This window comes from Arachis ipaensis, chromosome B3 (genome assembly GCF_059453495.1).
Source record: "Arachis ipaensis isolate K30076 ecotype BB chromosome B3, ASM5945349v1, whole genome shotgun sequence".
Taxonomy (NCBI): domain Eukaryota; kingdom Viridiplantae; phylum Streptophyta; class Magnoliopsida; order Fabales; family Fabaceae; genus Arachis; species Arachis ipaensis.
The window spans coordinates 84,246,164-84,390,342 of record NC_142438.1 but is presented as its reverse complement, the minus strand read 5'-3'; the positions used below and the strand labels follow the sequence as shown (position 1 = coordinate 84,390,342).

Sequence of the window (144,179 nt, the reverse complement as noted above, 5' to 3'; positions counted from 1 at the left end):
TAACGTTCTCGAAGGATTGGCAAGCTTACGTTAAGAGCCACGTTAACTAAGTTAACGTGGACTCTAACGTAGGGGAAGGGAGGACTCTCAACGTTATTGGAAAAGGTGAGTCCCAATAACGTGTGCGAAGGACCAAGAGGCAACGTTAGTGGTCACGCTGGTGCCACTAACGTTGAAGTTAACGTAGATCATCCTTGGTTAGGAACGTTAGTGAAAAAGGTGATTGTCACTAACGTTCTCGAGTCCACACTCTCACTTAACGTTAACGCCACTAACGTCCTGAGCTAAACACCCTGCCTACTTCACACTTTCTCTCTGCAAGTAAAGCTAAGCCCGCTGAAGAGGGTAACTACTTCAAACTCAAGATCCAAAGGCCCATATCCAAGACTTGAAGAACCAACTAGAAGATTAAAAGAGCAGTATATATAGGGGTAGTTTTGAATTAGAAAAAAAGCTTTTGAGGGGGTGGGAAATTTGAGAACTACTCTCTGTATAATTTTACTTTCTCTGCACTTCTAGTCGACTTTTCATAATGTATTTTCCATCTCTGTTTTCCACTTCCAGAGCTATGAACAACTAAACCCCTTTCATATAGTTAGGGAGCTCTATTATAATTTGATGGATCAATATTAGTTTTCATTACTCTTCTTTTATCTTTTCTCTTGATTTTACTAGAAAGCTTTCAATCTTCATCCAATTGGGTAGTTATCTTGGAAAAGAAGCTATTCATACTTGGATCTCTTCTGAACCTTGGAAGAGGAATGATGAGATCATGCTAGAAATACTTTCTCATGTTGGACCAAATTGGGGTTGGAAGGATATGGTGACTATAATTCTACCAACACTTGATTTGGGAATGCATGTGGTATAATCAGTGACCATACTTCATCTCTTCTCATGAGCAATTGACCAAGGAATTGGCTATTGATCTAGATTTGAGAGATTGAATTACAAGGAATTGTAATTCGATCACTGAAGATTGCCAAGGAGATCAATGAACGCATTGATTGAGGAAGAGATGAAAATGAACTTGATCCGGAGAATGCAACATCTCCTAAACCCAATGAATTCCCCATTCTGATATTACCCATTGTCTTTAATTTCTGCAATTTACTTTTATGAGTATTTTCCCCATTCCCATTTACAATTCTGCAATTTACTTTCCGCCATTATTTTCAGCTCTTTACTTCCAGCATTTACGTTTTTTGCTATTTACTTTCCCGCCATTTAATTTCCTGCAACTCTCAAACCAAATTCTGCTTAGCTCAACTAGAACATTCTTCCAATTAAAGTTGCTTGACCAATCAATCCCTGTGGGATTCGAGCTCACTCTATTGTGAGTTTTTACTGGACGACAATTCGGTTAACTTGCCGAAGGAAAATTGTTGAGAGACAAGTTTCCGTGCATCAAGTTTATGGCGCCGTTGCCGGGGATTGATTTTGTATCAACAATGATTAAATTGTAGGATAACTAGATTGAGCACTTTTCTTTTGTTTGATTTAAATTTCTGTTTGAGTAATTTACTTTCAGTTTTAGTTATTTTCTTCCCTTTACCCCCTACTCCTCTTTCTTCGTTATTTATAATTCAGTTTACTAACCCACTAACTATTCGATATATTGCATCACTCACACTAACAGCATTTCTAACAAGAATACTTTCTGCAACTATCTCCTTGCTTGTGCCTTGTTGGTTGTATGATAGGGAGAAGAAGCGGGGCTTCAACTTCTTTTGATTCTGAACTTGAGAGGACCTTCCTTAGATTAAGGAGGGAAGCAAGAGGAAAGAGACTAGTTGGTGCTGAAGAAGAGGAGGAGTACTTTGAACCATATATGGATGAGAATATGGAGAACCATCATGAAGAAGAGGCTCACAACCATGGCCAAGAAGGTCCAGCACATCAGGCTGGACAAGAGAGAAGGGTTCTGGGTTCGTACATCAATCCAAACCCAGGAAATTGCGGAAGTAGCATCCAAAGGCCAACCATACATGCCAACAACTTTGAACTAAAGCCACAGCTCATCACCCTTGTTCAGAACAATTGTTCATTCGGAGGAGGCGTCCAAAAAGACCCCAATCAACATCTAACCACCTTCCTAAGGATATGTGATACTGTGAAGTCTAATGGTGTTCATCCGGACACCTATAGACTACTCTTATTTCCCTTCTCACTCAAGGACAAGGCTTCTAAATGGCTAGAGTCCTTTCCAAAGGAGAGTTTAGCAACCTGGGAAGAGGTGGTGAACAAGTTCTTGGCAAGATTCTATCCTCCTCAACGGATCAATAGGCTGAGATCTGAGGTGCAAACCTTCAGGCAGCAAGATGGTGAGACTCTATATGAAGCATGGGAGAGGTTTAAGGACTTGACAAGAAGGTGTCCACCAGATATGTTCAATGAATGGGTGCAGCTACACATATTCTATGAAGGCCTTTCTTATGAATCAAAGAAGGCAGTAGACCATTCATCCGGGGGATCTCTGAACAAGAAGAAGACCATTGAAGAAGCCATAGATGTCATTGAGACTGTAGCTAAGAATGACTACTTCTATGCTTTCGAAAGAGGCAACACTAGAGGAGTGATGGAGCTAAACAATGTAGATGCACTGCTGGCCCAAAACAAGCTCATTACCAAGCAATTAGCTGACCTAACCAAGAAGATGGAGAGAAACCAAGTAGCAGCAATCACCACCACATCAGCAACCCAAGAAGGAGTGAGTGCAGAGGCAGAGGATGAGCAAGAACAAGCCAACTACATTGGAAACTTACCCAGGCAGACCCATGATCCATATTCCAAGACCTACAATCCTGGTTGGAGGAATCACCCAAACTTTGGATGGGGAAATCAACAAGATCAAAGCCAAGATTAGAGACGTCACAACCCCAACAACCATGCATCTCACCAACATTCCACACAGAGATCATATCAACACCACCCTAACAACACCTCTCCACATCAATACCAAAACCAAAACAACCCTTCTCATCACTCCAATCCTAACCCACTAACATCTGATGACAGACTCTCCAGAATTGAAACTCTACTTGAGGGCATATGCAAAGAGATTCAAGACAGTAAGGCATTCCGAGAAGAAGTGCGGTCCAATATGAAGAATCAAGATGCTGCCATCAAGAAACTCGAGACACAAATTGGCTACCTATTCAAGCAAATTCCCAGCCACAACCCTCGCAGTGATACTAACTCAAACCAAAGGGAGGAGTGTCAAGCTATCACCCTCAGAAGTGGAAAGGAATTGAAGGAGACTTCCAAGCAACCACAAGAGAAAGATTCAGTTGGAAAGAAGGAGGAACAAAATGAAGTTCAAGTCCCCACCTCCAACTCACATCAAAAGGAAGGAGAGGTGAAGCCATATGTTCCCAAAGTCCCATATCCTCAACAACTAAAGAAGAAGGGGGATGACAGCCAGTTCTCCAAATTTTTAGAAATCTTCAAGAAATTACAGATTAACATACCCTTTGCTGAAGCAATAGAGCAAATGCCGCTCTATGCCAAGTTCTTGAAGGAACTGATGACTAAGAGGAGAAGTTGGAAGAGCAACGAAACTGAGATACTAACTGAAGAATGTAGTGCTATCATTCAGCATAAACTACCCTAGAAATTGAAAGATCCTGGGAGCTTCCAGATCCCTTGTATTATAGGGGATATCACAGTGGAGAAAGCTCTATGTGACCTAGGAGCCAGCATAAATCTGATGTCAGTAGCTATGATGAGAAAAATGAAGATCGAGGAGGCTAAGCCAACAAAAATGGCCCTGCAACTAGCAGACCGATCGTTCAAATTCTCTCATGGTGTAGTAGAAGATTTGCTGGTGAGAGTGGGAGATTTCATCTTCCCAGTAGACTTTGTGGTGTTGGACATGCAAGAGGAAGCCAAGGCCTCCATCATCCTGGGAAGACCGTTCTTAGCTACTGCTGGAGCTGTCATTGATGTCCAAAAAGGTGACCTCACCCTAAGATTACACGATGAAAAGATGACATTCAATGTGTTCAAAGCCATGAGTTACCCACCAGAACAATTGGGAGAATGTATGAGGTTAGACTTACTGGAAGATGCAGAGCAGGAAAGCTTTGAAGAAGAAGAACCTGAAAGGGTGACAGAGGAGGAATCAACGTCTAGTGAAGAGGCTGCAATAGCAGAAATTCATATGCAAGGTGCACCAAAAGAAGACAATGAAAAGTTAGAAGCACCAAAACTAGAACTCAAGGCATTGCCACCCACTCTCAAATATGCATACTTAGGCGAGAATGAAAGCTACCTAGTGATCATAAACTCATCCCTCAGCCAAGATCAAGAGAATGAACTGCTCCAAGTGTTGCGAAATCATAAAGATGCCATTGGATGGACCCTCGCTGACCTGAAAGGGATCAGTTTGGCCATATGCATATAAAATACTGTTGGAAGATGATGCCAAACCATCCATTCAATCCCAAAGGAGGCTGAACCCAATCATGAAGGAAGTGGTACAGAAGGAAGTTATGAAGTTGTGGCAGGAAGGGGTAATCTACCCGATCTCAGATAGCCCCTGGGTCAGCCCCGTGCATGTTGTTCCGAAAAAGGGAGGAATCACTGTAGTTCCCAATGAGAGGAACGAACTAATCCCCACCACGACCGTCACAGGATGGCGGATGTGCATAGACTACAGAAAACTAAATGAAGCTACACGAAAAGACCATTTCCCCCTTCCATTCATGGATCAGATGTTGGAAAGACTCGCAGGACACTCATACTATTGTTTTCTTGACGGTTATTCAGGATATAACCAAATAGTGGTTGATCCCAGAGACCAAGAGAAAATCTCATTTACTTGCCCATATGGAGTGTTTGCTTACAGGCGCATGCCATTTGGGCTATGTAATGTGCCTGCAACTTTCCAACGCTGCATGCTATCTATCTTCTCGGATATGATAGAGAAATTCATTGAAGTGTTTATGGATGATTTTTTGGTATTCGGAGATTCCTTTCCTAGTTGCTTAAATCACCTAGCCTTGGTATTGAAAAGGTGCCAAGAGACCAATCTGGTCCTGAACTGGGAGAAATGTCACTTTATGGTAACTGAAGGAATAGTCCTTGGCCATAAGGTTTCTAACCAAGGCACTGAGGTTGACAGAGCTAAGGTGGAACTTATTGAAAAATTTCCCCCACCCAGTGATGTCAAGGCAATTAAGAGTTTTTTAGGGCATGCTGGCTTTTACAGGAGGTTTATTAAAGATTTTTCAAAGATAGCCAAGCCCTTAAGCAATCTCCTTGTATCTGATACACCGTTTGTCTTCGATGAAAAATGCATGCTAGCATTCAAAAACTTAAAACAGAGGCTGTCCTCTGCCCCTATCATTTCCCTACCTGATTGGAACCTACCTTTTGAATTGATGTGTGATGCATCTGATTTTACAGTTGGGGCCGTGTTAGGGCAGAGGAAAGATAACTTAGTCCATGTGATCTACTATGCTAGCAAAGTCCTCAATGACACTCAAAGAAATTATACCACTACCGAAAAGGAGTTGCTAGCAATAGTTTTTGCATTTAACAAGTTTAGATCATACCTCATTGGTGCTAAAGTGATTGTTTTCACAGATCACACAGCCCTTAAATATTTGTTTGCCAAGCAAGAATCAAAACCAAGAATAATAAGATGGATCTTATTATTGCAGGAATTCAACATTGAAATTAGAGACAAGAAAGGAGTGGAGAACAAGGTAGCAGATCACCTATCCAGAATCCCTCATGATAAAGGTGGAACACATGATACAAGTGTAAATGAGCTCTTTCCTGATGAGCAGTTGATGACAGTTCATAAAGCACCATGGTTTGCAGACATTGCCAACTTCAAGGCAACTGGGGCTTTACCTCCAGAGATCAACAAACATAAAAAAAGAAAGCTCATAAATGATGCAAAATATTTTGTCTGGGATGAGCCATATCTCTTCAAGAAGTGTTCAGATGGAATCCCGAGAAGATGTGTTTGAGAAGAAGAAGGACGAGAGGTCCTGTGGAATTGCCACGGCTCATGCTATGGAAGCCATTTTGGAGGGGACATAACTGCAGCCAAGGTGTTACAAAGCGGATTCTTTTAGCCCACCCTTTTCAAGGATGCCAAAGAACTAGTAAAGAACTGCAATGAATGCCAAAGAGCTGGAAACTTGCCCAGAAGAAATGAGATGCCACAGAATTTCATCTTAGAACTGGAACTGTTTGATGTGTGGGGAATCGATTGCATGGGACCATTCCCAACCTCATATTCAAACAAGTACATTTTGGTGGCAGTGGACTACGTTTCCAAGTGGGTGGAGGCTATCGCAACCCCAACAAATGATAACAAGGTGGTCATGAACTTCCTCAGGAAGAATATCTTTAGCCGGTTTGGAGTCCCACGAGCACTCATCAGTGATGGAGGGAGCCACTTTTGTAACAGACCACTAGAAGCTCTTCTCCTACGATACGGGGTGAAACACAAGGTTGTAACGCCTTACCATCCCCAAACAAGTGGGCAAACTGAGATATCTAATAGAGAGCTAAAAAGGATTTTGGAAAAGACTGTGGGAACATCAAGAAAGGATTAGTCGAAGAAGCTGGATGATGCTCTTTGGGCATACAGAACAGCATTCAAAACACCACTCAGGATGTCCCCATATCAGCTGGTATATGGGAAAGCTTGTCACCTACCACTGGAGCTGGAACACAAAGCTCTCTGGGCTCTCAAGATACTAAATTTTGATAGCATTGCTGCTGGTGCAAAGAGGATTCTCCAGCTGCAAGAGATGGAGGAATTTAGATCTGAAGCCTATGAAAATGCCAAGATTTATAAAGCAAAGGCGAAAAGAAGGCATGACCTCCATCTAGCACCCAGGAATTTCGCAAAAGGGCAGCAAGTACTCCTCTACAACTCAAAATTGAGACTGTTCCCAGGAAAACTCAAATCAAGGTGGTCAGGACCCTTTCTTGTCACAAAAGTCTCCCCATATGGACACAGGAAATCATGGATGAAAGTTCTGAGAGGACTTTCACTGTGAATGGACAAAGGCTCAAACACTATATGGGCAACATGGGGGAAAACCCCAAAGTGAAGTATCATCTCAAGTAATGGAGGGATCGTCGAGCTAGCGACGCTAAAACAGCGCTTTATTGGGAGGCAACCCAACCTAAGGTAGTTTCTTTTTCATCGTCATTTGAATAAAGACCACAAGTTGTTTCCCCTGTATTACAAGGAGCTAAGTTTAGTGTTTCACACCAAAACGATCCAAGAGTGAAAGTCTGATTCTAAGTTTGGTGTTCCACCGAAGATATTAGTTAGAATCACACTACACTCCAATGGCAAAATGCTAGCGCTAACTAATCAGGGGAACCACTTAGCAGTAGTTTAGTCTTTAGTTAATAGTTGCTTAGTTAATAACAACGATGAGGCTCTCTGCAAGTATGCAATCTGTTGTACTAGGCAAGGAACTAAGTTTGGTGTTCACACACCAAATTAAGTTCAGAAATTCACAAGCATACATGCAAGCTAACTATTTCTCAAGTGCTTTGGGAACAAGCAACTTCCAATAACTTTGCAGGAGCCTTCTAAGGAAATGGTGCACCATCATCCAAGGAAATGAATGAGCAAAAACTATGGATGATGACAACAGGGGGACAGCTAGAAACCATCACCCGAAGGTCGTATTGTTACTTAATTCCATATACTTGAAATGCTAAAAAAACATTGGAAGTACCAAGGTGCCCTTGATTAATAGTTACTCATTAGTTTAAACCATTAGAATTGAATGTTTATTTTTATTGCTTTTGTCATATGTGTGTTGTCCACGATACTCACTGCAGAGTAAGTTCCTAAATTTTGTGGTGTGGTAATAGATTAGCTAAGTTGGTTCACCAATAAGGTGGGATGGCAACTATCTCTCCTGAATCATATGCTTGAAACACACCCCATGAGACTAGCTGAATAACAAGATCCCAATAAGAAAAAGAGAAAGAAAAATGAAAGTTAAAGAATAAAAGAAAAAGAGTAAGAAATAAGGCTAGGCACCAAGGGTTTGAATCTTGAGGGATATGTCTGTGGTGCTCTTGTGTAAGGGATTTACTTGGATGAATAAGCTCTTAGGGGTGCCTTATCACTTGGTAACTTGGGTTAACTAACCCGGGATTATCAGCTGAAAGTCCACTATCAAGAGTAACCCTTGCTACAGAACACTTAGTAACCCAAAGAGGTGCTGGACACCAAGGTCTCAAGAAAAGAAAATAACAAACCATGTGCCTGTTGTGTGTATGTATGGGGGAAAGAGACTTGAGGAAGTAAGTCCGTAGGGGTGTCTTAACACCTAGCACCTTGAACCAACTGGTTCGGGAGTGCTGGCTGAAAGCTTATCTTAAAGAGTCGCCCCCTCACAGAGCACCAAGTCTAAAGAACACAAATAAGCCCTGAAATGACAAAAAGGATCAATGAATAAAAGTTTCATAAGGTGCAGTCAAGTGAGTATTCAGGGACATGATAAAGGTCTGAAAGCTAGTAAAGGAATGAACCAAAGTTGCTATGCATGAAACCACCATAAAACCAAGGACATAACTTCCACAATAATGACTCATTTCTCTGGGCATTTCATTCATCATTCTCTTGTTCCAGTACTTGCTTAGGGACAAGCAAGCTTTAAGTTTGGTGTTGTGATGCCGGGGCATTTTGGCCAGTTTCACTGACCTTTTCTTTACTGTTTTAGGATAGTTTCATGCATTTTCTTAGGAAATAAGCAAGTTTTGGGTAGAATTTCACTTACATCTTGATTCAAGCAAACATGGTGCACTTTACATGATTTCATGAGAATTATGCATGAATTATATAACAAATTAGATGATGCATGTCTCATGATGTGGATTAGAACTTTGATGCACTTTATTGCTTGATTTCAGGACAAAGGAAGCAAGAAAGAACCACGTTAGCAGCCACGTTAGTCTAACTAACGTGACCACTAACGTGGAATGGGAGCTAGCTTGCAACGTTAATGAGAAAAGTAATCGCTAATAACGTCCTCGCAGCCATCATAGCCTAAGTTAAGAGTCACGTTAACTAAGTTAATGTGAACTCTAACGTGGAAGAAAGAAAGTGGAGCCAACGTTAGTGACACTCACCTTTGTCACTAACGTTGGACCAAGCTCATATTGGACACGTTAGCTTCCACGTTAACATAGTTAACGTGGACTCTAACGTTGGGAAGCAAAAGAATGGCCAACGTTAGTGACAGTCAGCATTCTCACTAACGTTGGACCAAGCTACTTTGAGCTACGTTAAGTCCCACGTTAACTTAGTTAACGTGGAAGCTAACGTAGAGAAAGCAAACAATCGCCAACGTTAGTGACACTCACCTTTGTCACTAACGTTGGAAGGAGCCACAATGAACCAATATGAGCCACGTTAACTCCCACGTTAACTTAGTTAACGTGGAAGCTAACGTGGAGGGAAGGATGATGAGCCAACGTTAGTGACACTCACCTTTGTCACTAACGTTGGAGATGGCTATCATCACCACGTTAGAAGCCACGTTAACTCAGTTAACGTGGATTCTAACGTGGGGAGTAGGGGCATCTTAGAAAGTTAGTGACAAAGGCAAGTGTCACTAACGTTCTCGAAGGATTGGCAAGCTTACGTTAAGAGCCACGTTAACTAAGTTAACGTGGACTCTAACGTAGGGGAAGGGAGGACTCTCAACGTTATTGGAAAAGGTGAGTCCCAATAACGTGTGCGAAGGACCAAGAGGCAACGTTAGTGGTCACGCTGGTGCCACTAACGTTGAAGTTAACGTAGATCATCCTTGGTTAGGAACGTTAGTGAAAAAGGTGATTGTCACTAACGTTCTCGAGTCCACACTCTCACTTAACGTTAACGCCACTAACGTCCTGAGCTAAACACCCTGCCTACTTCACACTTTCTCTCTGCAAGTAAAGCTAAGCCCGCTGAAGAGGGTAACTACTTCAAACTCAAGATCCAAAGGCCCATATCCAAGACTTGAAGAACCAACTAGAAGATTAAAAGAGCAGTATATATAGGGGTAGTTTTGAATTAGAAAAAAAGCTTTTGAGGGGGTGGGAAATTTGAGAACTACTCTCTGTATAATTTTACTTTCTCTGCACTTCTAGTCGACTTTTCATAATGTATTTTCCATCTCTGTTTTCCACTTCCAGAGCTATGAACAACTAAACCCCTTTCATATAGTTAGGGAGCTCTATTATAATTTGATGGATCAATATTAGTTTTCATTACTCTTCTTTTATCTTTTCTCTTGATTTTACTAGAAAGCTTTCAATCTTCATCCAATTGGGTAGTTATCTTGGAAAAGAAGCTATTCATACTTGGATCTCTTCTGAACCTTGGAAGAGGAATGATGAGATCATGCTAGAAATGCTTTCTCATGTTGGACCAAATTGGGGTTGGAAGGATATGGTGACTATAATTCTACCAACACTTGATTTGGGAATGCATGTGGTATAATCAGTGACCATACTTCATCTCTTCTCATGAGCAATTGACCAAGGAATTGGCTATTGATCTAGATTTGAGAGATTGAATTACAAGGAATTGTAATTCGGTCACTTAAGATTGCCAAGGAGATCAATGAACGCATTGATTGAGGAAGAGATGAAAATGAACTTGATCCGGAGAATGCAACATCTCCTAAACCCAATGAATTCCCCATTCTGATCTTACCCATTCTCTTTAATTTCTGTAATTTACTTTTATGAGTATCTTTCCCATTCCCATTTACAATTCTGCAATTTACTTTCCGCCATTATTTTTAGCTCTTTACTTCCAGCATTTACATTTTCTGCTATTTACATTCCCGCCATTTAATTTCCTGCAACTCTCAAACCAAATTCTACTTAGCTCAACTAGAACATTCTTCCAATTAAAGTTGCTTGACCAATCAATGGGATTCGACCTCACTCTATTGTGAGTTTTTACTTGACGACAATTCGGTATACTTGCCGAAGGAAAATTGTTGAGAGACAAGTTTTCGTGCATCAATTTGTGAATTCTAGACCACACAAAAGTCCAATCATCAGGCCATGTTGCCTATTTTCTTTGTGAAGGAGTGTAGCGCTCCTTCCTTGTTCTTCATGAAGCTCCCTGGTTCGAACCCTTGCCAAACCATTTTGGCTAATTTCTTTTGCAAGTAGCGCTTCTCTTTTCCACTCTTTAGCTTTTCACTTTGTTTTTCTTTGGGAAGGAGCCCGAAAAGGTTTACTGAGTTAACCGAGCGCTTTGCTTGTTGCCTTGCTTCCTTGGCTTTGAGTAGTGCTCGGTTAAGTGAGAGAGCGCAGCTTCCTTGCCTTTTGCTTTCTTGGATTTGAGTAGTGCTTGCATAGAGAGCGCTGAGCTCTTTGAGAGAGCGCTATGGCTTTTCTCCTTTGATGTGCCACGCTTTTCTTTCCTTTGGCTACGCTTCGTAGGCCATACTTTCTTGTTTCTTTCTTTTCTTCTCCTACAAGTAATTAAAACAACCAATCAAAGTATCACCAAATTCACAAGGTTTATAAATCATTCAAAAACCAATTAATTTTAGCTTAAACCTCATGATTTCGTGTCAAATAAAGGATGGTTGATTGATTCAACAAAACCATGCAAATCCACTCCAAACCACTTACTTATAATGCAAGAAAGTGCATAAAACCTAATGAAACAAGTGAAAAATGCTTGAAAAGCTAACATAAGATGACTTGTCATCACAACACCAAACTTAAACCTTGCTTGTCCCCAATCAAGCACTAAACATAAGAGAAAATGAAATGAAACAGAGAAGTTAGCTCATTTATTACTTGCTGCTATATAGGAAATGTTTCCCCAAAGGTTTACTAAGGTTGCTGCTACAATGCTTTGCTTTTGCTTGATCCCTTTCTAGCTTTTCCTTTCTTATTTTGCTTAGAGAGCTTATTACTTATTGAAGGCTTGGTGGCAAATGTTGCAGCAGCCTTTGGCTTAACTTTGCTCAATATTTCTTCACCACAGACGCATGGCTCACATTTTCTTCCTAGGAGCATTGATGCCCAACATCTCTTTGGATCACTAAATATTTTGTAGCTAGGTTGCTCTTGATAGTGAACTTTTGGTTGGAAATCCCAAATCAGTTGATCTAAGTGGCCAAGTTTCAAAATACTCCTCAGAACCTACTTGTCCAAGCATATCCTAGTACCAAAAATACCACAGGCATATGTCATAGGGTCCAAGCTATTGGTGTCTAGCCTTATTGTTTGTTTCTTTGCCAATTCTTGGCTTTTCTCTTCCTTTTTCTTTTTGTTTTGATTCATTATCAAGGGACATTCATTTATAGCAGACTTTATAGCAGCAAGCTAGTTCACACTTTAAAGAACATCTTATTATACAGCATTTATTATTGAGCTAACAATTGAATCAAACAAGTACCACCATTGACTTTCATTCTAATTTCTACAACATTGGACATTTGCCTTTTCTAAATCAAACATTTTTCTTTTATTTATTGCAGAAAGGAACAAAACAAAATTCAAGCTAATGATGGATGACAAACATAATGCAATTCACTTGTAAGAAAACTACCTAGAATATAAAATTGCAAAACATAAAGCATTTGGAGGCATCTCATATCTCAGATATGCATCTTCCTTATTAAATTTTGAAAAGAAAACATGAAAGAAACTCCACCAGCTTCTAATTGTCATGTCCCTTGTTCTTGCTTGATTCTCCCTTTTTCTTCCTTTTCTTGGTTTAATCCTGAGCCTCTTCAACAGGGAACCTTCTCTTCCAGATAGGGTCTATTTGACCCGAAAGTCCAACTTCCTCTAATCCTTGCTCCATGCACGCTATATTCTTCTCGGCTCTGGCTTTCTGACGGTCTGCTAGCTCTGGGCATTGCACAAATGGCTTGATTTGTGGTTCTAATGCTGGCATGCTGTGGACCAAGTAATTCAACTTTGTTTGTGGTGTCTATATCATACTCTATTCTATCATGATGCCTACTCTCTCCAATGGTATGATATATGTTCTTCCACTGATATAAATTGTGAGTGTACTCCCCATACTTGACTTGATTCAGGAACAATCTGTCATATGACTCTCGAAAATCTGCTGATTGTTCCCTTTGGCCCTCAAGAATCTTTGTTTGGAATTCTTGTTGTTGAGCCATCATTTGTTGCTGCCAGCTCTCTTGTCGCTCCTCCATTTGGCGCTGCCAGTTCTCTCTTCCCTCTCTATTCTTCATGTACTGCTCCTGTTGTTGCAAATATAGCTCATGCTGCCTTAAATACTGCTCTTGTACTCTCATGTTTTGTTGAGATATTTCCTCAAGAGCTCTTTGCAATTGGCTAATGTCTATAGCACCAGGAGCTTGCTCTTCCTCCACTTGTGGTCTTCTTCTCCTTTGGGGTCTTTCTTCTTGATCATCATCTTCAGTAATGCCTTCCATGCTTCTCTTTGTGATTCCGTTTCCTCTTTTTACTTTATCTGTGTCCTCGTCTTCAAAGAGTACCCCAGCCCTGTTGCATAGCCTTAGAATGGTGCTTGGATGACCAAGCCTACTCGATTTATTTGTGCTTTCGGCCATCTCCTGAATACTGTTGGCTATGAGTTGTGAAAGTTTGATTTCTCCTCCATGTAGGATGCAGTATGTCAAGAGTGCTCGCTTGACTATGACCGCTGAGGTGTTTCTAGTAGGGAGTATAGATCTCCTTACTTTCTCATACCACCCCTTGGCCTCAGGAGTGAGATCTATTCTTTTCAAGTGGCTTGGGACTCTCTTTGAATCTCTTTCCAAACATATCCCCTGTAATATCTCATCAGGGTCGTTCTCTCCCTGTAGTCTATCCTCAAAGCTAAGCTCTCCATAGGTTATGGTTCTCAACTGTATGGCCCTTGTAATTGATGATGGACTAAAATCCACCTCAACACCTCTGACATAACTTTTATAAGGGGTGTTGTCCTTGCTCTCTTTCACAGCATTGGCGTAAAATTCCTTATTATAACTGCACTAATGTCAGTGAGAGGATAGCATAGAAGCTCCCACCTCCTTTCCTTAGTAATTTGTCTCATGATTGGATACTCCCCCTACCTCAGTTTGAAGCCCATCTCAGGAATACCATGCTTTGATTTCATGAGCCTATGATATCTTGCTTCATGAAACTAAGATTTAAATTTCTTTGTATTATAGGTTGGGGGTTCGGCCACCATTAGTGCTTTTCCTTTTCTTCTACTAGAACTTGATGAGGCCATGAGTTTAGAAAGAGGGAAGAAATAAGGGTGAACTTCGGTTGGGGTGAGGTTCGGTTTTGTTGTGAAAAGAAGGGAAAATGATGTGCTGTTTAGGGAAGAGGGGTACTGAACATGTTTTCGGATAAGTGAAAGGTTAAACAAAGGCTTATAGATGTGAGAAAAGCTTGTATGAATGTGTAGTTCATGAAGTGTCTCAAACTATTTATAGACAAGGCATTAAGGTTTTGAACAAAAACACACTTGAAGGGAGCAATTCGGTTAAGAACATGAAGGGTGAGGATTGAGCTAAACATTATGGGAAACTCATGAGATGAACGGTTTGCATGCATAGTTGAAGGTTGACAAGGATTCTTTCCCCATTGGATGCATGAGGTTCGGTCTCCAAGGGTGCATACATGCAGATTTTGTTTTCCAAGGGGCACGCTTCTCTAAGCACATGTGATCACCCTCCCTTGGCTTGTCATAACCATGCCTTTCCTCCTCTTTTGTCCTCTTCTCAATCTTCTTTTTCCTATTCAATTAAATCAACAAAATAGTGAGCCTTAGGATTCAAAAGTGGCACAGTGGTGTGGTGATAGGCATTTAAACAATTTAACATGTTCCTTATTCATAAATAAACAATTGTGCTCCTTAAATAGTAAACCAAGATTTTGTGAACACCAAACTTGTCCCTTGCTAAGAGATCAATGTAAAATGCAAGTAATCCATCACAATTGGTACCTTCATTATAAGAAACATTTTATTTTATACCATAAATTCCTAAAATAAAACAATGTATGATCCTTCTATTCATACATTTGATTTTATGAACAAAATTGATTTATCTGCAATTTAATGTGTATGCAGATGCCAAACTTAATATTTGGCCATATTCTCCATCAAAATGAAATAGCATTGATAAACCACTATTTTATGATTTATAATGTGTTTAATTGTGTGGTTTTATCATGATCTTTATCCACTTATTCATATGATTAGCATGCATTTATATTTCCTTCCTAAAATTATTACATGATTGAAAACATGCTTCCTAGAGACTTTTAATTACGAATTTTAATTCTCCTTTATTCCATTCGATGCCGTGATCTGTGTGTTAAGTGTTTCAGGCTTTATAGGGCATGAATGAATTGGAGATTAGAAAGGAAGCTGCAAAAATGGAAGGAACACAAGAAATTGAGGAGATGACCAGTGAGAAGTGACGCGGCCGCATGGCTCACGCGACTGCGCGAAAGAGAGGAAATCACAGTGACGCGGCCGCATGGCTCACGCGACCGTGCGGATTGGAATAGCACAAGTGACGCGGAGGCGTGGACGACGCGCTCGCGTGGCAGGGCAAAACACCGAATGACGCGGCCGCATGAATGACGCGATCGCGTGACGTGCGTGATCTGCATAATCTGCAGAATTCGATGGGGGTGATTTTGGGCCCTGTTTTGACCGAGTTTTCGGCCCAGAAAAGTAGACTAGACCCAGAGGACATGCAAAAACCAACAACAACATTCATTCTACACAATTTTAGTTTTTAGATCTAGTTTTTAGTTCTACACATTCATAGTTCTTAGGATTTTTATTTCTATTGCTTTTTGGGATATTGAGAAGAGTTATTACCTCACCAAGACTTCATCATTCTAGTTCGTTTTCTTTACTTGGCTCTACTCTTCCATGTCCTTTAATTTACTCAATTTTACTATTGGATTATTTTAGAATTTATTAATACAAGAATTACTTTTATTTTTAATTGATTTCTTTGATTTCTATTTATCATGTCTTTCTTTAATTCCCTTTCCTATGTTATGAATTCTACATTCACAATGAGCGAGTAGTTCCCTAACTTGATGGGGAGTTGATTGAAAGGAACCCTTGAATTGGAATGCTTAAAAAGAAGAATTGTAATTGGGTTTATTGTTGGATTGCCCTCTAGTCACTGACACCAATCCCTTTTAATTGAGTGGGTTGGAACTTGTGAATAGAAGTAGCATTCCAACTTGTTTGACTTTCCCTTACCTAGTAAAGGATAACTAAACAGAACAACCTTCAATTATCAATTAATCTTGAGAGTACTCCAACAAGAATAGGGCTTCCAGCTAATCTACTCCCAGTCAAGGCTTTTATTTAAATTACATAAATTCTCTAATTTAATTTCCTGTTATTCAATTCAAACCATTTTGAAAACATTTGATTAATAAAATAGCACACCTTTCTGCAACTCGTTGGGAGACGACCTGGGATTCATACTCCCAGTATTTTAATTTTAATTTTTGTGACACCCTTCTAAATTGATAAGCGGTTTCTGGTTGGTTAAGAACTATACTTGCAACGCATATCTTATAACAATTCTTGACTCGTCAATTTCCACCACGTCAATTTTTGGCGCCGTTGCCGGGAAGTTGTAATAGAGTGCTAAGTTATTGATTGGAATTTATTTATTTGTATTTTATTTTATCTTGCTACTATGGGCTACTTGTTTCTTTCGTTAGATGATGCGTTCACTTCCTGATCCATGCTTGCCAGTATTCGATCCTGACATTGAAAGAACTATTTCACGAATAAGGCAAGCTCGGCGTCGGTTAGTCCTCTCTGAGGGCGGATCTGAAACATCATTTGAGGAAGAAACCAGCCCCCGTTCTACTGATTCGGTTGATTTATGTGTAGGTGACATGGCAGCACCTAGGAGACTTACTATCCAAGAGGCTGGAGCCCCTGATTTTACAATGCAACTGTTTCAAGCGCAACACCCAGCGGTGGCTACAGACTTTGAAATAAAGACTGCACTGCTCAATTTGATGCCCAAGTTTCATGGCTTACCTACTCAAGAGCCTATCAAGCACCTGAGAGATTTTAAAGCAGCCTGTTCTACTGTCAGGCGTGATGGTGCAGATGAAACTTCAATTTTGTTGAAAGCTTTCCCATTTTTTCTTGAGGGAAAGGCAAGAGAGTGGTACAACACTCAACCCGCAGCAAATGTATCCAACTGGGATACACTTAGAAGAGAATTTTTGGAAAAGTTCTTTCCAGTGAAAGTTACTGATAAACTGAGGAAAGACATTTCCATGATTGTTCAGGACAAATCTGAGACTCTCTATGAATACTGAGAGCGCTTCAATAATCTTCTGGAAGCATGCCCCCACCATATGATTGACAAGATAGTGTTACTCGGTTACGTCACACAGGGCATGACGCCCCAAGATAAGACCACATTGGAAAGTGCTAGCAATGGGTCTATGAAAAAGTACAAGACCACTAATGAGGCATGGCAATTGATCAGCGACTTAGCTGAATCTACTCGAAATCACAGGCAGAAACAAGGCTATTCAAAAACCGTTGTAGAAGTATCCTCTAGCAGAGAGACTGCTGCTCTAACTCAGAGTATCTGTAAAATGACCAACTTGCTGAAGCAGATGCAATTGAATCAACAACAAGTTCAGTAAGCTCAACCTTTTCCACCACATCAATGCCAACAGTTAGTCCCACAGAGAGTTTGTGGAGTCTGTGCTGATTATAGCCATTATACTGATGAATGTCCGCAGCTCCAGCAGGAAGACAACACCGTGGCAGCCACTCATAACTTCTATGACCGCCCCAACCAAGGGTACAATCAGGGTGGCAATTACAGCCATGGATGGCAGGACAATTCTAACCAGAATTGGAGGGACAACAACAACAGAGGAGGCAGAGACAATCAGGGAAATTAGAGGTGGAATAATAACAACAACAGGCAGCAGAACCAGAACCAGCCTTATAGAGCACCTCACTTGAGGCAATCCTAAGGACCACAGAATACCCAACAGCAGACCTCTCAAATTACTTATCCTTCTTCATCTTCTAATGACGACTTACTACAATCTATTGATCGGAGACAATAGACCATGGAAAATAACCTTTATGCTACACTAAATGGTCTGAACTCTACTTTGCAAGCTCTTGTCTCACAGATTGGATCAATGAATAACTTTAATAACCAGCCTTTGAGCTCCAGTGGAATCCCCTCTCAACCATTACCCAATCCAAAGGGTGGCATTAATGCCATCACCCTAAGGTCCAGAACCACACTGCAGGAGAGGAATCAGGAGGAGCCAAGCCCACCAGAACATGCCTCAGCTGAAGAGGTAGTGGAAATAGAAGATGTTGAAGAGGAAGAGGACATACAGGACATGGCTGAAAAAGAAGAAGTTCAACCACAGAAGGAAGCACCAAAGGACGCAGACACTGCAGAAGACACCACTCCCATTCTATTTCCACAACTTGCAAGGAAGCCCAGGAAGCAGCTGGAACCTGATCCCAAAATGGTAGACATATTCAAAAAGGTTGAGGTAACTGTTCCTCTTTTTGATGTTATTCAACAGGTACTTAAATATGCAAAGTTTCTAAAAGATTTATGTATACATAAAGACAAAATTAATGAATTAGAAACTATTCGTTTAGGAAGTTCCATATCTGCTTTAATGGGAGGTTTACCTGAAAAGTGTAGTGACCCTGGTCCATGTATGGTTAATTGTACTATTGGTGGTGTAGTATTTTCTGACTGCATGTGTGATTTAGGAGCATGTGTGAGTATAATACCTTTGTCTATATATGATATTTTGAGGCTCCCTTCCTTAAAAAGGTCGGCAGCTCGTTTTGTGTTAGTAGATAAAAGCATTATTACAGTGGCTGGAGTTGCTGAAGATGTATTAGTGGGCATTAAGGGGCTCACATTTTCCATTGATTTTTATATCCTGGAGATGCCCCAAAATGACTCAGAGAAGCCATCATCAATCCTACTCGGAAGACCATTCCTGAAGACCTCGAAGTTCAAATTAGATGCTTTTTCAGGAACATACACTTTTGAAATAGATGGCCGAGTAGTAATCTTCAATCTGAATGGAGTTATGAAGCATCCTCCGGAGGATCATTCTATTCTCCAGTGTGACATCATAGATGAAACCGTGGCTGAAGTTCACCAGGAGGAATTTGAAGAGAAGTACATAGGACAAGGTCCAAGTGTGGGGACATTTTCGGAGGACAATGACAGTGCTTTACCATTGTTACCAGCTCCAGACAACCCAGAGCCTGACCATGATCAGAAGTTAGAATTAAAACCCCTTCCTCCACACCTCAAATATGCTTACCTTGAAGACGAGCAAAAGTTTCCAGTTATCATTGCAAGGGAACTCACTTCTCAACAGGAAGAGCAGTTACTTAGTGTGCTGAGGAGGCACAAGAAGGCAATTGGTTGGAGTTTGGCAGACATAGTAGGCATCAACCCTCAAGTTTGTGAGCATAGGATATTTTTAGAAGAGGGAGCAAGACCTGTCCATCAACCCCAGAGAAGACTGAACCCCACTATCTTAGAGGTTGTCAAGAAGGAGGTGACCAGACTACTGGAGGCAGATATCATCTACCCCATTTCAGACAGTGAATGGGTAAGCCCAGTACAAGTGGTGCCCAAGAAGTCTGGAGTCACTACAGTGAAGAATGAGCATGGAGATCTCATGGCAGCCAGAGTTCAGAACGCCTGGAGGGTCTACATTGACTATAGACGCCTCAACCAGGCCACTCGTAAGGATCACTATCCTCTTCCATTCATTGATCAAGTGCTGGATCGCCTGTCAGGTAAATCACATTATTGTTTTTTAGATAATTACACGGGTTATTTCCAGATTCATATAGGTCCTGAGGATCAGAAAAAGACCACTTTCACATGTCTTTTTGGGACTTATGCTTACAAGAGAATGCCCTTTGGCTTGTGCAATGCACTAGCTACCTTCCAAAGGTGCATGATGAGTCTTTTCTCTGATCTTATTGAGGACTGTATGGAAGTTTTTATGGATGATTTTAGTGTATATGGCGATTCCTTTAGCCTTTGCTTAGATGGATTATCTAGAGTATTAGATAGATGTGTCAGTACAAACCTTGTATTAAATTTTGGAAAATGTCACTTTATGGTAAAACAAGGTATTGTACTAGGACATGTTGTGTCTAATACAGGCATTTCTATAGATCCAGCAAAGGTGGATGTTATTTATAGTTTACCTTACCCATCCTCTATGAGGGAAGTCTGTTCGTTCCTTGGCCATGCAGGTTTTTACAGGAGATTCATTAAGGACTTCAGTAAGGTAGCACTTCCCTTATCTAGACTACTGCAAAAGGATATTGAGTTCGAGTTCAGTGAGGATTGCAAACAAGCGTTTGATAAGCTGAAGACCGCCCTGACTCAAGCTCCAATTGTCAGAGGACCAGACTGGAGCCAGCCATTTGAAATAATGTGCGACGCCTCCAACCATGCAGTAGGAGCAGCACTGGCTCAGCGTGAAGGTAAGGACCCCTTTGTTATTACTTATGCGTCTAAAACTTTAGATGCCGCTCAGTCCAATTACACTACTACTGAGAAAGAGCTTCTTTTTATTGTTTTTGCTCTGGATAAATTCTGAGCCTATTTACTTGGTACGAAGGTAGTAGTGTACTCAGACCACGCAGCTCTAAAGTATCTATTAGCTAAAAAGGAGTCCAAACCAAGGCTTATATGTTGGATACTGCTATTACAAGAATTTGATTTGGAAATTAAGGATATGAGTGGTAACCAGAATTTAGTGGCAGACCACTTGAGTCACCTTGGGCACATTATAGATGACCCCACTCCTATAGCTGATAATTTCCCATTTGATAACCTGCAAGCAGTATCTGAGGTAGTCCCTTGGTATGCACCTGTAGCTAATTATCTAGTTAGCCGCACAATTCCTCCAAACTTTTCGAAGCATCAAAGATACAAGCTAAAAAGCGAGTCTAAATATTATATATGGGATGACCAATATTTATGGAGATGTGGCGCTGACCAGGTAATTAGACGATGTGTTCCTCAATCAGAATTCCAGTCCATCTTAGAGGCCTGTCACTCATCTGAGAGTGGAGGACATTTTGGCCGGCAAAGAACAGCTAGAAAAATCTTAGACGGTGGATTCTAGTGGCCTACTCTTTTTAGGGACGCTGATGAATTTTGTAGGTCTTGTTTCCCATGCCAAAAATTTGGTAATATATCCAAGAAGGATGAGATGCCTCAACAAATTTTGCTTTTATGTGAAATTTTTGATGTTTGGGGCATTGACTTCATGGGTCTATTTCCAAATTCTAATGGTTATTTTTATATATTGTTAGCTGTGGATTACATTTCCAAATGGGTGGAAGCAATTCCTACCTGCACTGATGATGCTAACACTGTTGTTTCCTTTGTGAGAAATCACATTATTTGTCGCTTTGGATCACCACGAGCGATCGTGAGCGATCAAGGCACCCATTTTTGTAACAGGAGACTAATAGGATTAATGAAGAAGCATGGGATAATTCAAAAGGTTGCAACAGCCTACCATCCTCAGACTAATGGGCAAGCCGAGGTGTCAAACAGAGAGATGAAGCGTATCTTACAGAAGATAGTCAAACCTCATAGAAGAGACTGGAGGATCAGGCTACAAGATGCACTCTGGGTATACAGAACAGCATACAAAACACCTATTGGGATGAGTCTTTTCCGCTTAGTTTATGGAAAAGCTTATCATCTCCCTGTTGAAATAGAGCACAAAGCCTTTTGGGCAATAAAAGAGTGCAACATGGGAATTGAGAAAGCTGGAGCTGAAAGGAAGTTGCAACTGCAAGAATCGGAAAGCCTTCGCCTAGAAGCTTATGAGAACTCAAGACTATACAAGGAGAAGATGAAGGATATACATGATCAGCACATCAAGAGAAAAGAGTTCCAACCTGGGGATTTAGTCCTCCTTTACAAATCTCGACTGAGGCTCATGCCAGGTAAGTTGAGATCAAGATGGGAAGGTCCATACAGAGTAGAGAAGGCCGAACCGTACGGAGTTTTTCACCTAAGTCATCCTTCAAGCTCTGAACTTATCAAAGTTAATGGACAACGTTTAAAGCTGTACCATGGAGAGAGGATGAAGAAAAACAAGGAGCTCGAGATCTTCCTCTTGGAAGATCCCTACAGAGCCGAAGACTGAGCAAGTGGAGCGTCCAACTTACGGACGTTAAAGCAAAGTGCTAGGTGGGAGACAACCCACCATGGTATGATCGTTCTTTTCTTTATTCTTAGTTTTCCTATTCAATAACTCTTCTCTTTATTAGTACATTTCGTGCATCTGCATTTACATACTTTTATTTAAAAAAAAAAATTCACGCGACGTGACCGCATCATTGACGCGTCCGCGCCACAAGTGATTGGAGGGAATAATAAAACGAATAGAGAGTCATGCGAGAGCGTGGCTAGAGGCGTGCCCGTGGCACAAATTGCCCCACGCAACCGCGTCACTGACGCGTCCGCGTCGGGTGGGAACATTGGCCTCCCATGCGACCGCGTCACTCACGCGGCCGCGTGCCCTGGAATTTGACGTGAAAAGGGTGCACGACAGAAAGTTGTGCTAGAGTGGTGCTGGATTGGTGCTGAGCGCACAATTCTTCCCACGCGGACGCATGGCTCACGCGTCCGCGTCATATCCTTCTAATGGCCACTCACGCGATCGCATGCCCCACGCGATCGCGTCACCCAACATTTGGCGCAATAAGAGTTTGAACAGAGAGTTGTGCAAGTGCGAGGTTGCCTTCGCGCCAGTAGCATAAAACGGGTCACGCGACTGTGTCAATTAGTATAAGTGAAAGTCGCACGACCGCGTGTCCCACGGGACCGCGTCGCTTGCGCCGCACAGCTTCCCTTATTTGCCAATTATCTTATCTTTCTTTTCCCTAAATCCTATTTTCTTTTTTCCTCCTTATTTCTTCCTTCTTCCTTCTTCCTTCTTTTTCACTTTCTACTCTCTCTCTCTCACTCTCACCTCCAATAACGAGGTTTTCTTTTTTTCTTCCTGACGTCGGCTTTTCTACCAGTAAAGAAATTCATAGAAACGGTTGCGTTGTAGATATAGTTTCTAAACCGGCAAAAATCCCTTCGTACAAACGTGTTGGGTGTCACAAGTAACAAACCCCTTTAAAAATTGTTAACCGAGTATTCGAACCTCGGGTCGTCTTCTCAAGGAACTGCGAGGAAGTATGTTCTTATTATTGGTTATAAGGGTTGTAATCGGGGTTTAGAAGGTGAGAAGCAAGCAATTTAAATGACGAGTGAATTAAATGGCAATTAAAGATAAATAATAACTGTAAAGCAACTTTTAGCAAGGTAGAGAAATTAGAGGTCCAACATAGTTATCTCTCTCAACAATAATAAAAGTTGAATCTAAACTCCACTTGGTCAACCTTTACCAGAGCAAGGGAAAGTCAAGGGACTAATTAAGTTGACCTTTGAATCCTAATTATTTCCTAAGAGAAGGTTGGGATTATTTAAGTTCAGCTCAATTAGCAAGATAACGATTATCAATTATGTTGGGTTTAATAACTGTTGAGTTACTAAAGTCTTAACCAGAACAAAAAGGAAAGAAAAAGTAAAATTGCTGGAAGAATAATAAAAATATCCTTAAATGGAAAGCAATGATAACTTAAGTCAAAGAGAACAATCATGAACTGAAAATACCTCAAATATCATTAATTCGATTAGAAATCTGTAACATGGAATAATTCTTAGATCAAATAATAATAATCAATTCAAATGTTGGAATAAATAAAGAGAAGTAAAAACTAAAAGAACATTAAACCTGGATCCAGAGTTACTCTTAAAACAAGAAGAAATCCTAAATCCTAAAAGCGAGAGGGGGGAGATCTCCCTCTCAACTAAATCTAATTCATTGAAAGGTGAAAATATGCGAGCCCCCTCTGAATGGATGCATTCCCTCACTTCATAACCTCTGGTCTATGCCTTCTGGACTTGGATTTGGGCCAAAAAGGGCCTCAGAACTCGTTATGAGCGTTTTCTGCAATTTCTGGTGTGTGGCCTCTGTCACGCGTCCACGTGGGTCAGGCGGTCGCGTCAATTGGAGCTTTTCCTTGCCACGCGGTCACGTCAGTCATGCGACCGCGTCATGTGCGTTCTGCTTAAGGCGCGCGGTCGCGTCAGTCATGCGGCCGCGTCGCTGCTGATACGTGCTTGGCACGCGATCACGTCATCCATGCGATCGCGTGGATACCAATTCCTTTAAAGCTCCGTTTTGCTTTCTCCTTCCATTTTAGTATGTTTCCTTTTTCATCCTTTAAGCCATTCTGCCTTAGAAAATCTGAAACTATTCAACACACTAATCACGACATCGAATGAAAATAAAGGTAATTAAAATAATTAATTTTTAAAGCTTAGAAAACATGTTTTTCATTATATGACATAATAAGGAAGGAAAAGTAAAACCATGCAATTAATGTGAATAAGTAGGTGAAGAGTTGAATAAATCACTTTAATTAAGCACAAAAGAACTCATGAAATATGGGTTTATCAACCTCCCCACACTTAAACACTAGCATGTCCTCTTGCTAAATCCAAGGTAAATAATTAAGGTTAAAGTGATGGAATGTTATGAAATGCAACCTATGCTAAATGCATCTACCTAATGAGTCATGCAATTCTAATTCATCCACTCATATATAAATCTTACATGTAGCTAAGTTAATTCACATTCTCAAGGAGTTGTGTGTATATATATAGCCAACCCTTAAATAATAAAGTACTTTAGCAATTGAGATGGGAAAGGAAACATTGTACCAATTTGCAAAACAGTTAGTAAATTTTGAGCACAGATATATGTTGATGAGTTATTGAACCCTCACTGGATTTTGTGTTTACTCTCTAGTCACTCAGTGTTTATTGGGTTTATTCACTCTATTTTTCTTTTTATTCTTAATTTCTACAGCTTTGTTTTTCATCTAACCAATCAACAATTATAGAATATAGTCATACCAAAAAGTCATGAGGTCTTAATTAAGGTTGTAATGGGGCCAAGGTAAAGGTAAGGATTTATGTATATGGTTAAGTGAGCTAATAAGTGAATCCTTAATTAGACTAAGATCTCACCTAACATACATATTTAACAAGATAAAACTTCTTCACCTATTTTCCCATAATTTCCCACTTATTGTTACATGCTCATGTTTTACTTTTTATTTTTATTTCATGTGCATTGTTTTCATTGGGGAATTTCTTTTTTCTTTTTTTTTGTATCCCCTTTTATTTGGATGCTGAAAATTAAAATTTTTTTTAATGCACATGATAATTGAATCATTTAGATTTTCTCATGAGCATGCTTCCCAAATTTTATTTTATTCCCTTTTACTTTTCTACCTTTTTGTTTCTATTACCCATGTTCCCAAAAGGCTTCCCACATTTTACTCTATTTATAATTTGTCTATCTTAAGCTAACCAAGGATTCACTTGGGATTTTATTTTGTTTTTCTGCTTAAGGCTAGTAATTTGGCTAAATAGAATAAAGGGGTTTTAAAAGGCTCAAGGGGGCTAACAAGGGTGATGTAAAAGGTAGGCTAATTTGGGGTAAGTGAGCAAAAATCAAATGATGGCCTCAATCATTCTCTTGGTATGTATCTTATTCTATATTCTATAATTGGACATATAAATTAAAGCAAAGCAAAGAACATCATAATAAAAAGAAATGGGACACACAGAAATAAAATTATGGTTTGAATGTAACCATACAATTTAAGTTCAAGACTCACAGGCTGTGTGTTCTCTAACTCAAGCATCATATATCATTCATATATTGTATGCAGGTTTAGTTAAAAATTCCCATTATTCTCTTGAAAAAATTATTTAGGGTAGCTTTTAAAGTTTTAATGTTCCTCCTTGATGAAATGTTGTCAACTAACATGTAATGCTATATATATAAGGTGTGGGTTATTTTGATTCTGTTAAAGTTCCTAGTTTACTTCCTTTTTATATTTTTCTATTTAAACTATACTATCTTATGCTAAAAAGGGTAAACTATACTAATTAATCCACTAATAAATCAGAATTGCAAACTAAACTAAATAACTAAAATGAACTAAATAACTAAGATATGAACTAAAGATGCAAAATGCAGAAAATAGTTTAAAATACACAAGTAGCAATGTATAAGTACTCAGAAAATAACAATAAAAGAAAAATACAGAAAAATGTCCAAAATAAAAGAAAAAGTATGTAGTGGTTCACCAAAATAAACACCAGAGATGGCGACCTCCCCACACTTAAAATGAAACATCGTCCTTGATGCTCAATCAAGCCTGGTGTGAAGGAGTGTCATCGCTGGTAAGGATGGCAGCTGGGGTCTCTATGGTGGTGGTGGGCTGGGGGTCTGGCTGCTGTGGAGGTGGGACGGACTGGAGCGGGATCTCTGGATCTGCAGCCTCTATCTGGGGCATAACCTCCTGATGCGGGGCAGCCTGCTCTGTGGCTGCCTGCTGATGTGTCTCTGCCTGGGAATGAGGCTCCTCCTCGTGCTCATCCTCTAATGGCTCTGAAGGGGTGTCGGGCTCTGAGGGGATGTCGGCGCCCTGTCTGATCATTAGCTTCAGATGGGAATAGCGTCGCCTGCTGCGGCGCTCTAATCTCTCATACCGGTGCCTGTTACAGCGCTCCATCTGATCAAGCTGGCAGAATAGATGGTGCACGAGGCGATAGACTGGCTCAGAGGCGGGTGAAGGTGTAGTGGTGGCAGCAGGGGCAGCTGGGGCAGCTGTGGATGAAGAGGGTCCAACAGACGGAGGGGCGGTCTCATCAGTAGCAGTGACAGGTGGTGGTCTGTAGCCCAAAGCAAGGAAGTTCCTGCTGTGCGGGATGATCTTCCTCCAGTCCGCTGCGGGTGGTCTCTCATCGGCATCCTCCCAAGGCACATCAGCTTGACGGCCTAGCCGTGTAACCAGGTAAGGAAAGGGGATGGTGCCTCGGACGTGGGCCCTGGCCATATAATGCTGGATAAAACGAGGCAGATAAATATCCTTACCCTCCAGCACACACCAAAGGAGGGTGATCATGGTAGCCGGGATCTCCGTCTCGTGAGTACTCGGCATCACAAAGTTACTCAAGATCTGATGTCAAAGCCGAGCCTCATCACTTAAGTACACTCTCTTGATCCCTCTAGGCATAGTGGTGTTCTGACCCATCTCCCAAGGAACAGCAGGGTCGAGAGCTATCCTTTCCTTCACAGCATTCCAGTCAAACTGCATCTGGCCCATGTCCTCCTTAGCATGTGCAAAACCATCTGGCTGATCGGACTTGGCGGGGAGCTGGAGAATGCTCTCTATGGCCTCCTAAGTGACCAGAATTAGCTTTCCTCTCAGGTTCACTGCATCTAGGGTAGTAAGGTAGTAGTTGCAATAGAATTCCCGGACCCAAGATGCATTGACCTCTGTCAGTGGTCTCTCCAGAAAGTACCAGCCCCTTTGCTTGATTTGCTCAGTAGTGTATTGCTAGAGGGCCTCTGGAATCTTCAAGGTACGTTCCAGGTATAGATTTCTGGAGTTTGCAAAAGCCGAGTACTTCAGTTCACAGTACTGGTTTGCAAATTTTATAGGATCATTTGCAGGAAGCAGTTGGTTAGCTTTCTCCTGCTGTGTGAAATTCTTTTCCCGCCATGATGTATCGTGCATTAGAGAAATGATGGACTGGGAGGAATCTCCTCTCTTGCGCTTGCCTTTACCTTTCTTCTGTGAAGCAGACATCCTGGTAAGCGAAAGGGGTGGAACAGGGAGGAAGGTGGCTGCGGCGGCGTCCGGCGCGGTGGTGGTGAACGGCGACGCGGTGGTGGCGGCGGAGGGGGCAGTGGCGGCGAGGATTTGGGTTGGTGATAGAGGAAGGGAGGGGGTTAGGGCGGCGGTGTACAGGGTGGCGACGGCGTTGGGGTGGTGGTGTGGCGGCTGGCCGGCGATGGCTGGGAAGAAGAAGAAGAGAGAAGGAGAAGAGGGTTGGGGGTGAAAGGGGAGGGCTGCGCGACTGATATGGTTCACGGGCTGGGGGGGTTATATTTTCGAATCCACGCGGCCGCGTGGGGCACGTGGTCGCGTGGTTGGGACGAGAATGGGAGTGACGCGATCGCGTGGAGTGCGCGATCGCATGAGAGGGGGGAAGAAGGTTGACGCGATCGCATGGGTCGCGCGATCGCGTCGCTGGAATTCGTGCTAAACGCACGACTCCAGCGCCGTTTCAGCGCAATTCTCTGTCTCCTTTTGGGGTGATGTGCAATCCATGCGACGCGATCGCGTCGCTCACGCGGTCGCGTGGGATTGATATTGTACATGTGACGCGATCGCATGGGGCATGCGATTGCGTGGGCCAATTTGTGCGAAACGCACAAGGGCCGCACGGTTCCATCCCAATTTTCTGTTCGTTGGATCCTTACGCCGATATATATATCACGCGGCCGCATGGGTAACGTGGTTGCATGGGTGGTGTCTTTCGCGATATGACGCGATCGCATGGAGCATGCGGTCGCGTCGTGCAACCACTTTTGTTTTTTTTTTTTTGTGTGCATGAAAAGTGCAGGATGCAATGACTATCATGGATGCTTATGCATGATTCCAGGTTTAATAAATAAAAATGAAAAAGGAAAAGTGAAAGCAATTATCAAGAAATAAATTGAAAAAGAAGCGACCATACCATGGTGGGTTGTCTCCCACCTAGCACTTTTTGTTAAAGTCCTTAAGTTGGACATTGGATGAGTATCCTGTTATGGTGGCTTGCGTTTAAATTCGTCCAAAAATCTCCACCAGTGCTTGGAATGCCAATAGCCTCCGGGGTCCTAAACTAGGCATGTAAAGCTTCTGCGCAGCTTTAAACAGATATTCAGCCTCCCGGGATGACGAATGTTAGAACATAATCCATGATCCCAAGCTGTGTTTTTGGATCCGCCTCCGTTTTGATTTGTAAGTTTCCATTCGGCCGGGTTAAAAAGTATAATCTCACTGTGGCGACCAAACGTTCTCTGTGATCCATGCAATTGAGCACGATACCAATCCGTGTACTTCGAGGTGAAGCGTGGAACCTTATTGAACCTGGTGCACCAGCTCTGAATACGAGCCATTTCCCTCTTACTCTTAAAGCCGCAGAGAGCTCTAAGCTGACCATCTGTTTCAAGCAAACCATATTCAAGTGAATAAGTAAAATTATAAGTTAAGGATCGTACCCACTTGAAGCTTGTATTGGATGGTAATGGCCTTGGGATAGGTGTTTTTGGTGGTTCTGTAAGTTCCGTTTCCTTGTGTTCTTCTGTGAATTCTTCCACTACCTTGCAAAGATCTTCAATTGTATCTGTATCATGGTCAAAGTCTTCCATGTCTTCCTCATCACTCGAGTCATAGATTGGAGGTTGAGAGAAATCTACCTCCACATCATCTTCATATTCACTTGGGGAAGATTCTTCGATCTCAGAGAATTCACTTGCGGACGCAAGCTCATCACTAGGAGAACTAGACTTGTGACTATCATCATCAAGGAAATTTGCTTCTTGGATTATTCCGTCTGACTCTTCATAAACGACTCGCCTTGGAGATTGTACGGTATCCTCCTTAGCATCAACTGTGGCATCTCGGACGGAGTTTTCCTCAATTCTGGATTCCCAAGGAAGTTCAGCATCGCCTAGATCTTCAACCAATTCAACCAACTCTTCTTCTTGAACAATGACAGCTTCTTCCACTTGTTCTAGTATGAATTCATTCTCTGTCTTGCCCGCTGGAGTCTCTAGTATTTCTTTCATGCTACGCTCTTCATCAGGCTGTCCACATGGAGTTGTGGTTGATCCTTGTATATTTAAGCGCCTAGTAGCCCATTGAATTAGTGCTTGCTCCAGCTGTTGAACGGTTGTTTGAAATTTAATCATTGTTTCTTTTAGGCGATCCTTTGCTTTGCGGTTTTCCAGACTTGGACATGATACAAAGGAAAGTGGTGACGGTCGGGAACGATTGGATTGGTATTGGGTAGGGAAGGATCATATGATGGCGAATGGTGAAGAGAAGCTTGTGAGTGTGGTGGTTCGAGGTTATGTTGAAAGGATGGTTCATATGCACGGGGTGGGGCTTGTTGGTAGTTACAAGGTTGTCCACCATGTCTTTCAGTTGGGTATGCACGGTAGAATGGTCTCTGCCCAGGATATCTCGAAGGGTGTTGCTGCCAAAAGGGTTGATTAGATCCTCTTGGTTCCATCCATCCTTGATTGGTCTGACCTTGATGCACATTCCTACTGTTACTTCTATTTCCTTTAACAATATTAGAACCAAACTCAAAGCGAGAGGGGTGAGAGTTCATAGTAGCAAATAAAGATAAAAAGGGAAAACAACAATAATTAAACAAGCAAAAGAAAAATATTTACAATAACCAATAATAAGGCACACGTTAGCAGTTCCCCGGCAACGGCGCCATTTTGACGTCGGCTTTTCTACCAGTAAAGAAATTCATAGAAACGGTTACGTTGTAGATATAGTTTCTAAACCGGCAAAAATCCCTTCGTACAAACGTGTTGGGTGTCACAAGTAACAAACCCCTTTAAAAATTGTTAACCGAGTATTCGAACCTCGGGTCGTCTTCTCAAGGAACTGCGAGGAAGTATGTTCTTATTATTGGTTATAAGGGTTGTAATCGGGGTTTAGAAGGTGAGAAGCAAGCAATTTAAATGACGAGTGAATTAAATGGCAATTAAAGATAAATAATAACTGTAAAGAAACTTTTAGCAAGGTAGAGAAATTAGAGGTCCAACATAGTTATCTCTCTCAACAATAATGAAAGTTGAATCTAAACTCCACTTGGTCAACCTTTACCAGAGCAAGGGAAAGTCAAGGGACTAATTAAGTTGACCTTTGAATCCTAATTATTTCCTAAGAGAAGGTTGGGAATATTTAAGTTCAGCTCAATTAGCAAGATAACGATTATCAATTATGTTGGGTTTAATAACTATTGAGTTACTAAAGTCTTAACCAGAACAAAAAGGAAAGAAAAAGTAAAATTGCTGGAATAAAAATAAAAATATCCTTAGATGGAAAGCAATGATAACTTAAGTCAAAGAGAACAATCATGAACTGAAAATACCTCAAATATCATTAATTCGATTAGAAATCTGTAACATCGATTAATTCTTAGATCAAATAATAATAATCAATTCAAATGTTGGAATAAATAAAGAGAAGTAAAAACTAAAAGAACATTAAACCTGGATCCAGAGTTACTCTTAAAACAAGAAGTATTCCTAAATCCTAAAAGCGAGAGGGAGGAGATCTCCCTCTCAACTAAATCTAATTCATTGAAAGGTGAAAATATGCGAGCCCCCTCTGAATGGATGCATTCCCTCACTTCATAACCTCTGGTCTATGCCTTCTGGACTTGGATTTGGGCCAAAAAGGGCCTCAGAACTCGTTATGAGCGTTTTCTGCAATTTCTGGTACGCGTCCACATGGGTCACGCGGTCGCGTCAATTGGAGCTTTTCCTTGCCACGCGGTCGCGTCAGTCATGCGACCGCGTCATGTGCGTTCTACTTAAGGCGCGCGGTCGCGTCAGTCATGCGGCCGCGTCGCTGCTGATTCATGCTTGGCACGCGATCGCGTCATCCATGCGATCGCGTGGATACCAGTTCCTTTAAAGCTCCGTTTTGCTTTCTCCTTCCATTTTAGTTTGTTTCCTTTTTCATCCTTTAAGCCATTCTGCCTTAGAAAATCTGAAACTACTCAACACACTAATCACGGCATCGAATGGAAATAAAGGTAATTAAAATAATTAATTTTTAAAGATTAGAAAACATGTTTTTCATTATATGACATAATAAGGAAGGAAAAGTAAAACCATGCAATTAAAGTGAATAAGTAGGTGAAGAGTTGAATAAATCACTTTAATTAAGCACAAAAGAACTCATGAAATATGGGTTTATCACTTCCCCCCTACTTTTCTATTATTCTCCTTATTTTTATATGTTATCTTCTTTTCTTTTCTTTTTACTTTCATTATCCATATTTTCTTTTTCTTTCTTTTTCCTTTTTACTTGGTGTTGGAAATTTATTTGAGTCATTATTTCTCATTATATGCTTGTGGATTGTTGTAAAATTGTTTGGCAATTATATATTACTTTTTTTTAAAGGGTTGCTTGCATGTTCACTTTAATACTTTCTATACCTTATTTACCATGCATGCTATGTGTTTGTGAAAAAGCCCATATGGCATCATGCATTTTTCTACATTATTCTATTCTACTATTCAATGCTTGCTTTTCACAAATTCCCTTACTAATGTATTAATTGAATTTAATTGTCAATACAAACGTGATGGCTAGTTTGTTACGAGTGATAACACATTCAACTAATTAAATGCTTGATCTATACTACTCATGCCTTTGCCTGCATGCCAATAAACCCCTTGCATTTAATGATCCTTCAATGCACTTGCTATATTTCCATTGATGAACTTTTCACATGTAGTCATGACCATGTGTTAACAACATCCTCTTTACCGTGCATTGTTTATCACTTATACAACCCTCTTTCCTTGCTCTATCTCTTTGAATTTACGTTACTTTCTTTTTTCCCTTTTCAGGATGGCCACCAAGAAAGGAAAAGAGAAATCTACTCCCAAACCACCAGCAAGAAGAAGAACAAAGAGAGCATTAGTGGCAGAGCCCTCTTTAACTGCGGTTAAACCCTCAACAAAAAGAACTAAGAGGATAATAAAGGTTGATGATAAAGAAAGGGCCTTCCCAGCAAAGGACACTGCGCGATTTCCCAATCGCTACTGTGAGCAGATGTTCCCCATCCTGGCAGAAAGGAGTTACAACAACGAATACCTTCTTCTCCTCCCAAACCATATTGCTACCTTTGTGATGCACATAAACTTGTTATGCTACGATTTAGGAAATTGCACGATCGGCAAAATTCCTTCCGGCAAGTGCACCGGTTATCGTCAAGTAAAAACTCACAATAGAGTGAGGTCGAATCCCACAAGGATTGGTTGAGTGAGCAATTCGGATTAGAAGTTTGTTCTAGTTGAGCGGAATCAAGATTTAGATGAGAATTGCGGAATGTAAAATTGGCGGGAAACGTAAATGACAAGAAATTTAAATGGCGGAATCTTAAATTGCATGAATTAAAGAGCAGAAGCTAGATTGCTGAAATTAAAAGGGAATGGGGGTGATTGCATGAATGTAATTGCAGAATGTAAAGAGAAAGTGGAAATCAGAAATGGGGAATTCATTGGGTTATAGGAGATATTGAGATCTCCGAATCAAAACATGTTTATCTCTTCCTCAAGCAATGCGTTCATTGAATTTTGCTTGGCAATCTTATATGATTGGATCCCAATCCCTTGGCTCACCAATTCTCTCTAAAAACGAACAAATTCCCAATCCCTTGGTTTAAATGTTCATAAGAAGAGATGATGCTCGATCACTGATTATACCACACAGTTTCATGAACCACAATTTGGTAGGATTACATGTCACAATATCCATCCAAACCCCAATCCAATTCACTGTGAGAAAGCTTCTCTAGCATGAATCCTCCATTCCTTTCCCAAGGTTCCGAAGGATTCCAATTATGGGTAGTTTCTTTCCCAAGACAACTACCCAATGGAATTAGATCGAGAAGCTTTCTAACAAAATTCAAGAGAAAAGATTGAAGAAGAAGATAAACTATTATTGATTCATTGAATTACAATAGAGCTCCCTAACCTAATGAAAGGGGGTTTAGTGAGTCATAGCTCTGAATTCAATTACAAAGATATGAAAACTAGCTCAAAATGAAAGTAAAAGTCCTTCCTAACTTAAATTCTATCCTATTTATACACTTTCTATATTGAGCTTCTGTTATGTTTCTTGGGCTTTGAGGCCTCTCCCTGCTTTCCTTTTGCCTTGGGTTTATGATCCATAATCTTGATGAGGCTGTTGATCCAAAATCTGTAACATTCATTGAGCCAACTTAGTGATAATCAAATAATGACACATGACTCAATAAATTGAAATTTCAGACTCATCAATCCTTCAGGCCCAATCCCATAAACCATGATATTCAATTGGGTTTCATACCAGAGTAAGTTTAAGTTAATATTTGTGCTCAAATACTAACTTAAACCGCAATATTGTTGGCCCAGAAACCTTTTCCAAGAGTGGCGTTTAAGTTGTAGTTTAAGCTTAAACTGCAGCTTAAACGCCAGACACTTCCAGTGAAGCCTTTTGTAGAAGCATGTTAAGCTTCAGTTTAAGGTTAAACTGAAGCTTAAACGTGGAAATGGAAGAAGGCAGCCCTGGAGAGTCATGTAGTCGAACACGTTTAAGCTTCAGTTTAAGGTTAAACTGAAGCTTAAACGTGGAGATAGGAAGGGCAGCCCTGGAGGTCGAACACGTTTAAGCTCCAGTTTAAGGTTAAACTGGAGCTTAAACGTGGAAGAGGAGAAAGCCATCCTGGAGGTCGAACACGTTTAAGCTCCAGTTTAAGGTTAAACTGGAGCTTAAACGTGGAAGAGGAGAAAGGTAGCCCTGGAGGTGTCGAACACGTTTAAGCTCCAGTTTAAGGTTAAACTGGAGCTTAAACGTGGAAGCTTAGAAAGGTAGCCCTGGAGGTGTCGAACACGTTTAAGCTCCAGTTTAAGGTTAAACTGGAGCTTAAACGTGGAAATGGAGAAAGCAACCCTGGAGGAGAAACTTGGTCGAACACGTTTAAGCTCCAGTTTAAGGTTAAACTGGAGCTTAAACGTGGAAATGGCTCCCTGGTGCTTTTCCCCTTTCTGGCGTTTAACCTCCAGTTTAAGGTTAAACTGGAGGTTAAACGTGGAACTGCCCCCCTTGGTGCTCTTCTCACTTCTGGCGTTTAACCTCCAGTTTAAGGTCAAACTGGAGGTTAAACGTGGAAATGCTTCTTTGGTGAGACTTCCATTCTGGCGTTTAACCTCCAGTTTAAGGTTAAACTGGAGGTTAAACTTCAGTTTCAGCATTTCTTAGCCTTCATGATTCTGGCGTTTAAGCTCCAGTTTAGGCTTAAACTGGAACTTAAACTCCACATGTGATATTCAAGCTTCCTTTATTGATTTTGTTGCTTCCTTGCCTAGCCTCTTCTTCCCTGAAATCATCCAAACAATTGCATCAAAGTCTTGCAAAATTTCATGAGAAATCTTCCATTCATAGCATTCAAGTAATATAACTAAAACTCATGGAATTTGCATCAAAATCATATTGTTTGGATGGTTCATTGCTTTGTTATTCTTTTAACCATTCTTGGTTACTTTAAGCTTAAGAAAATGCATAAAACCACTAAAACTAACAGAAAAATACTAGTGAAACTAGCCTAAGATGCCTTGGCATCACTTTGTTGAGCCGCAAATTGCACAAAGACAATGGGGTTTCCTACAGAGACAGCCGAGGCAGGTCAATCTTTCTTGGGTAGTCGAGTTCTACTCCAACTTCCACCTGCCAACCTTGCAGTCTGTCTTTGTCCGTCAGAAGCAAGTCCCATTACAGAAGAGGCCATTCAAAAAGCTCTAGGTCTTCCCCCTATTCCAGAAGGATTGGACGCCTTTCAAGAAGTCGCACTCAAGCGCCAGATTTACCAATTTGACTGGGACGCCGTTCTCAGAGTTATCGCACTACCTGGCAGCCGTTGGATCTACGGATACCATCGTACCCGCCCTAAGGGAATATCGGCTTCAGCACTTACCTTGGAGGCTCACGTATGGGCACAGATCATGTCCCATTACATCTTTCCGAGCACTCACGAGTCCTCCTTCACTGCGGACATGGCCGTTCTACTATGGTGCATCCTTACAGACCAACCTCTGAACCTACCAAGACACATCCGGAATTCCATGAGACACGTGCAAATTGCGGGCAACTTACCTTTTCCCGCCTTGGTCTTAGATCTTGTCTCAGCAGCCGGAATTTCCTACAGAGCTGGGGACACCAAAGCCATGCTCCCACGGGATGATCAGTATGTCCCTAACGGGAAATACATCAGATCTCCACCAGCCACCACAAGCCATCCTACTGAACCGGTTGAAGATATTCCTTCTTCAACACCACAAGCACCTACAACAGACCAAATGCTCCATCAGATACTCGAAAGGTTGGATCGGCAGGAACACAAAGCTAAGATGAGAGAGCGCTGTAACAAGCGCCGATTCACATAACTCAAGGAGCTGATTATGGGAAAATTCAAGGACTCAGACACCTTGGACTCCACTTTCTTTACCAGCACAGGAAGCCATGATGGTCCCGACTGTAGAGATACTGCTACCAGCCCACCTTTGTTCCTGATAGATAGCACCGAGGACCGTGCAAAGCCTTAAGTGCGGGGAGGTTGGGACAAAAGATTACTAGCCTTTAGCGGAAAAAACAATTGTATATCCCAAATTAAATTTTTGGTTAGCTTAAGATAGAATTGTGTGTGCTAATTAAGTATGGGAAATTGTGGGAACAAAAGATAATAAGGGAATGTGTCATGTTAATATAATGGGAATTTGGATACCTACTCATGTGAAACTATAAGAATTAAAAAAATCTATGTGCATTGATAAGCTATGTTTATTTTTATGTTTATGAAAAAAAAACCAAAAATATTCAATAAATAAATAAGGGGACAAAATTACCCCAATGCTAAGTTAAGAATTCAAAGATCAATGCATGTATGATAAAATTAAAATAAAAAGTTGATACACGAGTATGGAATGTGAAACGGAAATTCTGGGTAGCTAGGCATGAATTCTATAGTTATAAAGAATATATATAGGTTATGTTAAAGCTTGGGTTAATTAAAGATTCAGTTTATAAGCTTACTTAGCCACATATGTATCCTTACCATTACCTTGGCCCCATTACAACCTTGAAAAGACCTCATGATGTTTGCATTGGTATATTAAATGTTGTTGATTGGTTAGGAGAAGAACAAAAAATAGAGAGCATGATTAGAGAAGGATAGAGTGATTGCCCTATACACTAGAGATATTAGAGCGTACGTACATCATCAATGTGGGTTCAATGCTTAAAATTCTGTGTTCCCTGCTTTCATGAGCTACCTTCTTGCATTTTTATCTGTTGTTACTGTATAAGAATTGAATTAGTGGAATTTGATTTGTAATTGTTTTGAAGAGCTTATTTACTATTGATTAAGTGGACAAGAATCATATAGTTGCATTCACATATATAGGTTGCATTGCATTGCATGAGTTTTACATGTTCCTACTCATTTATTTTATCTCCTTCAACTAAGCATGAGGACATGCTAATGTTTAAGTGTGGGGAGGTTGATAAACCACTATTTTATGGTTTATAATGTGTTTAATTGTGTGGTTTTATTATGATCCTTACCCACTTATTCATATGATTAGCATGCAATTTATATTTCCTTCCTAAAATTATTAAATGATTGAAAACTTGCTTCCTAGAGACTTTTAATTACATATTTTAATTCTCCTTTATTCCATTCGATACCGTGATCTGTGTGTTAAGTGTTTCAGGCTTTATAGGGCATGAATGAATTGGAGATTGGAAAGGAAGCTTGCAAAAATGAAGGAACACAAAAAATTGAGGAGATGACCAGCGAGAAGTGACGCGGCCGCATAGCTCACGCGACCGCGCGAAAGAGAGGAAATCGCAGTGACGCGGCCGCATGGCTCATGCGACCGTGCGGATTGGAATAGCACAAGTGACGCGGAGGCGTGGACGACGCGCTCGCGTGGCAGGGTAAAACGCCGAATGATGCGGCCGCATGAATGACGCGATCGCGTGATGTGCGCGATCTGCATAATCTGCAGAATTCGAAGGGGGTGATTTTGGGCCCTGTTTTGACCGAGTTTTCGGCCCAGAAAAGCAGACTAGACCCAGAGGACATGAAAAAACCAACAACAATATTCATTCTACACAATTTTAGTTTTTAGATCTAGTTTTACTCCTCCTCTAGGTTTTCTCTCTACACATTCATAGTTCTTAGGAATTTTTATTTCTATTGCTTTTTGGGATATTGAGAAGAGTTATTACCTCACCAAGACTTCGTCATTCTAGTTCGTTTTCTTTACTTGGCTCTACTCTTCCATGTCTTTTAATTTACTCAATTTTACTATTAGATTATTTTAGAATTTATTAATACAAGAGTTAAAGCCACAGCTCATCACCCTTGTTCAGAACAATTGTTCATTCGGAGGAGGCGTCCAAGAAGACCCCAATCAACATCTAACCACCTTCCTAAGTATATGTGATACTGTGAAGTCTAATGGTGTTCATCCGGACACCTATAGACTACTCCTATTTCCCTTCTCACTCAAGGACAATGCATCTAAATGGCTAGAGTCCTTTCCAAAGGAGAGTTTAGCAACCTGGGAAGAGGTGGTGAACAAGTTCTTGGCAAGATTCTATCCTCCTCAACGGATCAATAGGCTGAGATCTGAGGTGCAAACCTTCAGGCAGCAAGATGGTGAGACTCTATATGAAGCATGGGAGAGGTTTAAGGACTTGACAAGAAGGTGTCCACTAGATATGTTCAATGAATGGGTGAAGCTACACATATTCTATGAAGGCCTTTCTTATAAATCAAAGAAGGCAGTAGACCATTCATCCGGGGGATCTCTGAACAAGAAGAAGACCATTGAATAAGCCATAGATGTCATTGAGACTGTAGCTGAGAATGACTACTTCTATGCTTCCGAAAGAGGCAACACTAGAGGAGTGATGGAGCTAAACAATGTAGATGCACTGCTGGCCCAAAACAAGCTCATTACCAAGCAATTAGCTGACCTAACCAAGAAGATGGAGAGAAACCAAGTAGCAGCAATCACCACCTCATCAGCAACCCAAGAAGGAGTGAGTGCAGAGGCAGAGGATGAGCAAGAACAAGCCAACTACATTGAAAACTCACCCAGGCAGACCCATGATCCATATTCCAAGACCTACAATCCTGGTTGGAGGAATCACCTAAACTTTGGGTGGGGAAATCAACAAGATCAAAGCCAAGATCAGAGACGTCACAACCCCAACAACCATGAAGCTCACCAAAATGCCACACAGAGATCATATCAACACCACCCTAACAACACCTCTCAACATCAATACCAAAACCAAAACAACCCTTCTCATCACTCCAATCCCAACCCACCAACATCTGATGACAGACTCTCCAGAATTGAGACTCTACTTGAGGGCATATGCAAAGAGATTCAAGACAGTAAGGCATTCCGAGAAGAAGTGCGGTCTAATATGTAGAATCAAGATGCTGCCATCAAGAAACTCGAGACACAAATTGGCTACCTATTCAAGCAAATTCCCAGCCACAACCCTCGCAGCGATACTGACTCAAACCAAAGGGAGGAGTGTCAGGATATCACCCTCAGAAGTGGAAAGGAATTGAAGGAGACTCCCAAGAAACCACAAGAGAAAGATTCAGTTGGAAAGAAGGAGGAACAAAATGAAGTTCAAGTCCCCACCTCTAACTCACATCAAAAGGAAGGAGAGCTGAAGCCATATGTTCCCAAAGTCCCATATCCTCAACAACTGAAGAAGAAGGGGGATGACAGCCAGTTCTCTAGATTTTTAGAAATCTTCAAGAAATTACAGATTAACATACCCTTTGCTGAAGCAATAGAGCAAATGCCGCTCTATGCCAAGTTCTTGAAGGAACTGATGACTAAGAAGAGAAGTTGGAAGAGCAACGAAACTGTGATACTAACCGAAGAATGTAGTGCTATCATTCAGCATAAACTACCCCAGAAATTGAAAGATCCAGGGAGCTTCCAGATCCCTTGTATTATAGGGGAGATCACAGTGGAGAAAGCTCTATGTGACCTAGGAGCCAGCATAAATCTGATGTCAGTAGCTATGATGAGAAAAATGAAGATCGAGGAGGCTAAGCCAACAAAAATGGCCCTACAACTGGCAGACCGATCGTTCAAATTCCCTCATGGTGTAGTAGAAGATTTGCTGGTGAAAGAGGGGAATTTCATCTTCCCAGCAGACTTTGTGGTGTTGGACATGCAGGAGGAAGCCAAGGCCTCCATCATCCTTGGAAGACCGTTCTTAGCTACTGCTGGAGCTGTCATTGATGTCCAAAAAGGTGACCTCACCCTGAGATTACACGATGAAAAGATGACATTCAATGTGTTCAAAGCCATGAGTTACCCACCAGAATAATTGGGAGAATGTATGAGGTTAGACTCACTGGAAGATGCAGAGCAGGAAAGCTTTGAAGAAGAAGAACCTGAAAGGGTGACAGAGGAGGAATCAACGTCTAGTGAAGAGGCTGCAATAGCAGAAATTCATATGCAAGGTGCACCAAAGGAAGAGAATGAAAAGTTAAAAGCACCAAAACTAGAACTCAAGGCACTGCCACCCACTCTCAAATATGCATACTTAGGCGAGAATAAAAGCTACCCAGTGATCATAAACTCATCCCTCAGCCAAGATCAAGAGAATGAACTGCTCCAAGTGTTGCGAAAGCATAAAGATGCCATTGGATGGACCCTCGCTGACCTGAAAGGGATCAGTTCGGCCATAATCATATAAAATACTGTTGGAAGATGATTCCAAACCATCCATTCAATCCCAAAGGAGGCTGAACCCAATCATGAAGGAAGTGGTACAGAAGGAAGTTATGAAGTTGTGGCAGAGAGGGGTAATCTACCCGATCTCAGACAGCCCCTGGGTCAGCCCAGTGCATGTTGTTCCGAAAAGAGAGGAATCACTGTAGTTTCCAATGAGAGGAACGAACTAATCCCCACCAGGACCGTCACAGGATGGCGGATGTGCATAGACTACAGAAAAGTAAATGAAGCTACACGAAAAGACCATTTCCCCCTTCCATTCATAGATCAGATGTTGGAAAGACTCGCAGGATACTCATACTATTATTTTCTCGACGGTTATTCAGGATATAACCAAATAGTGGTTGATCCCAGAGACCAAGAGAAAACCTCATTTACTTGCCCATATGGAGTGTTTGCTTACAGGCGCATGCCAATTGGGCTATGTAATGCGCCTGCAACTTTCCAACGCTGCATGCTATCTATCTTCTCGGATATGATAGAGAAATTCATTGAAGTGTTTATGGATGATTTTTTGGTATTCGGAGATTCCTTTCCTAGTTGCTTAAATCACCTAGCCTTGGTATTGAAAAGGTGCCAAAAGACCAATCTGGTCCTGAACTGGGAGAAATGTCACTTTATGGTAACTGAAGGAATAGTCCTTGGCCATAAGGTTTCTAACCAAGGCATTGAGGTTGACAGAGCTAAGGTGGAACTTATTGAAAAACTTCCCCCACCCAGTGATGTCAAGGCAATTAAGAGTTTTTTAGGGCATGCTGGCTTTTACAGGAGGTTTATTAAAGATTTTTCAAAGATAGCCAAGCCCTTAAGCAATCTCCTTGTATCTGATACACCGTTTGTCTTCGATGAAAAATGCATGCTAGCATTCGAAAACTTGAAACAGAGGCTGTCCTCTGCCCCTATCATTTTCCCACCTGATTGGAACCTACCTTTTGAATTGATGTGTGATGCATCTGATTTTACAGTTGGGGCCGTGTTAGGGCAGAGGAAAGATAACTTAGTCCATGTGATCTACTATGCTAGCAAAGTCCTCAATGACACTCAAAGAAATTATACCACTACTGAAAAGGAGTTGCTAGCAATAGTGTTTGCATTTGACAAGTTTAGATCATACCTCATTGGTGCTAAAGTGATTGTTTTCACAGATCACACAGCACTTAAATATTTGTTTGCCAAGCAAGAATCAAAACCAAGAATAATAAGATGGATCTTATTATTGCAGGAATTCAACATTGAAATTAGAGACAAGAAAGGAGTGGAGAACAAGGTAGCAGATCACCTATCCAAAATCCCTCATGATAAAGGTGGAGCACATGATACAAGTGTAAATGAGCTCTTTCCTGATGAGCAGTTGATGACAGTTAATAAAGCACCATGGTTTGCAGACATTACCAACTTCAAGGCAACTGGGGCTTTACCTTCAGAGATCAACAAACATCAAAAAAGAAAGCTCATAAATGATGCAAAATATTTCGTCTGGGATGAGCCATATCTCTTCAAGAAGTGTTCAGATGGAATCCTGAGAAGATGTATTTCAGAAGAAGAAGGATGAGAGGTCATGTGGAACTGCCACGGCTCATGCTATGGAGGCTATTTTGGAGGGGACAGAACTGCAGCCAAGGTGTTACAAAGCGGATTCTTTTGGCCCACCCTTTTCAAGGATGCCAAAGAACTAGTAAAGAACTGCAATGAATGCCAAAGAGCTGGAAACTTGCCCAGAAGAAATGAGATGCCACAGAATTTCATCTTAGAACTGGAACTGTTTGATGTATGGGGAATCGATTTCATGGGACCATTCCCAACCTCATATTCAAACAAGTACATTTTGGTGGCAGTGGACTACGTTTCCAAGTGGGTGGAGGCTATCGCAACCCCAACAAATGATAACAAGGTGGTCATGAACTTCCTCAGGAAGAATATCTTTAGCCGGTTTGGAGTCCCACGAGCACTCATCAATGATGGAGGGAGCCACTTTTGTAACAGACCACTAGAAGCTCTTCTCCTACGATATGGGGTGAAACACAAGGTTGTAACGCCTTACCATCCCCAAACAAGTGGGCAAACTGAGATATCTAACAGAGAGCTAAAAAGGATTTTGGAAAAGACTGTGGGAACATCAAGAAAAGATTGGTTGAAGAAGCTGGATGACGCTCTTTGGGCATACAGAACAGCATTCAAAACACCACTCGTGATGTCCCCATATCAGCTGGTGTATGGGAAATCTTGTCACCTACCACTGGAGCTGGAACACAAAGCTCTCTGGGCTCTCAAGATACTAAATTTTGACAGCATTGCTGCTGGTGCAAAGAGGATTCTGCAGCTGCAAGAGATGGAGGAATTTAGATCTGAAGCCTATGAAAATGCCAAGATTTATAAAGAAAAGGTGAAAAGAAGGCATGACCTCCATCTGGCACCCAGGAGTTTTGCAAAAGGCAGTAAGTACTCCTCTACAACTCAAAATTGAGACTGTTCCCAGGAAAACTCAAATCAAGGTGGTCAGGACCCTTTCTTGTCACAAAAGTCTCCCCATATAGACACATAGAAATCATGGATGAAAGTTCTGAGAGGACTTTCACTGTGAATGGACAAAGGCTCAAACACTATATGGGAAACATGGGGGAAAACCCCAAAGTGAAGTATCATCTCAATTAATTGAGGGATCGTCGAGCTAGCGACGCTAAAAGAGCGCTTTGTTGGGAGGTAACCCAACCTAAGGTAGTTTCTTTTTCATCGTCATTTGAATAAAGACCACAAGTTGTTTCCCCTGTATTACAAGGAGCTAAGTTTAGTGTTTCACACCAAAACGATCCAAGAGTGAAAGTCTAATTCTAAGTTTAGTGTTCCACTGAAGATATTAGTTAGAATCACACTACACTCCAATGGCAAAATGCTAGCGCTAACTAATCAGGGGAACCACTTAGCAGTAGTTTAGTCTTTAGTTAATAGTTGCTTAGTTAATAACAACGATGAGGCTCTCTGCAAGTATGCAATCTGTTGTACTAGGAAAGGAACTAAGTTTGGTGTTTACACACCAAATTAAGTTCAGAAATTCACAAGCATACATGCAAGCTAACTATTTCTCAAGTACTTTGGGAACAAGCAACTTCCTATAACTTTGCAGGAGCCTTCTAAGGAAATGGTGCATCATCATCCAAGGAAGTGAATGAGCAAAAACTATGGATGATGACAACAGGGGGATAGGTAGAAACCATCACCCGAAGGTCGTATTGTTACTTAATTCCATATACTTGAAATGCTAAAAAAACATTGGAAGTACCAAGGTGCCCTTGATTAATAGTTACTCATTAGTTTAAACCATTAGAATTTAATGTTTGTTTTTATTGCTTTTGTCATATGTGTGTTGTCCACGATACTCACTGCATTCGTACCTTGCTTATTTGTATCCTTGTCCCCATTTTAATCAAATAAAAAGAGAATGTGTGTTATCAAAGACCAGAGTGGAATCCATATTGTGGAGTAAGTTCCTAAATTTTGTGGTGTGGTAATAGACTAGCTAAGTTGGTTCACCAATAAGGTGGGATGGCAACTATCTCTCCTGAATCATATGCTTGAAACACGCCCCATGAGACTAGCTGAATAACAAAATCCCAATAAGAAAAAGAGAAAGAAAAATAAAAGTTAAAGAATAAAAGAAAAAGAGTAAGAAATAAGGTTAGGCACCAAGGGTTTGAATCTTGAGGGATATGTCTGTGGTGCTCTTGTGTAAGGGATTTACTTGGATGAATAAGCTCTTAGGGGTGCCTTATCACTTGGTAACTTGGGTTAACTAACCCAGGATTATCAGCTGAAAGTCCACTATCAAGAGTAACCCTTGCTACAGAACACTTAGTAACCCAAAGAGGTGCTGGACACCAAGGTCTTAAGAAAAGAAAATAACAAACCATGTGCCTGTTGTGTGTATGTATGGGGGAAAGAGACTTGAGGAAGCAAGTCCGTAGAGGTGTCTTAACACCTAGCACCTTGAACCAACTGGTTCGGGAGTGCTGGCTGAAAGCTTATCTTAAAGAGTCGCCCCCTCACAGAGCACCAAGTCTAAAGAACACAAATAAGCCCTGAAATGACAAAAAGGATCAATGAATAAAAGTTTCATAAGGTGCAGTCAAGTGAGTATTCAGGGACATGATAAAGGTCTGAAAGCCAGTGAAGGAATGAACCTAAGTTGCTATGCATGAAACCACCATAAAACCAAAGACATAACTTCCACAATAATGACCCATTTCTCTAGGCATTTCATTCATCATTCTCTTGTTCCAGTACTTGCTTAGGGACAAGCAAGCTTTAAGTTTGGTGTTGTGATGCCGGGGTATTTTGGCCAGTTTCACTGACCTTTTCTTTACTGTTTTAGGATAGTTTCATGCATTTTCTTAGGAAATAAGCAAGTTTTGGATAGAATTTCACTTACATCTTGATTCAAGCAAACATGGTGCACTTTACATGATTTCATGAGAATTATGCATGAATTATATAACAAATTAGATGATGCATGTCTCATGATGTGGATTAGAACTTTGATGCACTTTATTGCTTGATTTCAAGACAAAGGAAGCAAGAAAGAACCACGTTAGCAGCCATGTTAGTCTAACTAACGTGACCACTAACGTGGAATGGGAGCTAGCTTGCAACGTTAATGAGAAAAGTAATCGCCAATAACGTCCTCGAAGCCATCATAGCCCACGTTAAGAGTCACGTTAACTAAGTTAACGTGAACTCTAACGTGGAAGAAAGAAAGTGGAGCCAACGTTAGTGACACTCACCTTTGTCACTAACGTTGGACCAAGCTCATATTGGCCACATTAGCTTCCACGTTAACATAGTTAACGTGGACTCTAACATTGGGAAGCAAAAGAATGGCCAACGTTAGTGACACTCACCATTGTCACTAACGTTGGACCAAGCTACTTTGAGCTACGTTAAGTCCCACGTTAACTTAGTTAACGTGGAAGCTAACGTAGAGAAAGCAAACAATCGCCAATGTTAGTGACACTCACCTTTGTCACTAACGTTGGAAGGAGCCACAATGAACCAATATGAGCCACGTTAACTCTCATGTTAACTTAGTTAACGTGGAAGCTAACGTGGAGGGAAGGATGATGAGCCAACATTAGTGACACTCACCTTTGTCACTAACGTTGGAGATGGCTATCATCACCACGTTAGAAGCCACGTTAACTCAGTTAACGTGGATTCTAACGTGGGGAGTAGGGGCATCTTGGAACGTTAGTGACAAAGGTAAGTGTCACTAACGTTCTCGAAGGATTGGCAAGCTTACGTTAAGAGCCACGTTAACTAAGTTAACGTGGACTCTAACGTAGGGGAAGGGAGGACTCTCAACGTTATTGGAAAAGGTGAGTCCCAATAACGTGTGCGAAGGATCAAGAGGCAACGTTAGTTATCACGTTGGTGCCACTAACGTTGAAGTTAACGTAGATCATCCTTGGTTAGGAACGTTAGTGAAAAAGGTGATTGTCACTAACGTTCTCGAGTCCACACTCTCACTTAACATTAACGCCACTAACGTCCTGAGCTAAACACTCTGCCTACTTCACACTTTCTCTCTGCAAGTAAAGCTAAGCCCACTGAAGAGGGTAACTGCTTCAAACTCAAGATCCAAAGGCCCATATCCAAGACTTGAAGAACCAACTAGAAGATCAAAAGAGTAGTATATATAGGGGTAGTTTTGAATTAGAAAAAAAGCTTTTGAGGGGGTGGAAAATTTGAGAACTACTCTCTGTATAATTTTACTTTCTCTGCACTTCTAGTCGACTTTTCATAATGTATTTTCCATCTCTATTTTCCATTTCCAGAGCTATGAACAACTAAACCCCTTTCATTGGGTTAGAGAGCTCTGTTGTAATTTGATGGATCAATATTAGTTTTCATTACTCTTCTTTTATCTTTTCTCTTGATTTTACTAGAAAGCTTTCATTCTTCATCCAATTGGGTAGTTATCTTGGAAAAGAAGCTATTCATACTTGGATCTCTTCTGAACCTTGGAAGAGGAATGAAGAGATCATGCTAGAAATGCTTTCTCATGTTGGACCAAATTGGGGTTGGAAGGATATGGTGACTATAATTCTACCAACACTTCATCTCTTCTCATGAGCAATTGACCAAGGAATTGGCTATTGATCTAGATTTGAGAGATTGAATTACAAGGAATTGTAATTCGATCACTTAAGATTGCCAAGGAGATCAATGAATGCATTGATTGAGGAAGAGATGAAAATGAACTTGATCCGGAGAATGCAACATCTCCTAAACCCAATGAATTCCCCATTCTGATCTTACCCATTCTCTTTAATTTCTGCAATTTACTTTTATGAGTATCTTCCCCATTCCCATTTACAATTCTGCAATTTACTTTCCGCAATTATTTTCAGCTCTTTACTTCCAGCATTTACATTTTCTGCTATTTACATTCCCGCCATTTAATTTCCTGCAACTCTCAAACCAAATTCTGCTTAGCTCAACTAGAACATTCTTCCAATTAAAGTTGCTTGACCAATCAATCCCTGTGGGATTCGACCTCATTCTATTGTGAGTTTTTACTTGACGACAATTCGGTATACTTGCCGAAGAAAAATTGTTGAGAGACAAGTTTCCGTGCATCAATTTGTGAATTCTAGACCACACAAAAGTCCAATCATCAGGCCATGTTGCCTATTTTCTTTGTGAAGGAGTGTAGCGCTCCTTCCTTGCTCTTCATGAAGCTCCCTGGTTCGAACCCTTGCCAAACCATTTTGGCTAATTTCTTTTGCAAGTAGTGCTTCTCTTTTCCACTCTTTAGCTTTTCACTTTGTTTTTCTTTGGGAAGGAGCCCGAAAAGGTTTACTGAGTTAACCGAGCGCTATGCTTGTTGCCTTGCTTCCTTGGCTTTGAGTAGTGCTCGGTTAAGTGAGAGAGCGCAGCTTCCTTGCCTTTTGCTTTCATGGATTTGAGTAGCGCTTGCATAGAGAGCGTTGAGCTCTTTGAGAGAGCGCTATGGCTTTTCTCCTTTGATGTGCCACGCTTTTGTTTCCTTTGGCTACGCTTCATAGGCCACACTTTCTTGTTTCTTTCTTTTCTTCACCTACAAGTACTTAAAACAACCAATCAAAGTATCACCAAATTCACAAGGTTTATAAATCAGTCAAAAACCAATTAATTTTAGCTTAAACCTCATGATTTCGTGTCAAATAAAGGATGGTTGATTGATTCAACAAAACCATGCAAATCCACTCCAAACCACTTACTTATAATGCAAGAAAGTGCATAAAACCTAATGAAACAAGTGAAAAATGCTTGAAAAGCTAACATAAGATGACTTGTCATCACAACACCAAACTTAAACCTTGCTTGTCCCCAATCAAGCACTAAACATAAGAGAAAATGAAATGAAACAGAGAAGTATGCATGTCCTTATTCAGCAGATAATTGAACTTGGTTCATGGGGTTTTATGCAGACAATGGTAGCTCATTTATTACTTGCTGCTATATAGGAAATGTTTCCCCAAAGGTTTACTAAGGTTGCTGCTACAATGCTTTGCTTTTGCTTGATCCCTTTCTAGCTTTTCCTTTCTTATTTTGCTTAGAGAGCTTATTACTCATTGAAGGCTTGGTGGCAAATGTTGCAACAGCCTTTGGCTTAACTTTGCTCAACATTTCTTCACCACAGACGCATGGCTCACATTTTCTTCCTAGGAGCATTGATGCCCAGCATCTCTTTGGATCACTAAATGTTTTGTAGCTAGGTTGCTCTTGATAGTGAACTTTTGGTTGGAAATCCTAAATCAGTTGATCTAAGTGGCCAAGTTTCAAAATACTCCTCAGAACCTACTTGTCTAAGCATATCCTAGTACCAAAAACACCACAGGCATATGTCATAGGGTCCAAGCTATTGGTGTCTAGCCTTATTGTTTGTTTCTTTGCCAATTCTTGGCTTTTCTCTTCCTTTTTCTTTTTGTTTTGATTCATTATCAAGGGACTTTCATTTATAGCAGCAAGCTAGTTCACACTTTAAAGAACATCTTATTATGCAGCATTTATTATTGAGCTAACAATTGAATCAAACAAGTATCACCATTGACTTTCATTCTAATTTCTACAACATTGGACATTTGCCTTTTCTAAATCAAACATTTTTCTTTTATTTATTGCAGAAAGGAACAAAACAAAATTCAAGCTAATGATGGATGACAAATATAATGCAATTCACTTGTAAGAAAACTACCTAGAATATAAAATTGCAAAACATAAAGCATTTGGAGGCATCTCATATCTCAGATATGCATCTTCCTTATTAAATTTTGAAAAGAAAACATGAAAGAAACTCCACCAGCTTCTAATTGTCATGTCCCTTGTTCTTGCTTGATTCTCCCTTTTTCTTCCTTTTCTTGGTTTAATCCTGAGCCTCTTCAACAGGGAACCTTCTCTTCCAGATAGGGTCTATTAGACCCGAAAGTCCAGCTTCCTCTAATCCTTGCTCCATGCGTGCTATATTCTTCTCGGCTCTGGCTTTCTGACGGTCTGCTAGCTCTGGGCATTGCACAAATGGCTTGATTTGTGGTTCTAATGCTGGCATGCTATGGACCAAGTAATCCAACTTTGTTTGTGGTGTCTATATCATACTCTATTCTATCATGATGCCTACACTCTCCAATGGTATGATATATGTTCTTCCACTGATATAAATTGTGAGTGTACTCCCCATACTTGACTTGATTCAGGAACAATCTGTCATATGACTCTCAAAAATCTGCTGATTGTTCCCTTTGGCCCTCAAGAATCGTTGTTTGGAATTCTTGTTGTTGAGCCATCATTTGTTGCTAGCTCTCTTGTCGCTCCTCTATTTGGCGCTGCCAGTTCTCTCTTCCCTCTCTATTCTTCATGTACTGCTCCTGTTGTTGCAAATATAGCTCTTGCTGCCTTAAATACTACTCTTGTGCTCTCATGTTTTGTTGAGATATTTCCTCAAGAGATCTTTGTAATTGGCTAATGTCTATAGCACCAGGAGCTTGCTCTTCCTCCACTTGTGGTCTTTTTCTCCTTTGGGGTCTTTCTTCTTGATCATCATCTTCAGTAATGCCTTCCATGCTTCTCTTTGTGATTTCGTTTCCTCTTTTTACTTTATCTGTGTCCTCGTTTTCAAAGAGTACCCCAGCCCTGTTGCATAGCCTTAGAATGGTGCTTGGATGACCAAGCCTACATGATTTGTTTGTGCTTTCAGCCATCTCCTGAATACTGTCGGCTATAAGTTGTGAGAGTTTGATTTCTCCTCCATGTAGGATGCAGTATGTCAAGAGTGCTCGCTTGACTATGACTGCTGAGGTGTTTCCAGTAGGGAGTATAGATCTCCTTACTTTCTCATACCACCCTTTAGCCTCATGAGTGAGATCTATTCTTTTCAAGTGGCTTGGGACTCCCTTTGAATCTCTTTCCAAACATATCCCCTGTAATATCTCATCAGGGTCATTCTCTCCCTGTAGTCTATCCTCAAAGCTAAGCTCTCCATAGGTTATGGTTCTCAACTGTATGGCCCTTGTAATTGATGATGGACTAAAATCCACCTCAACACCTCTGACATAACTTTTATAAGGGGTGCTGTCCTTGCTCTCTTTCACAGCATTGGCGTAAAATTCCTTATTATAACTGCACTAATGTCAGTGAGAGGATAGCATAGAAGCTCCCACCTCCTTTCCTTAGTAATTTGCCTCATGATTGGATACTCCCCCTTCCTCAGTTTGAAGCCCATCTCAGGAATACCATGCTTTGATTTCATGAGCCTATGATATCTTGCTTCATGAAACTAAGATTTAAATTTCTTTGTATTATAGGTTGGGGGTTCGGCCACCATTAGTGCTTTTCCTTTTCTTCTACTAGAACTTGATGAGGCCATGAGTTTATAAAGAGGGAAGAAGTAAGGGTGAACTTTGGTTTGGGTGAGGTTCGGTTTTGTTGTGAAAAGAAGGGAAAATGATGTGCTATTTAGGGAAGAGGGGTGCTGAACATGTTTTCAGATAAGTGAAAGGTTAAACAAAGGCTTACAGATGTGAGGAAAGCTTGTATGAATGTGTAGTTCATGAAGTGTCTCAAACTATTTATAGACAAGGCATCAAGGTTTTAAACAAAAACACACTTGAAGGGAGCAATTTGGTTAAGAACATGAAGGGTGAGGATTGAGCTAAACATTATGGGAAACTCATGAGATGAATGGTTTGCATGCATAGTTGAAGGTTGACAAGGATTCTTTCCCCATTGGATGCATGAGGTTCGGTCTCCAAGTGTGCATACATGCAGATTTTGTTTTCCAAGGGGCACGCTTCTCTAAGCACATGTGATCACCCTCCCTTGGCTTGTCATAACCATGCCTTTCCTCCTCTTTTGTCCTCTTCTCAATCTTCTTTTTCCTATTCAATTAAATCAACAAAATAGTGAGCCTTATGATTCAAAAGTGGCACGGTGGTGTGGTGATAGGCATTTAAACAATTTAACATGTTCCTTATTCATAAATAAATAATTGTGCTCCTTAAATAGTAAACCAAGATTTGGTGAACACAAAACATGTCCCTTGCTAAGAGATCAATGTAAAATGCAAGTAATCCATCACAATTGGTACCTTCATTATAAGAAACATTTTATTTTATACCATAAATTCCTAAAATAAAACAATGTATGATCCTTGATAAACCACTATTTCATGGTTTATCTTGTGCTCAATTGAGTGGTTTTTATCTACTCTTTACCCACTTATTCATACTATTTGCATGGTTTTACATTTACCTTCCTAATTATGTGCTTTGATTGAAAACATGCTTCTTTGATCTTATATTTGCTTATTATTAATCCTCTCTTATTACCATTAGATACCTTGATATGTGTGTTAAGTGTTTTCAGATATTATAAGGCAGGAATGACTTGGAGGATGGGAAGAAAGCATGCAAAAGTGGAAGGAATGCAAGAAGTTGGAGAAATTGCTAAGCTGTCCAGCCTGACCTCTCTGCACTCAAACGGCTATAACTTTAGCTACATAGGTCCAAATGACGCGGTTTTAGTTGCGTTGGAAAGCTAACGTTCGGGGCTTCGATTTGATATATAATATGTTATAGTTTCCCTGACGCTAAATGACGCGGTTTTAGTTGCGTCGCAGTGACGGAAATCAGCGCATTTTGAATTCGCAGCCAGCGAATTCTGGGCTATTTCTGACCTAGTTTGCGGTCCAGAAAATACAAATTAGAGGTTATAAAGTGGGAGAATGCATCCATTCATGAGGAGGCTCTCATAATTCACAATTTTAGGAGTAGATGTAGCTTTTAGAGAGAGAGGTTCTCTCCTCTCTCTTAGGATTAGGATTTAGGACTTCTCTTAGTTTTAGGAGTGACACTCAATCCCAGGTTCTTTATTTTTATTTATTTTTCTTTTTCCAATTTAATTTATGAATTCCCATGTTATGATTTGAGCATTTTATTTAATATAATTCGAAGTATTTCAGACTCATGATTGTTCTCTTTAATTTATTAATGCCCTGTGTTTATCCAAATTATTTCCATTCAAGTAGAATTTCTCTCTTTTGGCTTTGGTTGAGACATTGGTAACTCTTGAGTTATCAAACTCATTGTTGATTGAAAATTGGAATTAATTTGTCCACTTAACTTACCTTCATAGTTAGAGGTTAATAAGGTGGGGGAAGAATCCAATTCTCATCACAATTGATAAGGATAACTAGGATAGGACCTCCAGTTCTTCATACCTTGCCAAGAGTTTATTTTACAGTTATTTATTAATTTTTATTGCTTGAAAATATACCTGTGCACATTGCCCAAACTCCAAATTTCTCAAAACCCCCCAATTTACAATCTTCATAACTAATAATAAGAACATACCTCCCTGCAATTCCTTGAGAAGATGACCCGAGGTTTGAATACTCGGTTATCAATTTCAAAGGGGTTTGTTACTTGTGACAACCAAAACGTTTGTACGAAGGGATTTCTGTCGGTTTAGAGACTATATCTACAACGCGACTATTTTTATGACATTCTTTACTGGCAAAAATCTTAACGTCAATCCTTCTATTCATACATTTGATTTTATGAACAAAATTGATTTATCTGCAATTTAATGTGTATGCAGATGCCAAACTTAATATTTGGCCATATTCTCCATCAAAATGAAATAGCATTGATAAACCACTATTTTATGGTTTATAATGTGTTTAATTGTGTGGTTTTATCATGATCTTTATCCACTTATTCATATGATTAGCATGCATTTATATTTCCTTCCTAAAATTATTACATGATTGAAAACTTGCTTCCTAGAGACTTTTAATTACGTATTTTAATTCTCCTTTATTCTATTCGATGTCGTGATCTGTGTGTTAAGTGTTTCAGGCTTTATAAGGCATGAATGAATTGGAGATTGGAAAGGAAGCTTGCAAAAATGGAAGGAACACAAGAAATTAAGGAGATGACCAGCGAGAAGTGACGCGGCAGCATGGCTCACGCGACCGCGCGAAAGAGAGGAAATCACAGTGACGCGGCCGCATGGCTCACGCGACCGCGCGGATTGGAATAGCAAAAGTGACGCGTAGGCGTGGACGACGCGCTCACGTGGCAGGGCAAAATGCCGAATGACGCGGCCGCATGAATGACATGATCGCGTGACGTGCGCGATTTACATAATCTGCAGAATTCGATGGGGTGATTTTGGGCCCTGTTTTGACCGAGTTTTCGGCCCAGAAAAGCAGACTAGACCCAGATGACATGCAAAAACCAACAACATTCATTCTACACAATTTTAGTTCTTAGATCTAGTTTTACTCCTCCTCTAGGTTTTCTCTCTACACATTCATAGTTCTTAGGATTTTTATTTCTATTGCTTTTTGGGATATTGAGAAGAGTTATTACCTCACCAAGACTTCGTCATTCTACTTCGTTTTCTTTACTTGGCTCTACTCTTCCATGTCCTTTAATTTACTCAATTTTACTATTGGATTATTTTAGAATTTATTAATACAAGAATTAATTTTATTTTTAATTAATTTCTTTGATTTCTATTTATCATGTCTTTCTTTAATTCCCTTTCCTATGTTATAAATTCTACATTCACAATGAGCGAGTAGTTCCCTAACCTGATGGGGAGTTGATTGAAAGGAACCCTTGAGTTGGAATGCTTAAAAAGAAGAATTGTAATTGGGTTTATTGTTGGATTGCCCTCTAGTCACTGACACCAATCACTTTTAATTGAGTGGGTTGGAACTTGTGAATAGAAGTAGCATTCCAACTTGTTTGACTTTCCCTTACCTAGTAAGGGATAACTAAACAGAACAACCTTCAATTATCAATTAATCTTGAGAGTACTCCAACAAGAATAGGGCTTCCAGCTAATCTACTCCCAGTCAAGGTTTTTATTTAAATTACATAAATTATCTAATTTAATTTCCCGTTATTCAATTCAAACCATTTTGAAAACATCTGATTAATAAAATAGCACACCTTTCTGCAACTCGTTGGGAGACGACCTGGGATTCATACTCCCAATATTTTAATTTTAATTTTTGTGACACCCTTCTAAATTGATAAGCGGATTTCTGGTTGGTTAAGAACTATACTTGCAACGCATATCTTATAACAATTCTTTACTCGCCAATTTCTGCCACGTCAATTTTTGGCGCCGTTGTCGGGGAGTTGCAATAGAGTGCTAAGTTATTGATTGGAATTTATTTATTTGTATTTTATTTTTTCTTGCTACTATGAGCTGCTTGTTTCTTTCGTTAGATGACGCGTTCACTTCCTGATCCAAGCTTGCCAGTATTCGATCCTGACATTGAAAGAACTATTTCATGAATAAGGCAAGCTCGGCGTCTGTTAGTCCTCTCTGAGGGCAGATCTGAAACGTCATTTGAGGAAGAAACCAGCCCCCGTTCTACTGATTCGGTTGATTTATGTGTAGGTGACATGGCAGCACCTAGGAGAGTTACTATCCAAGAGGCTGGAGCCCCTGATTTTACAATGCAACCGTTTCAAGCGCATCACCCAGCGGTGGCTACAGACTTTGAAATAAAGACTGCACTGCTCAATTTGATGCCCAAGTTTCATGGCTTACCTACTCAAGAGCCTATCAAACACCTGAGAGATTTTAAAGCAGCCTGTTCTACTGTCAGGCGTGATGGTGTAGATGAAACTTCAATTTTGTTGAAAGCTTTCCCGTTTTCTCTTGAGGGAAAGGCAAGAGAGTGGTACTACACTCAACCCGTAGCAATTGTATCTAACTGGGATACACTTAGAAGAGAATTTTTGGAAAAGTTCTTTCCAGCGGAAGTTACTGATAAACTGAGGAAAGACATTTCCATGATTGTTCAGGACAAATCTGAGACTCTCTATGAATACTGGGAGTGCTTCAATAATCTTCTAGAAGCATGCCCTCACCATATGATTGACAAGATAGTGTTACTCGGTTACGTCACACAGGGCATGAGGCCCCAAGATAAGACCACATTGGAAAGTGCTAGAAATGGGTCTATGAAAAAGTACAAGACCACTGATGAGGCATGGCAATTGATCAGCGACATAGCTGAATCTACTCGAAATCACAGGCGGAAACGAGGCCATTCAAAAACCGTTGTAGAAGTATCCTCTAGTAGAGAGACTGCTGCTCTAACTCAGAGTATCTGTGAAATGACCAACTTGCTGAAGCAGATGCAATTGAATCAACAACAAGTTCAGCAAGCTCAACCTTCTCCACCACATCAATGCCAACAGTTAGTCCCACAGAGAGTTTGCAGAGTCTGTGCTGATTATAGCCATTATACTGATGAATGTCCGCAGCTCCAGCAGGAAGACAACACCGTGGCAGCCACTCATAACTTCTATGACCGCCCCAACCAAGGGTACAATCAGGGTGGCAATTACAGCCATGGATGGCAGGACAATTCTAACCAGAATTGGAGGGACAACAACAACAGAGGAGGCAGAGACAATCAGGGAAATTAGAGGTGGAATAATAACAACAACAGGCAGCAGAACCAGAACCAGCCTTACAGAGCACCTCATCTGAGGCAATCCTAAGGACCACAGAATACCCAACAGCAGACCTCTCAAATTACTTATCCTTCTTCATCTTCTAATGACGACTTACTACAATCTATTGATCGGAGACAACAGACCATGGAAAATAACCTTTATGCTACACTAAATGGTCTGAACTCTACTTTGCAAGCTCTTGTCTCACAGATTGGATCAATGAATAACTTCAATAACCAGCCTTTGAGCTCCAGTGGAATCCCCTCTCAACCATTACCCAATCCAAAGGGTGGCATTAATGCCATCACCCAAAGGTCCAAAAGCACACTGCAGGAGAGGAATCAGGAGGAGCCAAGCCCACCAGAACATGCCTCAGCTGAAGAGGTAGTGGAAATAGAAGATGTTGAAGAGGAAGAGGACATACAGGACATGGCTGAAAAAGAAGAAGTTCAACCACAGAAGGAAGCACCAAAGGGCGCAGACACTGCAGAAGACACCACTCCCATTCTATTTCCACAACTTGCAAAGAAGCCCAGGAAGCAGCTGGAACCTGATCCCAAAATGGTAGAGATATTCAAAAAGGTTGAGGTAACTGTTCCTCTTTTTGATGTTATTCAACAGGTACCTAAATATGCAAAGTTTCTAAAAGATTTATGTATACATAAAGACAAAATTAATGAATTAGAAACTATTCGTTTAGGAAGTTCGATATCTGTTTTAATGGGAGGTTTACCTGAAAAGTGTAGTGACCCTGGTCCATGTATGGTTAATTGTACTATTGGTGGTGTAGTATTTTCTGACTGCATGTGTGATTTAGGAGCATGTGTGAGTATAATACCTTTGTCTATATATGATATTTTGAGGCTCCCTCCCTTAAAAAGGTCGGCAGCTCATTTTGTGTTAACAGATAAAAGCATTGTTACAGTGGCTGGAGTTGCTGAAGATGTATTAGTGGGCATTAAGGGGTTCACATTTTCCATTGATTTTTATATCCTGGAGATGCCCCAAAATGACTCAGAGAAGCCATCATCAATCCTACTCGAAAGACCATTCCTAAAGACCTCGAAGTTCAAATTAGATGCTTTTTCAGGAACATACACTTTTGAAATAGATGGCCGAGTAGTAATCTTCAATCTGAATGGAGTTATGAAGCATCCTTCGGAGGATCATTCTATCCTCCAGTGTGACATCATAGATGAAACCGTGGCTGAAGTTCACCAGAAGGAATTTGAAGAGAAGTACATAGGACAAGGTCCAAGTGTGGGGACATTCTCGGAGGATAATGACAGTGCTTTACCATTGTTACCAGCTCCAGACAACCCAGAGCCTGACCATGATCAGAAGTTAGAATTAAAACCCCTTCCTCCATACCTCAAATATGCTTACCTTGAAGACGAGCAAAAGTTTCCAGTTATCATTGCAAGGGAACTCACTTCTCAACAGGAAGAGCAGTTACTTAGTGTGCTGAGGAGGCACAAGAAGGCAATTGGTTGGAGTTTGGCAGACATAGTAGGCATCAACCCTCAAGTCTGTGAGCATAGGATATTTTTAGAAGAGGGAGCAAGACCTGTCCATCAACCCCAGAGAAGACTGAACCCCACTATCTTAGAGGTTGTCAAGAAGGAGGTGACCAGACTACTGAAGGCAGATATCATCTACCCCATTTCAGACAGTGAATGGGTAAGCCCAGTACAAGTGGTGCCCAAGAAGTCTGGAGTCACTACAGTGAAGAATGAGCATGGAGATCTCATGGCAACCAGAGTTCAGAACGCCTGGAAGGTCTACATAGACTACAGACGCCTCAACCAGGCCACTCGTAAGGATCACTATCCTCTTCCATTCATTGATCAAGTGCTGGATCGCCTGTCAGGTAAATCACATTATTGTTTTTTAGATGGTTACACAGGTTATTTCCAGATTCATATAGGTCCTGAGGATCAGAAAAAGACCACTTTCACATGTCTTTTTGGGACTTATGCTTACAAGAGAATGCCCTTTGGCTTGTGCAATACACCAGCTACCTTCCAAAGGTGCATGATGAGTCTTTTCTCTGATCTTATTGAGGACTGTATAGAAGTTTTATGGATGATTTTAGTGTATATGGCGATTCCTTTAGCCTTTGCTTAGATGGATTATCTAGAGTATTAGATAGATGTGTCAGTACAAACCTTGTATTAAATTTTGAAAAATGTCACTTTATGGTAAAACAAGGTATTGTACTAGGACATGTTGTGTCTAATACTGGCATTTCTATAGATCCAGCAAAGGTGGATGTTATTTCTAGTTTACCTTACCTATCCTCTGTGAGGGAATTCCGTTCGTTCCTTGGCCATGCAGGTTTTTACAGGAGATTCATTAAGGACTTCAGTAAGGTAGCACTTCCCTTATCTAGACTACTGCAGAAGGATATTGAGTTCGAGTTCAGTAAGGATTGCAAACAAGCGTTTGATAAGCTGAAGACCGCCCTGACTCAAGCTCCAATTGTCAAAGGACCAAACTGGAGCCAGCCATTTGAAATAATGTGCGACGCCTCCAACCATGCAGTAGGAGCGGCACTGGCTCAGCGTGAAGGTAAGGACCCCTTTGTTATTACTTATGCGTCTAAAACCTTAGATGCCGCTCAGTCCAATTACACTACTACGGAGATAGAGCTTCTTGCTATTGTTTTTGCTCTGGATAAATTCTGAGCCTATTTACTTGGTACGAAGGTAGTAGTGTACTCAGACCACGCAGCTCTAAAGTATCTATTAGCTAAAAAGGAGTCCAAACCAAGGCTTATATGTTGGATACTGCTATTACAAGAATTTGATTTGGAAATTAAGGATAGGAGTGGTAACCAGAATTTAGTGGCAGACCACTTGAGTCGCCTTGGGCACATTACAGATGACCCCACTCCTATAGCTGATAATTTCCCATTTGATAACCTGCAAGCAGTATCTGAGGTAGTCCCTTGGTATGCACCTGTAGCTAATTATCTAGTTAGCCGCATAATTCCTCCAAACTTTTCGAAGCATCAAAGATACAAGCTAAAAAGTGAGTCTAAATATTATATATGGGATGACCCATATTTATGGAGATGTGGCGCTGACCAGGTAATTAGACGATGTGTGCCTCAATCAGAATTCCAGTCCATCTTAGAGGCCTGTCACTCATCTGAGAGTGGGGGACATTTTGGCCCTCAAAGAACAGCTAGAAAAATCTTAGACGGTGGATTCTGGTGGCCTACTCTTTTTAGGGACGCTGCTGAATTTTGTAAGTCTTGTTTCCCATGCCAAAAATTTGGTAATATATCCAAGAAGGATGAGATGCCTCAACAAATTTTGCTTTTCTGTGAAATTTTTTATGTTTGGGGCATTGACTTCATGGGTCCATTTCCAAATTCTAATGGTTATTTTTATATATTGTTAGCTGTGGATTACGTTTCCAAATGGGTGGAAGCAATTCCTACCCGCACTGATGATGCTATCACTGTTGTTTCCTTTGTGAGAAATCACATTATTTGTCGCTTTGGATCACCACGAGCGATCGTGAGCGATCAAGGCACCCATTTTTGTAACAGAAGACTAACAGGATTAATGAAAAAGCATAGGATAATTCATAAGGTTGCAACAGCCTACCATCCTCAGACTAATGGGCAAGCCGAGGTGTCAAACAGAGAGATAAAGCATATCTTGCAGAAGATAGTCAAACCTCATAGAAGAGACTGGAGCATCAGGCTACAAGATGCACTCTGGGCATACAGAACAGTATACAAAACACCCATTGGGATGAGTCCTTTCCGCTTAGTTTATGGAAAAGCTTGTCATCTCCCTGTTGAAATAGAGCACAAAGCCTTTTGGGCAGTAAAGGAGTGCAACATGGGAATTGAGAAAGCCGGAGCTGAAAGGAAGTTGCAACTGCAAGAACTGGAAATCCTTCGCCTAGAAGCTTATGAGAACTCAAGACTATACAAGGAGAAGATGAAGGATGTACATGATCAGCACATCAAGAGAAAAGAGTTCCAACCTGGGGATTTAGTCCTCCTTTACAAATCTCGACTGAGGATCATGCCAGGTAAGTTGAGATCAAGATGGGAAGGTCCATACAGAGTAGAGAAGGCCGAACCGTACGGAGTTTTTCACCTAAGTCATCCTTCAAGCTCTGAACTTATCAAAGTTAATGGACAACATTTAAAGCTATACCATGGAGAGAGGATGAAGAAAAACAAGGAGCTCGAGATCTTCCCCTTGGAAGATCCCCATATAGCCGAAGACTGAGCAAGGGGAGCGTCCAACTTACGGACGTTAAAGCAAAGTGCTAGGTGGGAGACAACCCAACATGGTATGATCGATCTTTTCTTTATTCTTAGTTTTCCTATTCAATAACTCTTCTCTTTATTAGTACATTTTGCGCATCTGCATTTACATACTTTTATTTAAAAAAAAAATTTCACGCGACGTGACCGCATCATTGACGCGTCCGCGCCGTAAGTGATTGGAGGGAATAATAAAACGAACAGAGAGTCACGCGAGAGCGTGGCTGGAGGCGTTCCCGTGGCATAAATTGCCCCACGCAACTGCGTCACTGACGCGTCCGCGTCGGGTGGGAACATTGGCCTCCCATGCGACCGCGTCACTCACGCGGCCGCGTGCCCTGGAATTTGACGTGAAAAGGGTGCACGACGGAAAGTTGTGCTAGAGTGGTGTTGGATTAGCGCTGAACGCACAATTCTTCCCACGCAGACGCATGGCTCACGCGTCCGCGTCATATCCTTCTAATGGCCACTCACGCGATCGCATGCCCCACGCGATCGCGTCACCCAACATTTGGCGCAATAAGAGTTTGAACAGAGAGTTGTGCAAGTGCGAGGCTGCCCTCGCGCCAATAGCATAAAACGGGTCACGCGACCGCGTGACTGACGCGACCGCGTCAATTAGTATAAGTGAAAGTCGCGCGACCGCGTGTCCCACGCGACCGCGTCGCTTGCGCCGCACAGCTTCCCTTATTTGCCAATTATCTTATCTTTCTTTTCCCTAAATCCTATTTCTTTTTTCCTCCTTATTTCTTCCTTCTTCCTTCTTCCTTCTTTTTCACTTTCTACTCTCTCTCTCTCTCTCTCACCTCCATTAACGAGGTTTTCTTTTCTTCTTCCCCCCTACTTTTCTATTATTCTCCTTATTTTTATATGTTATCTTCTTTTCTTTTCTTTTTACTTTCATTATCCATATTTTCTTTCTCTTTCTTTTTCCTTTTTACTTGGTGTTGGAAATTTATTTGAGTCATTATTTCTCATTATATGCTTGTGGATTGTTGTAAAATTGTTTGGCAATTATATATTACTTTTTTTTAAAGGGTTGCTTGCATGTTCACTTTAATACTTTCTATACCTTATTTACCATGCATGCTATGTGTTTGTGAAAAAGCCCATATGGCATCATGCATTTTTCTACATTATTCTATTCTACTATTCAATGCTTGCTTTTCACAAATTCCCTTTACTAATGTATTAATTGAATTTAATTGTCAATACAGACGTGATGGCTAGTTTGTTACGAGTGATAACACATTCAACTAACTAAATGCTTGATCTATGCTACTCATGCCTTTGCCTGCATGCCAATAAATCCCTTGCATTTAATGATCCTCCAATGCACTTGCTATATTTCCATTGATGAACTTTTCACATGTAGTCATGACCATGTGTTAACAACATCCTCTTTACCGTGCATTGTTTATCACTTATACAACCCTCTTTCCTTGCTCTATCTCTTTGAATTTACGTTACTTTCTTTTTTTCCTTTTCAGGATGGCCACCAAGAAAGGAAAAGAGAAAGCTACTCCCAAACCACCAGCAAGAAGAGGAATAAAAAGAGCATTAGTGGCAGAGCCCTCTTCAACTGCGGTTAAACCCTCAACAAAAATAACTAAGAGGATGATAAAGGTTGATGATAAAGAAAGGGCCTTCCCAGCAAAGGACACTGCGCGATTTCCCAATCGCTACTGTGAGCAGATGTTCCCCATCCTGGCAGACAGGAGTTACAACAACGAATACCTTCTTCTCCTCCCAAACCATATTACTACCTTTGTTGAGCCGCAAATTGCACAAAGACAATGGGGTTTCCTACAGAGACAGCCGAGGCAGGTCAATCTTTCTTCGGTAGTCGAGTTCTACTCCAACTTCCACCTGCCAACCCTGCAGTCTGTCTTTGTCCGTCAGAAGCAAGTCCCCATTACAGAAGAGGCCATTCAAAAAGCTCTAGGTCTTCCCCCTATTCTAGAAGGATTGGACGCCTTTCAAGAAGCCGCACTCAAGCGCCAGATGTACCAATTTGACTGGGACGCCGTTCTCAGAGTTATCGCACTACCTGGCAGCTGTTGGATCTACGATACCATCGTACCCGCCCTAAGGGAATATCGGCTTCAGCACTTACCTTGGAGGCTCGCGTATGGGCACAGATCATGTCCTATTACGTCTTTCCGAGCACTCACGAGTCCTCCTTCACTGCGGACATGGCCGTTCTACTATGGTGCATCCTTACAGACCAACCTCTGAACCTACCAAGATACATCCGGAATGCCATGGGACACGTGCAAATTGCGGGCAACTTACCTTTTCCCGCCTCGGTCTTAGATCTTGTCTCAGCAGCCAGAATTTCCTACAGAGCTGGGGACACCAAAGCCATGCTCCCACGAGATGATCAGTATGTCCCTAACGGGAAATACATCAGATCTCCACCAGCCGCCACAAGCCATCCTACTGAACCGGTTGAAGAAATTCCTTCTTCAACACCACAAGCACCTACAACAGACCAACTGCTCCATCAGATACTCAAAAGGTTGGATCGGCAGGAACACAAAGCTAAGATGAGAGAGCGCCGTAACAAGCACCGATTCACATACCTCAAGGAGCTGATTATGGGAAAATTCAAGGACTCAGACACCCCAGACTCCACTTCCTTTACCAGCACAGGAAGCCATGATGGTCCCGACTGTGGAGATACTGCTACCAGCCCACCTTTGTTCCTGACAGATGGTACCGAGGACCGTGCAAAGCCTTAAGTGTGGGGAGGTCGGTCAGTACCTGACTTCCAGAGGTAATTTCTCTTCCCTAAACACCAATAAATTAGGATATTTAGTTAGTTTTTCTTTTGTAGAATAGGATAAATTGCATAGTAATAGGTTTGTTACATTATTTAACCATAATTATTTTATTCTTGTGTGTTTACTTCTCTATGATTGTAATCTATATTTTGTTTCATCCTATATGTCCAATGTTTATTATATTTGTATGATTGCATACGATTGAGGCCATTATTTGTTTAAACTCACTTATCTAAATTAAACCTACCCTTTCAATTACCTTTGTTAGCCACTTTGAGCCTTTAAATCCCATTTGTTCTATATTTTACCACATTACTAGCCTTTAGCGGAAAAAACAATTGTATATTCCAAATTGAATCTTTGGTTAGCTTAAGATAGAATTATGTGTGCTAATTAAGTATGAAAAATTGTGGGAACAAAAGATAATAAGGGAATGTGTCATCTATACCAATATATAAAGGTAATACCATAGTTTGGTGTCCAATTTTGGTAGACATCATTTGCCCTCAAATAATTTATTTTACAAACTAAAATTATGGACAAAATAGTAAAAATACATTTTTGTTTTTAATTAAAAATCATTAACCCATAAAAAAGTTAAATAACTACCCACTAAAATGAAAACAGTTTTGTTACTTCTATTAACTTCCCACTAAAATGAAAACAGTTCTTTACTTCTATAAATATAACAACACATCATCCATTGCCTCCATCCACTGTAGTTTGGATTTTACTTTTCTATATTTTTCTTGCTGTTTGGTTCTTCTCCTTCCTTCAACACTCTCGCCTCCATCCTCTTCCATTGCATTCATCCACTGCACTTACAAATTTTATTCCGTTACTACTTTTATGCATAACATTCACTTATATCTCTTCTTTTCTTTAGTTTACTTATCTAATCTATATTTTCAGTCATTTTTCTGTTTTTTTAATTTATTCCCAACTTTTGACGTATGAAAACAGTACTGTATCTCCTTTTTTTTATCAATTTATTAGATTGATATATAACATTTAAATGTGGCAAGATAAGAACTATGTTATACATTTTTTATTGTTTTAATCTTTATGATTATTTTCTTCTCTTTATTTTTCTATCTCATGAGCCATGTAAGTTTTAATTTATTATTTTTCATATATATTATACGTCTAACAACAATATATAGAGTCAATACAGAGAATTGACTATGACTTTGGTGTCTAATTTTTTGGACTATATTAATCCTACAATAAACTATTTTGGAAACTAAATTATAAGGACAAAATAGACATAAAATTTGTTTTGAAAAATCCAATAACTTCCTACTAAAATGAAAGTTTTAAAAAATGTAAGACAGTCTGCAAATTGCTAATAAATAAAAAGAAAATGAACTGGTATGAATATCAATATCTTCACATTCTTCATCATCTTCATGCTTTGTTTAATTCTATGTTAGTTTTAATTTATATCGTTTGTTCTATCAATATCTTCATGCTTTGTTTAATTCTATGTTAGTTTTAGTTTATATAGTTTGTTCTGTCAATGTCTTCGCATTCTTTATCATGTTCATATTTTGTTTGATTTTATATTAATTTTAATTTATATCCTTTTGTTTTGAGTACGTTATCCTTTCAGTAGTTTAGTTTTTACTTTTTTGTATTTTTCTTGCGGTTATGTTATTCTTCTTTCTTTAACACTCTCGCCTTCATCTTCTTCCATTGCCTTCATCAACTGCAGTTGTTAATTTCATTCAGTTTTACAGCGGTTACTACTTTCACATATAACATCCACTTATATCTTTTCTTCTCTTTAGTTTACTTATCTAATCTATATTTTCAATCATTCCTCTGCCTTTTTAATTTATTCTCAACTTTTGACGTATGAAAATACTACTATGTCTTTTTTTTATCAATTTAATATAGAAAGAAATATTTTTTTTGTCTTATCAATTTGATGCAGAAAGAAAACAGTTTCTTTTTATTTGATATGTGTTTTATGTTTTTTATATGTCCTTACCTATCACTAATTGAATGAAAGAGTTCCATAAATATTTTGTTAACTTATTTTTTTTAAATTACTTTGTAATAATATTTTTTAAATTTTTTAAAATATTAGTTATGTAGAGTATTATGTTCAAAATTTGAATACATAAATATTTACTTTGAAAGTAAATTAAATTATTAATTTTGTCTACCACAATATTATTTATTATGCATATTGACTAAGTTATATGATTGGCATATATATATATATATATATATATATATATATATATATAGGACGCAAGAAAATTTGCACCCATCAAAGATTCGTTAAAAATATTAATATGTTAATTTACTAAACTATCTAAGCTATTAATTATGTAGAGTACTGGATTTGATATTTAATTATATAGAGTACTATGGTTGACATTTATTAATTTCCTAAATTGTATTGCAAAAAAATTAGTTAATTTTATATTATTTGTTTGTCACATAATTAACATATAACAGATAAAAAAAGGCTACACCTATCAATAGAATGAAAAATTCTCACACATATTTTGTTTACTTCTTTTTTTTTTATTTGTAATCTATTTTACATTGGATAATATTATTTTTATTAATTATTAGTTCGACATATAACACAACAAATGTAGCAATATAAAAACTTTGTTAATTGATTTTGTTAATCTCTTTTTTATTTTTAATCTATTTTATATTAGATAATATTATTTTTTATTTAAATGTGGCAAAATAAAAACTATGTTATACATTTTTTATTGTTTCAACCTTTATAATTATTTTCTTCTCTCTATGTTTCTAACTCACGAGCCATGTAAGTTTTAATTTATTATTATTATTATTATTATTATTATTATTATTATTATTATTATTATTATTATTATTATTATTATTATATATATATTTTTTTTTAAACCATTTTATTTTAATAGATTTTTTAATTAATTTATTTTATTGTATTTTTCTTTTACTTTAAAAACTTTAGGGGTCTAATGATCTTTCGTTTAAACAATTCCAATTATACAATCAAAAAGTAGTTCAAGAGAATAGGTTTAAATTTTGGTAATTTATTAAGTCTAATTTTTATACAAAAGGTTAAAAATATTCTAAATTTAAAAAACTATTTAATAATAAAATTGAGTTTGTTCAAAATCGTAGAGAGAGAAAATAAATTAAAATTTTTTAACTAATTACAAAAATTCACCACCATCAAAGTCATTAAATTTGAGTATATTAAGTGAGGATTAATAAGAAGCAAACCAGAACGATAAATCTAAAAGTTTTCAAAACTATTTTATGAACAAACAAAATAACAAACAAAATAATAAAAAGATTCGCATTAGATTATGAAAGTTAATCTCTTCCTTATAATACAATGGCATTATTTCAAAACATGTAAAATAAAATAATAAAGTGCACTTAAATTAATGTGCACAGTAATATAAATGTAAAACTTAGATAGTAGCAGTCAAATATGAATAGCAATGGTTGCCTTTTGTCCCAATGTACTATATTAAATTGCGACTTAAATTTATAATTATTAGTTTAAAAACTTACAATTATGTATTTTTTTATTATTTTAGTTAAAAGTAATATATGTTGATATTGTTTTTTAGGATTATTGACATCAAATTTTGATAATTTGAAAAAAAAATTAAATGCTTTATATCTTACTTCTTTTAACAAAACATCAATAACTCATAAAAGTTAACAGAACAGATAGTTATAAATCAAAGTGATAGACAAAATTGAAAGTTGCGATAATAATACTTGGTAATAATTAATTACGGTCGGGTGAAGAGAAGGTGGAAGGAGAAGAAAAAAATGAGAAAGGAGAACAAGGTAATATAATAATGGCGATGAGACAATGACAAGTATGTGTATAAAGAATAATAATAAGAAAAAGTGTTTGATATAATAAAGGGATATAATAAAATATAAATTAATAATTTTGAAAAAATAACAAAATTAAAGATAATTTAAAAAAATTAAATATAAAATTAAAAAAAATTAAAATATTTTTTATCAATTAGAATTATGCATGAAGATAAATAATAGTGTTTTAAATACAAATTTTTATCTCGACTTCAAATTAAATACTATTAAAAATAAATAACTAAACTTCATAACGTTTATAAATAGTTAATTTGTAAATAATGTTTTTAAATTTTTATTTTGATTTTGTTACCTATAATAACAACATACTAAATTTTTGTTTAATATCTTATTTAATTTAAATTTATAAATTTTATACGTTCTAAAAGTTAATTTGATAATTTGGATAAAAATTTTAAATGCTTTATGTCTTACTTTTTTTAGCGAAACTTCAACAACTCATAAAAGTTAATATAATAGATGGTTATAAATCAAAGTGATAGACAAGATTAAAAATTACGATAATAATACTTGGTAATAATTAATTACAGTCGGGTGAAGAGAAGGTGGAAGAAGAAGGAAAAAATGAGAAAGGAAAACAAGGAAATATAATAATGGCGATCAGATAATGATAAGTATGTGTTTAGAGAAAGATAGTAAGAGAAAGAATAATGTTTAATATAGTAAGGGGATATAATAAAAATATAAATTAAAAATTTTAAAAATAATGAGATTAAAAAAATTTAAAAATTAAATATAAAATTTAAAAAAATAAAATATTTTTAACAATTGAAATTATGCACGAAGATAAAGAGTCTTTTGAATATAAATTTTTATGTCGGTCTCAAATTAAATACTATTAAAAATAAATAATTAAACTACTTAATAACGTTTATAAATATTAAATTTGTAAATAATATTTTTAAATTTATATTTTGATTTTGTTACACATAATTTTTAATTGAATAATATTGAAGTGTTTAAATAATTATTTTTATGGTCAATAAATTGACAGTTTTTCAAAACTCGAAAAGTTATTGATAAGGAGATGTATGATGAATTATGAATGATTTTTTCTAAATATATAATTTTTATACTCTCCTATTTTTTATTAATTATTCTTACAGTTTGATATTTAAAACAAAAAAAATAAGCACTCACATTTCTTCTATCTTTCACTATTTATAAAAAAATGAAGGCCTCTTTATATTCAGATTCATATTTTGACCTACCACTTAAAATATATGAAGACAAATATAAATATTAATGACATTTAAGTAAAAATTATTTTTTGTAAATAACTAACATATATTTTGGTTTATGTATACTCTTTTTGAATTAGGATAATGTTATTATCATTTTTTAAACTATATTTTTTCTGATAATATATATATCTCTCTATTGCGAGCTTTTATAATTTAATATTTTAAAAAAAATTTATAGTAATTTTAATTTTAATAAAATATGATATAAATAAGGTCACGTCAATATTAAAATAAAAAATACTTATCTAATAAATTTAAAGAGGGAATAATATATTAACAAAAGAATAAAATTAATTTTTTAAAAATAATAGAAAAGCGGCTGAACAGGCACGATAGTGCCTGTTGAGCCGCTAGTGTTAATATAATGGGAATTTGGATACCTACTCATGTGAAACTATAAGAATTAAAAAAATCTATGTGCATTGATAAGCTATGTTTATTTTTATGTTTATGAAAAGAAAACCAAAAATATTCAATAAATAAATAAGGGGACAAAATTACCCCAATGCTAAGTTAAGAATTCAAAGATCAATGCATGTATGATAAAATTAAAATAAAAAGTTAATACACGAGTATGGAATGTGAAAGGGAAATTCTGGGTAGCTAGGCATGAATTCTAAAGTTATAAAGAATATATATAGGTTATGTTAAAGCTTGGGTTAATTAAAGATTCAGTTTATAAGCTTACTTAGCCACATATGTATCCTTACCATTACCTTGGCCCCATTACAACCTTGAAAAGACCTCATGATGTTTGCATTGGTATATTAAATATTGTTGATTGGTTAGGAGAAGAACAAAAATTAGAGAGCATGATTAGAGAAGAATAGAGTGATTGCCCTATACACTAGAGAGATTAGAGCGTACGTACATCATCAGTGTGGGTTCAATGCTTAAAATTCTGTGTTCCCTGCTTTCATGAGCTACCTTCTTGTATTTTTATCTGTTCTTACTGTATAAGAATTGAATTAGTGGAATTTGATTTGTAATTATTTTGAAGAGCTTATTTACTATTGATCAAGTGGACAAGAATCATATAGTTGCATTCACATATATAGGTTGCATTGCATTGCATGAGTTTTACATGTTCCTACTCATTTATTTTATCTCCTTCAACTAAGCATGAGGACATGCTAATGTTTAAGTGTGGGGAGGTTGATAAACCACTATTTTATGGTTTATAATGTGTTTAATTGTGTGGTTTTATCATGATCTTTACCCACTTATTCATATGATTAGCATGCAATTTATATTTCCTTCCTAAAATTATTAAATGATTAAAAACTTGCTTCCTAGAGACTTTTAATTACGTATTTTAATTCTCCTTTATTCCATTCGATGCCGTGATCTGTGTGTTAAATGTTTCAGGCTTTATAGGGCATGAATGAATTGGAGATTGGAAAGGAAGCTTGCAAAAATGGAACGAACACAAAAAATTGAGGAGATGACCAGCGAGAAGTGACGCGGCCGCATGGCTCACGCGACCGCGCGGATTGGAATAGCACCAGTGACGTGGAGGCGTGGACGACGTGCTCGCGTGGTAGGAAAAAACGCCGAATGACGCGGCCGCATGAATGACGCGATCGCGTGACGTGCGCAATCTGCATAATCTGCAGAATTCGCTGGGGGCAATTTTGGGCCCTGTTTTGACCCAGTTTTCGGCCCAGAAAAGCAGACTAGAGCCAGAGGACATGCAGAAACCAACAACAACATTCATTCTACACAATTTTAGTTTTTAGATCTAGTTTTACTCCTCCTCTAGGTTTTCTCTCTACACATTCATAGTTTTTAGGATTTTTATTTCTATTGCTTTTTGGGATATTGAGAAGAGTTATTACCTCACCAAGACTTCGTCATTCTAGTTCATTTTCTTTACTTGTCTCTGCTCTTCCATGTCCTTTAATTTACTCAATTTTACTATTGGATTATTTTAGAATTTATTAATACAAGAATTACTTTTATTTTTAATTGATTTCTTTGATTTCTATTTATCATGTCTTTCTTTAATTCCCTTTCCTATGTTATGAATTCTATATTCACAATGAGCGAGTAGTTCCCTAACTTGATGGGGTGTTGATTGAAAGGAACCCTTGAGTTGGAATGCTCAAAAAGAAGAATTGTAATTGGGTTTAATGTTGAATTGCCCTCTAGTCACTGACACCAATCCCTTTTAATTGTGTAGGTTGGAACTTGTGAATAGAAGTAGCATTCCAACTTGTTTGACTTTTTCTTGCCTAGTAAGGGATAACTAAACAGAACAACCTTCAATTATCAATTAATCTTGAGAGTACTCCAACAAGAATAGGGCTTCCAACTAATCTACTCCCAGTCAAGGCTTTTATTTAAATTACATAAATTCTCTAATTTAATTTCCTGTTATTCAATTCAAACCATTTTGAAAACATCTGATTAATAAAATAGCACACCTTTCTGCAACTCTGGTGCACGAAATTACAATCACACTTTTGTAACTCCACACAACTAACCAGCAAGTGCACTGGGTCGTCCAAGTAATACCTTACGTGAGTAAGGGTCGATCCCACGGAGATTGTCGGCTTGAAGCAAGCTATGGTTATCTTGTAACTCTTAGTCAGGATATCAGTAATTCTCAGATTTAATTGTAAAAAGTAAAAGAACATGAAATAAATACTTGTTATGCAGTAATGAAGAACAGGTTGAGGCTTTGGAAATGCTTTGTCTTCTGAACCTCTGCTTTCCTACTGTCTTCTTCTTCATGCACGCAAGACTCCTTCCATGGCAAGCTTTATGTTGGGCATCATCGTCGTCAATGGCTACATCCCGTCCTCTCAGTGAAAATGTTCCAAATGCGCTGTCACTGCACGGCTAATCATCTGTCGGTTCTCGATCATGTCAGAATAGGATCCATTGATCCTTTTGCGTCTGTCACTAAGCCCAACACTCACGAGTTTGAAGCTCGTCACAGTCATCCCTTCCCAGATCCTACTCAGAATACAACTGACAAGGTTTAGACGTTCCGGATCTCAGGAATGACCGCCAATGATTCTAGCTTATACCACGAAGACTCTGATTTGAATCATGAGGCTAAGAGATATGCATTCAATCTAAGGTAGAACAGAGGTGGTTGTCAGGGACGCGTTCATAGGTGAGAATGATGATGAGTGTCATGGATCATCACATTCATCAAGTTGAAGTGCGAATGAATATCTTAGAATGGAAGCAAGCGTAATAGAATGGAAAACAGTAGTAATTGCATTAATTCATGAAGAACAGCAGAGCTCCTCACCCCCAACAATGGGGTTTAGAGACTCATGCCATAGAAAATACAATGAGAAACGTGTAGAATGTCATGAGGTACAATATGAATCACTGAAAGTAGTATTTATAGTAAACTAGTGACCTAGGGTTACAGAAAATGAGTAAGCTAGGGTGTTTATTGTAAAATTCAAATTCCGGGGCCCACTTGGTGTGTGCTTGGGCTGAGCATTGAAGCTTTCATGTGTAGAGACGTTTCTTGGAGTTAAACGCCAGATTTTATGCCAGTTTGGGCGTTTAACTCCAGCTTTTGTGCCAGTTCTGGAGTTAAACGCCAGAATTCTTGAGCTAACTTGGAACGCCTGTTTGGGCCATCAAATCTCGAGCAAAGTATGAACTATTATATATTGCTGGAAAGCCCAGGATGTCTACTTTCTAACGCAATTAAGAGCGTGCCAATTGGGCTTCTGTAGCTCCAGAAAATCCACTTCGAGTGCAGGGAGGTCAGAATCCAACAGCATCTGCAGTCCTTTTTCAGCCTCTGAATCAGATTTTTGCTCAGGTCCCTCAATTTCAGCCAGAAAATACCTGAAATCACAAAAAAACACACAAACTCATAGTAAAGTCCAAAAAAGTGATTTTTATTTAAAAACTAATAAAAACATAATAAAAACTAACTAAAATGTACTAAAAACATACTAAAAACAATGCCAACAAGCGTATAAATTATCCGCTCATCACAACACCAAACTTAAATTGTTGCTTGTCCCCAAGCAACTGAAAATCAAATAGGATAAAAAGAAGAGAATATACAATGAATTCCAAAAATATCTATGAAGATCAGTATTAATTAGATGAGCGGGGCTTTTAGCTTTTTGCCTCTGAACAGTTTTGGCATCTCACTTAATCCTTTGAAGTTCAAAATGATTGGCTTCTATAGGAACTCAGAATCCAGATAGTGTTATTGATTCTCCTAGTTAAGTATGTTGATTCTTGAACACAGCTACTTTATGAGTCTTGGCCGTGACCCTAAGCACTTTGTTTTCCAGTATTACCATTGGATACATAAATGCCACAGACACATAACTGGGTGAACCTTTTCAGATTGTGACTCAGCTTTGCTAGAGTCCCCAATTAGAGGTGTCCAGAGCTCTTAAGCACACTCTTTTTTTGCTTTGGACCACGACTTTAACCGCTCAGTCTCAAGTTTTCACTTGACACCTTCACGCCACAAGCACATGGTTAGGGACAGCTTGGTTAGCCGCTTAGGCCAGGATTTTATTCCTGTGGGCCCTCCTATCCACTGATGCTCAAAGCCTTGGATCCTTTTTATTACCCTTGCTTTTTGGTTTAAAGGGGTATTGGCTTTTTCTGCTTGCTTTTCTTTTTTCTTTTTTTTTTCACTTTTTTTTGCTGCAAGCTTTCTATTCGCTGCCTTTTCTTGCTTCAAGAATCAATTTTATGATTTTTCAGATCATCAGATAACATTTCTCCTTTTCCCATCATTCTTTCAAGAGCCAACAATTTTAACATTCATGAATCAACAAATTCAAAAATATGCACTGTTCAAGCATTCATTCAGAAAAATAAAAGTATTGCCACCACATCAAAATAATTAATCTGTTTTAAAATTCGAAATTCATGCACTTCTATTTCTTTTTCAATTGAAAATATTTTTCATTTAAGAGAGGTGATGGATTCATTTTCATAGCTTTAAGGCATAGACACTAAGACACTAGTGATCATGTAATAAAGACACAAACATAGATAAACATAAAGCATAAAAATTCGAAAAAAATAGAAGATAAAGAACAAGGAGATTAAAGAACGGGTCCACCTTAGTGATGGCGGCTAGTTCTTCCTCTTGAAGATCTTATGGAGTGCTTGAGCTCCTCAATGTCTTTTCCTTGCCTTTGTTGCTCCTCTCTCATGACTCTTTGATCTTCTCTAATTTCATGAAGGAGGTCCACCCTTAGTTGTCTCCTATTGGAACTTAATTCTCCTAGGGAGGTGTTAATTTGCTCCCAATAGTTTTGTGGAGGAAAATGCATCCCTTGAGGCATCTCAGGGATTTCATGATGATAATTTTCCTCATGCTCTTGTTGAGGTCCATGAGTGGGCTCTCTTGTTTGCTCCATCCTTTTCTTAGTGATGGGCTTGTCCTCTTCAATGAGGAGTCTTGGCCAAAACTTCATAGAAGTGGTCTTGATGGACCTTTGAGATGAATCTCTCCATCTCTCATGACTCGAAGGTGGAAGCAATCGCCTTTCCATTCCTCTTTTTAGAGGTTTCTCCGGCCTTAGGTGCCATAAATGGTTATTGAAAAACAAAAGAAAAGCTGAGCTTTTCCACACCAAACTTAAAAGGTTTGCTCGTCCTCGAGCAAAAGAATAAAGAAAGGAGGAGAAGAAGAAGAGATGGATGAGATGGAGGTGTGTGGATTATTCGGCCAAGGGGGGTTTTAGGTGGTTATGATGTGGAAAAGGAAGGAGTAATGGAGGTGATTGGTGGAGGTTATTTGGGGAAGAGTATTATGAAAAGGTGTGAAGAAGTGAGAGAGTGAGTTGAGGTTGGTGGGAATCCTGTGGGGTCCACAGATCCTGAGGTGTCAAGGATTTCCCATCCCTGCACCAATTAGGCTTGCAAAACGCCCTCTGCTGCCAATCCTGGCGTTAAACGCCAGGTTGCTGCCATTTCTGGCATTTAACACCAGCTTTTTGCCCTTTTCTGGCGTTAAACGCCAGTCTGGTGCCCATTTCTGGCGTTAAACGCCCAGAATGGTGCCAGACTGGGCGTTTAACTCCCATTCTGCTGTCTTTACTGGCGTTTAAACGCTAGTAGGCTTCTCCTCCAGGGTGGGCTATTTTTCATTCTATTTTTCAGTTTGTTTCTACTTTTTCAATTGTTTTTGTGACTTCACATGATCATCAACCTACAGAAAACATAAAATAACAATGGAAAATAGAAACTAACATAGATAAGTAAAATTGGGTTGCATCCCAACAAGCGCTTCTTTAATGTCAGTAGCTTGATAGTGGGCTCTCATGGAGCCTCACAGATACTCAGATCATGATGATGGCCTCTTAACACCAAACTTAGAGTTTGGTTGTGGCCTTCCAACACCAAACTTAGAGTTTGGTTGTGGCCTTCCAACACCAAACTTAGAGTTTGAATGTGGGGGTTTTATTTGACTCTGTATTGAGAGAAGCCTTTCATGCTTCTTCCTTTTCCTGTCTGCAAACCATGGTGCTTCCTGAATAGCGAAGAGTTGCTCATCTGGAAAGGTTTCAGAGATCTCAGTAGGAGGGTGGGATGCCCCTGGTACTGGTTCTATCCGAGATAGGTGATCAGCTACCTGGTTCTCTGTCCCTTTTCTGTCTCTTATTTCGATATCAAACTCTTGCAGAAGCAACACCAATCTTATGAGCCTGGGTTTTGAATCCTGCTTTGTGAGTAGGTATTTAAGAGCAGTATGGTCAGTATACACAATCACTTTTGAACCTAATAAATAGGATCTAAACTTGTCAATGGCATAAACCACTGCAAGTAACTCTTTTTCTGTTGTTGTGTAATTCTTCTGTGCATCATTTAAAACACGACTAGCATAGTAAATGACGTGCAGAAGCTTGTTATGCCTCTATCCCAACACTGCACCAATGGCATGGTCACTGGCATCACACATTAGTTCGAATGGTAATGTCCAGTCAGGTGCAGAAATGACTGGTGCTGTGACCAGCTTGGCTTTCAGGGTTTCAAACGCCTACAGACACTCTGTGTCAAACACAAATGGTGTGTCAATAGCTAGCAGGTTGCTTAGAGGTTTTGAAATTTTTGAAAAATCCTTTATGAACCTCCTATAGAATCCTGCATGTCCTAGAAAGCTTCTGATTGCCTTTACATTGGCAAGTGGTGGTAATTTTTCAATTACTTCCACTTTAGCTTGATCCACCTCTATTCCTTTGTTTGAAATTTTATGCCCAAAGACAATTTCTTCAGTCACCATGAAGTGACACTTTTCCCAGTTTAAAACTAGGTTGGTCTCTTGGCATCTTTTCAGAACAAGTGCTAAATGGTCAAAACAGGAGCTGAATGAGTCTCCAAATACTGAAAAGTCATCCATGAAGACATCCAGAAATTTTTCCACCATATCAGAGAAAATTGAGAGCATGCATCTCTGAAAGGTCGCAGGTGCATTGCACAGACCAAAAGGCATCCTTCTATAGGCAAATACTCCAGAAGGACATGTGAATGCTGTTTTCTCTTGGTCTTGAGGATCCACTGCAATTTGGTTGTAACCTGAATAGCCATCCAAAAAGCAGTAATATTCATGACCTGGTAGTCTCTCTAGCATCTGGTCTATGAATGGTAAAAGAAAGTGATCCTTTCGGGTGGCTGTATTGAGCCTTCTGTAGTCAATACACATACGCCACCCTGTAACTGTCCTTGTAGGAACCAGTTCATTCTTTTCATTATGAACCACTGTCATGCCTCCCTTCTTGGGGACAACTTGGACAGGGCTCACCCAGGGGCTATCAGAAATAGGATAAATAATCCCAGCCTCTAGTAACTTAGTGACCTCTTTCTGCACCACTTCCTTCATGGCTGGATTTAGCCGCCTCTGTGGTTGAACCACTGGCTTAGCATCATCCTCTAATAGGATCTTGTGCATACATCTTGCTGGGCTAATGCCCTTAAGATCACTTATGGGCCACCCAAGAGCTGTTTTGTGTGTCTTTAGCACTTGAATTAGTGCTTTCTCTTCCTGTGGATTTAAAGAAGTGCTTATAATCATTAGAAAAGTATCATCTTCTCCCATAAATGCTAATTTCAGGGATAGTGATAATGGTTTGAGCTCGGGTTTAGGAGGTTTCTCCTCTTCCTGAGGGATTTTTAGAGGTTCTTTTATCTCCTCCGGTTCCTCCAGACCAGGCTGAACATCTTTAAAGATGTCCTCTAGATCTGATTCAAGACTCTCAGTCATATTGATCTATTCCACCAAAGTGTCAATAATATCAGTGCTCATGCAGTCATTTGATGTATCTGGATACTGTATAGCTTTGACAGCATTTAACTTGAACTCATCCTCATTGACTCTCAGGGTCACTTTCCCTTTTTGTACATCAATAAGAGTTCGTCCAATTGCTAGGAAAGGTCTTCCTAGAATGAGAGTTGCACTCTTGTGCTCCTCCATTTCCAGCACTACAAAATCAGTGGGAAAGGCAAATGGCCCAACCTTGACAATCATGTCCTCAATGATGCCTGATGGATATTTAATGGAGCCATCAGCAAGTTGAAGACATATCCGGGTTTGTTTGACTTGTTCAGTCAAGCTAAGCTTTCTAATAGTAGATGCAGGTATTAGGTTAATACTTGCTCTAAGGTCACATATGGCTGTCTTGGTACAAGCACCCTCTAATGTGCATGGTATCATAAAGCTTCCTGGATCTTGAAGCTTTTCTGGTAAGCTTTTTAGAATGACTGCACTGCATTCTTTAGTGAAAAACACTTTTTCAGTTTCTCTCCACTCCTTCTTATGACTTAAGATCTCTTTCATGAACTTAGCATAAGAGGGTATTTGCTCAAGTGCCTCTGCAAATGGAATCTTTCTTTCAAGAGTCCTGAGATAGTCTGCAAAGCGGGCAAATTGTTTATCCTGTTCCGCTCGGCGGAGTTTATGAGGATAAGGCATCTTGGCTTTATATTCTTCAAACTTAGTTGCTGCAGGTTTATTCCTTACAGAAGTGGTTGGAGAAGCCTTCTTAGAGGGGTTACTATCAGCACTTGAAGGTGTCTGATCCCTCATTGGCATTTGAACGCCAGGAATGGGGGCTGAATGGGCGTTTAACGCCAGGTTCCCACCCTTTTCTGGCGTTTGAACGCCAGATTTGGGCATCCATTGGGCGTTTAACGCCAGTTTTTCCCCCTTTTCTGGCGTTTGAATGCCAGAGTTATTCCTCTCTGGGATCTTAATGTCCTCAGAGGGATTTTGGGTAGTGGTTTGGTCATCCTCTGTCATTTGTTCCTTTCTTGACTTTTTGCTACTTTTAGCTGAGTTATTCAATGTTTTCCCACTCCTTAGTTGGACAGCTTGGCATTCTTCTGTTATCTGTTTAGATAGCTGCTGTCTTGTCTGATTCAATTGTGCTTCTATATTCTTGTTAGCATTTTTAGTGTCTTGGAGCATCTATTTGAATTCTGCTAATTGTTTTGTCATAAGGAGTAATTGCTGATTAAGTTCAACAATCTGTTCTTGAGGATTGGGATCAGTAGTTACTGCCATAGCCTTTTCTTTTATGGAGGACTCACTGTTTGAGTACAGATGTTGATTTCTAGCAACTGTATCTATGAGTTCTTGAGCCTCTTCAATTGTTTTTCTCATGTGTATAGATCCACCAGCTGAGTGGTCTAGGGACATCTGAGCTTTTTCTGTAAGCCCATAGTAGAAGATGTCTAACTGTACCCACTCTGAAAATATTTCAGAGGGGCATTTTCTTAGCATCTCCCTGTACCTCTCCCAGGCATTATAAAGGGATTCATGATCCTCTTGTTTAAAGCCTTGGATGTCCAACCTTAGCTGTGTCATCCTTTTTGGAGGGTAAAATTGATTCAGGAATTTGTCTGATAACTGTCTCCATGTTTTTATGCTTGTTGTGGGTTGGTTATTTAACCACCTCTTAGCTTGATCTTTTACAGCAAATGGAAACGGTAATAATCTGTAGACATCCTGATCCACTTCTTTATCACGTACTGTGTCAACAATTTGTAAGAACTGTGCCAGAAACTCAGTAGGTTCTTCCTGTGGAAGACCGAAATACTGGCAACTCTGCTGCACCATGATAATGAGCTGAGGGTTTAGCTCAAAGCTGCTTGCTTTGATGGGAGGTATACAGATGCTACTCCCATATGCAGCTGTAATGGGGTTAGCATATGACCCCAGAGTCCTTCTGGATTGTTCACTTCCACTTATGTCCATGATGGAGAAAAGGGAATTGATATGAATTATTTTTTTTTAAAAGTAACCGAAAATAATAAGTAAAATAAATGAAAAATAAAATAAAATTTCGAAAACAAAAAGAAAATAAAATAAAAGCAAATTAAAAACTAAATTAATTAATTAATTAAAAAGATTTTGAAATTAGCAATTAAAAAGATATGATTGAAAATTATTTTGAAAAAGATATGATTTAGAAGATATGATTGCAAATAAAAAAAAAAGATATGATTGAAAAGATATGATTGAAGAAATTAAAAAGATTTGATTTTTGAAACAGATTTGAAAAGATCAATTTTTGAAATTAGAATATTGACTTGACTAATAAAAAGATATGATTTTGAAAATCTTTGACTAAATTAATGCAAAATTTCGAAATTTATGAGTAAAATAAGGAAAGGATATTTTTTTGATTTTTGAATTTTAATGCGGGAAGAGAAAAAAAACAAAATGACACTAAACTTAGAAATTTTAGATCAAAACACAGAAAACAAACAAGAAAACTTTGAATGTCAAGATGAACACAAGAACACTTTGAAGATCAAGATGAACACCAAGAACAAATTTTAGAAAAATTTTTAAGTAAAATAAAAGCACAAAAACACCAAACTTAAAATTTTTAGAAAATAAAGCACAAATTTTCGAAAAATTAAAAGAAAACACAAAGAAGACACCAAACTTAGAAATTTTTAAAAATCAAGGAAGAACTAAAGACATGCAATTTCAAAAAATTAAAAGAAAATAAAAGCATGCAATTGACACCAAACTTAAAATATGAAACTAAACTCAAATAAAAGACTCTAAACCAACAAAAATAAAATATTCCTAATCTAAGCAACAAGATAAACCGTCAGTTGTCCAAACTCGAACAATCCCCGGCAACGGAGATTGTCGGCTTGAAGCAAGCTATGGTTATCTTGTAACTCTTAGTCAGGATATCAGTAATTCTCATATTTAATTGTAAAAAGTAAAAGAACATGAAATAAATACTTGTTATGCAGTAATGAAGAACAGGTTGAGGCTTTGGAGATGCTTTGTCTTCTGAACCTCTGCTTTCCCACTGTCTTCTTCTTCATGCACGCAAGACTCCTTCCATGGCAAGCTTTATGTTGGGCATCATCGTTGTCAATGGCTACATCCCGTCCTCTCAGTGAAAATGTTCCAAATGCGCTGTCACCGCACGGCTAATCATCTGTCGGTTCTCGATCATGTCGGAATAGGATCCATTGATCCTTTTGCATCTGTCACTACGCCCAACACTCGCGAGTTTGAAGCTCGTCACAGTCATCCCTTCCCAGATCCTACTCAGAATACCACTAACAAGGTTTAGACGTTCCGGATCTCAGAAATGACCGCCAATGATTCTAGCTTATACCACGAAGACTCTGATTTGAATCATGAGGCTAAGAGATATGCATTCAATCTAAGGTAGAACGGAGGTGGTTGTCAGGCACGCGTTCATAGGTGAGAATGATGATGAGTGTCACGGATCATCACATTCATCAAGTTGAAGTGCGAATGAATATCTTAGAATAGAAGCAAGCGTAATAGAATGGAAAACAGTAGTAATTGCATTAATTCATGAAGAACAGCAGAGCTCCTCACCCCCAACAATGGGGTTTAGAGACTCATGCCGTAGAAAATACAATGAGAAACGTGTAGAATGTCATGAGGTACAATATGAATCACTGAAAGTAGTATTTATAGTAAACTAGTGACCTAGGGCTACAGAAAATGAGTAAGCTAGGGTGTTTATTGTAAAATTCCAATTCCGGGGCCCACTTGGTGTGTGCTTGGGCTGAGCATTGAAGCTTTCATGTGTAGAGACGTTTCTTGGAGTTAAACGCCAGATTTTATGCCAGTTTGGGCGTTTAACTCCAGCTTTTGTGCCAGTTCTGGAGTTAAACGCCAGAATTCTTGAGCTGACTTGGAACGCCTGTTTGGGCCATCAAATCTCGGGCAAATTATGAACTATTATATATTTCTGAAAAGCCCAGGATGTCTACTTTCTAACGCAATTGAGAGCGTGCCAATTGGGCTTCTGTAGCTCTAGAAAATCCACTTCGAGTGCAGGGAGGTCAGAATCCAACAGCATCTGCAGTCCTTTTTCAGCCTCTGAATCAGATTTTTGCTCAAGTCCCTCAATTTCAGCCAGAAAATACCTGAAATCACAGAAAAATACACGAACTCATAGTAAAGCCCAGAGAAGTGATTTTTATTTAAAAACTAATAAAAACATAATAAAAACTAACTAAAATGTACTAAAAACATACTAAAAACAATGCCAACAAGCGTATAAATTATCCGCTCATCAAACTCGTTGGGAGACGACCTAGGATTCATACTCCCAGTATTTTAATTTTAATTTTTGTGACACCCTTCTAAATTGATAAGCGGATTTCTGGTTGGTTAAGAACTATACTTGCAACGCATATCTTATAACAATTCTTGACTCTCCAATTTCTGCCACGTCAAGCATATAGTCTAAGAAAGCTAGAAAAGCTATCTTGGAGTGCCTGCAGCCACACCAAACTTAGAAGTCTAGCATATGCTTAAAGATCATGCATGCAGGTATCAAATATATTCATGAGTACTCAAATTCATGCTAGAAGGATCATTGATTATTAGAATCAAAGCAAAAATCTTAAATCATGGGTTACCTCTCATGGAGCGCTCTTTTATTGTCATTAGCTTGACATTAGGCCTTCATTAAGGTGGTTGATGATTGTAGTGTCTCAGCTTGTCTCCCCTCACTGTGAGCTTCCTTCCAGTGCCTTGGTGTTCAATTTCTGCATGCTCCAGTGAGAGTATCCTGCTGACAGTGTAGTAGTCATCAGCTTGTTGGTTTGTCCCCAACTGTTGGTAGATTAACTGCACTTTATCTCCCTTTGAAAATCCCTCAGTTGGGATCTTTTTGTTCTTCCACCCTTTTTGAGCATTTTTCTTGCTTTTCTTCCTTCTTTTTAGTGATCCTTCTCCTTTGACAGTGGGCTGCATTTTCATTTTCTTCTTGCTTTCCCTCATCACTCTGCACAAATTCATTTTCCTTTTGTCCTGCTTTATTGCTTATTTTTTGCTTTGGAAGGGAATTAATGAGTGTCTTGTTAGTTTCTTCCTTCCACTGCAAGTTTTCTTTATTGATCTTCATGCAGTCTTTCTTTTCATCGGAGTACTATGTTTCTGGAAAGACATTTAGAGTAATGCTCTCATCATGCACTCTCAAGGTCAATTCCCCTTGTTCCACATCTATAATAGCCCTTGCTGTAGCCGAGAATGGTCTTCCTAGTATAATGGAATTACCTCCTTCCTCATCTAGGTCCAGAATCACAAAGTCTGCAGGGAATATAAACTTATTCACTTTGACCAAAAGGTTTTCAATCATACCTTTGGGAAACACCACAGACTTGTCCACTAGCTCTAGTGACATCTGTATGGGCTTTACCTCCTCTATGCATAGCTTTTTCACCAGAGAAGAGGGCATTAGATTGATGCTGGCTTCTAAGTCACACATTGCTTTATTAATGCTTATGTTGCCAATGGCACAAGGTAGGAAAAAGCTTCCAAGGTCCTCAAGTTTTGGGGGAAGCCCTTTCTGGATTAATGCACTGCATTCTTCAGTGAGAAATATAGTTTCCTTCCCATGCCAACTTCTCTTTTTATTGATAAGCTCTTCCAAGAACTTTGTATATAGAGGCATCTGCTCTAATGCCTCAGCCAGAGGGATATTAATCTCCAATTTCTTGAAGACTTCAAGGAATTTGGGGAAGTGTTGATCTTTGGTCTCCTTGTTGATGCTTTGGGGATATGGCAAGGGAGGTGTGAAAGTCTTCCCTCCCTGCCTCTGTTCCTTGGCTGGTTCTTCCATTATTTGCTTCCTTTTCCTTAAATCTTGTGGCTGGTCATCCTTTTTTTGAGCCTGCTTACCTGCTGTCAACTCTTGCTTCCTGTTGGCATCCTCTTTCTCAGCTTGTTTCTTGTCATTCTCATTTGGCTTTTTGGTTGCTTCTTCGTCTTTCACCAAAATCTTTCCACTCCTTAGCTGTATGGCTTTGCATTCTTCTTTAGGATTTGGAATAGTATCACTTGGGAGTGAGCTTGATGGCCTTTCAATTACAGCTTGCTTGGAAAGCTGTCCAATCTGCCTTTCTATATTTCTTATGGAAGCTTCATTGTTCTTGTTTGTAAGTTCTTGCTGTTTCATCATTTTTTCCATCAACATCTCCAAGTTAGAGATCCTCTGAGAGTCTTGTGGAATTTATGGTTGGTTGTGAGCTGGTGAGGGTGGATGGTAGTTGTTTAGGTTGGTGGTTTGGTTATTGGATGGATAATGGTTGGAATTGGGGTAATTATTTTGGGGTTTTCTATATGGATTTTGGTTATTGTTCTGCTGGTTATTTCTTGAGTTGTTTTGGTTTGAATTTCTTTGCCATGGCTGTTAATTTTGGTGGTAGTTATCTCCCCATCTAAGGTTGGGGTGGTTCTTCCATGATGGATTGTAGGTGTCACCATAAACTTCACTTGATCCAGAACCTTGATTGTGCACATATTGAATTTGTTCCTGCTGTTGATCTTCTTGGTTCTCTACATTCTGCCCCCATGTGGTTAATGGTTGGCTTGTGACATTCAATGATGCAACTTGTAAGCTATCAATCCTCTTTGTCATTTGTTCAAATTGTTGCTGAAATTGTTGCTACATCATCTTGTTTTGAGTTAGGATTGTGTCTACTCCTTCCAACTCTAGCACTCCTTTCCTTTGTGATGGTTGGCATTGTCTCTGATGGCCAAAGAAATATTGATTATTTGCCACCATATCAATGAGGTTTTGAGCCTCCTCTGTGTCTTCATCAATTGTACGGAGCCTCCTGCTGAATGATCTAGTGCCTCCTGAGCCTTGAGAGTCAAACCTTCATAGAAATTTTGAAGAATGTCCCATTCATTAAACATTTTAGGGGGACATTTTCTAATCAGAGCCTTGTACCACTCCCATGCCTCAAAGAGAGATTCTGCATCCATCTGTGTGAAAGTTTGCACCTCAGTCTTGAGCCTGATGATCCTTTGAGGTGGGTAGAACTTGGACAAAAATTTATTCACTAGATCCTCCCAGCTATTGATGCTTCCTTGTGGAAAAGTTTCAAGCCATTGAGCGGCCTTGTCCTTCAATGAAAATGGGAACAGCAGCAATTTATGTTTCTGGATGCACACCATTAGACTTCACTGTATCACAAATTCTCAGGAAGGTAGATAAGTGTTAGTTTGGATCCTCCAAAGGGCTTCCTCCATATGAACAATTGTTCTGCACCAATGTGATGAGCTGGGGCTTCAATTTAAAGTTATTTGCATTGACATTTGGGTTAAGGATGCTACTCCCACAATGCCTTGGATTAGCAAATGTATATGAAGCCAATACTCTCCTTTGTGGTTGACCATTGTTGTTGGCCAGTCCTACTGGTGGATTTGTTAGATTTGTTGAGTGTTCCTCCATTTCATGAAATTCTTCTTCAAAAAGTTCTTCCTCTACAACAATTCCTTTCCCTCTTGCTTCTCTTCTTATCCTTTGGAGAGTACTTTCATCAGCTTCACAGAAAGTAGGGGTTTCTCTCCTTGCCTCTATCATAAAAAAAAAACAAGAAGAAACACAAGAGCACTCTGTAGTTTGAGTATAGTGAGAGTTAGTAGAGACAAAGTCTCAAATAGTTAGTGTGCTAGTCAAAAACAAAGAAAGTAAACAAAAATAAAGAAAAAAAAATGCTTAGTCTAGACCACCACCTTACTTAATCATTGTCAATCTAATTCAATCCCCGACAACAGCACCAAAAACTTGATGTGTGGAAAACGATCCAACACAAAACTCACCGGCAAGTGTACCGGGTCGCATCAAGTAACAATAACTCACATGAATGAGGTCGATCCCACAGGGATTGAAGGATTGAGCAATTTTAGTTAGGTGGTTGATTTAGTCAAGCAAACAAGTGCTGAGTTGAGTAATTTGTATTCAACAGAAGCTAAATTGCATGAAATTTAAAGGGAGAGGAAGAATTGACAGTAAATTAAAGGGCAAAAGAAGTAAAGGAGCTGAATCTTAAAGTGCAAGTAATGTAAATGACAGAAGCTTAGATTGCAAGAAATATAAATAGCTGAAGCTTAGAGTGCAAGAAATGTAAATTACTTGAATAGTAAAGGGCCTTGGGAGTTGGGATCTCAGAAATTAAATAAGAGATTTAAATAGAAATCAACAGAGAAGTAAAAGATGAATTGAAATGCAGCTGATCTCAAACAGAAAAGAAAAATTACTTGAAGAAGCAACACAGAAAGTGAATTCAACTCAATTGTAAAATCTAAAAGAGTAGTTGAAGATCCTAGGGCTAAATGAGATTAGAAAACAAGTCTAGATCACAATTCCTTCCTTGATCCAACAGAGAATAATTACAGAAGAAATAGAGATGAAAGTAGTAAAGAAAACTTAGATCCAAATCACAATTCCTTGAAATTATGCAGAAAGTAAACAAAAAGAGATCTCAGATCAAGAATGAAACAGAATTTCTTCAATTCTCAATCCAAGATTCAAAACACAGAATGAAGAGTGTAGAAGTAAGAACAAAGAGGAAGAGAATTCAATTCTGAATCCCAATTCCCAAACCCAAAACTAAAATCTCAAAATGAGCTACAAAATGAAAATGAAAATGAAAAGTAAAAATGTCTCAAAGGTGAAAAGAAAAAGTAAAAAGTTCATCTCTAAATTAAACTAACTTCTATTTATACACTTCCTATTTTTGAATTTCAGAATTTGGAGTGGGCTTTTTAATTTGGTGAAGAATTGATTTAAATTGGACTTTTAGTTGAATTTGGACCATGGGTCACACTCCCAGGGCACGGCTTGGTTGATGGAGTGAGCACAGCACTCCCCCTTGCCTTGGCCTTCCAATTTTGTGTGACAAGCTCCTTGGACTAAGCATCAGGGTAGCGCTCGGTTTTCACAAAGAGCGCAGCCTCCAAACCTTGTCTGTGTCAATTTGGTACGCATCAAGCCTTGGTGGTGCTGCCTTCTTTGAGCCTTGGCCGTGTCACACTCCATAGCGCTCAATGAATTGGGAGAGCTGAGCGCTTCTTTGTTGTAGAATGAGGCTCACTTTCGAGCCTTGGTGGGAGCATTTGGCTTCAATTTGAAGAATAACCAAGGGTAGCGCTCCTCCAGCTCCCTGGTTTGAATCCTTGTGAGGCCATGTTGCCTATTTTCTTTGAGAAGGAGTGTAGCGCTCCTTCCTTGCTCTTCATGAAGCTCCCTGGTTCGAACCCTTGCCAAACTATTTTGGCTAATTTCTTTTGCAAGTAGCACTTCTCTTGTCCCTCAAGTGCAAGGTTCGAACCTTGTGACCTTCACTCTTTAGTTTTTCACTTTGTTTTTCTTTGGGAAGGAGCCCGAAAAGGTTAACTGAGTTAACCGAGCGCTATGCTTGTTGCCTTGCTTCCTTGGCTTTGAGTAGTGCTCGGTTAAGTGAGAGAGCGTAGCTTCCTTGCCTTTTGCTTTCTTGGATTTGTGTAGCACTTGAATAGAGAGTGCTGAGCTCCTTGAGAGAGCGCTATGGCTTTTCTCCTTTGATGTGATGCTTTTGTTTCCATTGGCTACGCTTCATAGGCCATGCTTTCTGGTTTCTTTCTTTTCTTCACCTACAAGTAATTAAAACAACCAATCAAAGTATCACCAAATTCACAAGGTTTATAAATCATTCAAAAACTAATTAATTTTAGCTTAAACCTCATGATTTAGTTTCAAATAAAGGATGGTTGATCGATTCAACAAAACCATGCAAATCCACTCCAAACCACTTACTTATAATGCGAGAAAGTGCATAAAACCTAATGAAACAAGTGAAAAATGCTTGAAAAGCTAGCATAAGATGACTTGTCATCAACATCTGTGTATTTAGAGCTGACTTTGTGAGGGACTCTAACGGACTGCCAAGATTTCTAAAAAGAGGAGACCTCACCCCCGGAAGCTAAAGGATGGTATGAACTTGTAAGGAGATCCATTCTAGGCACTGTAAACACTTCAGAAGTTAACATCAAAAGAGCCACCATGTTGCAATACATTATGGTAGGAGGGGAGATTAAAGTCCACGAGCTCATTGCCAAGGACATTGAAAAGATTTCTGAGAAAAGTTCTGCTGAAGCTTGGCTCCACTACCTAAGCACTATCATTCGGTTATGCATGAATGCTAAGGTGCCAGTAGAGGATGCAAATCCTATTTGGTTGAACCCAGGCATGCCAATGACCACTGAGAGAATGAAGAATATCATGGTGGCTCAACAACAAAGAAGACCACGAAGGAAAAGAAGCGGGGAAGTACCACAAGAAGAAGAAAACCAAGAAGAAGAACAGCAACATGGAGAAGAGCAAATCCCAGCCCAAGCCACTATGGACATGAGTCAAATTCAAGAGGCTATTAATAGCATATTGATGATTAGACTTTTGTGTGGTTTAGAATTCTCAATAAATTCTCGTTGCAATATAGTTTCTAAACCAACAATAGTCCTTTCATACAAAAATTTTGTTTGTCACTAGTACAAATCCCTAAAATCTATAAACCGAAGTATTGAACCTCGGGTCGTTCTCCCTTGGAATTGCAATAGAGTGTCTTGTTATTGGTTATGGGGCTATGTTTGGGGTTTTGAGGTTTTAGACATGAAAAGTAAATGGCAATGAAAATAAACTAGCAACTAGAAAGCTCTTGGCAAGGTTGTGAGAATTAGAAGTCCTATCCTAGTTATCCTCCTCAATTGTGACCACAATTGTTCATTGCTACCACTTAGTTAACCTCTAACTATGAAGGAAAGTCAAGTGGATGAATCAACTTGATTCCACATGTAACGACCCAATTTCTGGTACGTCATGATCATACTAAAAACTGAGCGCTACCAACTTGTCTACCTAATTATTATCTATTATTTATTATATGAGCCTGATTCGTTGTTAAAAGCGTAGTTATTTTACGAGGTACTTTTATTTTAAAAAAAAAGTTTGGATTAACAAACAGTATCATTCATAATCAATTCACAACTGATAATATATAAAACAATTATAAACGACCACACATAAATACATCATAAGCAGTTGACAATATTCGGTGATTCAGCCTTTATTAGAGTATAGACTTTTAGTTAGAACACCCCTAGACATAGCTAGATAATAACTATATACATATATATACATACAACATCCCAGGTCCTGACCTGTTCAAGAAGTCCCTAAGCTGGCGCCCAGGCTAGCCTAGACTCTATACTCACCTAGTCCCTCTAAACTACTAAAGCGAGGGAAAGTACGTTCTAGGTCTTCAAAACTCAAGTCAGGTGGATCGTCATCAAAAGGTGGAAGGTCGTCTACTAATCCTCTGCACAATCATATGTCATCAAAGAACGTCTCTCAAGTACTTCATCGAGTGGCCACATAACAGCAACATCGTACGGAGGACTTAGGTTAAAGTTTGTAGATAAGCAGGGTGCAGACATTGGCTGGCCTCACAGTATATACATATAAACAGGTAACGGAGTTCACTCTAGACTCAGAAGACTACCTAGAGCGGAATTCTCTTTGCAGAACAGTCATTAGCAAATTACGGAAGGGTACTCATGCTTCCATCTGAAGGGGGAAGGGAGAGAGAAGGGGTAAAAACTGGGGAGTTCTTAGTAGGGCCGGGGTTATTAGTTACGTTCATTAATTCCGTGTTGTTTAGCAGATAAATAGCAGAATACCGAGAAGCAGTAGACAAAAAAAACAGATAAATAGAGAAAATAGAGAAAACAAAAAGCAAAACACAAACAAAAGAATACAAGAAAACAAAACACAGACACAGAGAATAGAATGAAAACAAAGAAGGCATACATTCAAACAACAATCATAACAGAGGAAATGCACAACCAAATATGATGCATGTCTAGCCCTAGTGCAGGTAATGAGCTCATCTGTCGGTTACATACCCGCTCCCGACGTTACCCAGCAACCTCTGTCTGGATAAGGCTTTCCTGTTGGCAATATCCACTGCAAGCAACCTTTGTCTTGCAGGGTATCCACTGCAAGCAACCTTTGTCTTGCAGGGCGGCACTTATTAGCCGATATACGCCCAACACACTCACTGTAAGAAACCTTTGTCTTACAGGAGCAACAACACACTCACTATAAGCAACCTCTGTCTTACAGGAGCACACTAATCTTGATACCTCTGTAAGCAACCTCTGTCTTACAGCAAAGCATTATAGCAAGGTATCTCAGGAAAGCGTTCTCAGTAGTCGTACCACCATCTATCTGACTGCCTCTCTACAGCAGATTCTTACATAATCATTCTCATTATCATCATTCATTAACATTCTCATTATTCATCATCACTTTCACATTCTTATGCAGTACCTCTTTCTTTCGCTGTTCAATCATACTATACAAACTCTACAGCTTTTACTTTTACAACATCTTAACTCAAACCATTTCTCTTTATCAAATTACTCTTTTCTCTTGATCTCTTTTCTCTACTCTGGTTACTCTGTTCTCTGTATCTCTTTACTCTGCTCTGGTTACTCTTTTCTCTGCTTAACGTATGTATTTAAAGCTTATATAAATTTCGATATGAATAGTTAGCATGTCCCAAGTATAGGTTCATTAAGTCTATACTGAAACAGTTTAACTTTTCATATAATACCTAACTCTATTCGCAATTCCAGGACTAACTATGTTGCCCTAGTTCGTTCACTAGTCTCTGTCTATTTTTCTGTCATTAAAACTTTACAGACTTTTTCTTCGATTTTTTATCTTTTCGTCAACTTTTGATCTTTTATTTATCTTTGCCTCACTAATATTTTTTTACCACTCCCTAAGTGTTTTATGAAAGTAATTATGAGATTCTGTGCTTAAAGTTGTCTTTCTAAAGCTTTTACAGAAAACTGCCTTTTCTGCATTATTTTATTATTTTTATTAAAATATTATTTTTAATTAAATATTATTATTTAATATTTTATTATTTTTTTATTATTTTATCATTAAATTTTCGAAAATTACCCCACTTTAACTTTTAACCTTTAAAATTCACTTTTTACCACCCATAACTTTTAATATTTCTACTTTAACCACCTTAACTTTTTGAAATTACAAAATAACCCCCCAAACACCAAATTAATTACTTCCTTGCCCTTTTATAAATCAAAAAGGTGTTCTTCATTGTTCTTCACCACACTCAAAGTGTTCTTCATGTTCTTCATAAATTCTTTAGATTCTTTCTCTGTTTTTACCCGTTTTTCAGTCTTTTCAACAACCGATTTTTACCATAATTCAAAATAAATTAGTACCCAATAAAACCCCATCTTTTCTACATGATTTTAACACAAATTGATCCCCAATTTAGGGCCTAGGGTTTTGTTTTCCAGCTGCTCCAAGAACATAAACTCAAAGCTTGAATTTCATCAAGTTTCATCAAAATTTCACCAAATTTTCACCAAGAATCAATCATATATGCAACCAATTTTTAGCACAGCCAAATCATACAAAATTCACACAACTCAAACAAAATCAATCAAGATTAAATTCGTCAAATTCTATCTGGTTTTGCTGCTCCTAATTCGGTTAGACTTTCAGGTGGTCCTTAAACACTTTTTCCTCCTAAATCACATCAAGAACAACTTTAAATCCAAAAACCCTCAACTAACCAAATCTCACTCAGCATGTTAGGAAGTGATTTCTAACCTTAGACTTGCTGGAAATCCACGTTTCTTGGCCCTCAAGTCAAGTTAAGCATGATTCCTAAGGAAAAACAATAAGAAAACACATGTTTTGCATGGTTTTCCTTGAAAACCGAATTGAAGAGGGAGAGAGACAGACATCTCACCTTATTTCCAGCCTTGATAAGTCACATGGTTATGTAGAGGAAGAAGATAGGATCATTTTGCTGAAATTAGAGTTTTGATTTGAGTTTTAGTTCAGAAGAAATCAAGCTTTGAAGATTAAGTGTTCATGAAGTTTTCTCTCTTTTATCTCCTTTCAATTTCGGCCACAATGAGCAAATGAGGCAGCCTTGGGGGTATTAGGGGTATAAGGTGAGTTTTGATTGGTTGGATTGAAGGTGGATTAAAATAATATTAAAATATCTCAGGTGTATAATTACTAAAACTAGATGTATCGGAACCCTTGTAAAAATATCTCTAAATATTATTTTCTGAGCTACTAGCATAAATGAAACTAGTAACATATTTATTATGTGAATAGAACATGTATAATGAGGCCTTAGCATTGCTAAAGTCATCAAGGAGTGCTGGTGCTAAGCTGCACCAGTAAACTGTGCACCCGGTTAAACCGATTTCCTGTTTTTAACTAAAACAGACCAGTAAACTTATAATATCATTCAAGAAGCTTCTAATACTAATATAATGATAATATCATCCTATTATCTCTCTTCTCTCATAAATCGGGTCCGGTTTGTCAAACTGAGACTATATACAAAAAAACGAATCAAAACTCCTAACCGATACGGTTCAAAAACTAGGTTCTTCGTGACTGCGTTATTGAGCTTGCCTCATAAAAGGTTCTATCTTAAAGATGACATAATGAAAATGAGGATAGAGATACTTGATGATATATCAGAGGTTCTCCCCTTACTGATCTTCCGGAGGATTTCGTGCCTTCGGAAAAGATCTCGCATACTCAAAAATCAGGGTTGTTACACCACAAGTCCTAGCCAACTCCTAAGGGAAAGACTAGCTTTAGTGGTATCCAAATCAATTAGTAACTTCTAATTATCAATCAACAAGGGAATTAGATAACTCAAGCGTCACTAATTACTCTACCAAAGCCAAGAGGTACAAAAATCTCTACTAAAATCTAACCAAGAATTTCATCAAACACTTGGAAGGTAATAAAGGAAAGCAAAGTAATTTGATAACAACAATAAAATCTAACAACTACTTATTGCAAGGAATTAATAACAACAATTAAGGGAAACAAGATCTACATGAATTACCTCAAATTGTATTAAAAGAAAATAGAATGAACAAGAGTAGATCTACAAACAAAGTAGAAGAAAGAAATAACAACAATAGAAGAATGATAAATGTAACAACATAAAATTGAAAGGTAGAAGAAGAGGAAAGCATGAATTGAAACCTAGATCTAAATTATTGAACTAAACCTAATCCTAATTCTAATCTTAGAGAGAAGTGAGAGCTTCTCTCTCTAAAAACTAAAACTAAACTATCCTAATGTGTCCAAATATAAATGATGCCCCCTCCCCTCAATCCTTGGTCCTTTTGAGTGTTTTTGGCGCCAAAGTTGACTTGGATTGGACCCTACAGGCCTTGAGAATTCGTTGGCCAAGATTTCATTAAAAAAATCATAAATCAACACCGACGCGTACGCGCACAGCACGTGTACGCATCCCTGGGCGATTTCGCAAGGTGTGCGTAAGCGCCTGGTGCGCGCGCGCGTCCATGGCCAAATTCAACTCTTTGGCTTTTCATGATCTTCTCCACTTGCATGCTTCCTTCCTTGCACCCTTGATCCATTCCTAGCCCTTCCTAACCTGAGATTACTACCAAACACATCAAGGCATCTTATGGAACCAAGTAGAAAGTAAAGTTATCTAATCAAAGGCCAAAAAGTATGCTTTTTACACTTAAGCACAAATAAGGGAGAGATCGTAAAATCATGCTAAATCATTGGCTAAATGTGAGAAAAGGTTAGAAAAATACTCTAAATCCAACACAAGATAAAACCTAAAGTTGGGGTTTATCAACCTCCCCACACTTAAACCAAGCATGTCCTCATGCTTGACCAAGAATGAAGCGAAGGATATGACATTTATTCAATGCACTAAACTACACGAATTCTATCTAAATGCAACTACCTAGGGTGAATGCAAATACTTAGTCAAAATAATTTAACTTCCAATAGAATAAATATATGAGCATAAGAGCTAGAATAATAGGGATCAAGTCCAAACCACAATTGTATTGAATTGTCAAAAGAATTTCAAACTTGCAAGAATATAGATAATAGGGGTGAATACATGTAATTGAGCTTTTTGAACCATCACCGGATGTGTATCCGCCCTATTTACTCAAGTGTTTAGGGGTTTATTCACTGAATTCTCTCCTAATCACGTTTTCCAAAGTTTGTTCTTCATCTAACAATCAACAATCATTCAATGTATGCATTCATTCATCATGAGGTCTTTCTCATAGGTTGTAATGGGGTTAGGGTCAAGGTAGGATTATGTATGGTTAAGTGGAGTAGAGATTTGAATCTTTGATTAACCTAGACTTTTCCACCTAATATATACAATGACCTATACAAATTCTAATCTACCCTAACCAACCATCCTTCACTTTTTACATGCTCATGCATTTCTTTTCATTTTCCCAACACTTATGCATTGATCCTTATTGAGCTTTGCTTTTGGGCATTTTGTCCCCTTTTTATTCCTTTCCTTTTCTTTGTTTCTTTCTTTTCCTATTTATTTCCTTTTCTTTTCTTTTACTCTTCTCTTTTTTTTTTTAATGCATAAGGTCTATTCATTTAATCAATGCATGAGTATGCACCCAATTTCCTAAGTATAAATGCAAAACACTCTTTTATCTCAACCAATGTTCCTAATCTCCCCAAACTTGAATATAAGACACTCTCACTAGCCTAAGCCAATCAAAGATCCAAACAAGAGACTTTATTGTTTTCCACTTTAGGTTTGTAATGTGCTAAAATTAGAACAATTGGGTTAAGTGTAGGCTCAAAATTGGTTAACAATGGAGGATAGAAGGTAGGCTATTTGGGTAAGTCAGCAGATAATTGAACTTGGTTCATGGGGTTTTATGCAGACAATGGTAGCTCATTTATTACTTACTGCTATATAGGAAATGTTTCCCCAAAGGTTTACTAAGGTTGCTGCTACAATGCTTTGCTTTTGCTTGATCCCTTTCTAGCTTTTCCTTTCTTATTTTGCTTAGAGAGCTTATTACTCATTGAAGGCTTGGTGGCAAATGTTGCAGCAGCCTTTGGCTTAACTTTGCTCAACATTTCTTCACCACAGACGCATGGCTCACATTTTCTTCCTAGGAGCATTGATGCCCAGCATCTCTTTGGATCACTAAATGTTTTGTAGCTAGGTTGCTCTTGATAGTGAACTTTTGGTTGGAAATCCTAAATCAGTTGATCTAAGTGGCCAAGTTTCAAAATACTCCTCAGAACCTACTTGTCTAAGCATATCCTAGTACCAAAAACACCACAGGCATATGTCATAGGGTCCAAGCTATTGGTGTCTAGCCTTATTGTTTGTTTCTTTGCCAATTCTTGGCTTTTCTCTTCCTTTTTCTTTTTGTTTTGATTCATTATCAAGGGACTTTCATTTATAGCAGCAAGCTAGTTCACACTTTAAAGAACATCTTATTATGCAGCATTTATTATTGAGCTAACAATTGAATCAAACAAGTATCACCATTGACTTTCATTCTAATTTCTACAACATTGGACATTTGCCTTTTCTAAATCAAACATTTTTCTTTTATTTATTGCAGAAAGGAACAAAACAAAATTCAAGCTAATGATGGATGACAAACATAATGCAATTCACTTGTAAGAAAACTACCTAGAATATAAAATTGCAAAACATAAAGCATTTGGAGGCATCTCATATCTCAGATATGCATCTTCCTTATTAAATTTTGAAAAGAAAACATGAAAGAAACTCCACCAGCTTCTAATTGTCATGTCCCTTGTTCTTGCTTGATTCTCCCTTTTTCTTCCTTTTCTTGGTTTAATCCTGAGCCTCTTCAACAGGGAACCTTCTCTTCCAGATAGGGTCTATTAGACCCGAAAGTCCAGCTTCCTCTAATCCTTGCTCCATGCGTGCTATATTCTTCTCGGCTCTGGCTTTCTGACGGTCTGCTAGCTCTGGGCATTGCACAAATGGCTTGATTTGTGGTTCTAATGCTGGCATGCTGTGGACCAAGTAATCCAACTTTGTTTGTGGTGTCTATATCATACTCTATTCTATCATGATGCCTACACTCTCCAATGGTATGATATATGTTCTTCCACTGATATAAATTGTGAGTGTACTCCCCATACTTGACTTGATTCAGGAACAATCTGTCATATGACTCTCAAAAATCTGCTGATTGTTCCCTTTGGCCCTTAAGAATCGTTGTTTGGAATTCTTGTTGTTGAGCCATCATTTGTTGCTAGCTCTCTTGTCGCTCCTCTATTTGGCGTTGCCAGTTCTCTCTTCCCTCTCTATTCTTCATGTACTGCTCCTGTTGTTGCAAATATAGCTCTTGCTGCCTTAAATACTACTCTTGTGCTCTCATGTTTTGTTGAGATATTTCCTCAAGAGATCTTTGTAATTGGCTAATGTCTATAGCACCAGGAGCTTGCTCTTCCTCCACTTGTGGTCTTTTTCTCCTTTGGGGTCTTTCTTCTTGATCATCATCTTCAGTAATGCCTTCCATGCTTCTCTTTGTGATTTCGTTTCCTCTTTTTACTTTATCTGTGTCCTCGTCTTCAAAGAGTACCCCAGCCCTGTTGCATAGCCTTAGAATGGTGCTTGGATGACCAAGCCTACGCGATTTGTTTGTGCTTTCAGCCATCTCCTGAATACTGTCGGCTATAAGTTGTGAGAGTTTGATTTCTCCTCCATGTAGGATGCAGTATGTCAAGAGTGCTCGCTTGACTATGACCGCTGAGGTGTTTCCAGTAGGGAGTATAGATCTCCTTACTTTCTCATACCACCCTTTAGCCTCATGAGTGAGATCTATTCTTTTCAAGTGGCTTGGGACTCCCTTTGAATCTCTTTCCAAACATATCCCCTGTAATATCTCATCATTCTCTCCCTGTAGTCTATCCTCAAAGCTAAGCTCTCCATAGGTTATGGTTCTTAACTGTATGGCCCTTGTAATTGATGATGGACTAAAATCCACCTCAACACCTCTGACATAACTTTTATAAGGGGTGCTGTCCTTGCTCTCTTTCACAGCATTGGCGTAAAATTCCTTATTATAACTGCACTAATGTCAGTGAGAGGATAGCATAGAAGCTCCCACCTCCTTTCCTTAGTAATTTGCCTCATGATTGGATACTCCCCCTTCCTCAGTTTGAAGCCCATCTCAGGAATACCATGCTTTGATTTCATGAGCCTATGATATCTTGCTTCATGAAACTAAGATTTAAATTTCTTTGTATTATAGGTTGGGGGTTCGGCCACCATTAGTGCTTTTCCTTTTCTTCTACTAGAACTTGATGAGGCCATGAGTTTATAAAGAGGGAAGAAGTAAGGGTGAACTTTGGTTTGGGTGAGGTTCGGTTTTGTTGTGAAAAGAAGGGAAAATGATGTGCTATTTAGGGAAGAGGGGTGCTGAACATGTTTTCAGATAAGTGAAAGGTTAAACAAAGGCTTACAGATGTGAGGAAAGCTTGTATGAATGTGTAGTTCATGAAGTGTCTCAAACTATTTATAGACAAGGCATCAAGGTTTTAAACAAAAACACACTTGAAGGGAGCAATTCGGTTAAGAACATAAAGGGCGAGGATTGAGCTAAACATTATGGGAAACTCATGAGATGAATGGTTTGCATGCATAGTTGAAGGTTGACAAGGATTCTTTCCCCATTGGATGCATGAGGTTCGGTCTCCAAGTGTGCATACATGCAGATTTTGTTTTCCAAGGGGCACGCTTCTCTAAGCACATGTGATCACCCTCCCTTGGCTTGTCATAACCATGCCTTTCCTCCTCTTTTGTCCTCTTCTCAATCTTCTTTTTCCTATTCAATTAAATCAACAAAATAGTGAGCCTTATGATTCAAAAGTGGCACGGTGGTGTGGTGATAGGCATTTAAACAATTTAACATGTTCCTTATTCATAAATAAATAATTGTGCTCCTTAAATAGTAAACCAAGATTTGGTGAACACAAAACTTGTCCCTTGCTAAGAGATCAATGTAAAATGCAAGTAATCCATCACAATTGGTACCTTCATTATAAGAAACATTTTATTTTATACCATAAATTCCTAAAATAAAACAATGTATGATCCTTGATAAACCACTATTTCATGGTTTATCTTGTGCTCAATTGAGTGGTTTTTATCTACTCTTTACCCACTTATTCATACTATTTGCATGGTTTTACATTTACCTTCCTAATTATGTGCTTTGATTGAAAACATGCTTCTTTGATCCTATATTTGCTTATTATTAATCCTCTCTTATTACCATTAGATACCTTGATATGTGTGTTAAGTGTTTTCAGATATTATAAGCCAGGAATGACTTGGAGGATGGGAAGAAAGCATGCAAAAGTGGAAGGAATGCAAGAAGTTGGAGAAATTGCTAAGCTGTCCAGCCTGACCTCTCTGCACTCAAACGGCTATACCTTTAGCTACATAGATCCAAACGACTCGGTTTTAGTTGCGTTAGAAAGCTAACGTTCGGGGCTTCGATTTGATATATAATATCTTATAGTTTCCCTGACGCTAAGTGACGCGACCGCGTGATCCATGCGGCCGCGTCGCAGTGACGGAAATCAGCGCGTTTTGAATTCGCAGCCAGCGAATTCTGGGCTATTTCTGACCCAGTTTGCGGTCCAGAAAATACAGATTAGAGGCTATAAAGTGGGACAATGCATCCATTCATGAGGAGGCTCTCATAATTCACAATTTTAGGAGTAGATGTAGCTTTTAGAGAGAGAGGTTCTCTCCTCTCTCTTAGGATTAGGATTTAGGACTTCTCTTAGTTTTAGGAGTGACACTCAATCCCAGGTTCTTTATTTTTATTTATTTTTCTTTTTTCAATTTAATTTATGAATTCCCATGTTATGATTTGAGCATTTTATTTAATATAATTCGAAGTATTTCAGACTCATGATTGTTCTCTTTAATTTATTAATGCCCTGTGTTTATCCAAATTATTTCCATTCAAGTAGAATTTCTCTCTTTTGGCTTTGGTTGAGACATTGGTAACTCTTGAGTTATCAAACTCATTGTTGATTGAAAATTGGAATTAATTTGTCCACTTAACTTACCTTCATAGTTAGAGGTTAATAAGGTGGGGGTAGAATCCAATTCTCATCACAATTGATAAGGATAACTAGGATAGGACCTCCAGTTCTTCATACCTTGCCAAGAGTTTATTTTACAGTTATTTATTAATTTTTATTGCTTGAAAATATACCTGTGCACATTGCCCAAACTCCAAATTTCTCAAAACCCCCCAATTTACAATCTTCATAACTAATAATAAGAACACACCTCCCTGCAATTCCTTGAGAAGATGACCCGAGGTTTGAATACTCGGTTATCAATTTCAAAGGGGTTTGTTACTTGTGACAACCAAAACGTTTGTACGAAGGGATTTCTGTCGGTTTAGAGACTATATCTACAACGCGACTATTTTTATGACATTCTTTACTGGCAAAAATCTTAACGTCAAAATGGCGCCGTTGCCGGGGAATTGCAAACGTGTGCCTTATTATTGGTTATTGTAAATATTTTTTTATTTTTGCTTGTTTATTTGTTTTTATTTTTGCTTTTTCGTAAATTAAGAGGTTATTGGTTTTTATTTAGTTATTAAAAAAAATTTTTTTTCAAAAATTTGTTCTTAGTGTTCATCTTGATCTTCAAGCTGTTCTTAGTTGTTTTCTTTTTTTCATCTAAAAATTTGAAATTTAGTGTCATTTTATTGTTTTTCTCTTTCCTCATTAAATTCAAAAATATTTTTAATTAATTTTTTTCGAAAAAAAAAAATTTTTTTTCAGATTTTTATTTTTAAAATTTTTATCTTATCTTATCTTATTTCAAAAATCAAATTTCATAATTCAAATTTAAAAATTGTCAAAATTTAAATTTAAAAATTTTCAAATTTCAAATTTCAAATTTCAAAAATTCAAATTTCAAAAATTTAAAATTCAAATTTCAAAATTCAAATTTCAAAATTTCAAATTTCAAATTTCAAAATTTAATTTTCAAATTCAAAATTTAAATAACCTTTTAATTTAAATTTATTTTTATTTTCATTTTTAATTTTTATTTTGCTACTATGAACTCTCACCCCTTTGGCTATGAGTCTGGTTACAATAATGTTGCAGGAAGAAGAAATTACAATGAGAACAGGCATCAAGGTTGGAACAATCAAAGATGAAAGGAGCCACAAGGATTTAATCAACCCTCATGGCAACAACCACCTCCAATGGACTATCAACAACCATTCTGTGATGCATATCAAGGCAATGGCTATGGTGAGCACTCTTTTGATTATCAACAACCACCACCATATGCCTATGAACCCTCTCCTCAACATAACTTTGGACCACCAAACTCACAAGCCCCTTTCCGCCATTCACCTCCATATGACCCTAATCTTCAACCACCATACCAACCACCTTATGAGCCATATGAACCATATATAGAACCACCCCAATTCCAACCCAACTACTCACAAGAACCACCACTTCAATATTCACCATCTCCATATCCATCAATCCAAGAGCACTATGATCCTATTTATGAAAGCCGAGTGCATCAAGAGGCAAAGGATCGTCTCAAGGAAACAGTGGATCGATTTCAGGCAACCACTCAACAACTGGGGCAAGTATTAATTCAATGGGCTTCTAGACGCTTAAATATACAAGGATCAGCCACAGCCCCATGTGGACAGTCTAGTGAAGAACATAGCATGAAGGAGATACCAGAAACCCCAGTGGACAAGACAGAGAATGAATTCGTACTAGAACAAGTAGAAGAAGCTGTCATTGTTCAAGAAGAAGAAGAAGTGGTTGAAGACTTAGGAGATGCAGAACCTCCATGGGAAAGTCCAGTCATAGAGCCTCCTTTCGAGACGGTTGAAATTGATGCTGAGGAGGGTGTACAACCTCCAAAGCATATCATAGTTGAAGACTTGGAAGAGGTTGATCAAGAGATGGAGATTCAAGAAGAAGAAGCACAACCTCCCATGCCCTTGGAAAGCAATGAAGAGGAGATTAAATTGAAAGAAAGCTGCCAAGAGGAAGAGGTTGAAATTGAAGAAGCTTGCAAAGAGGTGGTAATTATCAGAGAAGAGCACAAGGGAGTGGAACTTGCAATTTCATTAAAAATACCTCCCCCCTAAGTTGCCATCATCCTTCACAACATTCAAGTGGGTAAAATTCATATCCCATAGCTTTCTAATCCCACTTGAATATGGGCTACTGGAGACGGATGGTCAACTTAGAGCTCTTTGTGATATTAAGAGTAAGAGGAAGATGGCCAGTGGTAAGAATTGTCCTGCAAGGTTCATCATAGTTGGAAGCCTTAAGTTCAAACGCAAGGGTTGGTATAAAGCTCAACTGAATGGGTCTAGGACGCTGTTTGGTAGCTGCAGTGAGAATTCAAATCACTTATCACCCAGTTGGAAAAATACAGATCCCGACATGAATGGGTGTAAAAGTAAGATTTGGGATCCTGGAATCTGCTATGACATTTGTCACCCCGGGAGCCTAAGAATCTGTTTGAAGCTTCTTAAGGGCTTTACATGCTTAGTTTGGGACCCCGGAGGTTACTGGAAGTACAAACACTGGTGGGGATTCCTGGATGAATACAAGCATAAGCCACCATAACAGGGAACTCACCAAATGTCCAACTTAAGGACTTTAACTAAAAGTGCTAGGTGGGAGACAACCCACCATGGTATGATCGTTCCCTTTTCATTACTTAGTTTTATTTATTTTTGAATTTTATTTTATTTTATTATATTGAACCTGGAGTTTTGCATCACATTCATATTAACACTGCATTCTGCATTTTTCAGATTAAAAAAAAAAAAGCGAGCACGCGACGCGACTGCATCAGCGACGCGTCCGCGTCGCAAGGAGAGAAGAGAAAATAAAAACGAACAGAGAGTCACGCTGGAGCAAGGCTGGAGGCGTGCCAGTGGCACAATTCATCCCACGCGACCGCATCGCTGACGCGTCCGCGTCGCAGGGGAATACTGGCCTCCCACGCCATCGCGTGCCCCACGCGGCCGCGTGACCTGGATTTCGACGTCAAAGGGTGCATGGCCGAAAGTTGAGCTGGAGTTGGGCTGGAATCGTGTTGAAAGCCCAAGCCTCACCACGCGAATGCGTGCCCCACGCGTCCGCATCATATCCCCATGATGGCCACTCACGCGATCGCGTACCCCACGCGATCACGTCACCCAGGTTTTGGCAATACTAAGTTTTGAACAGAGAGTTGTGCGACCGCGAGGCTGCACTCGCACCACTAGCACAAATCAAGTCACGCGATCGCGTGCCCCACGCGTCCGCGTCGCCTAACCTTATTGCGCACCACGCGACCGCGTCACCCACGCGACCGCGTCGCCAGCGTCGCACAACCTATCCAGTTTAGTGCCAATTTTCTTATCTTTTCTTCTCCGAATCCTTATTCTCTTATCTTTTCTTATTTCTTTCTTCTTCCTCTCTTATTTTCTCTCACTCCCATTCTATTTTATTTAATTTATTTGCATACTTTCATTCATTGCATATTTTTATTTTTTTTAAATTTATTAATTTTGGTGTTCAAAAGTTCTTATTCAACTGTTACATCTTTTCTTGAATTACTTTGGTGCTTAATAACTTGTTTTACACTGTGGGATGATATTAATTATCTGCCAATGCCAATCTTTTATAATACTTGCACTACATTTGCATTGCCACGAACTTATATTGTCTTTCATTACCCACTCTCTCCTCCCATTGTTGCAAATTTTTGCACTCTTGTTCTGCCATGTACTTCTATTATTTTCTCACTTGCATGTTGTAGCTACCATGTAATTGAGACCCTTATTATCTGGCATTAACACCCAAATTTTATTTATTTATTTTCTATCTTTTTTGGGTTACTTTTTCTTTTCCCTCTTCTTTCAGGATGGCCACCACAAAGGGAGAGGAAAAGCTTCTTAATGGGAGAGACAAACAAGTTCCTACGCACATTCCTTGATGAGAAGAGCATCAGTTGAAGCAACCCGTCCACTTGCACATCTTCGCATGCACCGAGGACGGTGCAATCTTTAAGTGTGGGGAGGTTGATACCGATCTCCATGGGTTAGTACCTTTCTGTTTCAACACCAATATTTTATTTTATTTGTTAGTTCATTGTTGCATTTGCATATTTGTTTGATTTTATGCATTTAGTTACTACTTGGTTAAAGTAATAAAATTCTTTTAAGACCCTATCTTTGAAAAATTTCACTAATTTAAATTGAAAAAATTTTATGTTAAAACTTGTTTGAAGTTGTATTCGGAACATGGTTTTTGAGCCAAAGAACACACAACCTGTGAGATTTGAGCTTATTTATATAGTTACATTATTTAACCATAAAATTTTTATTCTTGTGTGTTTTCTTCTCTATAACTGCAATCTTTGCTTTGTTCCATTCTATATGTCCATTATTTAGTATATTTACATGCTTGCATATGATTGAGGCCATTATTTGTTATTAGCTCAGTTATCCCAAATAAGCCTACCTTTTACATCACCTTTGTTAGCCACTTTGAGCCTTTTAATCCCCATTTGTTCTATATTTTACCACATCATTAGCCTTAAGCGGAAAACAAATTAATTATCCCAATTGAATCTTTGGTTAGCTTAAGATAGAGATTGTGTATCAAATAAGTGTGGGAAAATTGTGGGAACTTGGGTTAATAAGGGAATGTGTCATGTTTATAATTTATTTGAATATTGGGAATTTGGAAACCTACTCATAAAAAACCAAAATAGAAAAATAATGGAGAATCCATGTGCATTGATAAGTTATGTTTGCTTTTATGATTAAGTTTATAAAAAAAAAAAAAGAGAAAAAATATATATATAATAAAATAAATAAGGGGACAAAATTACCCCAATGATTAAGTTAATGAAAAATCAATGCACATGTGATAGATTAAAAAGAAAAAGGTACCTGAGTATGGGAATCATATAAAAGTGGGAATTATGGGTAGCTAAGCATGAACTAAAGTTATATAGAGTATATATATGTTAGGTGAAAGCTTAGGTTAATTAAAGATTCAATTTATAAAGCTCACTTGGCCATATATATACCTTTACCCTTACCTCAGCCCCATTACAACCTTGAAAAAGACCTCATGATGTTTGCATTTGTATGCTAAATTTTTGTTGATTGGTTAGATGAAGAACAAGGTTTAGAAAGTATGACTAGAGAAGAGTAGAGTGAATAACCCTATACACTTGAGAGATTAGAGTGATATACACTTCCAGTGAGGGGACGCTTAAATTCTATGTTCCCTGCTTTCATGAGCTGTCTTCTTACAAGTTCACTTGCTTTTTATTGTCTGATTTGAATTAGTGGAAATTGGTTTGTATTTGTCTTGGAGAACTTATTTACTCTTAACCAAGTAAGTAAAAGCATTTAGCATGTAGTTGCATTTATAGGTTGCATTTCATACCATTCCTCTTCATCTTTATAGCTTCTCTTGAGCTTAGCATGAGGACATGCTAGTGTTTAAGTGTGGGGAGGTTGATAAACCACTATTTCATGGTTTATGTTGTGCTCAATTGAGTGGTTTTTATCTACTCTTTACCCACTTATTCATACTATTTGCATGGTTTTACATTTACCTTCCTAATTATGTGCTTTGATTGAAAACATGCTTCTTTGATCTTATATTTGCTTATTATTAATCCTCTCTTATTACCTTTAGATGCGTTGATATGTGTGTTAAGTGTTTTCAGATATTATAAGGCAGGAATGGCTTGGAGGATGGGAAGAAAGCATGCAAAAGTGGAAGGAATGCAAGAAGTTGGAGAAATTGCTAAGCTGTCCAGCCTGACCTCTCTGCACTCAAACGGCTATAACTTTAGATACAGAGGTCCAAACAATGCGGTTCCAGTTGCGTTGGAAAGCTAACGTCTGGGGCTTTGATTTGATATATAATATGTTATAGTTTCCTGGATGCTAGGCGACGCGACTGCGTGATCCATGCGGCCGCATCGCACTGACGGAAATCAGCGCGTTTTGAATTCGCAACCAGCGAATTCTGGGCTATTTCTGACCCAGTTTGCGTCCCAGAAAACACAGATTAGAGGCTATAAAGTGAAGGAATGCATCCATTCATGAGGAGGCTCTCATAATTCACAATTTTAGGAGTAGATGTAGCTTTTAGAGAGAGAGGTTCTCTCCTCTCTCTTAGGATTAGGATTTAGGACTTCTCTTAGTTATAGGAGTGACACTCAATCCCAGGTTCTTTATTTTTATTTATTTTTCTTTTTCCAATTTAATTTATGAATTCCCATGTTATGATTTGAGCATTTTATTTAATATAATTCGAAGTATTTCAGACTCATGATTGTTCTCTTTAATTTATTAATGCCCTGTGTTTATCCAAATTATTTCCATTCAAGTAGAATTTCTCTCTTTTGGCTTTGGTTGAGAGATTGGTAACTCTTGAGTTATCAAACTCATTGTTGATTGAAAATTGAAAATTGGAATTAATTTGTCCACTTAACTTACCTTCATAGTTAGAGGTTAATAAGGTGGGGGAAGAATCCAATTCTCATCACAATTGATAAGGATAACTAGGATAGGACCTCCAGTTCTTCATACCTTGCCAAGAGTTTATTTTACAGTTATTTATTAATTTTTATTGCTTGAAAATATACCTATGCACATTGCCCAAACTCCAAATTTCTCAAAACCCCCGAGTTTACAATCTTCATAACCAATAATAAGAACATACCTGCCTGCAATTCCTTGAGAAGACGACCCGAGGTTTGAATACTCGGTTATCAATTTCAAAGGGGTTTGTTACTTGTGACAACCAAAACGTTTGTACGAAGGGATTTCTGTCGGTTTAGAGACTATATCTACAACGCGACTGTTTTTATGACATTCTTTACTGGCAAAAACCCTAACGTCAATCCTTCTATTCATACATTTGATTTTATGAACAAAATTGATTTATCTGCAATTTAATGTGTATGCAGATGCCAAACTTAATATTTGGCCATATTCTCCATCAAAATGAAATAGCATTGATAAACCACTATGGTTTATAATGTGTTTAATTGTGTGGTTTTATCATGATCTTTATCCACTTATTCATATGATTAGCATGCATTTATATTTCCTTCCTAAAATTATTACATGATTGAAAACTTGCTTCCTAGAGACTTTTAATTACGTATTTTAATTCTCCTTTATTCTATTCGATGTCGTGATCTGTGTGTTAAGTGTTTCAGGCTTTATAGGGCATGAATGAATTGGAGATTGGAAAGGAAGCTTGCAAAAATGGAAGGAACACAAGAAATTGAGGAGATGACCAGCGAGAAGTGACGCGGCTGCATGGCTCAGCGACCGCGAGAAAGAGAGGAAATCACAGTGACGCGGCCGCATGGCTCACGCGACCGCGCGGATTGGAATAGCAAAAGTGACGCGTAGGCGTGGACGACGCGCTCGCGTGGCAGGGCAAAATGCCGAATGACGCGGCCCCATGAATGACATGATCGCGTGACGTGCGCGATTTGCATAATCTGCAGAATTCGATGGGGTGATTTTGGGCCCTGTTTTGACCGAGTTTTCGGCCCAGAAAAGCAGACTAGACCCAGATGACATGCAAAAACCAACAACAACATTCATTCTACACAATTTTAGTTCTTAGATCTAGTTTTACTCCTCCTCTAGGTTTTCTCTCTACACATTCATAGTTCTTAGGATTTTTATTTCTATTGCTTTTTGGGATATTGAGAAGAGTTATTACCTCACCAAGACTTCGTCATTCTAGTTCGTTTTCTTTACTTGGCACTACTCTTCCATGTCCTTTAATTTACTCAATTTTACTATTGGATTATTTTAGAATTTATTAATACAAGAATTAATTTTATTTTTAATTAATTTCTTTGATTTCTATTTATCATGTCTTTCTTTAATTCCCTTTCCTATGTTATAAATTCTACATTCACAATGAGCGAGTAGTTCCCTAACCTGATGGGGAGTTGATTGAAAGGAACCCTTGAGTTGGAATGCTTAAAAAGAAGAATTGTAATTGGGTTTATTGTTGGATTGCCCTCTAGTCACTGACACCAATCACTTTTAATTGAGTGGGTTGGAACTTGTGAATAGAAGTAGCATTCCAACTTGTTTGACTTTCCCTTACCTAGTAAGGGATAACTAAACAGAACAACCTTCAATTATCAATTAATCTTGAGAGTACTCCAACAAGAATAGGGCTTCCAGCTAATCTACTCCCAGTCAAGGTTTTTATTTAAATTACATAAATTATCTAATTTAATTTCCCGTTATTCAATTCAAACCATTTTGAAAACATCTGATTAATAAAATAGCACACCTTTCTGCAACTCGTTGGGAGACGACCTGGGATTCATACTCCCAATATTTTAATTTTAATTTTTGTGACACCCTTCTAAATTGATAAGCAGATTTCTGGTTGGTTAAGAACTATACTTGCAACGCATATCTTATAACAATTCTTTACTCGCCAATTTCTGCCACGTCAATTTTTGGCGCCGTTGCCGGGGAGTTGCAATAGAGTGCTAAGTTATTGATTGGAATTTATTTATTTGTATTTTATTTTATCTTGCTACTATGAGCTGCTTGTTTCTTTCGTTAGATGACGCGTTCACTTCCTGATCCAAGCTTGCCAGTATTCGATCCTGACATTGAAAGAACTATTTCACGAATAAGGCAAGCTCGGCGTCTGTTAGTCCTCTCTGAGGGCGGATCTGAAACGTCATTTGAGGAAGAAACCAGCCCCCGTTCTACTGATTCGGTTGATTTATGTGTAGGTGACATGGCAGCACCTAGGAGAGTTACTATCCAAGAGGCTGGAGCCCCTGATTTTACAATGCAACCGTTTCAAGCGCATCACCCAGCGGTGGCTACAGACTTTGAAATAAAGACTGCACTGCTCAATTTGATGCCCAAGTTTCATGGCTTACCTACTCAAGAGCCTATCAAACACCTGAGAGATTTTAAAGCAGCCTGTTCTACTGTCAGGCGTGATGGTGTAGATGAAACTTCAATTTTGTTGAAAGCTTTCCCGTTTTCTCTTGAGGGAAAGGCAAGAGAGTTGTACTACACTCAACCCGTAGCAATTGTATCTAACTGGGATACACTTAGAAGATAATTTTTGGAAATGTTCTTTCCAGCGGAAGTTACTGATAAACTGAGGAAAGACATTTCCATGATTGTTCAGGACAAATCTGAGACTCTCTATGAATACTGGGAGCGCTTCAATAATCTTCTGGAAGCATGCCCCCACCATATGATTGACAAGATAGTGTTACTCGGTTACGTCACACAGGGCATGAGGCCCCAAGATAAGACCACATTGGAAAGTGCTAGAAATGGGTCTATGAAAAAGTATAAGACCACTGATGAGGCATGGCAATTGATCAGCGACATAGCTGAATCTACTCGAAATCACAGGCGGAAACGAGGCCATTCAAAAACCGTTGTAGAAGTATCCTCTAGTAGAGAGACTGCTGCTCTAACTCAGAGTATCTGTGAAATGACCAACTTGCTGAAGCAGATGCAATTGAATCAACAACAAGTTCAGCAAGCTCAACCTTCTCCACCACATCAATGCCAACAGTTAGTCCCACAGAGAGTTTGCAGAGTCTGTGCTGATTATAGCCATTATACTGATGAATGTCCGCAGCTCCAGCAGGAAGACAACACCGTGGCAGCCACTCATAACTTCTATGACCGCCCCAACCAAGGGTACAATCAGGGTGGCAATTACAGCCATGGATGGCAGGACAATTCTAACCAGAATTGGAGGGACAACAACAACAGAGGAGGCAGAGACAATCAGGGAAATTAGAGGTGGAATAATAACAACAACAGGCAGCAGAACCAGAACCAGCCTTACAGAGCACCTCATCTGAGGCAATCCTAAGGACCATAGAATACCCAACAGCAGACCTCTCAAATTACTTATCCTTCTTCATCTTCTAATGACGACTTACTACAATCTATTGATCGGAGACAACAGACCATGGAAAATAACCTTTATGCTACACTAAATGGTCTGAACTCTACTTTACAAGCTCTTGTCTCACAGATTGGATCAATGAATAACTTCAATAACCAGCCTTTGAGCTCCAGTGGAATCCCCTCTCAACCATTACCCAATCCAAAGGGTGGCATTAATGCCATCACCCAAAGGTCCAAAACCACACTGCAGGAGAGGAATCAGAAGGAGCCAAGCCCACCAGAACATGCCTCAGCTGAAGAGGTAGTGGAAATAGAAGATGTTGAAGAGGAAGAGGACATACAGGACATGGCTGAAAAAGAAGAAGTTCAACCACAGAAGGAAGCACCAAAGGGCGCAGACACTGCAGAAGACACCACTCCCATTCTATTTCCACAACTTGCAAAGAAGCCCAGGAAGCAGCTGGAACCTGATCCCAAAATGGTAGAGATATTCAAAAAGGTTGAGGTAACTGTTCCTCTTTTTGATGTTATTCAACAGGTACCTAAATATGCAAAGTTTCTAAAAGATTTATATATACATAAAGACAAAATTAATGAATTAGAAACTATTCGTTTAGGAAGTTCGATATCTGTTTTAATGGGAGGTTTACCTGAAAAGTGTAGTGACCCTGGTCCATGTATGGTTAATTGTACTATTGGTGGTGTAGTATTTTCTGACTGCATGTGTGATTTAGGAGCATGTGTGAGTATAATACCTTTGTCTATATATGATATTTTGAGGCTCCCTCCCTTAAAAAGGTCGGCAGCTCATTTTGTGTTAACAGATAAAAGCATTGTTACAGTGGCTGGAGTTGCTGAAGATGTATTAGTGGGCATTAAGGGGTTCACATTTTCCATTGATTTTTATATCCTGGAGATGTCCCAAAATGACTCAGAGAAGCCATCATCAATCCTACTCGAAAGACCATTCCTGAAGATCTCGAAGTTCAAATTAGATGCTTTTTCAGGAACATACAGTTTTGAAATAGATGGCCGAGTAGTAATCTTCAATCTGAATGGAGTTATGAAGCATCCTCCGGAGGATCATTCTATCCTCCAGTGTGACATCATAGATGAAACTGTGGCTGAAGTTCACCAGAAGGAATTTGAAGAGAAGTACATAGGACAAGGTCCAAGTGTGGGGACATTCTCGGAGGATAATGACAGTGCTTTACCATTGTTACCAGCTCCAGACAACCCAGAGCCTGACCATGATCAGAAGTTAGAATTAAAACCCCTTCCTCCACACCTCAAATATGCTTACCTTGAAGACGAGCAAAAGTTTCCAGTTATCATTGCAAGGGAACTCACTTCTCAACAGGAAGAGCAGTTACTTAGTGTGCTGAGGATGCACAAGAAGGCAATTGGTTGGAGTTTGGCAGACATAGTAGGCATCAACCCTCAAGTCTGTGAGCATAGGATATTTTTAGAAGAGGGAGCAAGACCTGTCCATCAACCCCAGAGAAGACTGAACCCCACTATCTTAGAGGTTGTCAAGAAGGAGGTGACCAGACTACTGGAGGCAGATATCATCTACCCCATTTCAGACAGTGAATGGGTAAGCCCAGTACAAGTGGTGCCCAAGAAGTCTGGAGTCACTACAGTGAAGAATGAGCATGGAGATCTCATGGCAACCAGAGTTCAGAACGCCTGGAAGGTCTACATAGACTACAGACGCCTCAACCAGGCCACTCGTAAGGATCACTATCCTCTTCCATTCATTGATCAAGTGCTGGATCGCCTGTCAGGTAAATCACATTATTGTTTTTTAGATGGTTACACAGGTTATTTCCAGATTTATATAGGTCCTGAGGATCAGAAAAAGACCACTTTCACATGTCTTTTTGGGACTTATGCTTACAAGAGAATGCCCTTTGGCTTGTGCAATGCACCAGCTACCTTCCAAAGGTGCATGATGAGTCTTTTCTCTGATCTTATTGAGGACTGTATAGAAGTTTTATGGATGATTTTAGTGTATATGGCGATTCCTTTATCCTTTGCTTAGATGGATTATCTAGAGTATTAGATAGATGTGTCAGTACAAACCTTGTATTAAATTTTGAAAAATGTCACTTTATGGTAAAACAAGGTATTGTACTAGGACATGTTGTGTCTAATACTGGCATTTCTATAGATCCAGCAAAGGTGGATGTTATTTCTAGTTTACCTTACCCATCCTCTGTGAGGGAATTCCGTTCGTTCCTTGGCCATGCAGGTTTTTACAAGAGATTCATTAAGGACTTCAGTAAGGTAGCACTTCCCTTATCTAGACTACTGCAGAAGGATATTGAGTTCGAGTTCAGTGAGGATTGCAAACAAGCGTTTGATAAGCTGAAGACCGCCCTGACTCAAGCTCCAATTGTCAGAGGACCAAACTGGAGCCAGCCATTTGAAATAATGTGCGACGCCTCCAACCATGCAGTAGGAGCGGCACTGGCTCAGCGTGAAGGTAAGGACCCCTTTGTTATTGCTTATGCGTCTAAAACCTTAGATGCCGCTCAGTCCAATTACACTACTACGGAGATAGAGCTTCTTGCTATTGTTATTGCTCTGGATAAATTCTGAGCCTATTTACTTGGTACGAAGGTAGTAGTGTACTCAGACCACGCAGCTCTAAAGTATCTATTAGCTAAAAAGGAGTCCAAACCAAGGCTTATATGTTGGATACTGCTATTACAAGAATTTGATTTGGAAATTAAGGATAGGAGTGGTAACCAGAATTTAGTGGCAGACCACTTGAGTCACCTTGGGCACATTACAGATGACCCCACTCCTATAGCTGATAATTTCCCATTTGATAACCTGCAAGCAGTATCTGAGGTAGTCCCTTGGTATGCACCTGTAGCTAATTATCTAGTTAGCCGTATAATTCCTCCAAAATTTTCGAAGCATCAAAGATACAAGCTAAAAAGTGAGTCTAAATATTATATATGGGATGACCCGTATTTATGGAGATGTGGCGCTGACCAGGTAATTAGACGATGTGTGCCTCAATCAGAATTCCAGTCCATCTTAGAGGCCTGTCACTCATCTGAAAGTGGGGGACATTTTGGCCCTCAAAGAACAGCTAGAAAAATCTTAGACGGTGGATTCTGGTGGCCTACTCTTTTTAGGGACGCTGCTGAATTTTGTAAGTCTTGTTTCCCATGCCAAAAATTTGGTAATATATCCAAGAAGGATGAGATGCCTCAACAAATTTTGCTTTTCTGTGAAATTTTTTATGTTTGGGGCATTGACTTCATGGGTCCATTTCCAAATTCTAATGGTTATTTTTATATATTGTTAGCTGTGGATTACGTTTCCAAATGGGTGGAAGCAATTCCTACCCGCACTGATGATGCTATCACTGTTGTTTCTTTTGTGAGAAATCACATTATTTGTCGCTTTGGATCACCACGAGCGATCGTGAGCGATCAAGGCACCCATTTTTGTAACAGAAGACTAACAGGATTAATGAAAAAGCATAGGATAATTCATAAGGTTGCAACAGCCTACCATCCTCAGACTAATGGGCAAGCCGAGGTGTCAAACAGAGAGATAAAGCATATCTTGCAGAAGATAGTCAAACCTCATAGAAGAGACTGGAGCATCAGGCTACAAGATGCACTCTGGGCATACAGAACAGTATACAAAACACCCATTGGGATGAGTCCTTTCCGCTTAGTTTATGGAAAAGCTTGTCATCTCCCTGTTGAAATAGAGCACAAAGCCTTTTGGGCAGTAAAGGAGTGCAACATGGGAATTGAGAAAGCCGGAGCTGAAAGGAAGTTGCAACTGCAAGAACTGGAAAGCCTTCGCCTAGAAGCTTATGAGAACTCAAGACTATACAAGGAGAAGATGAAGGATGTACATGATCAACACATCAAGAGAAAAGAGTTCCAACCTGGGGATTTAGTCCTCCTTTACAAATCTCGACTGAGGATCATGCCAGGTAAGTTGAGATCAAGATGGGAAGGTCCATACAGAGTAGAGAAGGCCGAACCGTACGGAGTTTTTCACCTAAGTCATCCTTCAAGCTCTGAACTTATCAAAGTTAATGGACAACATTTAAAGCTGTACCATGGAGAGAGGATGGAGAAAAACAAGGAGCTCGAGATCTTCCCCTTGGAAGATCCCCATATAGCCGAAGACTGAGCAAGTGGAGCGTCCAACTTACGGACGTTAAAGCAAAGTGCTAGGTGGGAGACAACCCAACATGGTATGATCGATCTTTTCTTTATTCTTAGTTTTCCTATTCAATAACTCTTCTCTTTATTAGTACATTTTGCGCATCTGCATTTACATACTTTTATTTAAAAAAAAAATTTCACGCGACGTGACCGCATCATTGACGCGTCCGCGCCGTAAGTGATTGGAGGGAATAATAAAACGAACAGAGAGTCACGCGAGAGCGTGGCTGGAGGCGTTCCCATGGCACAAATTGCCCCACGCAACTGCGTCACTGACGCGTCCGCGTCGGGTGGGAACATTGGCCTCCCATGCGACCGCGTCACTCACGCGGCCGCGTGCCCTGGAATTTGACGTGAAAAGGGTGCACGACGGAAAGTTGTGCTAGAGTGGTGCTGGATTAGCGCTGAACGCACAATTCTTCCCACGCGGACGCATGGCTCATGCGTCCGCGTCATATCCTTCTAATGGCCACTCACGCGATCGCATGCCCCACGCGATCGCGTCACCCAACATTTGGCGCAATAAGAGTTTGAACAGAGAGTTGTGCAAGTGCGAGGCTGCCCTCGCGCCAGTAGCATAAAACGGGTCACGCGACCGCGTGACCGACGCGACCGCGTCAATTAGTATAAGTGAAAGTCGCGCGACCGCGTGTCCCACACGACCGCGTCGCTTGCGCCGCACAGCTTCCCTTATTTGCCAATTATCTTATCTTTCTTTTCCCTAAATCCTATTTCTTTTTTCCTCCTTATTTCTTCCTTCTTCCTTCTTCCTTGTTTTTCACTTTCTACTCTCTCTCTCTCTCTCTCACCTCCATTAACGAGGTTTTCTTTTCTTCTTCCCCCCTACTTTTCTATTATTCTCCTTATTTTTATATGTTATCTTCTTTTCTTTTCTTTTTACTTTCATTATCCATATTTTCTTTTTCTTTCTTTTTCCTTTTTACTTGGTGTTGGAAATTTATTTGAGTCATTATTTCTCATTATATGCTTGTGGATTGTTGTAAAATTGTTTGGCAATTATATATTACTTTTTTTTAAAGGGTTGCTTGCATGTTCACTTTAATACTTTCTATACCTTATTTACCATGCATGCTATGTGTTTGTGAAAAAGCCCATATGGCATCATGCATTTTTCTACATTATTCTATTCTACTATTCAATGCTTGCTTTTCACAAATTCCCTTTACTAATGTATTAATTGAATTTAATTGTCAATACAGACGTGATGGCTAGTTTGTTACGAGTGATAACACATTCAACTAACTAAATGCTTGATCTATGCTACTCATGCCTTTGCCTGCATGCCAATAAATCCCTTGCATTTAATGATCCTCCAATGCACTTGCTATATTTCCATTGATGAACTTTTCACATGTAGTCATGACCATGTGTTAACAACATCCTCTTTACCGTGCATTGTTTATCACTTATACAACCCTCTTTCCTTGCTCTATCTCTTTGAATTTACGTTACTTTCTTTTTTCCCTTTTCAGGATGGCCGCCAAGAAAGGAAAAGAGAAAGCTACTCCCAAACCACCAGCAAGAAGAGGAATAAAAAGAGCATTAGTGGCAGAGCCCTCTTCAACTGCGGTTAAACCCTCAACAAAAAGAACTAAGAGGATGATAAAGGTTGATGATAAAGAAAGGGCCTTCCCAGCAAAGGACACTGCGCGATTTCCCAATCGCTACTGTGAGCAGATGTTCCCCATCCTGGCAGACAGGAGTTACAACAACGAATACCTTCTTCTCCTTCCAAACCATATTGCTACCTTTGTTGAGCCGCAAATTGCACAAAGACAATGGGGTTTCCTACAGAGACAGCCGAGGCAGGTCAATCTTTCTTCGGTAGTCGAGTTCTACTCCAACTTCCACCTGCCAACCCTGCAGTCTGTCTTTGTCCGTCAGAAGCAAGTCCCCATTACAGAAGAGGCCATTCAAAAAGCTCTAGGTCTTCCCCCTATTCCAGAAGGATTGGACGCCTTTCAAGAAGCCACACTCAAGCGCCAGATGTACCAATTTGACTGGGACGCCGTTCTCAGAGTTATCGCACTACCTGGCAGCCGTTGGATCTATGGATACCATCGTACCCGCCCTAAGGGAATATCGGCTTCAGCACTTACCTTGGAGGCTCGCGTATGGGCACAGATCATGTCCTATTACGTCTTTCCGAGCACTCACGAGTCCTCCTTCACTGCGGACATGGCCGTTCTACTATGGTGCATCCTTACAGACCAACCTCTGAACCTACCAAGATACATCCGGAATGCCATGGGACACGTGCAAATTGCGGGCAACTTACCTTTTCCCGCCTTGGTCTTAGATCTTGTCTCAGCAGCCGGAATTTCCTACAGAGCTGGGGACACCAAAGCCATGCTCCCACGAGATGATCAGTATGTCCCTAACGGGAAATACATCAGATCTCCACCAGCCACCACAAGCCATCCTACTGAACCGGTTGAAGAAATTCCTTCTTCAACACCACAAGCACCTACAACAGACCAACTACTCCATCAGATACTCAAAAGGTTGGATCGGCAGGAACACAAAGCTAAGATGAGAGAGCGCCGTAACAAGCACCGATTCACATACCTCAAGGAGCTGATTATGGGAAAATTCAAGGACTCAGACACCCCAGCCTCCACTTCCTTTACCAGCACAGGAAGCCATGATGGTCCCGACTGTGGAGATATTGCTACCAGCCCACCTTTGTTCCTGACAGATGGTACCGAGGACCGTGCAAAGCCTTAAGTGTGGGGAGGTCGGTCAGTACCTGACTTCCAGAGGTAATTTCTCTTCCCTAAACACCAATAAATTAGGATATTTAGTTAGTTTTTCTTTTGTAGAATAGGATAAATTGCATAGTAATAGGTTTGTTACATTATTTAACCATAATTATTTTATTCTTGTGTGTTTACTTCTCTATGATTGTAATCTATATTTTGTTTCATCCTATATGTCCAATGTTTATTATATTTGTATGATTACATACGATTGAGGCCATTATTTGTTTAAACTCACTTATCTAAATTAAACCTACCCTTTCAATTACCTTTGTTAGCCACTTTGAGCCTTTAAATCCCATTTGTTCTATATTTTACCACATTACTAGCCTTTAGCGGAAAAAACAATTGTATATTCCAAATTGAATCTTTGGTTAGCTTAAGATAGAATTATGTGTGCTAATTAAGTATGAAAAATTGTGGGAACAAAAGATAATAAGGGAATGTGTCATCTATACCAATATATAAAGGTAATACCATAGTTTGGTGTCCAATTTTGGTAGACATCATTTGCCCTCAAATAATTTATTTTACAAACTAAAATTATGGACAAAATAGTAAAAATACATTTTTGTTTTTAATTAAAAATCATTAACCCATAAAAAAGTTAAATAACTACCCACTAAAATGAAAACAGTTTTGTTACTTCTATTAACTTCCCACTAAAATGAAAACAGTTCTTTACTTCTATAAATATAACAACACATCTTCCATTGCCTCCATCCACTGTAGTTTGGATTTTACTTTTCTATATTTTTCTTGCTGTTTGGTTCTTTTCCTTCCTTCAACACTCTCGCCTCCATCCTCTTCCATTGCATTCATCCACTGCACTTACAAATTTTATTCCGTTACTACTTTTATGCATAACATTCACTTATATCTCTTCTTTTCTTTAGTTTACTTATCTAATCTATATTTTCAGTCATTTTTCTGTTTTTTTAATTTATTCCCAACTTTTGACGTATGAAAACAGTACTGTATCTTCTTTTTTTTTATCAATTTATTAGATTGATATATAACATTTAAATGTGGCAAGATAAGAACTATGTTATACATTTTTTATTGTTTTAATCTTTATGATTATTTTCTTCTCTTTATTTTTCTATCTCATGAGCCATGTAAGTTTTAATTTATTATTTTTCATATATATTATACGTCTAACAACAATATATAGAGTCAATACAGAGAATTGACTATGACTTTGGTGTCTAATTTTTTGGACTATATTAATCCTACAATAAACTATTTTGGAAACTAAATTATAAGGACAAAATAGACATAAAATTTGTTTTGAAAAATCCAATAACTTCCTACTAAAATGAAAGTTTTAAAAAATGTAAGACAGTCTGCAAATTGCTAATAAATAAAAAGAAAATGAACTGGTATGAATATCAATATCTTCACATTCTTCATCATCTTCATGCTTTGTTTAATTCTATGTTAGTTTTAATTTATATCGTTTGTTCTATTAATATCTTCATACTTTGTTTAATTCTATGTTAGTTTTAGTTTATATAGTTTGTTCTGTCAATGTCTTCGCATTCTTTATCATGTTCATATTTTGTTTGATTTTATATTAATTTTAATTTATATCCTTTTGTTTTGAATACGTTATCCTTTCAGTAGTTTAGTTTTTACTTTTTTGTATTTTTCTTGCGGTTCTGTTATTCTTCTTTCTTTAACACTCTCGCCTTCATCTTCTTCCATTGCCTTCATCAACTGCAGTTGTTAATTTCATTCAGTTTTACAGCGGTTACTACTTTCACATAAAACATCCACTTATATCTTTTCTTCTCTTTAGTTTACTTATCTAATCTATATTTTCAATCATTCCTCTGCCTTTTTAATTTATTCTCAACTTTTGACGTATGAAAATACTACTATGTCTTTTTTTTATCAATTTAATATAGAAAGAAATATTTTTTTTTGTCTTATCAATTTGATGCAGAAAGAAAACAGTTTCTTTTTATTTGATATGTGTTTTATGTTTTTTATATGTCCTTACCTATCACTAATTGAATGAAAGAGTTCCATAAATATTTTGTTAACTTATTTTTTTTAAATTACTTTGTAATAATATTTTTTAAATTTTTTAAAATATTAATTATGTAGAGTATTATGTTCAAAATTTGAATACATAAATATTTACTTTGAAAGTAAATTAAATTATTAATTTTGTCTACCACAATATTATTTATTATGCATATTGACTAAGTTATATGATTGGCATATATATATATATAGGACGCAAGAAAATTTGCACCCATCAAAGATTCGTTAAAAATATTAATATGTTAATTTACTAAACTATCTAAGCTATTAATTATGTAGAGTACTGGATTTGATATTTAATTATATAGAGTACTATGGTTGACATTTATTAATTTCCTAAATTGTATTGCAAAAAAATTAGTTAATTTTATATTATTTGTTTGTCACATAATTAACATATAACAGATAAAAAAAGGCTACACCTATCAATAGAATGAAAAATTCTCACACATATTTTGTTTACTTCTTTTTTTTTTATTTGTAATCTATTTTACATTGGATAATATTATTTTTATTAATTATTAGTTCGACATATAACACAACAAATGTAGCAATATAAAAACTTTGTTAATTGATTTTGTTAATCTCTTTTTTATTTTTAATCTATTTTATATTAGATAATATTATTTTTTATTTAAATGTGGCAAAATAAAAACTATGTTATACATTTTTTATTGTTTCAACCTTTATAATTATTTTCTTCTCTCTATGTTTCTAACTAACGAGCCATGTAAGTTTTAATTTATTATTATTATTATTATTATTATTATTATTATTATATATATATATATATATTTTAAACCATTTTATTTTAATAGATTTTTTAATTAATTTATTTTATTGTATTTTTCTTTTACTTTAAAAACTTTAGGGGTCTAATGATCTTTCGTTTAAACAATTCCAATTATACAATCAAAAAGTAGTTCAAGAGAATAGGTTTGAATTTTGGTAATTTATTAAGTCTAATTTTTATACAAAAGGTTAAAAATATTCTAAATTTAAAAAACTATTTAATAATAAAATTGAGTTTGTTCAAAATCGTAGAGAGAGAAAATAAATTAAAATTTTTTAACTAATTACAAAAATTCACCACCATCAAAGTCATTAAATTTGAGTATATTAAGTGAGGATTAATAAGAAGCAAACCAGAACGATAAATCTAAAAGTTTTCAAAACTATTTTATGAACAAACAAAATAACAAACAAAATAATAAAAAGATTCGCATTAGATTATGAAAGTTAATCTCTTCCTTATAATACAATGGCATTATTTCAAAACATGTAAAATAAAATAATAAAGTGCACTTAAATTAATGTGCACAATAATATAAATGTAAAACTTAGATAGTAGCGGTCAAATATGAATAGCAATGGTTGCCTTTTGTCCCAATGTACTATATTAAATTGCGACTTAAATTTATAATTATTAGTTTAAAAACTTACAATTATGTATTTTTTTATTATTTTAGTTAAAAGTAATATATGTTGATATTGTTTTTTAGGATTATTGACATCAAATTTTGATAATTTGAAAAAAAAATTAAATGCTTTATATCTTACTTCTTTTAACAAAACTTCAATAACTCATAAAAGTTAACAGAACAGATAGTTATAAATCAAAGTGATAGACAAAATTGAAAGTTGCGATAATAATACTTGGTAATAATTAATTACGGTCGGGTGAAGAGAAGGTGGAAGGAGAAGAAAAAAATGAGAAAGGAGAACAAGGTAATATAATAATGGCAATGAGACAATGACAAGTATGTGTATAAAGAATAATAATAAGAAAAAGTGTTTGATATAATAAAGGGATATAATAAAATATAAATTAATAATTTTGAAAAAATAACAAAATTAAAGATAATTTAAAAAAATTAAATATAAAATTAAAAAAAATTAAAATATTTTTTATCAATTAGAATTATGCATGAAGATAAATAATAGTGTTTTAAATACAAATTTTTATCTCGACTTCAAATTAAATACTATTAAAAATAAATAACTAAACTTAATAACGTTTATAAATAGTTAATTTGTAAATAATGTTTTTAAATTTTTATTTTGATTTTGTTACCTATAATAACAACATACTAAATTTTTGTTTAATATCTTATTTAATTTAAATTTATAAATTTTATACGTTCTAAAAGTTAATTTGATAATTTGGATAAAAATTTTAAATGCTTTATGTCTTACTTCTTTTAGCGAAACTTCAACAACTCATAAAAGTTAATATAATAGATGGTTATAAACCAAAGTGATAGACAAGATTAAAAATTACGATAATAATACTTGGTAATAATTAATTACGGTCGGGTGAAGAGAAGGTGGAAGAAGAAGGAAAAAATGAGAAAGGAAAACAAGGAAATATAATAATGGCGATCAGATAATGATAAGTATGTGTTTAGAGAAAGATAGTAAGAGAAAGAATAATGTTTAATATAGTAAGGGGATATAATAAAAATATAAATTAAAAATTTTAAAAATAATGAGATTAAAAAAATTTAAAAATTAAATATAAAATTTAAAAAAATAAAATATTTTTAACAATTGAAATTATGCACGAAGATAAAGAGTCTTTTGAATATAAATTTTTATGTCGGTCTCAAATTAAATACTATTAAAAATAAATAATTAAACTACTTAATAACGTTTATAAATATTAAATTTGTAAATAATATTTTTAAATTTATATTTTGATTTTGTTACACATAATTTTTAATTGAATAATATTGAAGTGTTTAAATAATTATTTTTATGGTCAATAAATTGACAGTTTTTCAAAACTCGAAAAGTTATTGATAAGGAGATGTATGATGAATTATGAATGGTTTTTTCTAAATATATAATTTTTATACTCTCCTATTTTTTATTAATTATTCTTACAGTTTGATATTTAAAACAAAAAAAAATAAGCACTCACATTTCTTCTATCTTTCACTATTTATAAAAAAATGAAGGCCTCTTTATATTCAGATTCATATTTTGACCTACCACTTAAAATATATGAAGACAAATATAAATATTAATGACATTTAAGTAAAAATTATTTTTTGTAAATAACTAACATATATTTTGGTTTATGTATACTCTTTTTGAATTAGGATAATGTTATTATCATTTTTTAAACTATATTTTTTCTGATAATATATATATCTCTCTATTGCGAGCTTTTATAATTTAATATTTTAAAAAAAATTTATAGTAATTTTAATTTTAATAAAATATGATATAAATAAGGTCACGTCAATATTAAAATAAAAAATACTTATCTAATAAATTTAAAGAGAGAATAATATATTAACAAAAGAATAAAATTAATTTTTTAAAAATAATAGAAAAGCGGCTGAACAGGCACGATAGTGCCTGTTGAGCCGCTAGTGTTAATATAATGGGAATTTGGATACCTACTCATGTGAAACTATAAGAATTAAAAAAATCTATGTGCATTGATAAGCTATGTTTATTTTTATGTTTATGAAAAGAAAATCAAAAATATTCAATAAATAAATAAGGGGACAAAATTACCCCAATGCTAAGTTAAGAATTCAAAGATCAATGCATGTATGATAAAATTAAAATAAAAAGTTAATACACGAGTATGGAATGTGAAAGGGAAATTCTGGGTAGCTAGGCATGAATTCTAAAGTTATAAAGAATATATATAGGTTATGTTAAAGCTTGGGTTAATTAAAGATTCAGTTTATAAGCTTACTTAGCCACATATGTATCCTTACCATTACCTTGGCCTCATTACAACCTTGAAAAGACCTCATGATGTTTGCATTGGTATATTAAATATTGTTGATTGGTTAGGAGAAGAACAAAAATTAGAGAGCATGATTAGAGAAGAATAGAGTGATTGCCCTATACACTAGAGAGATTAGAGCGTACGTACATCATCAGTGTGGGTTCAATGCTTAAAATTCTGTGTTCCCTGCTTTCATGAGCTACCTTCTTGTATTTTTATCTGTTCTTACTGTATAAGAATTGAATTAGTGGAATTTGATTTGTAATTATTTTGAAGAGCTTATTTACTATTGATCAAGTGGACAAGAATCATATAGTTGCATTCACATATATAGGTTGCATTGCATTGCATGAGTTTTACATGTTCCTACTCATTTATTTTATCTCCTTCAACTAAGCATGAGGACATGCTAATGTTTAAGTGTGGGGAGGTTGATAAAACACTATTTTATGGTTTATAATGTGTTTAATTGTGTGGTTTTATCATGATCTTTACCCACTTATTCATATGATTAGCATGCAATTTATATTTCCTTCCTAAAATTATTAAATGATTAAAAACTTGCTTCCTAGAGACTTTTAATTACGTATTTTAATTCTCCTTTATTCCATTCGATGCCGTGATCTGTGTGTTAAATGTTTCAGGCTTTATAGGGCATGAATGAATTGGAGATTGGAAAGGAAGCTTGCAAAAATGGAATGAACACAAAAAATTGAGGAGATGACCAGCGAGAAGTGACGCGGCCGCATGGCTCACGCGACCGCGCGGATTGGAATAGCACAAGTGACGTGGAGGCGTGGACGACGTGCTCGCGTGGTAGGAAAAAACGCCGAATGACGCGGCCGCATGAATGACGCGATCGCGTGACGTGCGCAATCTGCATAATCTGCAGAATTCGCTGGGGGCAATTTTGGGCCCTGTTTTGACCCAGTTTTCGGCCCAGAAAAGCAGACTAGAGCCAGAGGACATGCAGAAACCAACAACAACATTCATTCTACACAATTTTAGTTTTTAGATCTAGTTTTACTCCTCCTCTAGGTTTTCTCTCTACACATTCATAGTTTTTAGGATTTTTATTTCTATTGCTTTTTGGGATATTGAGAAGAGTTATTACCTCACCAAGACTTCTTCATTCTAGTTCGTTTTCTTTACTTGTCTCTGCTCTTCCATGTCCTTTAATTTACTCAATTTTACTATTGGATTATTTTAGAATTTATTAATACAAGAATTACTTTTATTTTTAATTGATTTCTTTGATTTCTATTTATCATGTCTTTCTTTAATTCCCTTTCCTATGTTATGAATTCTATATTCACAATGAGCGAGTAGTTCCCTAACTTGATGGGGTGTTGATTGAAAGGAACCCTTGAGTTGGAATGCTCAAAAAGAAGAATTGTAATTGGGTTTAATGTTGAATTGCCCTCTAGTCACTGACACCAATCCCTTTTAATTGTGTAGGTTGGAACTTGTGAATAGAAGTAGCATTCCAACTTGTTTGACTTTTTCTTGCCTAGTAAGGGATAACTAAACAGAACAACCTTCAATTATCAATTAATCTTGAGAGTACTCCAACAAGAATAGGGCTTCCAACTAATCTACTCCCAGTCAAGGCTTTTATTTAAATTACATAAATTCTCTAATTTAATTTCCTGTTATTCAATTCAAACCATTTTGAAAACATCTGATTAATAAAATAGCACACCTTTCTGCAACTCTGGTGCACGAAATTACAATCACACTTTTGTAACTCCACACAACTAACCAGCAAGTGCACTGGGTCGTCCAAGTAATACCTTACGTGAGTAAGGGTGGATCCCACGGAGATTGTCGGCTTGAAGCAAGCTATGGTTATCTTGTAACTCTTAGTCAGGATATCAGTAATTCTCAGATTTAATTGTAAAAAGTAAAAGAACATGAAATAAATACTTGTTATGCAGTAATGAAGAACAGGTTGAGGCTTTGGAAATGCTTTGTCTTCTGAACCTCTGCTTTCCTACTGTCTTCTTCTTCATGCACGCAAGACTCCTTCCATGGCAAGCTTTATGTTGGGCATCATCGTCGTCAATGGCTACATCCTGTCCTCTCAGTGAAAATGTTCCAAATGCGCTGTCACCGCACGGCTAATCATCTGTCGGTTCTCGATCATGTCAGAATAGGATCCATTGATCCTTTTGCGTCTGTCACTATGCCCAACACTCGCGAGTTTGAAGCTCGTCACAGTCATCCCTTCCCAGATCCTACTCAGAATACCACTGACAAGGTTTAGACGTTCCGGATCTCAAGAATGACCAACAATGATTCTAGCTTATACCACGAAGACTCTGATTTGAATCATGAGGCTAAGAGATATGCATTCAATCTAAGGTAGAACAGAGGTGGTTGTCAGGGACGCGTTCATAGGTGAGAATGATGATGAGTGTCACGGATCATCACATTCATCAAGTTGAAGTGCGAATGAATATCTTAGAATGGAAGCAAGCGTAATAGAATGGAAAACAGTAGTAATTGCATTAATTCATGAAGAACAGCAGAGCTCCTCACCCCCAACAATGGGGTTTAGAGACTCATGCCATAGAAAATACAATGAGAAACGTGTAGAATGTCATGAGGTACAATATGAATCACTGAAAGTAGTATTTATAGTAAACTAGTGACCTAGGGTTACAGAAAATGAGTAAGCTAGGGTGTTTATTGTAAAATTCAAATTCCGGGGCCCACTTGGTGTGTGCTTGGGCTGAGCATTGAAGCTTTCATGTGTAGAGACGTTTCTTGGAGTTAAACACCAGATTTTATGCCAGTTTGGGCGTTTAACTCCAGCTTTTGTGCCAGTTCTGGAGTTAAACGCCAGAATTCTTGAGCTGACTTGGAACGCCTGTTTGGGCCATCAAATCTCGAGCAAAGTATGAACTATTATATATTGCTGGAAAGCCCAGGATGTCTACTTTCTAACGCAATTGAGAGTGTGCCAATTGGGCTTCTGTAGCTCCAGAAAATCCACTTCGAGTGCAGTGAGGTCAGAATCCAACAGCATCTGCAGTCCTTTTTCAGCCTCTGAATCAGATTTTTGCTCAGGTCCCTCAATTTCAGCCAGAAAATACCTGAAATCACAAAAAAACACACAAACTCATAGTAAAGTCCAAAAAAGTGATTTTTATTTAAAAACTAATAAAAACATAATAAAAACTAACTAAAATGTACTAAAAACAATGCCAACAAGCGTATAAATTATCCGCTCATCACAACACCAAACTTAAATTGTTGCTTGTCCCCAAGCAACTGAAAATCAAATAGGATAAAAAGAAGAGAATATACAATGAATTCCAAAAATATCTATGAAGATCAGTATTAATTAGATGAGCGGGGCTTTTAGCTTTTTGCCTCTGAACAGTTTTGGCATCTCACTTAATCCTTTGAAGTTCAAAATGATTGGCTTCTATAGGAACTCAGAATCCAGATAGTGTTATTGATTCTCCTAGTTAAGTATGTTGATTCTTGAACACAGCTACTTTATGAGTCTTGGCTGTGACCCTAAGCACTTTGTTTTCCAGTATTACCATTGGATACATAAATGCCACAGACACATAACTGGGTGAACCTTTTCAGATTGTGACTCAGCTTTGCTAGAGTCCCCAATTAGAGGTGTCCAGAGCTCTTAAGCACACTCTTTTTTTGCTTTGGACCACGACTTTAATCGCTCAGTCTCAAGTTTTCACTTGACACCTTCACGCCACAAGCACATGGTTAGGGACAGCTTGGTTAGCCGCTTAGGCCAGGATTTTATTCCTGTGGGCCCTCCTATCCACTGATGCTCAAAGCCTTGGATCCTTTTTATTACCCTTGCTTTTTGGTTTAAAGGGGTATTGGCTTTTTCTGCTTGCTTTTCTTTTTTCTTTTTTTTTTCACTTTTTTTTGCTGCAAGCTTTCTATTCGCTGCTTTTTCTTGCTTCAAGAATCAATTTTATGATTTTTCAGATCATCAGATAACATTTCTCCTTTTCCCATCATTCTTTCAAGAGCCAACAATTTTAACATTCATGAATCAACAAATTCAAAAATATGCACTGTTCAAGCATTCATTCAGAAAAATAAAAGTATTGCCACCACATCAAAATAATTAATCTGTTTTAAAATTCGAAATTCATGCACTTCTATTTCTTTTTCAATTGAAAATATTTTTCATTTAAGAGAGGTGATGGATTCATTTTCATAGCTTTAAGGCATAGACACTAAGACACTAGTGATCATGTAATAAAGACACAAACATAGATAAACATAAAGCATAAAAATTCGAAAAAAATAGAAGATAAAGAACAAGGAGATTAAAGAACGGGTCCACCTTAGTGATGGCGGCTAGTTCTTCCTCTTGAAGATCTTATGGAGTGCTTGAGCTCCTCAATGTCTTTTCCTTGCCTTTGTTGCTCCTCTCTCATGACTCTTTGATCTTCTCTAATTTCATGAAGGAGGTCCACCCTTAGTTGTCTCCTATTGGAATTTAATTCTCCTAGGGAGGTGTTAATTTGCTCCCAATAGTTTTGTGGAGGAAAATGCATCCCTTGAGGCATCTCAGGGATTTCATGATGATAATTTTCCTCATGCTCTTGTTGAGGTCCATGAGTGGGCTCTCTTGTTTGCTCCATCCTTTTCTTAGTGATGGGCTTGTCCTCTTCAATGAGGAGTCTTGGCCAAAACTTCATAGAAGTGGTCTTGATGGACCTTTGAGATGAATCTCTCCATCTCTCATGACTCGAAGGTGGAAGCAATCGCCTTTCCATTCCTCTTTTTAGAGGTTTCTCCGGCCTTAGGTGCCATAAATGGTTATTGAAAAACAAAAGAAAAGCTGAGCTTTTCCACACCAAACTTAAAAGGTTTGCTCGTCCTCAAGCAAAAGAATAAAGAAAGGAGGAGAAGAAGAAGAGATGGATGAGATGGAGGTGTGTGGATTATTCGGCCAAGGGGGGTTTTAGGTGGTTATGATGTGGAAAAGGAAGGAGTAATGGAGGTGATTGGTGGAGGTTATTTGGGGAAGAGTATTATGAAAAGGTGTGAAGAAGTGAGAGAGTGAGTTGAGGTTGGTGGGAATCCTGTGGGGTCCACAGATCCTGAGGTGTCAAGGATTTCCCATCCCTGCACCAATTAGGCTTGCAAAACGCCCTCTGCTGCCAATCCTGGCGTTAAACGCCAGGTTGCTGCCATTTCTGGCATTTAACACCAGCTTTTTGCCCTTTTCTGGCGTTAAACGCCAGTCTGGTGCCCATTTCTGGCGTTAAACGCCCAGAATGGTGCCAGACTGGGCGTTTAACTCCCATTCTGCTGTCTTTACTGGCGTTTAAACGCTAGTAGGCTTCTCCTCCAGGGTGGGCTATTTTTCATTCTATTTTTCAGTTTGTTTCTACTTTTTCAATTGTTTTTGTGACTTCACATGATCATCAACCTACAGAAAACATAAAATAACAATGGAAAATAGAAACTAACATAGATAAGTAAAATTGGGTTGCATCCCAACAAGCGCTTCTTTAATGTCAGTAGCTTGATAGTGGGCTCTCATGGAGCCTCACAGATACTCAGAGCATGATGATGGCCTCTTAACACCAAACTTAGAGTTTGGTTGTGGCCTTCCAACACCAAACTTAGAGTTTGAATGTGGGGGTTTTATTTGACTCTGTATTGAGAGAAGCCTTTCATGCTTCTTCATTTTCCTGTCTGCAAACCATGGTGCTTCCTAAATAGCGAAGAGTTGCTCATCTGGAAAGGTTTCAGAGATCTCAGTAGGAGGGTGGGATGCCCCTGGTACTGGTTCTATCCGAGATAGGTGATCAGCTACCTGGTTCTTTGTCCCTTTTCTGTCTTTTATTTCGATATCAAACTCTTGCAGAAGCAACACTAATCTTATGATCCTGGGTTTTGAATCCTGCTTTGTGAGTAGGTATTTAAGAGCAGCATGGTCAGTATACACAATCACTTTTGAACCTACTAAATAGGATCTAAACTTGTCAATGGCATAAACCACTGCAAGTAACTCTTTTTCTTTTGTTGTGTAATTCTTCTGTGCATCATTTAAAACACGGCTAGCATAGTAAATGACGTGCAGAAGCTTGTTATGCCTCTATCCCATCACTGCACCAATGGCATGGTCACTGGCATCACACATTAGTTCGAATGGTAATGTCCAGTCAGGTGCAGAAATGACTGGTGCTGTGACTAGCTTGGCTTTCAGGGTTTCAAATGCCTACAGACACTCTGTGTCAAACACAAATGGTGTGTCAGTAGCTAGCAGGTTGCTTAGAGGTTTTGAAATTTTTGAAAAATCCTTTATGAACCTCCTATAGAATCCTGCATGTCCTAGAAAGCTTCTGATTGCCTTTACATTGGCAAGTGGTGGTAATTTTTCAATTACTTCCACTTTAGCTTGATCCACCTCTATTCCTTTGTTTGAAATTTTATGCCCAAGGACAATTTCTTCAGTCACCATGAAGTGACACTTTTCCCAGTTTAAAACTAGGTTGGTCTCTTGGCATCTTTTCAGAACAAGTGCTAAATGGTCAAAACAGGAGCTGAATGAGTCTCCAAATACTGAAAAGTCATCCATGAAGACATCCAGAAATTTTTCCACCATATCAGAGAAAATTGAGAGCATGCATCTCTGAAAGGTCGTAGGTGCATTGCACAGACCAAAAGGCATCCTTCTATAGGCAAATACTCCAGAAGGACATGTGAATACTGTTTTCTCTTGGTCTTGAGGATCCACTGCAATTTGGTTGTAACCTGAATAGCCATCCAAAAAGCAGTAATATTCATGACTTGCTAGTCTCTCTAGCATCTGGTCTATGAATGGTAAAAGAAAGTGATCCTTTCGGGTGGCTGTATTGAGCCTTCTGTAGTCAATACACATACGCCACCCTGTAACTGTCCTTGTAGGAACCAGTTCATTCTTTTCATTATGAACCACTGTCATGCCTCCCTTCTTGGGGACAACTTGGACAGGGCTCACCCAGGGGCTATCAGAAATAGGATAAATAATCCCAGCCTCTAGTAACTTAGTGACCTCTTTCTGCACCACTTCCTTCATGGCTAGATTTAGCCGCCTCTGTGGTTGAACCACTGGCTTAGCATCATCCTCTAATAGGATCTTGTGCATACATCTTGCTGGGCTAATGCCCTTAAGATCACTTATGGGCCACCCAAGAGCTGTTTTGTGTGTCTTTAGCACTTGAATTAGTGCTTTCTCTTCCTGTGGATTTAAAGAAGTGCTTATAATCATTGGAAAAGTATCATCTTCCCCCAGAAATGCATATTTCAGGGATAGTGATAATGGTTTGAGCTCGGGTTTAGGAGGTTTCTCCTCTTCCTGAGGGATTTTTAGAGGTTCTTTTATCTCCTCCGGTTCCTCCAGACCAGGCTGAACATCTTTAAAGATGTCCTCTAGATCTGATTCAAGACTCTCAGTCATATTGATCTATTCCACCAAAGTGTCAATAATATCAGTGCTCATGCACTCATTTGATGTATCTGGATACTGTATAGCTTTGACAGCATTTAACTTGAACTCATCCTCATTGACTCTCAGGGTCACTTTCCCTTTTTGTACATCAATAAGAGTTCGTCCAATTGCTAGGAAAGGTCTTCCTAGAATGAGAGTTGCACTCTTGTGCTCCTCCATTTCCAGCACTACAAAATCAGTGGGAAAGGCAAATGGCCCAACCTTGACAATCATGTCCTCAATGATGCCTGATGGATATTTAATGGAGCCATCAGCAAGTTGAAGACATATCCGGGTTTGTTTGACTTGTTCAGTCAAGCTAAGCTTTCTAATAGTAGATGCAGGTATTAGGTTAATACTTGCTCTAAGGTCACATATGGCTGTCTTGGTACAAGCACCCTCTAATGTGCATGGTATCATAAAGCTTCCTGGATCTTGAAGCTTTTCTGGTAAGCTTTTTAGAATGACTGCACTGCATTCTTTAGTGAGAAACACTTTTTCAGTTTCTCTCCACTCCTTCTTATGACTTAAGATCTCTTTCATGAACTTAGCATAAGAGGGTATTTGCTCAAGTGCCTCTGCAAATGGAATCTTTCTTTCAAGAGTCCTGAGATAGTCTGCAAAGCGGGCAAATTGTTTATCCTGTTTTGCTCGGCGGAGTTTATGAGGATAAGGCATCTTGGCTTTATATTCTTCAAACTTAGTTGCTGCAGGTTTATTCCCTACAGAAGTGGTTGGAGAAGCCTTCTTAGAGGGGTTACTATCAGCACTTGAAGGTGTCTGATCCCTCATTGGCATTTGAATGCCAGGAATGGGGGCTGAATGGGCGTTTAACGCCAGGTTCCCACCCTTTTCTGGCGTTTGAACGCCAGATTTGGGCATCCATTGGGCGTTTAACGCTAGTTTTTCCCCCTTTTCTGGCGTTTGAACGCCAGAGTTATTCCTCTCTGGGCTCTTAATGTCCTCAGAGGGATTTTGGGTAGTGGTTTGGTCATCCTCTGTCATTTGTTCCTTTCTTGACTTTTTGCTACTTTTAGCTGAGTTATTCAATGTTTTCCCACTCCTTAGTTGGACAGCTTGGCATTCTTCTGTTATCTGTTTAGATAGCTGCTGTCTTGTCTGATTCAATTGTGCTTCTATATTCTTGTTAGCATTTTCAGTGTCTTGGAGCATCTATTTGAATTCTGCTAATTGTTTTGTCATAAGGAGTAATTGCTGATTAAGTTCAACAATCTGTTCTTGAGGATTGGGATCAGTAGTTACTGCCATAGCCTTTTCTTTTATGGAGGACTCACTGTTTGAGTACAGATGTTGATTTCTAGCAACTGTATCTATGAGTTCTTGAGCCTCTTCAATTGTTTTTCTCATGTGTATAGATCCACCAGCTGAGTGGTCTAGGGACATCTGAGCTTTTTCTGTAAGCCCATAGTAGAAGATGTCTAACTGTACCCACTCTGAAAATATTTCAGAGGGGCATTTTCTTAGCATCTCCCTGTACCTCTCCCAGGCATTATAAAGGGATTCATGATCCTCTTGTTTAAAGCCTTGGATGTCCAGCCTTAGCTGTGTCATCCTTTTTGGAGGGTAAAATTGATTCAGGAATTTGTCTGATAACTGTCTCCATGTTTTTATGCTTGCTGTGGGTTGGTTATTTAACCACCTCTTAGCTTGATCTTTTACAGCAAATGGAAACGGTAATAATCTGTAGACATCCTGATCCACTTCTTTATCACGTACTGTGTCAACAATTTGTAAGAACTGTGCCAGAAACTCAGTAGGTTCTTCCTGTGGAAGACCGAAATACTGGCAACTCTACTGCACCATGATAATGAGCTGAGGGTTTAGCTCAAAGCTGCTTGCTTTGATGGGAGGTATACAGATGCTACTCCCATATGCAGCTGTAATGGGGTTAGCATATGACCCCAGAGTCCTTCTGGACTGTTCACTTCCACTTATGTCCATGATGGAGAAAAGGGAATTGATATGAATTATTTTTTTTTAAAAGTAACCGAAAATAATAAGTAAAATAAATGAAAAATAAAATAAAATTTCGAAAACAAAAAGAAAATAAAATAAAAGCAAATTAAAAACTAAATTAATTAATTAATTAAAAAGATTTTGAAATTAGCAATTAAAAAGATATGATTGAAAATTATTTTGAAAAAGATATGATTTAGAAGATATGATTGCAAATAAAAAAAAAAGATATGATTGAAAAGATATGATTGAAGAAATTAAAAAGATTTGATTTTTGAAACAGATTTGAAAAGATCAATTTTTGAAATTAGAATATTGACTTGACTAAAAAAAAGATATGATTTTGAAAATCTTTGACTAAATTAATGCAAAATTTCGAAATTTATGAGTAAAATAAGGAAAGGATATTTTTTTGATTTTTGAATTTTAATGCGGGAAGAGAAAAAAAACAAAATGACACTAAACTTAGAAATTTTAGATCAAAACACAGAAAACAAACAAGAAAACTTTGAATGTCAAGATGAACACAAGAACACTTTGAAGATCAAGATGAACACCAAGAACAAATTTTAGAAAAATTTTTAAGTAAAATAAAAGCACAAAAACACCAAACGTAAAATTTTTAGAAAATAAAGCACAAATTTTCGAAAAATTAAAAGAAAACACAAAGAAGACACCAAACTTAGAAATTTTTAAAAATCAAGGAAGAACTAAAGACATGCAATTTCAAAAAATTAAAAGAAAATAAAAGCATGCAATTGATACCAAACTTAAAATATGAAACTAAACTCAAATAAAAGACTCTAAACCAACAAAAATAAAATATTCCTAATCTAAGCAACAAGATAAACCGTCAGTTGTCCAAACTCGAACAATCCCCGGCAACGGAGATTGTCGGCTTGAAGCAAGCTATGGTTATCTTGTAACTCTTAGTCAGGATATCAGTAATTCTCATATTTAATTGTAAAAAGTAAAAGAACATGAAATAAATACTTATTATGCAGTAATGAAGAACAGGTTGAGGCTTTGGAGATGCTTTGTCTTCTGAACCTCTGCTTTCCTACTGTCTTCTTCTTCATGCACGCAAGACTCCTTCCATGGCAAGCTTTATGTTGGGCATCATCGTTATCAATGGCTACATCCCGTCCTCTCAGTGAAAATGTTCCAAATGCGCTGTCACCGCACGGCTAATCATCTGTCGGTTCTCGATCATGTCGGAATAGGATCCATTGATCCTTTTGCATCTGTCACTACACCCAACACTCGCGAGTTTGAAGCTCGTCACAGTCATCCCTTCCCAGATCCTACTCAGAATACCACTAACAAGGTTTAGACGTTCCGGATCTCAGAAATGACCGCCAATGATTCTAGCTTATACCACGAAGACTCTGATTTGAATCATGAGGCTAAGAGATATGCATTCAATCTAAGGTAGAACGGAGGTGGTTGTCAGGCACGCGTTCATAGGTGAGAATGATGATGAGTGTCACGGATCATCACATTCATCAAGTTGAAGTGCGAATGAATATCTTAGAATAGATGCAAGCGTAATAGAATGGAAAACAGTAGTAATTGCAATAATTCATGAAGAACAGCAGAGCTCCTCACCCCCAACAATGGGGTTTAGAGACTCATGCCGTAGAAAATACAATGAGAAACGTGTAGAATGTCATGAGGTACAATATGAATCACTGAAAGTAGTATTTATAGTAAACTAGTGACCTAGGGTTATAGAAAATGAGTAAGCTAGGGTGTTTATTGTAAAATTCCAATTCCGGGGCCCACTTGGTGTGTGCTTGGGCTGAGCATTGAAGCTTTCATGTGTAGAGACGTTTCTTGGAGTTAAACGCCAGATTTTATGCCAGTTTGGGCGTTTAACTCCAGCTTTTGTGCCAATTCTGGAGTTAAACGCCAGAATTCTTGAGATGACTTAGAACGCCTGTTTGGGCCATCAAATCTCGGGCAAATTATGAACTATTATATATTTCTGGAAAGCCTAGGATGTCTACTTTCTAACGCAATTGAGATCGTGCCAATTGGGCTTCTGTAGCTCTAGAAAATCCACTTCGAGTGCAGGGAGGTCAGAATCCAACAGCATCTGCAGTCCTTTTTCAGCCTCTGAATCAGATTTTTGCTCAGGTCCCTCAATTTCAGCCAGAAAATACCTGAAATCACAGAAAAACACACAAACTCATAGTAAAGCCCAGAGAAGTGATTTTTATTTAAAAACTAATAAAAACATAAAAAAAACTAACTAAAATGTACTAAAAACATACTAAAAACAATGCCAACAAGCGTATAAATTATCCGCTCATCAAACTCGTTGGGAGACGACCTAGGATTCATACTCCCAGTATTTTAATTTTAATTTTTGTGACACCCTTCTAAATTGATAAGCGGATTTCTAGTTGGTTAAGAACTATACTTGCAACGCATATCTTATAACAATTCTTGACTCGCCAATTTCTGCCACGTCAAGCATATAGTCTAAGAAAGCTAGAAAAGCTATCTTGGAGTGCCTGCAGCCACACCAAACTTAGAAGTCTAGCATATGCTTAAAGATCATGCATGCAGGTATCAAATATATTCATGAGTACTCAAATTCATGCTAGAAGGATCATTGATTATTAGAATCAAAGCAAAAATCTTAAATCATGGGTTACCTCCTATGGAGCGCTCTTTTATTGTCATTAGCTTGACATTAGGCCTTCATTAGGGTGGTTGATGACTGTAGTGTCTCAGCTTGTCTCCCCTCACTGTGAGCTTCCTTCCAGTGCCTTGGTGTTCAATTTCTGCATGCTCTAGTGAGAGTATCCTGCTGACAGTGTAGTAGTCATCAGCTTGTTGGTTTGTCCCCAACTGTTGGTAGATTAACTGCACTTTATCTCCCTTTGAAAATCCCTCAGTTGGGATCTTTTTGTTCTTCCACCCTTTTTGAGCATTTTTCTTGCTTTTCTTCCTTCTTTTTAGTGATCCTTCTCCTTTGACAGTGGGCTGCTGATGAGCGGATAATTTATACGCTTTTTGACATTGTTTTTAGTATGTTTTTAGTAGGATCTAGTTACTTTTAGGGATGTTTTTAATAGATTTTATGTTAAATTCACATTTCTGGACTTTACTATGAGTTTGTGTGTTTTTCTGTGATTTCAGGTATTTTCTGGCTGAAATTGAGGGACTTGAGCAGAAATCAGATTCAGAGGTTGAAAAAGGACTGCTGATGTTGTTGGATTCTGACCTCCCTGCACTCAAAGTGGATTTTCGGGAGCAACAGAACTCGAAATGGCGCGCTTTCAATTGCGTTGGAAAGTAGACATCCAGGGCTTTCCAGCAATGTATAATAGTCCATACTTTGGCAAAGAATTGATGACGTAAACTGGCGTTCAACGCCAGCCTTCTGCCCAAATCTGGCGTCCAGTGCCAGATTAGGATCCAAAACCAGAGTTGAACGCCCAAACTGGCACAGAAACTGGCGTTCAACTCCACAAATGGCCTCTGCACGTGCTACACTTAAGCTCAGCCCAAACACACACCAAGTGGGCCCCGGAAGTGGATTTATACATCAATTACTTACTCATGTAAACCCTAGTGACTAGTTTATTATAAATAGGACCTCTTACTATTGTATTAGACATCTTTGGATGCCTGGTTCTTAGATCAGAGGGGCTGGCCATCTCGGCCATGCCTGGACCTTCACTTATGTATTTTCAACGGTAGAGTTTCTACACTCCATAGATTAAGGTGTAGAGCTCTGCTGTTCCTCAAAGATTAATGCAAAGTACTACTGTTTTCTATTCAATTCTTCTTATTTCGCTTCTAAGATATTCATTCGCACCCAAGAACGTGATGAAGGTGATGATTATGTGTGACGCTCATCATCCTTCTCCCTTATGAACGCGTGCCTGACAAACACTTCCGTTCTACATGAATTAAGCTAGAATGAGTATCTCTTAGATCTCCTAACCAGAATCTTCGTGGCGTAAGCTAGAATGATGGCGGCATTCAAGAGAATCCGGAAAGTCTAAACCTTGTCCGTGGTATTCCGAGTAGGATTCAATGATTGAATGACTGTGACGAGCTCCTAACTCGCGATTGCAGGGCGTTAGTGACAGACGCAAAAGGATAGTAAATCCTATTCCAGCATGATCGAGAACCAACAGATGAATAGCCGTGCCGTGACAGGGTGCGTGAGCATATTATTCACTGAGAGGATAAGATGAAGCCATTGACAACGGTGATGCCTCCAGACGATTAGCCGTGCCGTGACAGGGCATTGGATCATTTTCCCGAGAGATGACCGAAAGTAGCCATTGACAGTGGTGATGTATCACATAAAGCCAGCCATGGAAAGGAGTAAGAATGATTGGATGAAGATAGCAAGAAAGCAGAGGTTCAGAGGAACGAAAAGCATCTCCATTCGCTTATCTGAAATCCCTGCCAATGAATCTACATAAGTATCTCTATCCCTTTTATTGTTTATTTTAATCTAATAAAATATCATGTTTAAATCTGCCTGACTGAGATTTGCAAGGTGACCATAGCTTGCTTCAAGCCAACAATCTCTGTGGGATCGACCCTTACTCACGTAAGGTTTATTACTTGGACGACCCAGTACACTTGCTGGTTAGTTGAACGGAGTTGTGTCCACACATACATAGAGCCACAATGAGGATTCAATACAATTATATATTGTTACTCTCACACAATAACAAAGAGTACTACATTAATGTGATCACAACTTCGTCCACCAAGTTTTTGGCGCCGTTGCCGGGGATTGTTCGAGTTTGGACAACTGACGGTTCATCTTGTTGCTCAGATTAGGTAATTTTCATTTTATTTTATTTTCTTTTCAAAAATTTTTCGAAAATATTTCTAAAATTTTCTCATCTGTTTTCGAAAAAAATTAAAAATGTTTCCAAAAATAAATTATTCTATGGCTTCAAAATTTTAAGAATGAATTCTAGTGTTTCATGAAATATGTTGAATCATATCTGGCTGTAAAGCCATACCCAAACTACTTTGGGATTGGTATTCAACTAATCACTCCAGCCCATGTAATTATATGTTGCAGCCTGGCTGGCTGTAAAGCCATGTCTAATTCTTTTGGATAGAGCATGTTAGGCTTGTCATGTCTGAATTACACTCATATTTTGATTAAAGCTTGGCTGGCTATTAAGCCATGCCTGATCCTTTGATTGGAGCTTTAAGACTAACATGGCAAGATTCCTGGAATTCATATTAAAAATTTTGGAACCCTTATTTTCTTTTTCATATAATTTTCGAAAAATATAAAATAAAAATCCAAAAAAAATTAGAAAATCATAAAAATCAAAAATATTTTGTGTTTCTTGTTTGAGTCTTGAGTCACATTATAAGTTTGGTGTCACTTGCATATGCATCTTGCATTTTTTCGAAAAATTCATGCATTCATGGTGTTCTTCATGATCTTCAAGTTGTTCTTGGTAAGTCTTCTTGTTTGATCTTGATGATTTTTTGTTTTGTGTCTTTTCATGTTTATCATATGCATTCTTGAATTCTTAGTGTCTAAGCATTGAAGAATTCTAAGTTTGGTGTCTTGCATGTTTTCTTTGCATTAAAAATTTTTCAAAAATATGTTCTTGATGTTCATCATGTTCTTCAAAGTGTTCTTGGTGTTCATCTTAACATTCATAGCATTCTTGCATGCATCACATGTTTTGATTTAAAAATTTCATGCATTGCATCTTTTTAGTGATTTTCTCTTGCATCATAAAAAATTTCAAAAATCAAAAAAATATCTTTCCCTTTTTCTCTCATCAAATTCGAAAATTTGGATTGACTTTTTCAAAAATTTTTAAAAATCAAATTGTTTCTCATGAGTCAAATCAAATTTTCAATTTGAAAATCTTATATTTTTCAAAATCTTTTTCAAAAATCAAATCTTTTTCAAAAGACTTAGTTATTTTCGAAAATTTCAAAAATATTTTTCAAAAATCTTTTTCATATTTTTACATCAATTTTTCGAAAATAACATCACTAATTAATGTTTTGATTCAAAAATTTCAAGTTTGTTACTTGCTTGTTAAGAAAGATTCAAACTTTAAGTTATAGAATCATATCTTGTGATTTCTTATGAATCAAGTCATTAATTGTGATTTTAAAAATCAAATCTTTTTCAAAACTAATTTTATCATATCTTTTCAAAAATATCTTCTTATCTTATCTTTTTCAAAAATATCTTCTCAAAATATCTTTTCTAACTTCCTAACTTCTTATCTTTTCAAAATTTTTTTCAACTAACTAACTAACTTTTTGTTTGTTTCTTAACTTTTTCAAAACTACCTAACTAACTCTCTCTCTCTCTCTAATTTTCGAAAATATCTCTCCCTTTTTCAAAAAATTTCTTTTTAATTAACTAATTATTTTTATTTTTTATTTTTGAATTCAAAAATTTTCGAAAAATACTAACTAATTTTCAAAAACCAATTTTCAAAACTCACTAACTCTTTTTCAAAATAATTTTCGAAAATTATTCCTCCCCCATCTCATTCTATTTATTCATTCATGTCCTAACATCTCATCTCACATTCCAATCCTCACAGTTGTGTTTCTTCCTTTACATCACATCCTTTATCTCCCCCTCTTCTTCTACTTACAAAGGGATCCTTATACTGTGGTATAAAGGATCTCTATTATTATTATCATTTTTCTGGCCATTCTTCCTTGTCATATGAGCAGGAGCAAGGATAAGAACATTCTTGTGGAAGCAGATCCAGAACCTGAAAGAACTCTGAAAAGAAAATTAAGAGAAGCTAAAATACAACAATCCAGAGATAACCTTTCAGAAATTTTCGAACAGGCAGAGGAGATGGCAGGCGAAAATAATAATAATATAAGGAAGATGCTTGGTGACTTCACTGCACCTAATTCCAATTTACATGGAAGAAGCATCTCCATTCCTGCCATTGGAGCAAACAACTTTGAGCTTAAACCTCAATTAGTTTCTCTAATGCAGCAGAACTGCAAGTTTCATGGACTTCCATCTGAAGATCCTTTTCAGTTCTTAACTGAATTCTTGCAGATATGTGATACTGTTAAGACTAATGGAGTAGATCCTGAAGTCTACAGGCTCATGCTTTTCCCTTTTGCTGTAAGAGATAGAGCTAGATTATGGTTGGATTCTCAACCCAAAGACAGCCTGAACTCTCGGGATAAGCTGGTCACGGCTTTCTTAGCCAAGTACTTTCCTCCTCAAAAGCTGAGCAAGCTTAGAGCTAATGTTCAAACCTTCAGACAAAAAGAAGGTGAATCTCTCTATGAAGCTTGGGAAAGATACAAACAGTTGACCAAAAAGTGTCCTTCTGACATGCTTTCAGAATGGACCATCCTGGATATATTCTATGATGGTTTATCTGAGCTATCAAAGATGTCACTGGACACTTCTGCAGGTGGATCCATTCACCTAAAGAAAACACCTGCAGAAGCTCAAGAACTCATTGACATGGTTGCTAATAACCAGTTCATGTACACTTCTGAAAGGAATCCTGAGAATAATGGGACGCCTATGAAGAAGGGAGTTCTTGAGGTTGATACTCTGAATGCCATATTGGCTCAGAATAAAATATTGACTCAGCAAGTCAATATGATTTCTCAGAGTCTGCATGGAATGCAAGCTGCATCCAACAGTACTCAAGAGGCATCTTCTGAAGAAGAAGCCTATGATCCTGAGAACCCTGCAATAGCAGAGGTAAATTACTTAGGTGAACCTTATGGAAACACCTATAACTCAACATGGAGAAATCATCCAAATTTCTCATGGAAGGATCAAAAGCCCCAACAAGGCTTTAATAATGGTGGAAGAAACAGGTTTAGCAATAGCAAGCCTTTTCCATCATCCACTCAGCAACAGACAGAGAACTCTGAACAAAATGCTTCTAATTTAGCAAATCTAGTCTCTGATCTATCTAAGGCCACTGTAAGTTTCATGAATGAAACAAGGTCTTCCATTGGAAATTTGGAAGCACAAGTGGGCCAGCTGAGTAAAAGGATCACTGAAATCCCTCCTAGTACTCTCCCAAGCAATACAGAAGAGAATCCAAAAGGAGAGTGCAAGGCCATTGACATAAGCGCCATGGCCGAACCTATGAGGAGAGGAGAGGACGTGAATCCCAAGGAGGAAGACCTCCTGGGACGTCCAGTGATCAATAAGGAGCTTCCCTCTGGGGAACCAAGGGACTCTGAGGCTCATCTAGAGATCATAGAGCTTCCATTGAACCTCCTTATGCCCTTCATGAGCTCTGATGAGTATTCCTCTTCTGAAGAGAATGAGGATGTCACTGAAGAGCAAACTGCCAAGTTTCTTGGTGCAATCATGAAGCTGAATGCCAAATTGTTTGGCATTGATGCTTGGGAAGTTGAACCTCCCTTGTTCATCAATGAACTAAGTGATCTGGATCAACTGACATTGCCTCAGAAGAGACAGGATCCTGGAAAGTTCATAATACTCTGTACCATAGGCACCATGATCTTTAAGGCTCTGTGTGACCTTGGTTCAGGAATAAACCTCATGCCCCTCTTTGTAATAGAGAAACTGGGAATCTATGGGGTGCAAGCTGCTAAAATCTCACTAAAGATGGCAGACAGCTCAAGAAGACAGGCTTATGGACACGTAGAAGATGTATTGGTAAAAGTTGAGGGCCTTCACATCCCTACTGATTTCATAGTCCTGGATACTGGAAAGGAAGAGGATGAATCCATCATCCTAGGAAGACCTTTCCTGTCCACAACAAGAGCTGTGATTGATGTTGACAGAGGTGAAATAGTCCTTCAATGGAATGAGAACTCCCTTGTATTCAAAACTCAAGGATCTCCCTCTGCAACCATGGAGAGGAAGCAGAAAAAGCTTCTCTCAAAGCAGAGTCAACCCAAGCCCCCACAGTCAAACTCTAAGTTTGGTGTTGGGAGGCCACAACCAAACTCTAAGTTTGGTGTTGAACTCCCATATCCAAACTCTAAGTTTGGTGTTGGAGAGTCTCAACAAAGCTCTGCACATCTGTGAGGCTCCATGAGAGCCCACTGTCAAGCTATTGACATTAAAGAAGCGCTTGTTGGGAGGCAACCCAATGTTTATCTAATTCTTATTTTTATTATTTTTCATGTTTTCTTAGGTTCATGATCATGTGGAGTCACAAAATAAACAAAAAAATCAAAAACGGAATCAAAAAAACAGCAGAAGAAAAATCACACCCTGGAGGAGCATCTGTCTGGCGTTCAAACGCCAGAACAGAGTATAGTTCTGACGCTGAACGCCCAGAATAGGAGCATCCTGGCGCTGAACGCCCAGAACAAGCATGGTTCTGGCGTTCAACGCCAGAAATGGCAGCAAAGGGGCGTTGAACGCCCAAGATGGGCACCAACCTGGCGCTGAACGCCCAGAGTTATGTGCAAGGGCATTTTGCATGCCTAAATTGGTGCAGGGATGTAAATGCCTTGACACCTCAGGATCTGTGGACCCCGCAGGATCCCCACTTTACCTCCTCAAAATCCTAAGTTTTTATTTCCACATCTTCTTCTTCATTTGCTCGAGGGCGAGCAACATTCTAAGTTTGGTGTGGTAAAACAATTATGTAAAGGATCTATAGCTCTGTGGTAGAACATTTGACTTCAAGAAATCCCTGAGATACCTCAGGGGATACATTTTCTTCCACACAATTATTGGAAGCAACTAAGGGTGGAACATCAAGAGCACTCCATCATCCTTCATGAAATCAGAGAAGATCTAAAAGCAATAAAGGAGGAGCAGCCAAGGCAAGGAAGAGACATAGAAGAGCTCAAGGACATCACTAAGGTGGATTCATTCCTTGCTCTTATTTCTTTTGTATTTTTCGTTTTCTCTATGTTGTGTGCTTATCTGTGTTTGTGTCTTTATTACATGATCATTAGTAGTTAGTAACTTTGCCTTAAAGTTATAAATGTCCTATGAATCCATCACCTCTCTTAAATGAAAAATGTTTTAATTCAAAAGAACAAGAAGTACATGAGTTTCAAATTTATCCTTGAACTTAGTTTAATTATATTGATGTGGTGACAATGCTTCTTATTTTCTGAATGTATGCTTGAACAGTGCATATGTCTTTTGAAGTTGTTGTTTAAGAATGTTAAATATGTTGGCTCTTGAAAGAATGATGACTAGGAGACATGTTATTTGATAATCTGAAAAATCATAAAAATGATTCTTGAAGCAAGAAAAAGCAGCAAAAAAAAACAAAGCTTGCAGAAAAAAAAAAAAGAAAAAAAAAATAGGCGAAAAAAAAAATAGAAAGAAAAAGAAAAAGCAAGCAGAAAAAGCCAATAACCCTTAAAACCAAAAGGCAAGGGCAAATAAAAAGGATCCCAAGGCTTTGAGCATCAGTGGATAGGAGGGCCTAAAGGAATAAAATCCTGGTCTAAGCGGCTAAACCAAGCTGTCCCTAACCATGTGCTTGTGGCGTGTAGGTGTCAAGTGAAAACTTGAGACTGAGCGGTTAAAGTCAAGGTCCAAAGCAAAAAAAGAGTGTGCTTAAGAACCCTGGACACCTCTAATTGGGGACTTTAGCAAAGCTGAGTCACAATCTGAAAAGGTTCACCCAATTATGTGTCTGTGGCATTTATGTATCCGGTGGTAATACTGGAAAACAAAGTGCTTAGGGCCACGGCCAAGACTCATAAAGAAGCTGTGTTCAAGAATCATCATACTGAACTAGGAGAGTCAATAACACTATTCGAAATCTGAAGTTCCTATAGATGCCAATCATTCTGAACCTCAATGGATAGAGTGAGATGCCAAAACTATTCAAGAGGCAAAAAGCTATAAGTCCCGCTCATATGATTGAAGCTCTATTTCATTGATAGTTTGGAATTTATAGTATATTCTATTCTTTTTATCCTATTTTGATTTTCAGTTGCTTGGGGACAAGCAACAATTTAAGTTTGGTGTTGTGATGAGCGGATAATTTATACGCTTTTTGACATTGTTTTTAGTATGTTTTTAGTAGGATCTAGTTACTTTTAGGGATGTTTTTAATAGATTTTATGTTAAATTCACATTTCTGGACTTTACTATGAGTTTGTGTGTTTTTCTGTGATTTCAGGTATTTTCTGGCTGAAATTGAGGGACTTGAGCAGAAATCAGATTCAGAGGTTGAAAAAGGACTGTTGATGCTGTTGGATTCTGACCTCCCTGCACTCAAAGTGGATTTTCGGGAGCTACAGAACTCGAAATGGCGCGCTTCCAATTGCATTGGAAAGTAGACATCTAGGGCTTTCCAGCAATGTATAATAGTCCATACTTTGGCAAAGAATGGACGACGTAAACTGGCGTTCAACGCCAGCCTTCTGCCCAAATCTGGCGTCCAGCGCCAGATTAGGATCCAAAACCAGAGTTGAACGCCCAAACTGGCACAGAAACTGGCGTTCAACCCCACAAATGGCCTCTGCACGTGCTACACTTAAGCTCAGCCCAAACACACACCAAGTGGGCCCCGGAAGTGGATTTATACATCAATTACTTACTCATGTAAACCCTAGTGACTAGTTTATTATAAATAGGACCTCTTACTATTGTATTAGACATCTTTGGACGCCTGGTTCTTAGATCAGAGGGGCTGGCCATCTCGGCCATGCCTGGACCTTCACTTATGTATTTTCAACGGTAGAGTTTCTACACTCCATAGATTAAGGTGTAGAGCTCTGCTGTTCCTCAAAGATTAATGCAAAGTACTACTGTTTTCTATTCAATTCTTCTTATTTCGCTTCTAAGATATTCATTCGCACCCAAGAACGTGACGAAGGTGATGATTATGTGTGACGCTCATCATCCTTCTCCCTTATGAACGCGTGCCTGACAAACACTTTCGTTCTACATGAATTACGCTAGAATGAGTATCTCTTAGATCTCCTAACCAGAATCTTCGTGGCGTAAGCTAGAATGATGGCGGCATTCAAGAGAATCCGGAAAGTCTAAACCTTGTCCGTGGTATTCCGAGTAGGATTCAATGATTGAATGACTGTGACGAGCTCCTAACTCGCGATTGCAGGGCGTTAGTGACAGACGCAAAAAGATAGTAAATCCTATTCCAGCATGATCGAGAACCGACAGATGAATAGCCGTGCCGTGACAGGGTGTGTGAGCATATTATTCACTGAGAGGATAAGATGAAGCCATTGACAATGGTGATGCCTCCAGACGATTAGCCGTGCCGTGACAGGGCATTGGATCATTTTCCCGAGAGATGACCGAAAGTAGCCATTGACAGTGGTGATGTATCACATAAAGCCAGCCATGGAAAGGAGTAAGAATGATTGGATGAAGATAGCAAGAAAGCAGAGGTTCAGAGGAACGAAAAACATCTCCATTCGCTTATCTGAAATCCCTGCCAATGAATCTACATAAGTATCTCTATCCCTTTTATTGTTTATTTTAATCTAATAAAATATCATGTTTAAATCTGCCTGACTGAGATTTGCAAGGTGACCATAGCTTGCTTCAAGCCAACAATCTCTGTGGGATCGACCCTTACTCACGTAAGGTTTATTACTTGGACGACCCAGTACACTTGCTGGTTAGTTGAACGGAGTTGTGTCCACACATACATAGAGCCACAATGAGGATTCAATACAATTATATATTGTTACTCTCACACAATAACAAAGAGTACTACATTAATGTGATCACAACTTCGTCCACCAACTGCATTTCATTTTCTTCTTGCTTTCCCTCATCACTCTGCACAAATTCATTTTCCTTTTGTCCTGCTTTATTGCTTATTTTTTGCTTTGGAAGGGAATTAATGAGTGTCTTGTTAGTTTCTTCCTTCCACTGCAAGTTTTCTTTATTGATCTTCATGCAGTCTTTCTTTTCATCGGAGTGCTGTGTTTCTGGAAAGACATTTAGATTAATGCTCTCATCATGCACTCTCAAGGTCAATTCCCCTTGTTCCACATCTATAATAGCCCTTGCTGTAGCCGAGAATGGTCTTCCTAGTATAATGGAATTACCTCCTTCCTCATCTAGGTCCAGAATCACAAAGTCTGCAGGGAATATAAACTTATTCACTTTGACCAAAAGGTTTTCAATCACACCTTTGGGAAACACCACAGACTTGTCCACTAGCTCTAGTGACATCTGTATGGGCTTTACCTCCTCTATGCATAGCTTTTTCACCAGAGAAGAGGGCATTAGATTGATGCTGGCTTCTAAGTCACACATTGCTTTATTGATGCTTATGTTGCCAATGGCACAAGGTAGGAAAAAGCTTCCATGGTCCTCAAGTTTTGGGGGAAGCCCTTTCTGGATTAATGCACTGCATTCTTCAGTGAGAAATATAGTTTCCTTCCCATGCCAACTTCTCTTTTTATTGATAAGCTCTTCCAAGAACTTTGCATATAGAGGCATCTGCTCTAATGCCTCAGCCAGAGGGATATTAATCTCCAATTTCTTGAAGACTTCAAGGAATTTGGGGAAGTGTTGATCTTTGGTCTCCTTGTTGATGCTTTGGGGATATGGCAAGGGAGGTGTGAAAGTCTTCCCTCCCTGCCTCTGTTCCTTGGCTGGTTCTTCCATTATTTGCTTCCTTTTCCTTAAATCTTGTGGCTGGTCATCCTTTTTTTTAGCCTACTTACCTGCTGTCAACTCTTGCTTCCTGTTGGCATCCTCTTTCTCAGCTTGTTTCTTGTCATTCTCATTTGGCTTTTTGGTTGCTTCTTCGTCTTTCACCAAAATCTTTCCACTCCTTAGCTGTATGGCTTTGCATTCTTCTTTAGGATTTGGAATGGTATCACTTGGGAGTGAGCTTGATGGCCTTTCAATTACAGCTTGCTTGGAAAGCTGTCCAATCTGCCTTTCTATATTTCTTATGGAAGCTTCATTGTTCTTGTTTGTAAGTTCTTGCTGTTTCATCATTTTTTCCATCAGCATCTCCAAGTTAGAGATCCTCTGAGAGTCTTGTGGAATTTATGGTTGGTTGTGAGCTGGTGAGGGTGGATGGTAGTTGTTTAGGTTGGTGGTTTGGTTATTGGATGGATAATGGTTGGAATTGGGGTAATTATTTTGGGGTTTTCTATATGGATTTTGGTTATTGTTCTGCTGGTTATTTCTTGAGTTGTTTTGGTTTGAATTTCTTTGCCATGGCTGTTAATTTTGGTGGTAGTTATCTCCCCATCTAAGGTTGGGGTGGTTCTTCCATGATGGATTGTAGGTGTCACCATAAACTTCACTTGATCCAGAACCTTGATTGTGCACATATTGAATTTGTTCCTGCTGTTGATCTTCTTGGTTCTCTACATTCTGCCCCCATGTGGTTAATGGTTGGCTTGTGACATTCAATGATGCAACTTGTAAGCTATCAATCCTCTTTGTCATTTGTTCAAATTATTGCTGAAATTGTTGCTACATCATCTTGTTTTGAGTTAGGATTGTGTCTACTCCTTCCAACTCTAGCACTCCTTTCCTTTGTGATGGTTGGCATTGTCTCTGATGGCCAAAGAAATATTGATTATTTGCCACCATATCAATGAGGTTTTGAGCCTCCTCTGTGTCTTCATCAATTGTACGGAGCCTCCTGCTGAATGATCTAGTGCCTCCTGAGCCTTGAGAGTCAAACCTTCATAGAAATTTTGAAGAATGTCCCATTCATTAAACATTTTAGGGGGACATTTTCTAATCAGAGCCTTGTACCTCTCCCATGCCTCAAAGAGAGATTCTGCATCCATCTGTGTAAAAGTTTGCACCTCAGTCTTGAGCCTGATGATCCTTTGAGGTGGGTAGAACTTGGACAAAAATTTATTCACTAGATCCTCCCAGCTATTGATGCTTCCTTGTGGAAAAGTTTCAAGCCATTGAGCGGCCTTGTCCTTCAATGAAAATGGGAACATCAGCAATTTATATGTTTCTGGATGCACACCATTAGACTTCACTGTATCACAAAT

At 38.4% G+C, this 144,179-nt stretch overlaps 1 protein-coding gene, 5 non-coding genes and 2 pseudogenes across 6 annotated transcripts; 1 reads left to right on the top strand and 7 right to left on the bottom strand.

The window, feature by feature from the left end:
• Nucleotides 1–2,284: 2,284 nt before the first annotated feature.
• Nucleotides 2,285–2,391, bottom strand: LOC148571392 (small nucleolar RNA R71). Its single transcript, XR_015908249.1, has one exon. It is a non-coding gene; the product is annotated as a small nucleolar RNA R71 (small nucleolar RNA).
• Nucleotides 2,392–17,262: 14,871 nt separating this feature from the next.
• LOC148571391 (small nucleolar RNA R71) lies at nt 17,263–17,370 on the bottom strand. Its single transcript, XR_015908622.1, has one exon. It is a non-coding gene; the product is annotated as a small nucleolar RNA R71 (small nucleolar RNA).
• A 21,085-nt stretch (nt 17,371–38,455) lies between these two features.
• LOC148571390 (small nucleolar RNA R71) lies at nt 38,456–38,562 on the bottom strand. The gene has a single exon (XR_015907966.1). It is a non-coding gene; the product is annotated as a small nucleolar RNA R71 (small nucleolar RNA).
• Nucleotides 38,563–49,547: 10,985 nt separating this feature from the next.
• LOC148571388 (uncharacterized) lies at nt 49,548–78,038 on the bottom strand (annotated as a pseudogene).
• Nucleotides 54,939–55,046, bottom strand: LOC148571389 (small nucleolar RNA R71). Its single transcript, XR_015908008.1, has one exon. It is a non-coding gene; the product is annotated as a small nucleolar RNA R71 (small nucleolar RNA).
• A 28,180-nt stretch (nt 78,039–106,218) lies between the features above and the next one.
• LOC148571387 (small nucleolar RNA R71) lies at nt 106,219–106,326 on the bottom strand. The gene has a single exon (XR_015908218.1). It is a non-coding gene; the product is annotated as a small nucleolar RNA R71 (small nucleolar RNA).
• Nucleotides 106,327–113,350: 7,024 nt separating this feature from the next.
• Nucleotides 113,351–113,950, top strand: LOC148571386 (uncharacterized). Its single transcript, XM_088508531.1, has one exon. The coding sequence runs from the start codon at nt 113,351–113,353 to the stop codon at nt 113,948–113,950; it is 600 nt and encodes a 199-aa protein (XP_088364657.1).
• Nucleotides 113,951–115,593: 1,643 nt separating this feature from the next.
• On the bottom strand, nt 115,594–129,224 carry LOC148571385 (uncharacterized; annotated as a pseudogene).
• Between the last annotated feature and the right edge of the window lie 14,955 nt (nt 129,225–144,179).

Excerpts from the sequence above, each read along its gene's own strand:
- LOC148571386 (XM_088508531.1), top strand. The coding sequence starts at position 113,351 with ATGTCCTATTACGTCTTTCCGAGCACTCACGAGTCCTCCTTCACTGCG.